The sequence below is a fragment of the Bos javanicus genome, chromosome 7, assembly GCF_032452875.1.
Source record: "Bos javanicus breed banteng chromosome 7, ARS-OSU_banteng_1.0, whole genome shotgun sequence".
Lineage (NCBI taxonomy): Eukaryota > Metazoa > Chordata > Mammalia > Artiodactyla > Bovidae > Bos > Bos javanicus.
The window spans coordinates 43,283,858-43,416,900 of NC_083874.1; the positions used below are offsets into that span (position 1 = coordinate 43,283,858).

The window sequence follows — 133,043 nt, forward strand, 5'->3', positions numbered from 1 at the left end:
GACCTTCATAAGGTTGTGCAGCTATCACCTCTACGTAATCCCAGAACCTTCCATCACCCCAAAGGAAGCCCTGTCCCCATCAGCAGTCAGCCCCCAACCCCTTCTCCCAGCCCCTGACAACTAGGAACCCTTTCTCTGTGTCTGTGGATCTGCCTGTTCCTGGCTCCCAGGAGCTTCCCAGGTGCACAAACTGCATCACAGAGACCTGCTTCCAAACCATGAGGAGGGGCACCCATCGTTCACCTGGAGCTGAAAATGTGAATGGTGTCAGAATTGCATCAGGGCTGTGGGGGAGACAGAGCCCCCACCTCCTGCCCTGTGCCTTCTGGGGTGGAAATGGGTGCATGTGGATGCCGACGGGGACCCCCGATTCCCAGCACAGGTCTGGGCCCCAACCTCCACCCTGAGTCAGGAGGGCTTTGGTCAGGGCAGGAGGACTGGTGGCTGTAGGGCAGGGGTCCCCAGTCTGTTTGGCACCAAGGATGGGTTTCACGGAAGACAATTTTTGCCACAGATCAGGGCAGGGGTGGGGGGGTTGTTTTGGAATAATTTAAGCACATGACATTTATTGTGGACTTTATTTCTATCATTATTACATGAGCTCCAGCTCAGATCATCAGGCATCAGATCCCGGAAGTTGTTGTGGTTCAGTCATTCAGCCGTGTCCGACTCTCTGCGACCCCATGGACTGCAGCACGACAGGCTTCCCTGTCCTTCACTATCGCCCAGAGTTTACTCGAACTCATGTTAATTGAGTCAGTGATGCCAGAAGTTGGGGACCCCTATTCTATGGGACAGACATAGCGTAGGCCTTAGCTGGGTGTCCAGTGCCCCCCAGAGAATGACTCCTTGGCCGCCCCTGGGACCAACCTGGGTGACTGCTTAACAGGACAGGGAACACTGTACTTGTAAAGCATTTCCCGAACATTTGATTACTCTTCTTACTATTATTAATACACTCCACTTTTTTGGAGAGTCTTAGAGTCACAGAAAGGTTGCAAAGATAGCACGTGGCTGCCATATGCCTGTCGCCAGTGCCCCCACTGATAGACAGCAGCTCACCTTGACCTGATGCGTTGGTCACAACCAACATACCAGCACTAACTGCTGAGTCAGGGCTCGCCAACGCCCACATGTAGTTCCCTGACATCCTCTCTGTCCCAGGGTCCCTCAGGCTCCCATCTCTGGGGTCCCTCTGGGCTGTGATGGTTTCTCGCACGCCTTGTTTGCTGCCCTGGGCAGTCGTGAGAAGGCTGGGTCAATTCTGTGGATGCCTCTCTACTGGGATTTGCCGATGTGTTTCACATGGTCAGACTGTGGTGATGGCTTTTGGGGAGGAAGACCAACACATCACACATACTGACAGTCGATAAAAGCACTTTAAAAATTTTTTTAAATAAAATAAATTGAAGTATACTTGATTTACAATGTGTTAATTTCTGCTGTACAGTAAAGTGGTTCATTTATACACATAAGAGGCTTTCCTGTGGCTCAGACAGTAAAGAATCTGCTTTCAATGGAGGAGACCCAGGTTTGATCCCCGCATCAGGAAGATCCCCTGGGGAGGGAAATGGCAACCCACTCCAGTATTCTGGAGAATCCCATGGACAGAGGAGCCTGGAAGGCCACAGTCCATGGGGTCGAAAAGAGTTGGACATGACTGAGCGACTAACGCTTTCACTTTCACTATACACATACACATATACATACACATTCTTTTTTATATTTTTAAAAAATTTTTTATTTGTTTACTTATTTTTGGCTGTGCCGGGTCTTTGTTGCTGCATGCGGGCTTTGTCTACTTTCAGTGAATAGGAGCTATTTTCTAATTTCAGTGCACCAGTTTCTCATTGCCACGGCTTCTCTTATTGCAGAGCATGGGCTCTAGGACATGGGCTTCCGCAGTTATGGCTCGACGGGTCCAGAGCACAGGGTCAATAGTTGTGGCGCACGGGCTTAGTTGCTCTGCAGCATGGGGGATCTTTCCGGGCCAGCAATCAAACTCATGTCTCCTGCATTGGCAGGCAGATTTCCATCCACTGTACCACCAGGGACATCCATCTTTTCAATATTCTTTTTCTTTATAGTTTATCAAAGGATATTAAATATAGTTCCCTGTGCTATACAGTAGGATTTTGTTTATCTATTCTATATATAATAGTTTGCATCTGCTAACCTCCATCTCCCAATCCTTCTCTCCCCACCCCTCCCGCCTTGGCAACCACAAGTTTGTTCCTCTATACCTATGAGTCTGTTTCTGTTTTGTAGATAAATTCATGGAAATGGTATCATCTGGTATTTGTCTCTCTCTGACTTACTTCACTCAGAATGATAATCTCTTTTCTCTCCTTTTTTTTTGGCTGCACTGTACAGCTTCTGGGATGTTGATTCTCTGACCAGGGATTGAGCCCATGTCCTCGGTAGTGAAACTGAGGAGTCCCAAGCACTGACCCGCCAGAGAATCTGCTAGCGTGACAATCTCTAGGTCCACCGATGTTGCTGCAAATGGCATTCTATCATTTTTTATGGCTGGGTACTATTCCGTCGCATGCATGTACCACATTTTCTTTGTCCATTCCTCTTTCGATGAATGGTGAGCGTTCAGGTTGTTTCCTTGTCCTGGCTATTGTAACTAGTGTGGCTATGAACATGGGGTGCGTGTGTCTTTTCAAATTATAGTTTTGTCTGGATATGTACCCAGGAGTGGGATTGCTGGATCGTATGGTAGTTCTATTTTTAGTTTACTGAGGAACCTCCATACTGTTCTCCATAGTGGCTGAACCAATTTGTATTCCCACCAACTGTGTAGGAGGGCTCCCTTTTCTCCACACCCTCTCCAGCATTTGTTATCTGTAGATTTCATAAAAGCAATTTTTAAATTATAAACTTTTTAAGTGGTAGACATTTTGGAGAGAACAAAACTCAGAAAAGAGAGCAAAAAAAAAAATCCATCAAACTAACTATACATATACAAACATGTGTAAAATATAAACATACATATGTATATATTTTAAAAAATTAAACCTATAATTTAAAGGTTGAGACCGTAGCATAATACTGAATTAAAAAAAAACAGGTTTATTAAAACATAATTTACATATCATACAATTCACATATTTAGAATGCACGATTCAATGGTTTCTGGAAATATTACATTATCAATTTTTTAAAAATTGCGTTAAATATATATATCATAAAATGTGCCATTTTAACCACTTTCATCGGTACAGATTCTTGGTATTTTTTAAAAAACATGACAATTTGGAGTTAGTCCCTATTTTCAATTTCCTGCTGAAGATAAAGACGTCTTTCTCCCGAGTCAATTGAAAGTGCAAAGTGAAGTGTTAGTCGCTCAGTCGTGTCTGACTCTCTGCGACCCCATGGACTGTAGCCTGCTAGGCTCCTCTATCCGTGGGATTTTCCAGGCGAGAATACTGGAGTGGGTTGCCATTTCCGTTCTCCAGGGGACCTTCCCAACCCAAGTTGATTAGCCATTTGTATATCTCTTCTTATTGGCCTCCTGCTTGTCTTTGCCTTGGGGACCTGCTGGCTCCCCACGGTAAGTGATGAAGCCTTTCCCAGCCAAGCCCTGAAAACCTGCTTCCGTCCTCCACTCTGCAGCCTGGCTCCCATCCTGGGAAGTAGGTCAGGGTTTCAGTTCGTGGTCTACTTCCAAGGACTCTGGCAGCTGTTGAGAGGAGGGTTGGAAAAATACCTTGGGAACGGCTGGACCATGAGGCTTGTTGGTTTCCCGTCAGGTTTAGAGTGACACTAGCCTGTGTGTGCGTGTGGCAGGTATGTGGGAGCCGCCAGCGGTAGTCCTCAAACCTCCTCTGCCCCCTCCACCCCAACCCCGCTGCCCTGGACCCTGCACTCTCAGCCTCTGGCTGGTCCCTCTGGAGTGCCTCCTGCTTTCCGGCTCGGGCAAGAACATGTATAAAGTGTTCTGAGAGGCAGATTGTGTTTTTATTGTTTAGGACGGGCTGTCATTGAAGCCTTAGGTCCTTGGAGCCAGAGGGATCTTGAAGCTGATTCCTGGGGCTTCTCTCCATAGCCGTTGGGTTTCCTACGGGGGCTGGAACCAACCACTGCAATCGTGGTGGCTCAAAACACAGCTTGATTCTCTGACAGTCCTGAGGTCAGGAGTCCAGCTTGGGCCTCATGGGGCTGAATCCAGGCGTGGGCAGGGCTGATCCCTCTGGAGGCTCCTGGGGCTCCACGGGGCTCCCCCCTTTTCCAGCTTTTAGAGGCGCTGCATCCCTGGCTCACAGCCCCTCCTTCCATCCTCACAGCCAGCGGAGCAGGCTGTCTCTCTCCGGTCTCTCTACCTCTGACCCTCCCGCTCCCTTTTATGAGGGCCTTCACCGAGTGAGATGATGCCTCCACAGGCCCTGGGCCAAGGAGTGGACACCCTGGGGGCTGAGTAGCTCCAGGGGTTGGGAACATTCTGTCTGGGCTCTTGGCACCCTGTCTCTGTGGCCTCGAGACAAACTGTGTACAAGGCTCTTATGAGCTGGGTGGGCCTGGGGTCTGGGGAATGCCGGGCATGGCCAGCAGGCAGACACCGGGCCCCTCCATCCCCTAGGGGACCAGACTGAGGCCCAAGCCTCAGAAGGTGGGTCCTGCCTGGTGTCAGGGGCACAGGCCAGCCCCGGGAGACTGCACGGGGCAGAGAGGCCCCTTCAGGCCGGGTCTGGGGATTCCGTCCAGAGAAGGGCTGGAGAAAGCTGGGAGGCACTGCAGAGGCGTCAGTCCATGAGTCCAGGGCCGGGGGTTTGTGAGCTGTCAGGCCTCATGCCATGCTCTCTCCTGGCCATGGTATATGGCTTCAGGTAGGTCTTTGAGCTGCCCCAGCCCCCCAGCCAGCTGGAAACTGGGTCATTGCAATAGGAGCCGATAACCAGGGAGCACGACTCGTGGCTGGGCTGTGGGGATCAAGGTGGACCCTGGGGCCTCAGCATTGCTGGAGTGTACACAGCCGGGGTTGGGGCCCACACAGGAGATCAAAGCTCCCCCAGAGGCCCCCTCAAATCTGTAGGCGTACGGGGAGAGAGGTGGCTCCAGGCAGGAGCCAGCCTGGGACCCCCTCACAGCTGCAGAGCTCATGGGCAGCTGTGGGGGAGCAGGTGAGCATCCTGGCCCAGGAGGTGAGACTGGGCACCAGGTGGGGTCCAGGCAGCGGGAAAGAGCAGGCAGGTACCCAGCCAGCCCTTGAGATCCCAAGTGAGATGCCCTCAGCCCTCATCACATCATGGGGCCACGTGGAACTGCGTGCTGGGGAAGAAGGGAAGAGAAGGCTCCGGGTGCCCACGTTAGCTCCCAGCATATGTGGACTAGTGTCCTTAGAGTTCAGGTTCTGTTATCAGTTGAATTGTGCACCCCCCACCCCCAAAAAAATTCCAAAGCTGAAGTCATGACCCTGAATCTCAGTGCAGAATCTGTGTGTAACCGGCAGGAGGAGTTAGTTAAGGGAAGGCTGCCCGGGAGCAGGTAGTCTTGATGAAGCAGGACTAGGGGCCTCATGCGAGGGATGCTTGGACACAGACACATGGGGAGGGGCTATGTGAAGGCAGAGGCAGAGTTGGGGTGAGGCCTTTACAAGCACAGGGTGACCGGCAACCCCCAGGAGCTGGGAGACAGTGGGGTAGGGGGAGAGAGGTGGTCCCTGGGCAGGAGCCAGCCTGGGACCCCTGATGTCTGGCGTTGTTCAAGTCTGTGCTACTTTAACTGAACACAGGCATTGATTTTTAATGTTATTGCAGAAGACATACCGATTGTCCATGTTCCTCCCTCAGGGGTCAGGGGAAAACCGAGTGTGGACACTGTCATCAGCTCGGTGTGTGGCTTCCCAGGGGGCCGAGGGGCTGGGCTGCAGGGGACCTGCGAACCAGCCCACCCAAATGCACACTTTGAAGCCCCGGTCCCCTCATGCCATCCGTTTGTCACAACCAGCAGACTAGAGATGTTTAGGACTCATACCCGTGCTCCGATTGCATTGGCTCGGGTTCTCTGATGTCCGAGAGTCCCCCGTGATGTCCGGGCCTCCTGTCTCCTGAGCCCGCCTAAGCTGTGATATTTCTTGCCCTGGGCAGTCAGGAGGGGTTCATTGGCTGTTTTTCTTGTGGTTATCAGCCTGGGAGGTGGTTTTGGAGAGAGGTCCTTAGTCCACACCCACCTTTGTGGTTCTCCTGTGAACTCGGGTCACATATCCTCGGGATCCAGGTCCTGGAGGGAGACCCCAGGACACACACCCAGCATCTCTAATGTATTTCACATTGTTGATAACTGGGCTCTTTCGTTTCCTAAACTTGTTTTGTTCTGGTGTTCTGTATGTTTTACTCATATTTTACGACCTTTAAAAATGAAAGGATGCCACCTGTATCTGTAATTCTAAATGAAGCGTCTCCTTCGTCCTGCTTTTGAACTTTAAAGAGAATCATACTATGAAAAAAAATTAAAGGAAAACCTCAGATCTCAGAATCTGAAAACAAAAAGTAACATTTTTGTGTCCTTAAAAAAAATTACTCAAGTGTTTGGTCATTCATATTGAAAAAAAAAAGTGCCCTTTCTCGAATTTCAGAAGTTAACACTGCTTTTAATCGCTGGTGGCCTCTCTCTAGGACATTTTAAAGGAAATTGCATGTTCTTTAAACTGAAAAAGGCAGCACTTTAGCTGAGATGAGTTTAATAGAGGTTTACGCATAGCCATGGGTCTCACTTGGGCAGTCCTGCCTCCAGGGGATGCTAGGTGACGTCTGGGGTGTCTGTGGTCTAGGGGGGCTCCTGGCATCGAGGGGGTGGGGCCAAGGAGGCTGCCCCACACCCCACAGCAGCCAGGATGTCCCCCCAGACATCCTGAGGGGGGTCCTCAGGAACCCAGAGGGATCCAGGAGATGACCAGTGGATGTCAGCAGCCTCAGGGGATGGAGCAATCCTGCCCTATGCTGACAGAGCCCACCCCTATGTGTGTCTGTGTCCAAACGTCCCCTTTTTGTAAGGACACCGTCCTGTTGGCTTAGGACCCTACTTACACCTGCAACAGCCTTATATCCGAACAAGGTCACATTGTGAGATTCCGGGGCTCAGGTCTTCACGTGTGGATTTGGGGGTCGGGCTCAAGCCCCACCACTACCATCTCTTCACACAGGGGACTCGCCACTGCCGAGGGGGTCTTTACCTTGTCAAGGTCACCTGGATTCTAGTCCTGTCCTTGCCGGCATCTTTGCGTCAGCACCAGCAGCCTCAAGAGGCAGAAGCAGCATTTAAAAGCTTCCTTTCAACTTGCCACCTCCATCCTGGGGCTGGCACGGTCTCTGGAGTGGCCTGGAGCAGCCCCAAGTGGCTGCCTCCTTGATTCCAGACACGGTGCCCCCGAGGACAGGCACATTCAGGGAGCCTTGGCCATGCCCAGGGCCCCCCGAAGCCAGCATGGGGGTGGTGCAGGCACTGCTGCAGTCAGGCACCTTGTTTTAAGCCCCCGAGGGGCCCAGCTGTGGCCTCCCTCTGGCCTGGGGTCCCGGAGTCCCGCAGTCCCATCGAGGCTACATTTTCAGAACAGCGTGTGTCCGTTACTTCCGGAACCTTTGGTTGCCAGTAGAATATTGAAAGTGAAAGTGACAGTTGGCTGAGTCGTGTCTGACTCTCTGCGACCCCACGGATTGTAGTCCATGAAATTCTCCAGGCCAGAATACTGGAGTGGATAGTCTGTCCCTTTTCCAAGGGATCTTCCCAACCCAGGGATTGAACCCAGGTCTCCTGCATTGCAGGCAGATTCTTTATCAGCTGAGCCACAAGGGAAGCCCAGTAGAATATTAATGCCCTCTTTCATCTCAAAAAGGACACGGGCACTGTCTCTGTGTAGGGCACTCCGGCCCTGACATGGGTTTGCGGAAATATGACATGCTTCGAGGTTCTAGATGCCTTACAGGGCTCAGTCCCCATGGAGCTGGGCCCCGTCAAGGATACCTGTAGTCTGGTGCCCCTGAGTTCCCTACTTGCAGATCTGGGTGGAGGAGGGCATACTGGGAATGCTGAGGAGGAAAGGGGCTGGTAGGGGTAGCCAGGGCTGCTCAGAGACCCCCAGTTGGACAGACAGAAACTGGTCCTGACTTGAGTGTGAGAGGAACACAGTGTCAGAAATGGTGCATTCCCCCAGGAGGAAGGACCTGCCCGCGTCCCCAGGCATCCCGCTCCCCGCCCCATCGTTCCCCTTGGTGTGGGGTCACACAGGTGTCCACTCACCTCTGTCCTACTACAACCCTGCTGGCTTGCAGAGAGAACTGATTTCTGGAGTGTTGCCCTCATTTTTTTAAAATGCATTTTTCAAACTTTTTACTTGAAATAATTACAGTCACAGAAAGGTACAGCGAAATACACAGGTAGTTGTGTACGTAACCTGGAGAAGGAAATGGCAACCCACTCCAGTATTCTTGCCTGAAGAATCCCATGGACGGAGGAGCTTGGTGGGCTACAGTCCACGGGTCGCAAAGAGTCGGACACGACTGAGCAACTTCACTTTCACTTTCACTTGTGTATGTAAGTGTTCTTGGCCCAGCCTCCACCAGTAGTGACACCTGGTAACCGTGGCACTGGGACCCTACAGCACCTGGTACCAGAGCCCCAGAAGGAAGCTGATACTAGAGTAAGCAGAGTAACTAGATTAACTAGGTACTAGTATGTACAGATAGTAGTTGGATACAAGAGTCGGCAAAGGGCTGACTCATTGGAAAAGACTCTGATGCTGGGAAAGATTGAAGGCAGGAGGAGAAGGGGGTGGCAGAGGATGAGATGGTTGAATGGCATCACTGACTCAATGGACATGAGTTTGAGCAAACTCCGGGAGAGGGTGAAGGACAGGGAAGCCTGGCATGCGGTAGTCCAGGGGTCACAAAGAGTCAGATACAGTGACTGAACAACAACCAGAGTAAGTGGATGGCAACTAGATTAACTAGGTACTAGTGCACACAGATAATAACTAGACACCAGAGTAAACAGATGGTAACTAGATCACCCTGGTACTAGAGTGCCCAGAGAGTAACGAGATCCCAGGAGAGCCAGACGACAGAATGGCTGCCCTGTAGAGCATCATCAAGTCCAGGATGCTGCTACTGGCCCAACCCCAAAGCCCACTCGGCTCTCCAGGTCCATGCACACTTCTGTTTGTGTTTCCCTGCCATCCGGTCACAAGCACAGATGTGAGTCACAGCTCCCCGGGTCAAATTACAGGAGGATGTGGGCTCCCTTCCTGCCCCCCCTGCAGGCCTGCCCTCACCTGGATGCCCTCCATCCTGGGTGCCACTTCCACCAATGCCGTGGGTGCCTGAGGACCAGGCAGATTCCAGAGCAGGTGGTGGGAAGATTGAGAACACAGCAAATGCACTGTGTGTCTGAAAGTTTGTTCTGATTATCTTTTCTGTTTCCCTCACTCCTTTATATTCTGATGTATGGTGCTGATTAAAGCAGGTCTCAGAGCCTAGGACTTTCATACAAAAAAGGTTGGGGGGTGTGTTTATGGAAACATTCACAGCTACATCGTACTACCGATGAGGTGTGTGTTGATGAGCGGTGACCGGTGACATGGGGCAGCTCTGTGGCTGGGCAGAGGGCACTGGCGATTGGTGCTAAACCCTCTAATGAGGACAGAGGCTCCCTAATGATGGGAGACGGTCAACACACAGATCCAGGCGGCCTAGGAGAGCTTTGCACACGGGAGATGCGAATGTGGTTGGTCCTCAGCTGGAAATGCGATTTATCCTCCAGTTGCCATCACTCTGACAGGCGATCCTGGGGTTTCACACTCTTCATGAAACACAGTTTCACATTCAGAGAATGAAATTCTGGATGGTAGGGAGATAGACACCTCCCAGCACCATCCCACTTCGTTTTGGCAAGATTGTTGAGCGAAGTCGTCTGGTCCTTATCGAAAGAATTAAGAGCCTAAATACACCATGGTTCAGGTCATAAGCTGAGCTGTGAACCGTGGCAAATACAAAATATGACTCGACTAAATTAACTAGACGCTTGCAGTTTTCATCTCTTAACCAGATTTACGATGGCCTCTTCTGTCCAATGACAGCTTTGGATGGACACAAAAAGTAGAACCCAAGCTTCTAAACAGGCCCTGAGTCGGGGGTTGGGGACAGGAGAATTTCATGGGGACAGGGTTACAGTTTGGGAAGATGGAAAGTTCTGGAGATGATGGTGGGGATGGTTGCCTGACAATGTGAATGTGCTGAGTGCCACTGAACTGTGTACTCAGAGAGTAAATTTAAATTATGAGTGTTTTACCATAATTTTTGAAAACTGCCCCGTGTAAGAATTAGACACAGAAATAAATAACCCTTCTCATCCACCTTGAATCTATACCATGGAACTGAGGTATACCTGCCAGATGAGAGGCAAGTGACAGTCCCTCTGCCTCTGGTGTGCAGCCTGGTTCCCACCGGGAACTCCCAGCCTGGAGTGAGGACCTGGCGCGGTGCTGCAGTCCTGGGTCCTTCGAGCAGCTGTCGACAGGGAGGGGCGGCCAAGGTTCTAGGGGACTTAGAGAGGCAGAATCTTTGTTTTTGCTCAGTGTGTCTTGTGAAAAGTGAAAGTGTACGTCTCCCAGTTGTGTCTGACTCTTTGTAACCCCATGGGCTGTAGCCCGCCAGGCTCCTCCGTAGAAATCTCCAGGCGAGAATACTGGAGTGGGTTGCTATTTCCTCATTCAGGGGATCTTCCTGATCCAAGGATTGAGCCCCAGCCTCCTGCATTGCAGGCAGATTCTTTACAGTCTGAGTCACCAGGGAAGCCACTGTGTCTTGGGTGGAATGGAAACAAGGTTGCGGAGACCCTGAGAATTTGAGTTTTTGGTGTCCCGTCAGAGGGCCGGCTTGGAGCCTGGGGGGACTGGAAGGGGACGGTCAGCGCTGTGTCCGTGTGGACAAGCTGCAGACAAAGAGGAAAGTTACTGCCTGGAACAATGTGAGATAATATGATAGAGGACCTTGAAGAAAACAAATAAAAGACGGTTGTAGATTACCGAGGTCTGGGAGAAGAACAAGGAAACAGAAAAAAAGCAAGAAAACAAACCCTCACAGCGGCGCTTGTTTGAAATGCAGATGACACTGTGCAGCCTGCCCTGAAATGCCTAATAGTTAAAATGAAAGGCTTTTTTTAAAAAATCAAAGGCAAACAGGATGGAAACTCAACGGGGCCTAATCCTTGACTCTTTGTTGAAGAGACACTGCAGTGCGCCGCCCTCTCCTGGTCTGGGGATGTGGGGATCTCCATGGAGTGGGGGACGCAACGACAAGAGAACAACTGAAGGGGGGCTGCGGCGGGGTCACGTTCCCGGCAGGGTGTCGGCTGCCCTCTGAGCCGAATAGTGAACACAATGGGAGGTGTCCCACTTGGTATGGGAAATGCTTGCTGGTAGGGATGAATTTAGAGAAAAAATATTTTTTATGTGGTAAAATATACATAACATAAAATGTACCATTTTTAAGTGCACAGCTCGGTGGCATTAAGCACGTTCACACGGTCGTGCAACCAGCTGCACTGTCATCTCCAGAACGTTCTCATCTTCCCAAACAGAAACTCTGTCACTATGAAACACTGACTCCCCAGTCTCTGGCACCACCATCTACCTCCTGTCTCTGTGGATCTGACTCCTCTAGGACCTCCTGTGAGTAGAATCAGTGTGTCCTTCTGTGTCTGGCTTCTCTCACCGAGCATCACGTCCTCAGCGTTCATCCCTGTTGTAGCAGGTGTCAGAACCTCCTTCCTTTTTATGGTGCAGTAACATTCCAGTGTGTACATGGACCACATTGTGTTTATCCGTCACCCATCCATGGACACTTACATTGCGTCTACCTTTTGGCTGTCCTGAATGGTGCTGCTAAGAACATGGGTGTGCAGATATCTCTAAAAATTCCCTAATCTCCCTTCTTTTGGGTCTGTACCCAGGAGTGGGACTGCTGGAGCATATGGCGATTCTATGTTTAAATTTTTGAGGAACCTCCAGACTGTTTCCACAGCAGCTGTACCATTTTACATTCCCAGCATTCATGGAAGAGGTTTCCAATTTTCCTGCATCCTCATCAAGTTGTTATTTCCTGTGTTGTTGTTTAGTATTTGTCATCCTAATGGCATGAGGTGGTATGAGTTTTTGAACTCCGTTCTTAGTAATATGACCAGGCTCAATATTTTTTACTTCTATAAAGGTGGGTTTGGAAATACGTAAAATGGGGATTAGAAAGCATGGGTAATTTTCTTATTCCATAGTCCACAAAGGCAATTTTTTTCAAAGGCTTAAAACTACACACATTGATTATCTCATAGTCCTTTACAGTCCTGCAGGTCAGGAGTCTAACATGGGTCTCTCGGGCTGAGATCCAGGTGTGGGCAGGGCTGTGCCTCTTTCTCAAGCTTCTAGAGGCATCTCTGTCCTTGTCTGGTCACACACTTGTCTTGCCAGGGGTACCCAGAGTGCTCTATAGACAGGGTCTGTGGCCAGGTATTGTAGCTGCTGCCCAGTTAGCATTTCATCTGCAGGGCTAGTCCCTGGTCAGGACAGCACTGTGAGTGGCATTGAGTCCCAAGCCCGGTGAATGACTGACTTTTCAGGAGCCAAATGCACACGGCTGGTTACTTACGTGCTCGACTGGACCCGTCTCGGATCTCAGGAAGGAAGGTTTTGGGTGAGGAGAAAAATCAAGCTGTTTGCCAAAATCAGTTTGGGAATGCCAGGAGATGGCAGGCAGGGTGGCTGGGCGGGGTGGGGGACGATGGGGTGGGCTGACATTGGGAGCTGGCGAAAGACGTCATGGGATATGCTTCCTCACCCCGGGCTCTCCCCTCCTCGTGCTGTGGCCCCTTGCCGGAAGGGCAATGCTGACCTACGAGGGGAAGTTCAGGAGATCTGTCTGCTACAGACGGCTGCCTTTCATTTGTTCAGACACCAGGTGGAGGGCGCACACTGGGTGCAGGCACTGGGCTTGTCCCGAGGACACCCCAGGGAGAGATCTGACCCAGGCTTGGCTACTTCCAGGACTCCGGCAGGGATGCAATTAGTCTATGGCTGTGGGTCTCCCCCGAGGGGCACTCTGCTCCCCTAGGACACAGGGCCATGTCTGGGGACATGTGTGGTTGTCATGACTGAGGGTGCCCCCGGCATCAAGTGGGTGGGGGCTAGGGATGCTGCTCCATCACCCACAGTGCCTGAGACACCCCACTCCCCTCAGAAAATGACAGACCTCAGCATCAGCAGGACTGGGGGAGATGCCACTCTGGCATTAAACTGGTCAGCACACAATAGGATCAGTGCTAAGCAGAGCACACAGCTCCTTCACAGAGGTCAGTGGAGCCACGGATGACACCCGAGGTCAAGTGAGGAATCTGAGCTCCCAGGACAGCTGGCAATGGGGCAGCTGTAGGGAAGAGGGTTAACACAGTTTGGGAAACAGCAGTTAGCTCAGTGGCACCTGATGACTCCTTGGGGCCTGGATGGAGGCAGACACGGATCATGGAAGAGCTAGCATTGTATAACTGGTCTTAAAACATTTTACTGTTTACATGAAAAGATGCTCAACATCACTCATTATCAGAGAAATGCAAATCAAAACCACTATGAGGTACCATTTCACGCCAGTCAGAATGGTGGCGATCCAAAAGTCTACAAGCAATAAATGCTGGAGAGGGTGTGGAGAAAAGGGAACCCTCTTACACTGTTGGTGGGAATGCAAACTAGTACACCCACTATGGAGAACAGTGTGGAGATTCCTTAAAAAACTGGAAATAGAACTGCCTTATGATCCAGCAATCCCACTGCTGGGCATACACACTGAGGAAACCAGAATTGAAAGAGACACGTGTACCCCAATGTTCATCGCAGCACGGTTTATAATAGCCAGGACATGGAAGCAACCTAGATGTCCATCAGCAGATGAATGGATAAAGAAAGCTGTGGTACATATACACAATGGAGTATTACTCAGCCATCAAAAAGAATACATTTGAATCAGTTCTAATGAGGTGGATGAAACTGGAGCCTATTATACAGAGTGAAGTAAGCCAGAAAGAAAAATACCAATACAGTATACTAACGCATATATATGGAATTTAGAAAGATGGTAACAATAACCCTATATACGAGATAGCAAAAGAGACACTGATGTATAGAACAGTCTTTTGGACTCTGTGGGGGAGGGCGAGGGTGGGATGATTTGGGAGAATGGTATTGAAACATGTATAATATCATATATGAAATGAGTCGCCAGTCCAGGTTCGATGCACAATACTGGATGCTTGGGGCTGGTGCATTGGGATGACCCAGAGGGATGGTATGGGGAGGGAGGAGGGAGGAGGGTTCAGGATGGGGAACACATGTATACCTGTGGCAGATTCATTTCGATATATGGCAAAAACAATACAATATTGTAAAGTTAAAAAATAAAATTAAATTAAAAAAAAAAAGAACAATACAGGGAATTTCCTGGCAGTCCAGTGGTTAGGACTCTGAGTTTTCACTGTCAAGGGCCTGGGGTTGGATCACTGGTCGGGGAACAAGGATCCCAGAAGATTCGCATCAGGGCGAGCAAATAAATAAACAACTTTTTAAATAAAAGAAGAACAATACAGAAGTAACACAGGCCAAAGGCAATGGGACAAAAGGAACAAGATGGAATCCCACTGGCTCTTCCTTCAGTTCACCCACATCTGGCTGACATCAGCATGAGACAAGCTGGAGTCTATGGGGATGTAGGCACGTTCGGGTTTTGTTGTTTTAATCAGGAGCATGGTTCTTCTTGGGCTTTCGTGAATCTCAGGCATCTTCTAATAACGACCTTAATACTCATCTTTGTCAGACATGGTCATACCACATACCTGCTGAGTGCTGGCCAGGGCACCTGGGTGCCAGGCTCCAGCCAGCTGGCTGACTGGGTCATGAAGGCTAGTTCTCTGCTTTAGCTGAGCCAGTCTGGCTCTGCCAGGATCTGGCTGATCCTGCCAGGTGCTGAAGGGCATGAAAAGGGGATGTTGGTGGTCCCTGACCACACCTGCTCTGCCATCTCCTGGCTATCTGTCTCTTGATATCCGTGGGTCCCCACCTCTCTCAGCTCCTCTTCCTCTCCTTTCAAATAACAGCTATTTTCTCACACAGAGATGTTGAGCGGTCTCTCTGAGTCCCCTTTCATCTCACATCCTCAGGGCCTCGGTCTCCGTCCCCGAGTACTAATTAAGGTATTTTCCTAAACAAGCCCAGTTGCATCTCTAAAATGAGTTCTGGTGCCAGCCGGTAAAATTAATTTCTTTCCTAACCATCCTCTGTGATACAATAACAAATGACACGCCGTCTCTCTTCGGCGGGAGGTCAGAGTCTGGGGAAGACAAGTGTATAAACAAATAATTACATTACAGCGTGGACCAGCGAGGCTTCGCACAGTGGTGCTGCAGTGACAAATACCCCAAAGCTCGGCATCTATAAACAACTAAGGCCCATTTCTCATGGACACTAGTGGGAATGGGTTGAACATCGTTCCCCCCTAATTCACTACTACCCAGAATCTCAGAAAGTGATTTTGTTTGGAAACAAGCCTTTGCTGACATTAATTTATTGAGAAGAACCTGTACTAGATCAGGGTGGGCCCTAAATCCAATAGCTGGTGTCCTTATAAGGGGAGACACAGGGACACCAAGCAGGGAAAAGGGCCATGTGAAGATGGAGGCAGAAAGGGAGTGGTGTGTCTACAAAGTTAAGGACAGTCAGAGCCCCAGTAGCTGGGAGGGAGCAGCTTCTCCAAGTCCCCAGAGAGAACCAGCCCAACCCACGCCTCAATCTCAACATCTCCACAAATGTGAGCTCATGGATACCATTGTCTGCATCCAGGGGCACTCATCCACCAGAGCTGACAGGGTCCCTCTGCGTGTCACCGTCTTCCTCCATCACAGGCCCAGCTAGTGAGGCAGCCAGCATCAGCAGTAGAGCCAGTCCCCAGGGTGGACAGAAAGGGGAAATGGGGACATGCATACTTGCCATGGCACTCTGCTCATATGTCATCAAAGCAAGTGCCCTGACCACGTCTGTATCAAGTGGGCAGGATGTGGGCATGGAGGAGAGAGGACCACACAGATGGGAACAGTGCCAGTGAGCACCAAGCTTTAGGTTCAGACTGGCTGTGGTCTCAGAGGGAGAACCCAGCTTCCCGGGATAGGCTCCCAGGAGGGTTTCCTGAAACTCAAGCTGGGATTGGAGGGGGATGTGGCCTGGGGAGCATGGAAACAGGAAGGCAGGTGAGGCAAAGACGGAGCTTTGCCTCAGTGGACCAAGAGACACCATGCAGCAGGCACCAAACATGGTGGCTTAAAACACCACCTTCTGAAAGTTTTGTGGGTCAGGGGCCTGGGCATGCATGACTGGGTGTTCTGCTAGGGTCCCCATGGTCATTCAGGTGTCACAGTGGCTGTGTTGCATCCAAGGCTGGAGCCTTTCCCAAGTTCACAGGTCATTGACTGAACTTCTTTCCTGGCACTCGGGGCATCTTTCCTCCCCGTGAACCACAGGAGAGCCTTTGCAGTCTCTAGGGTACCCTAGTCTTTTCCTCTGCTAAATGGCTCCTTCTATCTGGCCAAGCCCAGCCACGATAATCTCCCTTGTAATTAACTACGGGTCAACTGACTAGGGACCTTCATTCCATTGGGAAAATCCTTTTGCCTTTGCCAGAGTATCAAAGGATCATATGGCAGGTTTTACCCATACTCAAGGGTGTGAGCTGTTGTGGACTGGCTTAGGACTCTGCCTGCCACAGAAAGACACTGACAGTGAGAGTGGGGGGAAGTCCAATGGCACCACAGCTAGAGGTGTGGCTGCTGGCTGTTGGCACCTGTGGTCTTGGTAGGAGCGATTAAGGATGTGCAGGTGCCTTTCTCTTTGGTTTTTTCCCTCAGCTCCCAGAGTCACAGCCAGCCTCCCCTCTATTTTATGCACTACAAGTAAGGCTCCTGAGTAACAAAAATATTGCTCTGGGTTACAGAGGGGTGAGGTATGGATAGCTTCTGCTGTGACTTCTCAGCTGCCTCCCAATATCCCTTCTCCCCCAAATGGAAGACCCCTGTTTTTAATTGGGAAGGTGGTTCCCAGAATAAAGACAGCTCTCCCAACCGACCTGCTCCCTAGGCATTACTGGGAGGGTCTGTTTGGACCCTATGTGGGATATGGGACAGAGTTGGTACAATGAAGGTCTAGGTGACTCAGGCCGTCCACTGCCCCTCGACCCCTGCTGTGGGCAGATGGGCCCCAAAGATGTCCACCCCTTCCTCTCTGGAAATTCCGTATATATCATGTGAGATGGTAGAGGGGACTCTGCAGGTGGGATGAGGTTAGCCACCTTAAGATAGGGAGGTCACCCAGCATGTGTTCAGTATGGATTACTGCTCAGTAACAAAAAGGAAGGCAGTCCTGATTCTCGGGTGGGCTCAGAGGCATCTCCTGGGTACTGTGCTGAGGGGAGAACAGCTCCAAAGGTTCCGGGCTGTGCTGTCGCCTCTATAGAGCATTCTCAGGATGACAAAGACAGAGAAGAGTCCTAGAGCCCAGGGGTGAGGCATGGCAATGGGGTGGGGGGCAGTCTATGTGGGCGGGGTAGCTGGAGGAAGCTCTCTATGGGTACAGAAATGTCCTGTAACTGGGTTTGTGGTTACAGGAATCTACACAGACTGTTCCCATGTCACTGTCCTGGTTTTTACACTATAGTTACATAAGCTGTAACCTTAGGAGGAAGCTGGGTGACAGGTACACTGTTTTTACAAATTTCTATACTGTTTTTGCAAATTTCTATGAATTTATAATTATTTCAAAATAATAAGTTGGAAACCCCCCAAAACCCTCCGAGAGCACATCCAACCCCAAGGGACTCTTGCGTGTCACTCTACCCTCACACCTTGGTCCTGACCTCACCAGGCTTCACTCAGTTCTTCTGTGCAGTTAGGCCCGATGCTACGCCAGAGCCTTTGCAGTTTCCTAAGCTCTGAAACTGAAAATTGGTGATGGACAGGGAGGCCTGGCGTGTGCGATTCATGGGGTTGCTAAGAGTCGGACACGACTGAGCGAATGATCTGATCTGAAGCTCTGAAAACTTGCTCCCAACCCATTTAGTCATCAGGTTTCAGGGTTAAATGTTATTTCCTTTATCCTGACCCCCCACCCCCTCACTCCAGACAAAGTTGTCTTTGTTATTCTCAGGGTTCCCTGCACTTTTCCTGTACAAACTTCTTTACAACCTGTATTTATCTTATGGTGCAGTGGTTAACACTCTGGACTCTGCAGCAAGACTTCCTGTTTTTAACTGTAGCTCTGCCTTAGACAGGTGATTTAACCTTTTTCTATCTTGGTTTCCTTGTCTATACTACGGCTGGGTGCAGTGATGCCCAATGATTCACGTCTGCTGTTATAATCCTTTCCTCTTATAGCTGAGCTGGGCCCGAGGTTCACTTTCACCAAGAGAACGTGGTCGAAGTAAAGCCAGGCCAGTTCAGAATTTATGCCTTAAAAAGGACCTGCAGTGTCCACTGTTGTGGTCCTGGGAACCTTGAGCAGTCGTGTAAGCCAGAAGTCAGCTTCCCTGAAGGAGTGAGCACCTGGAGAGAGGCAAACCCCACCGTCCCAGGCTCTGCTGAACACAAGCACCGATGTAGCCATTGGTGAGACCGACAGAACAACCACATAGGTGAACTCAGACCAGACTGCACACCTGTGAACAAACAAATCGGTTCTTTTGGCTAAGTGTATACATCTTTGTGTATGCTTCATGATGTTTTGTTGTACAGTGATAATTGAAACAACGGGGCTTATTATTACACCATCCTTTTAGAGCTCTTGTGTTAAATAACATTAATTATAAAGCACTTATAGTAGTGGCAGCAAAAAGTGTTACAATGTTACTTGTGATTTTATTAAATGTCTTCCCCATAAGGCTGAGCTCCCCAAGTGCTGTTTTCCTCACCACTATATGCCCAGTTCCTGTCACCAAGTAGTCATTCAAATCTTCGTTTCAAGAATAAATACATGCCCCAAATCACTGAGACTCACAGTTGCAGCAAAGGGCCTCCTTCTAAAGCAGCACAAATGACTGGCAAAGTTGCTGAGAGAACATCCTTTAACAAGATCCATCCTTCTTGGAAGTCTGTTTGGCTTTAATTTAAAAATTTTCCCTTCTACTGGAAATGTATCATAAACATTTCTTGAGACTGAACACATTTTAAAAAATAGCTTCCATTGTGTTTTTGCTAACCAGACCTCTATTGCTGGACATTTCAGGGCCTCCTGATTTTTTTCCAAGTAACATTGCATACAACACTGCTGTACCTACATCTTTGTGCACATCTGATTATATTCTTATGATGTCCCTCGAAGTGGAAACTGCAGGGTTGGAGGGTCTGAAGCATTTCTGAGGAATCTGACAGATAACGTCAAGTCATTTTCCAGAAAGGTACCAATTCACACGTCCCAACAGCCCCGAATTAGCGCTGCCTATCTCACAGCCGGTGCTGGGGCACGGCCTGAGTTCTCTCCTCTTTGTTAATTTGATGATGGGAAGAAAAACATACTAAGTTTGTTCCTGAACCATGAACCGAATCAAAGATGAAAACGTATTTACACACACCCTAGCAAGGGAGCCTGTATCAGGACGGAATCTGTATTTTCTTTTCTAAAACATCTTTATTTGGCTGGGCCGGGTCTTAGTTGCCTTCACGTGGGATCTTCCTTGCAGCATGTGGGACATTTAGTTTTGTGAACTCTCAGCTGTGGCACGTGGAATCTAGTTCCCTGACCAAGGATGGAACCCTGGCCCCCGGCATTGGTAGCTCAGTCTTAGTCACTGGACAACCTGAGAAGTCCGCAATCTGGTATTTTCTAAAACGACGGAAACAGAACATCCAAATGGCTAAAGAACTGAGACACCTGCCCCCTCCCACGATATTTCCATTAATTCAGGTAAGGAGGCCATGAAGGAACCCCACTAGTCACCTCGACCTCGTTAACCCAGACTCTGATCCCCGCGGGACGAGCCAAGCGGTCACCTGTCCCTGCGTGGGCTGGGCCCTAGGGACCCGCCACGTTTGACACAAAACTTCCCAGAACGAGGCGGGCCGAGCAGCACAGGTTCCCGAACGGGCCACCCTGAATCCCAACTTCTGCCTTTGACGGGACAGACACACTCGGAGCTGAGGTGGGGGCGGGGGCCGTTTGTGGGGTCGCTACGTCGCACATCTCACAGCACAGTGTCTTCACACCGACTCCACAGCGGGAAGGCAGGCCCCAGCTTGGTAGCTGCTTCCCGGGTCACCGCCCACACGAGTGGGTCATTTGTGAAAACGCACGACCCCTCCTCTGATGGATGGTGGTCGGAACCGCCGTGGCGCCTCACGTCAGGCACCTCGGCCTTGGAAAGTTCTGTAAGGCTCTCAATGGTTCCTCCAGGGCCTCGGCGGGAGGGGCCTCGAGGACCACGCGGACCCGACCGGCGCAGGCGGAAGACGGCCGGGCCTGAGCCGGGAAGATGGAGGCCGCCGCCGTCGCCGCCCACCTAGCGCCAGCCATCGCGCCCCGCGCCCGTCAGTCAGCCTCGCGCGCGCGCCCGCCCGTCACTCTGCGCCTTGCGGGGCGGAAGGGGTGGGGCCACAACGCGAACGCGGGCGTCCCATTGGTCGACGACGGGGGTGGGGCTTGGCGCCGACGCCAGGCTGGCTCCGCCCCCTGCCCGCGGGAGCGGCGGCGGCGGCGGCGGCGGAGGCGGTGAGCGCGAGCGCGGGCGCGGGCGGCGGCGCCTGGGGCGGCACGGGTGCCACCGCCGTTAGGCCGCCGCGGCTTCCTTGCCCCCAGCACCGGGCTCGGGGACGCCGCACTGGGGAGGCCAGGGGCCTGGTGAGCCCGGCAGGCTGCGCCCCTCGGGCCGGCCGTGGCGGCGGGGCTGGGCCTGGGGGGAGGGGCGAACCCCGAAAGAGGCTCCCCGGGGCGGTGATCCGCCGTGCAGCGGATCTCCCATTTCTCTTCATTGAATCTCTCTGCTCTCTGAACCTTTGCTCACTGAACTCCTCCTCTGCCTGAACCCCTTCCTCTGCGCCTTGAAGCCTCTCCTTTGCTTCTTGAGCCCCCTCCTCCCTGCCCTGAACCCACCCTCTGCTGTCTGCGCTCGTACTTCTGCTCCGTGAACCTGGCTTCCTCTCTCTGAATCGCCTCCTTGCTGTCTGAATCCCCACCTCTATTGCCTGAATCCCCCTCCCCTGCTAATGGGCCCAGTCTCCTGCTGTGGTGAACCACCCCCCAACTTTGCACAAACGAACCCCCACCCCCACCCCCCAGCTCCTCTTTTCTGTCAGCAGCCAGATCAGCCTTCCTGGTTGATGTAATGAATGGCCTGAAGCTGTCCCCGTCCTTTAAGAGCAGTCGTTTTTCTCCGATTTTATTTTTTTGCGCCGGGGTCAATTGTTAGCTCCCCAAACACGGGAGGGTTGTAAGCTTTGACCATTTAAAACGCCTCTCGTGCCGAGGTCAGAGGCAGGCCCTCAGCACGGGGACGATTTATTCAGGAGCCTTTTAAAAATAATCTAGGCGGAACCTTTGGGAGGGAATTTGACTGAATTTTATTTGTTAAAATAATCCAGGCGCCTCCCCAGGCATCAAGGCCAGTCATTTCTTTTTGGCATGGAGCCCCTCGGTACAGGATGATGGAACTGAACCATCTACTTAAGGATCAGCCAGGCTCACCTTCGCCCTTAAGAATTGTGGTTGCGTCGAAGCGGGAAGCAAATGATGTTATAAACCACCGTGCAAATTTTGTTGCAGGGCACATCGCGTCAGACCTTCAAGTACTTTGTTTGTGCCAAATCATTACCACTTGCCACATGAGTCTAAATCATGACGGATGCCAAGTATGTCCTTTGCAGATGGAAAAAGCGATTATGGCCCGCAAAGGTGACAGCCATTATTCTGTAATTTCAGGAATTAGAAATGACTTTCGGGTGACAAGTAAAATCTTTATCAGGAGATACCTAGGAGTCGCTTCAGCAAAATAATTGAGTTTGAACAGTTGGTGCTCAGATCTGTTGGCACCGGTCCTTGCTCCTGGTCTAATGGGGTTTTGGTCGAGTGCTTACAAGGTTACACTTCTGGAAGTGTCTTTTTTTTTTTTTCCCTCACGCTTTAAAAAAAAAAAAGAATTTAGCAGTGTCAGCTATAAAAAGGCATGTAAGGCTGTAACTCAAGGAAATTTTTGGCAAGCAGCCCTGATAGTAAATAACAGGACTGTCTTGGGGACGCTTTCCAGCAGTGTGGTGGGAAGAGGGCCAAATCTTGAGGCAAGACCCTGCTTTTGGTCTCGGTCTGCTGCTGTCCCTTTGTGCCTCAGTTTCCCTGTGTCTGCAGTCCTATCTTATATTCTTTAAGAATCATGCACTGCATTTGTGTTTATATGTCGCTACTGCTTGTCAGGGTCAGCTGTGTTTTTTGGCTTGTAACAAGGTTGTGTTTTTTTTTTTAATGTAGGTCCTGGCTGGAACTGAAAAGTCAGCCAAAAATAAGAGGAAAAAAGGATATTTTCTAAACGTTCAGATACTCTCCTTAGACAAAAAGTTAAGTGTTGTGTTTTTGTAGTCCTCCTGCATGGGATTTGTGATACCCCACCCCCCCCCCCGCCAAAAAAAAGTGAAGTCTGCTCTTAAGTCTTCTCACTTCTTTGTTTATCAATGTGGTCACAGTAACCCGAAGAGGAAAACAACCAATTTTATTTTATGTATGTTTGGAAATTGAAGAATCTCTATGTGGTATTGATATCCAGAGAGATCAGTACAAAAATGGGATGGGTGTAAATTATATGCTGGTAGACTCTCATTGGGGTTCAGGTAGGCCTGTTTCTTTCCTACAGATAGGTTTGTGTGACTTTCAGAAACGTGTGTCAGCCCCCTGCGTTCTGGGATATTTGATGTTTGAGCCTGTGCTTGTAATAAGAAACTGTTGTTTAGCATTCAGAAGGCAGATGCATGGAGGGCGCAGGGTACCATGTTACATCCCATGGTGGAAGGACACAGATGACTGGGGACGATTAAAATGGCCCAGGTTGCGCATTTCTGATGGGCGAATTCCTGATTCTAAGTAGAAAATGAAACAGGGTCAGCCCCTGCTCCTGCATCTCCGGGTCCCCATCCTTCGACCCTTCTTTCTTTAGAGCCGATCCTAAGCCTGCTTAGTCCGCAGCTCACACTTTCCCTGAGGCTGGGAAAGTAATTGAATACTCGAGTTTAAAAGGGAAGCGCATCCTTTTAAACTAAAACACACCTGCTGGGCTGTAAACAGCTTTTAGTGACATTATCATCCACTCTGGAAATCTAACAAAGGAGTTATTTGTGCAGTTGAAAGTGGGATGTACCTCATAAAAGTCACAATTTGAATTCATTTTTACTCTTAAATCCAACCAGCCTTTTTCTGTCTTAAAAGGGGAAAGGAAAAAAAAAAAAAAGCCACATTCACAAGGGTCCTCGCTGCCTCTAACCTCAGGCGCTTGAATTCCTGGTTGGCAGTGACTCCTGGTTTGAGTGGAAGGGTGCGAAAGAAGAAAACGAATCTGATTCTTTTGTCATCTAAAGCAAAATATGTTTGCGAAGGTTTCGGTGGCATTGCTCGTGGCGCATAATGGGCGTCCCTGTCCCCGCAGGATTAAGGTGAAGAGCGCGGAAGCCAAGGTCCTGAGAAAGGTGCACATCGAAGACATCGCCTCCTCATTAGGTGAGAGCATGTTTTTCCGTCCCAGTGAGGTCTGGCAAGAGCACAGGGTGTTCTGGGAGAAAACAGACTTGGCCTTCTGGATGCAGAGTGACCCGGTTCCCTGTCTCTCCCCTTCCTTCAAGGAAACGTGATTTCCCTGAACTAGAGGAGCTGCTGTCTCTAACCTTCTAGAATCTGCTTCTTGAGCCCGTCCTGTCCTTGGCCCACGCCCCCGCCCCCACCCCCGGATGGCCAGTGACAGCAGCATCAGGGCCCGCTGGCTCCGTCCACAGCCTGCAGTGCACTCAGAAGGGGTGTGCCTCCCCCAAGAAAGGGCAAGAGGCTTCTCTTTCTATGTGGGTTTTTTTTTTTTTTTTCCACTTATCTGTAGTAAGACTGTAAAACGATTCTGTTGCTGGTCTGGCCTCCATCCAAGGTTTAAGAAGCAGTTGGGTGTATATTTACATTTTATCGCCCAAGCCTAGGGGAGAAAAAAACGGTGTCACTGCCATCAGCCTTTTGGCCATTGGTGTCTGCAGGGCTGTGGGGGCCAAGGGCAAGGGCAGGGCGAGGCAGGCTGGTAGTGGAGCCCTGACTCCCATCCCCTCAAGGGTCAGTGTCATAGGTGAGACAGACCTGGCTGGAGTCTGGCTGAGCTTAACCCCTGGTGCACTGCCCACTCCCAGACCCACTGGGTGCCTACCTAAGAGCTTATTCCACATGCAGAGAATTTTCTGTCTTGTGAAAAGATTGCCCAGGATCTCCCAGCGGCGACTGGGAAATAGGGTCTGTTTTCCTGCATTTTCAGGGAATGACTTTGGCTCAGAGCGGGGTGCCCAGCTCAGGCAGCATCCACCACCACCTCTCGGCTGCCCTGATTGTTCGTGCAGATCGTGTTGGGGGGCTGGTGTTTATGGGCGCCTTTAATATTAAACAGGGCAGAGTCCTGTGCCGAAGGAGGTGTTATTTATGCCTGCTGAGTTCTGATATTGCGTCCGTCATCTTGTTCAAATAAAGGGTGCCAGAGCCGAGCATGGGAATGAATGAATAAACTGTGGTGGTGGGGAGGTCAGGCCGGAATCTTTGCACCTGCGATGCCGTCCACTGGCTTTGAAACGCCCTTGCAGGGAAGTGTGGACAATTTGCTGGCCCACAAAGAGCCTTTTAGGCAGCTGTTCTTACCCACCCCCACCCCCGCCGCCCCTACCCGAAAATACCCTGCCAGCAGTGTCCTTTATTTATTGACCCTGATTGAATTGAAATTGTAAGGCTGAGAGACGATTTGAGAAATATCTGAATACATTTTGTGGGCAGTATTGTTTTGAAATCTAGAGGAGTATACCAGCCCAGGCAGGGCAGGCTCAGTCAGCGTGCTTTCTGGGGAAAGGAAGCCTTGCAGCCCTGAACGAACAGCTGTGGTTTGATGCCCAAGTCCATGGTTCTGGGGAATATGCCGGTGAGAAGCATCACCCCCTCTTCAGGTGTGAGGACCAGCTTTGGCGACACACCAGAGCTGGCACGGTGTTTCTGGGTGCTGGAGCCTGGGGCCCACTCAGCACCAGGTTTTGTTCCTCTTCTCTGTCCCACAGCCTCGCAGGACGGGACTCCTGCTGCGCCCCTGGAGGAGCTGACCTACCGGCGGTCACTCCGCGTGGCTCTGGATGTCTTGAACGAAAGACAAGGGAGCTCTTCCAGGGAAGGAACGACCCCTCGGCCTCCAAGAGTGAAGCCCGTGGAACCAGCCTCCTGGCCCCCCAAACCTAGCCTTTCCCCATCATTCCTTGAAGACACGGCGGGCAGTCCGGGGCCAACAAGGAGGGAACGCATGTCCCAGAGGCTGTCCGGCCTGCCAGCTGGTGAGGAGGATCTGGAGTACGGAGTGGACCACAAGGAGGGGCTCAAGAGAAGCGGAGGCCTGGATGCCCCGGCTATGTGTTCAGCCAGCGGTGGCGCTCAGGACAGGGAGGCATCCGGAAAACAGCAGGCAGACTGGATGACACCTCTCGGTAAACAAGGGAGGAACCCGGCACAGGGACCCCACTCGGGTCAGAGAGTGGCTCCATCCTCAGAGGGAGCCGGCCAGGAAGATGGTGAGACAGGGGCCGGCCCGGCAGCCCTGTGCTCGCCTCCCGGAGGCAGGGACCTGAGTCCCCTGGATGGCTGTCCCGCAGAGCACCTGGGCCTGGACAGTGGCCAGAGGCCGAGGGCTCACATGAGTCCCCACAGCCCTGCTCAGCTCGGCCCTGCAGAGGAGGCAGCAGACACCCGGCCACTGGAGGAAGGTAAAGGCCCCAAGAGGGTGAGTTGGGAGAGGTTGGCAGTGGGTTCTCCCGTGGCCGATCCAGAGCCAGGCCCCAGATCTTAATGAGATCATTACCAGAACAGATCCTGAGTAGAAGTTTCCTGGGGCCTCTCTCTCTATCTCTCCACCATGCTCTAAGCACTTCAACTGCCTCCCATACTTGTGTTTTTATTTTTATTTGGCGGCGGAGGGACTGGAGGGGCACACGGTGGCCGCGTTACCGCCGTGTCTGCTCCCGGAGGATTAACTCCTTTCTCCTCCCATTGCAGAAGCCCTAATGCACTCCTGTTAAACTGGCAGGAATCTCAGAAGTGATTAACTCACTTAAAAGGCCCCTGACTTTTTCAGGATTCCCGCGTGCATGAGTTTTTGTGTGGCTGCAGCCATGCGCTATGGTTTTCTCTGTTGGGATGCTGTAGCATCCCACTTAGTTTTGAAATGCTAATTTGGAGATCTTCATTTCTGCATGGCTAGGTACCGCGCTCTGCCTGCCCACACTCGCTCCGGGTGTCTGCCTTTCTTCTTCCCCTTTCAAGGGGCCCCCTCCCCAGCAGTGGCAGTGAAGCAGGGACTACTACTTTGAAGGGGGCCAGCCCCAGATCCGCATCCTCCCCATGTGGCCGAGTGTACCCTAGGAGGGACAGGCCCCTGGTTCATTCATCTGCCCTCCTCGCACTTGCGGCCACTCCTGCCCTGTCTCCTCTGTTGAACATGCTTTCACCGAGTGAGGCTGAGGGCAAGTCCACGTTGTGGTGGCTTTGCTCTCTGAGCTGATGTTCAGGGATCAGGGGGTGGTGTTCCCTGGGTAAGTCCCCAGGACTGTGACGAGTAAGGTCTGATCTATCCTTGTTGGCAGCCCGACCATTGTCTGAAGAGTTTATGGAGCCAAGCGCTGTGAACTCTCTCCTGGAGGAGGACGAGGATGACGAGGAGCCCCCGAGAATCCTGCTATATCACGGTGAGTGACTGGCACCTTCCTGGGGTAAGGTCCCTGACATCCCCTGTCCTGGGGAAGGTGTCTTCGCTGTTTGGCTTTTGTCCTGAACCCAGACCTCACAGAGAGGGAGCCCTGGCTCCCCTCTCTCAAGGACAAACACATGCCGGGGGGTGGGGGAGGCTCCCAGGACGCCATTTGGAGGGAATGGCGGAGGGCGGCCAAGTGAACAGATGGGCTCTGTCACCACCGTTGGGTGTGGCCTGGCGCTGCCTCTCAGCCCTCCCAAACAGTGTCCCCACAGCAGGGTGGGCGCCCCTCCCAGGTGTACGCAGGCCCCCCGCCCCGGCGCTGAGCAGTGCACAGGTCAACTGCCCTGTCCTCCCGGGCAGGGATCGGACACAGGCCCAAGCATCCAAGCCAGCCATGGGAAAGTTAGTTGCCTTGAACTAAACAGTTGAGGACTGGCTTCAGTTTTCCACTCACCCATTAACCATTCATCTTAACGTAGTCTAGTTTTGTTTTGTTTTTAATCTTTTTAGCCTGAGATATTTGTGCATTCAGAGACTGTGGCTAGAGCTGCACGGGGTGGTCTGGGGGCCCTTCCTGCCTGGCTGGAAGGCTGATCCGCTTTCTTGGGTATTTCCCATGGGCTCTTCCGATTGTTCTTATGGTAGCTGGTCATCCTTTACTGGGAGGGACGGTGGGGGTGTGGGTCACTCACCAAGCCCTACCCTGCTGTTGGGGGTCTGGATGCATCCAGCCTGGGGGCCTGCAGTGTGGGCTCCTGGGGCATCACTGGTATCAGTTCCCGCAGGCACAAAAAGGGGCCCCGTACCTTCCTGCAGAGGGCGTTTCTGTCCACCTGGAGGGGTCACTCAGCCCCCGGAGGCCCTAGAGTTAGCTCCTTTCTCCTGCTTTTGTCTTCCATGGGTTTTGGTTGCTGGTGTTTGGCTTGACTGCACCTGTGACTGTTGTCCTGGGTGGCCCTGTGCTCCTCCCGAGGGTGACCAGCTCTCCACTTGTGCCCCAGGTGTCTCCCCTTCCTCCATCACGGCCCCCTGTCCCTCAAAGCTCTTCCTATTGTCATATGCTACAGCTCGGCCATGAGCCTCACTCTGGGGTCTTCGAGCAGCCTCTGTTCCCTGCTTGCTTTTGTTACCTGGTTTTTTAACGTTGAGTTATTTACTTGTTCTGGGTTTTGTTTTTTTTTTTGGTTGAGAATATAGTTAAATTTTATTCAGAAATCATTTGTAGTTACCTTATGATTATTTAAATAGTTCTTCTCCCCCCCCCACTTTTTAAAGCCCCCAGTTTCTCAGATGAGCTTCTCAGAAATTTACTCCCCGTGTGGGGTCCTCACTGTGTGCCACGGTCTCCTTTCTGTTTATGTGCTACGTTTAAAAAGTGCTTTGCCCTGGAGTAATCTGAGACTCAGAAAAGTGGCAGAGGTGGCACTGCGCCCCTGCTGGTACACGCGTGGTCCCCACCAGGAAATCCATGCGCACCCCAGCTGCTGGTGGCCAGCACCTAGGTTCCAGGGTCAGGAGTGCACCCTGCCTTCCCAACTCTTGGGTCTGTCCCAGGCACCACGTTAACACTGGGCTTGAGCAGCATCTCTGTGGTTGTGTTTTCTCAAGCAGCTTTGTCTGGTGCTCAATATGGATCTAACATGTCTCTTTTTTGCTTTTTTCTTTCCTTTAAATTCTAGAACCACGTTCATTTGAAGTAGGGATGCTAGTCTGGCATAAATACCAAAAATACCCCTTCTGGCCGGCCGTGGTAAGAACACCTCTCTGCTTCCCGCTCGGTCAGTTGGTTCCCTAGTGTGCAGCCCAGGGTGCCCCATTCTAGACACTGGGCCCGGACAGGGTTTTCACTGTTGTTGCTGGTGAAACGGTGGGTCCGTGAGCAACAATGTAGAGACAAGTTCACCTAAGCAAGGGGTCTCAGCCTCCCGGCACTGCTGAGAATGAACCTCGTAGGTTAGGTTTTCACCAAGCAGCTTTAGAAAGGCCAACTCTGAAAAAATGCCCAGTATTTGCTCATTTTAAATTTTGTACATTTGAGTTTTTTGGTTTGTAGGTTAGGGTGTAGGTCTACCACGTATGTAATCGCAGGTGTTTGAGGTTTTGGCTGTACCCTCAGTGGGGTGGACACCCTTAAACATGGTCGTACCTCCTCCAAGTGCCTGAAGGGTGCACACAGTGGGTCAGGTGGAGAATTTTTGAACCAGGGCACCACCCACCTGCCTTTGCCCCTTCTATTTTCGTCTGAATTTATCCTGTGTCCTCTTCCAGCAGGGACAGGATTCTCAGGGTTCTAGCTATAGGTCTTTAATTTGGGGAAGAGGCAGTGAATTGGAAGGTCTCTGCCCTGTGGAGCAGCTTTCTTTGCTGTAGTGAGTCTCGGCTCACGCAGTCAGCATGGCCTCCAGGCACGTGACTGGCAGTCTTGGGAAGGACAGGATTAAACCTGCGTGGTGTCTGTGGAAAAAGCTTGGCCATGCAGGTGAACCTGGCTCCCCTGCAGCTCATCCGCAGTTGGGACCTGACCGTCGGGGCTCCTTCCCTTCCTCTAGCGCTTGCTTGCCGGAGGCACCATGTCCCCCTGTGGTTGGCAGCCTTCTCCGTGCCCCTCCCTGTTTACCAGTTCCCAGGGGAGCTTTTGGTTAACTGGGGCCAGCACTGTAAATTCCCAGTGAGTACAGGAAATGGGGTAGTCAGGCCAGCACCTCCCCAAGCTCGCTTTACTTGTCCCCCAGAATGAGGAGGAACGTGCCCTGAGCCTGAAAAGACTCAGCGGGAGGAAGGGCGCTCACAGCGGCTGGTTCCTCTTTTATAAAACTGACCAGAACCCACCCCACCCACTTCTGCTCAGCTGTAACAGTGCTGGGAGCCGGGTAGTGCTTGCTGAGCATTTCCTCGTGTCAGCTGTGCCCTGGTCACCCCGGGCCAGCCACCTTTCTTGTCACACACTTGACAAGGTGACACCACGAAAGTGTTGAAAACACAAACACAGCCTCCTGGGTCCTGGGTGCTGGACACCTTGTGTTCTTGGGTCTGCCTACAGGTCAAGAGCGTCAGGCGGAGAGATAAGAAGGCGAGCGTGCTCTTCATTGAAGGGAACATGAACCCCAGAGGGAGAGGGTAAAGCACCGTTATCTGCTCTGCCCAGTGCTCTAGGTGGGGGGGCCCTGAGGTTGACCCCTGATGGAGCACCCCCACAAAGGCTGTATTGAGACACCTGGCCAGACAGTTGGGTTTTCCAGACTGCTTGTCGGCTTCCAGAATCAGCCCTGCTGGATGGCCATGGGCCCCCACAAACCACAGCACAGTTCGCTCCCTGAAGGCCTGTGAGCAACCCCCTGCCAGGTGACCATTTGGTAATCCCCACAGACCTTTATCGTGGGACAGAAGCACCGTCTGCCCAGAGCCAGTCTTAGAAACACCCCACTGCCAAGGAGGGGGTGCCTAGGGACCCCTGGAGGTACACCTGGCTCCCTGGGGCCTCCTCCCCCATGAGTGGGGCTCTCCCAGAGGAGGGCTGCTTTTGGGTCATGAGATGGCACCAGTCCCATTAATCTCTGCTTTCTGCTCCTAGTATCTCAGTGTTGCTCCGACGACTGAAGCACTTTGACTGCAAAGAGAAGCAGGCGCTTTTGGTGAGTGGGTGATTCCTTATGCTGCTCTGAGCTGCTGGCTTGGTGGTTGGTAACCCTGTCCCCCGCCCCGATGTGTACTTTCAGACACTGGCCATCGCAGGAGTGGCACTCGGCCCCGCCTCCTCTGCTGGAGGTCATCACCCTAGAGTCTCAGCCTCCAGGGAGGCTGCCCACCATTCCCCCTGACCCTGTGCAGGGTGGCTGTTTGGTAGTGGACAGGGTGCCCCCTGGAGGGGAGGTGGTAGGGCTCAGGCTGAGGCCAAGGGCCCTGAGCTGCCCCCAGATGGGGTTGTGATTCTGTGGACTGCGCTCCTCAGGGAGGCCGCCTCATGGCCCTGTGACCCGCCTGTCTGCGCCCTGGGAGCTGGTGCAGGCAGAGCACTGTGTCTAATTTGAGATAGTGCTTTGTGTCAGCTCCACCTTGATGCCAGCGTCTGCTTGGCCCAGTCAGAGGGTTCAGGCTCTGTATGGGATGAGGCTTCCCTGCTTGGGAAGCAGCGTCTTGGACGTGGACAGTGAGCTAGGGCCTAGGGTATGTGGGGGCTGTTTGGAAGGCCGGCACCTATGTGGAGCGCATCCTTGGGCTTTCAGGAATGATGGTGGGGGGCAGGAGGAGAGCAGGAATTGAGGTTGAGATCATGTGCATTAAATACCAGGGGGATGCCTAGGTTTGCAGAGATGGCATGTCGTCCATAAATGACCTGATGTCTGGGCATCCCTCGCTATTCTCCTATTTCCTGGAAGTGGGCTGTGGGAGTGGCTGTCTGTCCTGGGGCCAGACCCCAGTTGTCCCAAGTGCCTGTCAGCGAGCCTGGCCACGGCCCGAGCACTCTCCTCACCCTAAGTTTCCTGCCTGCTCCCATCAGACACCTGTGGGTCTTGGGCTGGTCTCGCTGGTCCTCCCAGCTCAGGGGTATCCCACCCTGGGGGCAGCACCCTCCTCCCACCAACACTCTGGGAGGAGTGTTTGTTTGGAGTCGCAGGCGCAGAGGCTTCTCCTGTGGGCTTAGTCTCACACACCCTATGTCCTCTCGTTCTGCTGGCCCATCGGCTGCAGTGGGGTGGGGTCTCTCCGTTCCTGTTCTCAGGTCTGTGCTTCTCTCTTGGCCCTGAGGGCTCGGCCCATGAGTGACCATTTTCTGAGCAGCCTCGGCCTCAGACGTGCCTCGGGAGCCCTGCTCAGGTTCCTTCCTGGCCGAGGGACTGAGGACACAGGACGAGGGAGGCGCTGCCTGTGGCCTCCTGCTGACAACCGCCGTCCGGGTCTCATTGCAGGACGAGGCAAAGGAGGACTTCGCCCAGGCCATCGGCTGGTGTGTCTCCCTCATCACTGACTACAGGGTCCGGCTCGGTGCGTGGGGCTGGGGCAGTGATGTGGGCTTCCCTTCATGTCCCCAGGGTGAGCACAGCCTGGCCCTCAGGTGGGCTTCTCCTCTCCATCCTGGCTCCAAACAGGACAGTTTCCTTTGCATGCAGGTGGTTTCCATCCACAGGGGCTCACTGCCCGGGGCGGGGTAGGGTGCTCTGCCAGTTCCTGATCGCAGTCGAGGTGTACACCCGGCAGGCAGCTTGGTACCGTCAGTCCTGTGTAACCAGCACCCCTCCTGCCCTGCAGGCTGTGGCTCCTTCGCCGGCTCTTTCCTGGAATACTATGCGGCTGACATAAGTAAGTCACCAACTCCTTCAAAGCAGGATTTGCTTCCTAACCATCGAGAAGCGGCAGTTTCTCTGTCTGATATCTGGATGGGCTGTGCAGTGGGCAGCGCGTCTCGAGCCTGAGGCTGACCGTGCAGCCGCCCCCGGGTCTCCAGGCCCCACGGATTCCCCTGCTGAGGGGCCCCCACCTACCGTCTGTACTTGTAGCCACTCGCCAAGTGTGCAGAGCTGGGGCATCTGGGTGGCTCATCCCCTCTGCCTCGTCCTGGGCATTTTCAGTGGCACTGGTCCTTATGGAGCAGTGCAGATGAGCTGATGCTGGTTCTGTGGGGTGGGCAGTAGGGGGCAGAGCTGGGAAGGGCGGTGAGGGTCCTGTGGGGGTTCCTGCCCAGATGGGGTGTCCTGGCCCCTTCCCACATGGTTGCTGAGGGCGCCCAGTTAGGGGAAGTTTTCTGCTTCCTTCACAGGCTCCCCTGTCCGCAAGTCCATCCAGCAGGACGTCCAGGGGACGAGGTTCCCCCAGCTGAGTGGGGGAGATCCCGAGGAGCCTGTGGCTGGGAGCCCACAGGGCAGGAGGCCAGCCTACAGGAAGGTGCTGCCCGACCGCTCGCGGGCCGCCCGGGATCGGGCCAACCAGAAGCTGGTGGAGTACATTGTGAAGGCACGGGGCGCCGAGAGCCACCTGCGGGCCATCCTGAGGAACAGAAAGCCATCCCGGTGGCTGAAGACCTTCTTGAGCTCTGGCCAGTACATGACCTGTGTGGAGACCTACCTGGAGGACGAGGAGCAGCTGGACCTGGTGGTCAAGTACCTGCAGGGTGTGTACAAGCAGGCGGGCTGCCAGCTGCTGGCACGTGGGCACGGAGACGGCATCCGTTTCATCCTGGACGTGTTACTGCCTGAGGTGAGTGGTCAGTGGGTCCTCCACATGCAGGGTGTGTGTGTGGGGGGAAGGTCTCCCAGGGCGTGCAGCGAGGTGGAGGGGCCAGGTGTCGTTTTCCATCCTCTTCCCTGAACCTGGTGCCACCTGAGCCTCAGTTCAGAGAGGGCACTGCGGATGGGAACAGAACGTGTGGGACTGCCAGAAGGCTCAGGAACACTGAGCTTTGTAACCGCAGAGAATTTCAAGTACGTTAAAAAATAAAGCAACTCTGTGAACCCTCATGTGTCCATTCCCATCTGCAGCAGTGGCCTTGCTCCATATGCTCCTCCAGCCCCTTCTTCTGGACACACTGTAATGTGAGTGTAGGAAGGGTGACCCTGCCCCCTGGGGACACTGAGGGTTTCTGAGGTTGTCACAAGTCGGATGCTTCTGGCATAGAACAGGACGCTGCTCTACCCTCTACAGCCCAGGACGGCCCCATGTCAGCCGTGCCCAGGTGAGGGATCCCTGGTTGGAACGAGAAGGACTTTGTAAGAATTTTGAAGTGACTGCAATACACTTTCATCTGGAGTAACTAACAGTGATCCTGTGATACCAGACATCTAATGTGTATTCAGTTTACCACTTTGTGTTTTTTGTTTGTTTTGGTTCACTCAGATTTTTACAGCTGCTTTTTGTTTGGCGGCCTGCCTTTTTTGGAGGTGGGGGAGGGCGCTGCTTATCTTGCTTATGGAATCTTAGTTCCTGACCAGGGATTGAACCTGGCCTTGGCAGTGAGAGCACCAAGTCCTAGCCACTTGGCGCCAGGGACATCCTGGGTCCTGCCTTTCTCTGCTTTGAGTGCCATGAACTCTCATCTTGACGATTTCACTGGGAGCAGAGATTTCGCAGATGGTGTGCATGTGTGAGTCCGGTGCTGGGAGGGCCCTGGCGACTGGACTGTCCACCTTTGTGGTCTTCTCCAAGCCTGGTGTGAGTGGCCACACACGGCCCAAGCCTGACCCGTGCTGCCTCTTTGCAGGCCATCATCTGCGCGATCTCAGCAGTAGATGCAGTGGACTACAAGACGGCCGAGGAGAAGTACATCCGAGGACCGGCGCTGAGCTCCCGGTAGGTGGGCCACACACTGTGTCCCGAGGGCTCTGTCTCTGCATGCCGGTGGCTGGGCCTTTGGGCCGCTGGTCTGAGTGGGCAGAGCTGCACCCACCTCATCTGAACTGATCCTCAGGGCTGACGTCCACCTCCCCCTTGTCCTCCCCTGTCACCTCGCTGCCATGGCTGTTTGAGGAAACCTTGAGATTAAGCGGCAGCTGCCGCCTGCCGTCCCTGGCTGGCAGGAAGAATGCAGTGATCAAGATGTTCCTCTACATCCATGGTGAGCCGCCCCAGGCTGGCCTCCCAGCCCCTAATCCCGGCTCTGGGCCTGCTGCCAGGCTGACTGGGAGCAGGCCGGCCGCGTGGCCCTGACAGGCTGAAGACTCAACTAGGGTCTTGGGCCAGGGCCGAGCAGGCGCTCACAATGGAGTCTGTCCCTGGTCTCAGTGGTCAGCTGGCCATCCATGTAACCGCATAGAGAGCAGGTGCTCTCGGAGACCGAGGTCCAAGTGGCCCCTCACCATCCAGTGCCTCCCTCAAGCTCAGGCACCAGTCAGAGGGTGTCCTGTCTCAGGCGGCGGGGTGGGGGGTGCTGTGTGCTGCACAAGTCACTGTCTGCTGCCTTGGGGACACAGTCCAAGCGGCTGAGCCTGGGTGGCCAGGGTTCCATTGGGCTGGGTTTTAGTTGTCCAGCGGGTCCATCCCAGTGTACCCACCTCCCCCATCTTCTCACACCATAGTTGCATTTAGTTCTTATACACAGGTCATTGAACCTTCACACAGAGACAAGGTCAGGTCTCCTTGTGGGGTCCTTAGGCTGCCGTGTCCCATTTCCCTCAAGGGCATCCCCTTCAGGGTCACGTTTCTTGTTTAGCCTGAGAGGAGCGGCCACTCACCTACCTGATAATAGATAGTCACTTAAGGCCGACTTGATACTTCATCTTCTTTCTTTGTAGTTTATTTTTTTTCCATTGTGGTGAAATATACATAATATTCACCACGTTCCCTACTTTTAAACATACATCGTAGTGGTATTAAGCTCATTCATATTGTCGTGTAGCATCCGCGCCATCTCCAGGACACTATGAAACCGTGTCCCCACTGAACACTCACTTCTTGTTTAAAGGATGACGGAGGTTGTTCGTTTTTAACAGACATGTAGTTGATTTATAACGTTACATTATTTTCAGGGAAACAGTAATTCAGTATATATGTATGTTTGTTTGTGTATATATCTTTTTTTTTTCCAGGTTCTCTTCACTACAGTTTGTTAGAAGATATTGAGTGTAGTTCCCTGTGCTTTATAGTTAATCTTTGACATTTATTTTATACATAGCAGTCTGCATCTGTTAAACTCCTGATTGATCCTTCCCCTAACCCTTCCCCTGTGATGACAATAAGTTATGTCTGTGAAGTCTGTGTTTTGTAAAGAAGTTCTTTTGTGTCATATTTTAGATTCCACATATAAAGTGATATCACACAGTATTTGTCTTTCTCCATCTGATTTACTTCATTTAGCATGGAAATTTCCTGGGTGGTTGGGACACCACATTCTCTCTACTGGGATCAGGTTCCATCTGTAGCTGGCAACTAAGATCTGGCACAGCATGCTGTGTGGCAAAAAAAAAACTACAAATATTTCACTTAGTATAATAATCTCTAGTTGCATCCATGTTGCTACAAATGATATTATTTTATTCTTTTTCATGGCTGAGTAGTAGTCCATCGTGTATGTGTATACATCTTTATCCAGTCATCTGTTGATGGACATTTAAGTTGCTTTCATGCGTTAGCTGCTGTCAGTAGTGCTGCTATGAACATTGGGGTGCATTATCTTTTGAACTACAGTTTTATCTGGATATTTGTCCAAGAGTGGGACTGCTGGATCATACGGCAACTCTATTTTTAATAATTTTGAGGGGAGCCGCCATCCTGTTCTCCACAGTGGCTGTACCAATTTACATTCCCACAAACAGTGGAAGGTTCCCTTTTCTCCACACTGTCTCCAGCATCTGTTATTTGTAGACTTTTTAACAGTGGCCATTCTGACCAGTGTGAAGTGAGACCTTATTGTAGTTTTGATTTGCATTTCTCTATAATGAGTGATGTTGAGCATCTTTTCATCTGCCTTTTGGCCATCTGTCTTCTTTGGAGAAATGTCTATATAAGTCCTCTCCATTTTTCAATTGCATCATTTGTCTTCTGGTTTTGGAGTGGTATGGGTTGTTTGTATGTTTTTTGGTTATGAAGTGGTACGATCTGTTCGTATATTTTGAAGATTAAGCCCTTGGCAGTCACATCACGTGCAAATATTTTCTCCAAGTCTGTAAGCTGATGGTTTCCTTTGCCTTGCAAAAGCCTGTAAGTTTGATTAGGTCCCATTTGTTTATTTCTGCTTTTATTTCTGTTGCCTTGGAAGATTGTTGACGTTTATTAAAACAAAATTACTGAGTAAAATGAGGTGATCTCCTTTTGTTTTTGCAGGGAAAAAGAAATATTTGATAACCAGCTCCTAGAAGAACGGAATCGGCGATGCTGAAGCAGGCGGTGGCAGTGCTCCATGCCTGCGCTCTGGGGGCCGGGCAGGCCGTTTGCCTCCTTCTGTCTGTGGGTTCTGTTTTCCTGGCTCTTGTGGAAGGTATACTTCCCAACAGAACAGGCTTTTAAAGAAAAGAAACACTTTATTTTTTATTTTATTTTTTTTTAAATTTCACATCATTACCTGTGACTGTACTGTGTAGGTTCATAGAAGGTGCACATTTGTTTTTTATGTTAAAAAGCATTGTATCTGACATTCAACAGGAGTTTTAAAGACATACGAGTGTGCTGCTCCCGGCACAGTGTGTTTTTCCATTTGTTTCTCTCTTCTGTGCGGTTCCTCTCACACTGGCTCCTGAGTTTGCTGTGCTTCTGTTCTGTGTTTTTGAGAAAACCCGGTGTTTATGAGAGGCAGCCCAGAGACCAGCTGCCGTCCGCACTCTTGCCTCTGCTGGCACTCGGGCAGGGGAGAGGCAGATCTTGAACCTCTCCAGCCACTTCCTCCTCGGTCTCTCTGTGGGTTTCTCCACCCAGCCCACTCCTGGGCCGGTGTGACAATCCCTAGTGGTCATTGCTCCCATCCAGCCTGGCCAGGGTCACTGTGCATGTGGCCTGGGCTGTGGGGTTGTGGCCTGGCACCTGCGGAAACCAGCCCTTTGTTTTAAAGCCAGAGCATGGATAGGTCCCCTGCCGCCCGAGGGTCCCAAGCTAGGGGCCCCCACTTCGGAGACAGTTGCCTGAAGGCTGGGTCCTCTGTGCGGTCACAGAAATTCTATACACCACAGATTATGTATTCTAAGCTGACGTGGAGCTGCTTGTGGAAGGAGACAGCCAGGTCCCCACTGTGATGGCTGTACCACAAAGTCTGAGCCTGGCCAGTGGGGAGAGGTTCTTGTGGGGGTTAGGGAGTTGGAGGCGTGAAGGAGTGGGCCCTGACCAGAGTGGAGTGGTCCAGGAGGAAGGAGGTATAGCCATCACTGCAGGCACCAGGCACCGGCATGTGACCTCTCTGCTGGTTTTGCATGACCCTGAGCAGAGGTGCAGCCGCTGGCCCGAGGTCCGGCTGAGCCACCCTCCAAGGAGACCCCAGGGATGTCCTGGCTGGGCTGACTTGGAAGGACTCACCCGCTTCTGGAAGGTGCTTTGACAATGAGCCTTCTTGAAACAGGTCCGGGTGGAGAGCAGTACGCTCTTGGGGGCAGGGGACCACATGAAGTATTCCATTACCATTGGGTATTTTTATATATCTGTTCTGAGGTCTGCTTGTGGAACTGAACTGTTGAGACTGGAATTAAAGGCCGTTTTGCAGCCCTGCTTATTCTTTTCTGGGATCCGCCTGCAGCCCACCATGTACAGGCACTCAGGCAGCCACATTGTCCCCAACAACTGCTTCTGGAGGCCCTTAACCCTGCTGGGGAGGGGGTTCCCACACCAGGCCGAGTAGAGCAGGTGTCTATAGATGCACTGTGCCCTGCTGAGCAGATGTGTTGGGGGCTTCCACACCCCCCCCACCCGGTGTCTCAGCTCTCACTGTGTCTTGTGTTCTGTGGATTCTGAGCATGTCTGTCTTCAAGCTTTGTCCATCCACCAGGGCAGGCGGTGGTGGGTGGGACCTGCTGATGCCCCCAGGTGGTATCGGGCAGCGGTAAGGAAGCTGGAGCCAGCTGACCCAACTGGCTCACCAGGTGAGGGATGTTCAGAAGGGCCTGCCAGCTGGCCCCAGCTCCCTGGGGAAGTCAGCACACGGATTGCTTCTGAAGCATCAAGAAGACATACCCAGCACAGCACCCAGCACAGGAGTGCAGGCAGGGGCCCCCACCAGCTGGCCTGTGGCCTCCTGCATCCCTGTCCTCCAAAGCCCCAGATTCCCTGCACCCCGTCACCTGCGGTCCCCCCTCAGCTGTCCTGGGCTCCAGCCAGCTAGAAAAAGCTGCCTGCGCCTCTGCACGGCCACCTTGCTGCCCCCAGGTCTGGTCATCTCCCACGTGGTCACACTCCCAGTCTGCCCTCCCTGACCCTCCTTCCACCCAGACCCCAGAGCTCATCAGTACGCTCTAGCTGCATTTGCTTCACCTGTCTGGCTCCAGCCCAGATGGCGTGAGGGGGTGATCAGACCCCCAATGGAAGGAGCAGCACATTTCAACAAAACTGCTTCCTGGGGAGGAGTTCCCTGCGTTTACTTGGGCACTTCTTTAAGCCCATCATCATTCGGGAAATTGATTAAAACGAGGAATGCCTGGCACACGCGAGCATGCTGAGAATCTCAAATCAGCTATGCATGTCTGGGCAGTGTGGTCATGGCCTCTCAACTCTGAGGCGGGGCTTCTCCCTCCAGGCTTTCCTGTCAGGGCACCCCCTCCCCCAGCCCCTGCTCGCGTTCCTTCCCCGCCCTGCAGCTTCCCTCTGCCTCTGGCCCCTCTGCCTTCCTCCCTGCTCCTCCTCTAGCCCTGCTCCCCACCCCCACCCCCCCTCCCTGTCTTCTTCATCCCTCCTCCCTGCCTGCCCTCTTGTTTACTCCCTGCCCCATCAGACCTGCTTCTGGTGGGTTGCCTGTTTGAAGGTTCTCCCAGGACACCCCAAGCTCCTGATCAGGCTCTTCCCTCCCCATCCAGTGCCTGAGTTGTCCAGCCCTGCATCAGCAGTGAAACCGGCCCCTGCTGTCCAGAAACTACATTCTCCTGTGCGCCACTCTGTGGTCTCAGATCTCCGTCTGGGGCTGCACCATCTGAAGGCTTGGGTGGGGCTAGGGGCTCGGCTCACAGGACTAGGACGTGAGGAGAAAACGAGCTCTTTAAAGCTGTGACGTGATCATGGTGGCGATGTATCCACATTGGTTCCTGAATCGTGAACGTGAGTGTAAGATGTTAGCAATAGGGGACACTGGGTGTTGAGCATAGCAAGCTCTGTACTATGTTCACAACTTTTCTCTGAATCAACAGTTTATTTATGGCTGTGCTGGGTCTTCTTTGCTGTGTGTGCTTTTCTCTAGTTTGGGAAGCAGGGACTACTCTAATCGCAATGTGTGGTCTTATCACTGCAGTGACTTCTCTTGCTGCTGAGCACAGGCTTTAGGGCCCCCTATGTCAGTAGTTGTGGCTCTCGGGTGCTAGAACACAGGCTCAATAGCTGTAGCACAAGGGCTTAGTTGCTCCAGGGCATGTGGGATCTGCATGGACCAGGGATTGAACCCGTAACAACTGCATTGACAGATTCTTTACCAATGAGCCACCAGAGAAGCCTCCCGCCCCCCACCACCACCGTAAATTTTTTTTTTTTTTTACTTATTTGTTTTTGGCTGTGCTGGGTCTTCATTTTTTAAATTAATTAACTTATTTGGGTTTATTTAAAATTTTAAAACAAAAAGCCAGCTCCACAGCCTGGCCAGTCTTGGGAACTGAGGACTTGTAGGGTTCCCCTCGGCCCCACTTGCTCTTTACTCCTGCATGTGCTGGAGATGGATGGTGAGGGCGGCCAGATCCCACCTGCCCCTGCCCGGACCTCTATCGCCAGGCTCCCCGACACCCCTGGGCTGGTCCTCGCCCGCCAGGAGGAGCCCTGCTGCTCACCTGAGTTCCCCCGTTTAAGAATCAGTTTCCCTATACGTAAAATGGGTAGAACAGGTGCCCCACAGGATTGTCACAATTAAACCACATAGGAGGGACTTTCCTGGCAGTCCACAGATAGAGTCTGCCTGCTAATGCAGGAGTCACGGGTTGGATCCCTAGTCAGGAAGATCCCACATGCGTTGGAGCAACGAAGCCCCTGCGACACAACTACTGTCCCGCTCTGCGAAAACAGAGAAAAGCCTGTGCAGCAGCAGACTCAATGAAGCCAAATATAAATACTTAACTTTAAACACACACATACACACACACACACACACACACACACACACATCGGAGACAAAGATGTTTTTGCAAACTCCCTTTTGCCGCTTTTGGTGTTTAGCAGTGTTTCTTTTTACAATTAGCATTCGTTCTAATCCTACCTACTTAAAATACATTGGAAACCGAGGTAGGAGAGGGCGGTGCTTTGGGGCTGGATTCACAGTTTTGGGGATTGGCGGGGCGGGTTTGAGGCCTTTTTCCATTCAAGCCCTCCCGCGTTGGCATAAGCCAATGTCAATATCCACGTATCAGCTCTGAGTCAAAGAGAAGGATGATGCTAGCAGCGCCAAAACTTTTGCCGAAACCCGGGATCGAACCAGGGACCTTTAGATCTTCAGTCTAACGCTCTCCCAACTGAGCTATTTCGGCTGGATAGCAGGGGCCGTCCTCGCGTCCTGACTCCGCCCCGCTCTGTGCGGCTCGCACGCAGACGTAGCTCGGGCCGCCCATGCGAGCCGCGCATGCCTCGTAGGGTCGCGCCTGCAACTCAGCCGCAACGCCGTCTCTGTGGCGCAATCGGTTAGCGCGTTCGGCTGTTAACCGAAAGGTTGGTGGTTCGAGCCCACCCAGGGACGGGCCTTACACTTTTTGCTTACCCGGGTAAGAAGAGAGTGGGCTACCCTCTTCCTTTTGCCAAGGCTCTCCGCCCACGCCTCTGTGTTCTATTTCCGCGTGGGGTGTCGGAGTCGCGCGGCGGTGGGGCGTCCACAGAGGCGGAACGTCCCCACTCGAGTTCCGGTTTTTCCTCACCAGCCGAGCCGCTTTGGGCGACGGCCCGGGGCATCCGGAGCGCTACAGAGGACGGACCGTAGAGGTTGTCTGAAGGCCGAGGCCAACATGGCGGCGCTGGCGGGTGAGCGGGCCGGGGCGGCGGGGTCGGGGTTTAGGTCGCTCCGGGAGCCTTTACCCTCAGCCGCTCGGGCAAGCGGAGGCCGAGGGTGATGCAGGCTGCCATCTTTGGGAGGAATTCCAGGCGGGGGCAGAAGGGGCCCACATTTGGCCCGGCATCCTGCCCCTGAAATTCCCGGGAAGAGGCGGCGCTGGTGGGTACGGCCCTGACAGGGAGAAAAGTGAGGCCCAGAGAGAGGCTGGGACCCCCTGGAGGTCACGCGGCCTGGCAGGGCTGGAACGCGACCCAGGGCAGCCTGCCACCCTGGGAAGGGGTCGGTCACCCGCTGAGCAGGCGTCCTAACCCTGGCTGCTCCAGGGCCCTTTCCTCCTCCGATTAGCGATTAAGCGCCTAGGATGGATTCCCAGGATTGTAAAGAAAAGTGGGTATACTGACAGCTGTCAAGATAGTGTCTGGGAACCAGGGATCTGTTCGCAGTCCGGGTGCTTCATTAGTCATGCCTGGAATGTCAGGGTCTAGTGGCGGGTCTGCCAACTGCTGTGTCCTTGAAGGAATGGAGTGGGCATCTTCCTTTACACAGGGTTGGCAGCAGTCCCTGTGGCGTAGTTAAGAAACCACTGTCATTTCTGTTGGTGAAATGCCTGCATCCTGCTAGTACTGCTGCAGTTTGGGCTATACTAAGGAAAGGCCAAATTTTTAGTAAGACGTGGGTGACCATAAAACGGGTGTTTTTCCTTTCCGTGCAAGTTCGCCGGCCTTCTGAATCCTTACCAGCAGCCTCTTGCTAAGTCTGGACCAGAGGTTGGAATTCCCTCACCTTGGAGGTGAAGGGCATTTACTGTGCTGTGAGCTTACCCCAAACCCTAACTAAGGTCAGGTTGGGGGGCTGAGGCTGAGACAGAGGCAGCTTACACAGGAGTCTGGAGTTGCCCAGCCTCTGGGACTCCGGAACTCCCAGCCCAGGGCCTGGAGCCTCGCTGAAGTTTATGGATATGTTAATTTGACACACACCTGTCAGTCTGAGTCAAGGCCATGACAGACACTAAGGGAAGCCAGGGAGGCCATCGCATCTGAGGCAGGCAGGCACCATACAAGAACATGCGGATGTGGCAGGATCAGGAGGGCCTAGGAAGCTAGTGTAGACCCAGGCAGTTGAGCTGAAACCCACAAGAAGGGCCAAGTGCTCCAGGCAGAGAGCATGGCAAGCGCAAGGCCCTGAGGTAGGTGGGACACTGATGTGCCTGAGCAAAGGATCACTGGCCTCCAGTGTGGACTGTGTCATTGGAAACAGAGGAATGACACTGGACACTGTCTGGTGTCTGCTTCGTATTCTGAAAGATGGCTTTTTTGGCGGGGGGCTATACCTCACAGCTTGCAGACTCTTAGTTCCCTGACCAGGGATCATACCCGGGCCCCTTGCAGTGGAAGCACGGAGTCCTGACCCCTCGACCACCAGGGAAGTCCCCTGAAAGATCGCTCTGTACCAAACACTTGTTAAATGGAGTCTAGATAGACTGAGGGTGAGAGAGAGGGGGTGCTAGGTCCTGGCAGGCAAATGCCTGGCTGGACACTCCCAGCCAGTGTGGCCTCTGATGCTGCCTCAGCTCACTGCCTCCACCCTGTGGTTCTCTCTGCAGCTCTCCGCCTGCTCCACCCGATCCTTGCTGTGCGGTGAGTGCCTGCCTCAGGCTCTGATCCTGACCCTCTACCCACAGCAGTGAGGCCCTGGCCGGGAGGGGCTTAGACAGAGCCATTAGGGTGCCTCAGACTTGGGAGGGCCCTCCAGCAGCGCCAGGTTGGGGGTCGCCTGGCCTGCAGACCCATGTCTCCCTGCCCTCGTGCCCTCAACTCAGCCATTACCTGGCACTGGAAGGCTTCTGGTGCATTTGCTGAGGCAGCAGCCCTGTGCAAACCTCCTTGGGATGGGAATGCAGGTGGCTGCTAGGCCCTTGGTGCAGACAAAGCCCAGAAATCCAGCCCCAGCCCCAAGCTTTCAGGGACACAGCAGATCTCAGGGGAGGGTCTTTTTTTTTTTTTTTTAATACCCAAAACATTTTGTTTTGGGTTGCAGCTGATTAACAATGTTGTGATAGTTCCAGTGAAGAGACTCAGTCATATATATACATGTATCCATTCTCCCCCAAACCCCAGGGAGGGTCTTCTTAATGGAGGGGAGTTGGGGGCTCTGAGGACGGCGTGGATTTGGGCTGATTTTATTTTGATAGGCTTTTCCCCTAGGAATAAAATAAATAATGCAAAGCAAAGGGAAAATGGGAAAACAAGGAAAATTTCAGATGCAGAGCAGGCACTCTCTAGACCAGGGATCAGCAGATTTGTTTCCGGAAAGGGCCAGATAGTGGACATTTTCGGCTCTTTAAAAACCACCACAGCCACCAAGAAAGTGAATGGGCATGGCTGTGTGTCAGTAAAACTCAATTTACAAAAAACAGGTGGAGGGCTATATTTGGCTCCTGGTCAGTCCCCCCACGCTGGTCCCGGGGTGACCCTGTCAGCAGGCACCCTGGGCTCCCTGTCATGTGTGATCCATCTCCTGACAGCTCTGGCGTGGGTGCCGCTCTGCAGGTGCGAGGGGTCCATTCTAGCATGGCCGCTGACAGCCCGAGCAGGTAAGGCCAGCCTTTCTGGGAGCTATCCCCCCAGCCACTACCCCCCTCCCCCCCACTGGCACAGCAGTGGCCCATGGCAACCCTGGGGCCCTCCCACCACCCAGTGGGGCAATACCAGGGATCCTTGCCCTCAGAGTCCTGCCCAGCCCCCTCCTGCACATCCAGGCTGATGGCTGCACATGTCCAGACCAGGAGCTTCCTGACAAGAGTGTGTCAGCCAAACCCATTTTCCAGATAAGGAGACCAAGTCCCTGAGAGGACAAGGTCTCACTGGGACTGTAGCAAGGCATGTCCTGCCCCAGGCCTGGGCAGCAGGTGGGGGCAGAGGGGACGCCTGCCTGGCTGATGCCTCCCATGCCATGTGTCCATGCCCAGCACTCAGCCCGCCGTATCCCAGGCCAGAGCTGTGGTCCCCAAACCTGCCGCACTTCCCAGCAGCCGGGGCGAGTATGTGGTGGCCAAGCTGGACGACCTCATCAACTGGGCGCGCCGGGTGAGCCCCTCCCTGTCTCTGTCCCTCAGGGCCCTGCTGCCAAGTGGCCACAGAGTGGGCCAGGCTCCTCTGTGTGGAGACCTGAGGCTCTGATTCTCAGGATCTCTGCCCTTCCTCCTGCCACCTCCCAGAGAGAATGACCCACCTCCTTCCTGTCCTTCTGTCTTCTGTTCCTCTTTTCTCTTTTAATGTAAAGCCCATGTTTTTAACTGGAAATGGGCATGAAAACAGTAGCTCCTTCCCAGGAGGTATCCTAACTTCCACTCACCCCCCATGTTGGCCTTGGGACAGTCTGGGTATCCTCGTGCTCATCTGTGTCTCCTTAAGACACATGTCCTCTGTCCTAGGACAGGGGCTCCTTTCAGTGCCCCTAGGGCGCCCCCCTGGGGAACAGGCCCCCATTGATGGTGCTGTACAGTGTCCATGCAGTGAACACCCGTCCAGACCTGCAGCTCCAGGGTGGCCATGTCATTGTGGCCAGGCACTGTGGAGTCGGCCACTGTGGGCACTGCTCGGGTACCCTGCCATGTTGGGCTGCCCTTGCCCTCTGGATGGCCCAAGCCCTGTCACCTGAATTAGCACATCTGCAGGGCAGCAGGGACCTTGGCCAGATCCCCAGATGGACACAGACAAGCAGAGAGAACATCTGGGGTGGTGGGGGGCAGGGGGTGGTGAGAATCAGACACTACAAGTCGGAGGGAAGTCAGGGTGCGTCCAGGAGGGCTTCCTGGAGGAGTTGGCCCTTTGAGTTCAGGCACTGTTGGGAACAAGGCCCTGCAGGGGCTTAGTTGCAGGCTCTAAATCTGTGCAAGGAGTGATCACTGGGCACCCAGAGCAGCATGTGCCATGTTGGAGGCCAGATTTAGGGGAGACTCCAGTACTCTTGCCTGGAAAATCCCATGGACGGAGGAGCCTGGTAGGCTGCAGTCCATGGGGTCGCTAAGAGTCAGACACGACTGAGCGACTTCACTTTTCACTTTTCAGTTTCATGCATTGGAGAAGGAAATGGCAACCCACTCCAGTGTTCTTGCCTGGAGAATCCCAGGGACAGTGGAGCCTGGTGGGCTGCTGTCTATGGGGTCGCACAGAGTCAGACATGACTGAAGCGACTTAGCAGCAGCAGCAGGGGTTGTGTGCACTGTATCATTAAAACTATTTGCAGTTGGTTTTAGGGCTTTTCTGTTTTTGGTAACGTGGCTGCTGGGAAGCATGGACCCACTGGCCAAACTCACTTTGCCCTCCTGGCGGGCAGTCCTGGACTGGGGCAGCATGCTCAGGCTGGTGACCAGCATCCAGAATGTCTTGGGGGTCTGGAGGTCATGTAGTCACTGTGGGCTAAGGGGTCATCTTTGAAGAAAGGCTAGGCATCTGGATTTTCCTTTGTGAAATTGCCCAGTTTCTTTAAACACAGGGGGCCCCTCAGTCTGCTCACTGGCCACCTACCCTGCCCTGCAGAGCTCGCTGTGGCCCATGACCTTTGGCCTGGCCTGCTGTGCCGTGGAGATGATGCACATGGCGGCACCCCGCTATGACATGGACCGCTTTGGCGTGGTCTTCCGTGCCAGCCCGCGCCAGTCCGACGTGATGATTGTGGCTGGGACGCTCACCAACAAGATGGCCCCTGCGCTCCGCAAGGTGGGCCCAGCCCCAAGGCTCACCCTTACTCCCTGTCCCCCACCTCCCAGCCTTGAGCTGCACACAGACCCCTGTCTCTTCCAGGTCTACGACCAGATGCCGGAGCCCCGCTATGTCGTATCCATGGGGAGGTGAGTGCCCAGTGGGGCAGGGTCGGATGGCAGACGCGCCAGTGACACACTGGCCTCTCTCCTGTCTCCTTTCTGTGCTGCCTTCTCACTGGGGTCATCCAGAATGTCCCCTTCTGCCCGTGACAGTCGCGCCCCCACCCCAGCAGCCTGTCCAGTTCCTGTCTGTGTCTGCGGTAGGACCATGGGAGGGACGTCCTGCTCTGGGGGGGCTGCAGCCTTCTCCCCATCTGGCCAGCTCCTATTTCTCCACGCCGTTAAAGGCTGTGTAGTCATCTAATTTCTTGGTGGAGGTGGAATTCACATACTATAAAGTTCACCCTTTCAAAGTGGGGTTTGGCACATTTACAGTATTGTGTACCCATCATATCTATGGAAGAGGTGTGGGTTGGGGTTGGGAGAGGGGAGAGAGGTGGCCACGGTGGTGGGAAAGGCCCTCACAGCCCCGCTCCCCACCCCCAGCTGTGCCAACGGAGGTGGCTACTACCACTACTCCTACTCAGTGGTGCGGGGCTGCGACCGCATCGTTCCAGTGGACATCTACGTCCCAGGTGAGCCCCTCTGGGCGCACAGAACCCCCTCTTCCCCCACTGAGAGGGCTCACCCTGTGAAGCATGAGCAGACCCAGGGTCCCAGAAGAGTGACACCTCAGCCTTTGCCCTCGTTATCCCTGGAAGGTCTCCTCAGCTGTGTGTCTTTGACTTCACCGGGATTCAGCTTGCTCCAGTCTGCCCCCACCTCTTTGCAAGGGTCCTGGGGGGCGGGGCAGTGTGGCCTGGGTGTCAGCAGGCTGCCCATACTTGTCTCCTGGGTCCCGAGCCAGGTCACGTGGGGGTAAGGGACGTGGACAGGAGAGCTCACCTGGGCGGGGCCCTCCCGGCCTTCCCCCACCCACGTCTTGGCCTGGAGGTCCAGTCCTGGGTTCCTTCCGTCTGGCTGGCGGACCCCGAGGGTGGCCCCGCCCACCTGCCCACCCTCAAGCCCATCCCAACTGGCGTTGGGTGGAGGGGTCAGGAGCTTGAGGCACCGCTTGCACCGCTCCTCTCTAGGCTGCCCGCCTACGGCCGAGGCCCTGCTGTATGGCATTCTGCAGCTGCAGAAGAAGATCAAACGGGAAAAGAGGTTGCGGATCTGGTACCGCAGGTAGTGCTGGCGCCCGGCCGCCCTGAGCATCGTCCCTCCAAGAGGCGGTCAATAAACCCGATCAACCCTCCTTGCGTTCCCACCCAGCGTGCTCTGTGGGCCTGGGCTGGGGAGGGCGGGGCGGAGAGGGGAGCCTTGCTCTCGTGTGGGGCAAGTTGAGGCCCTGGGAGGGCGTCGAGTGAGAGAAAACAGGATGACGGTAGAGTTGGGGTGCAACCTGACTGGGTGGGAGCAGAGGGGCTGGATCTTGGGGCTGCCACCCTGTGTGGCCCTGACCTGGTTTTGCCTCTTCTGAGGACCCTAGGTGCCCACCAGCGGGCGGGCGGGAGGGGCCATCGGTGATTGATTGTCAATGTCTGCTGAGGGCGGGACGGGAGATCGGAAAATAGTGGGGAATGACCACCGGCTCCAAAAAGCCCTTGTAGCAGATTTTTTCCTTTTACCATTCTTTGGAGAGGCAGGAAAAGTAAAAGCAAACACACACTTGTGTCCCACTGCTGATGGGCCAGACCAGCATTAGCGTTTATTTCATCCCTAGGTCCTCTGGCAGAGAGGGGTAGGGAGGCTGGCGTGGGTCTGGACCAGGGCTGAGGGTTGGAGCCCTCAATTCCGGTCACAAAGGCACTGAGTAGGAGTAGGGGTTCCCGAAACCCAGGGCCCCCAGGTGGCGTGGGCAGCTGGCCCTTGGGCTCAGTGCTTGGTGACCAGGGGCGTGATCATCCGCGGGAAGGCGTAGTAGCGGCAGTTGGCTGGTGGGACCAGCTCCATGACCTGTGTGCGGATGTTATCCCGCCGGAAGCCCGCCTCCAGCAGGGCCGGCACCTGGGTCTCCTGGCCAGAGGGAGGCGCCACGTCATGGGGAGTGGCGAGCAGGGGTGACGCTCTGCAGCCCCCTCTCTGCCAGGTACCCTGGGGGCTAGGCGGGGTCTGAGGCCTGGGTGTGGGTGTCTCCAGGTGTTCAAACACCACTTCCAGGCTGTTAGGGGGTATCGCCTAGTACGTCCTTGCAGATAGAGGAAACCAAGTGGGCAAAGGCCTGAGACAAAGGTGGCCAGATCAATAAAGAGAAGCCTGGGTGCAAGAGGGCAGAGGGAGGGGTGCGGGAACTCTGGGCTGCATCCCTGTATCCCCAGGGCCTCGGGGAGCCACCAGATGTCAGCATGGAGAGACTGACCTCTCCTGATGTACAGGTGGGCACTGAGTCCACCGAGGAGATCAGCCTGTAGGGCTGGCGGAAGCCAGCGACCCTCCCCAGATCACAGCTGCCTCCCCACCCAGAGTCACTTCCCGGGAGGGGGGTGGGGCACCTCAAACATGGTGGTGATGTCTGAATACTTGGTCTTCATTAGCTCTCCCCAGGAGGTGAGGTTACAGTAGGTGAGGACACCCCCTGGCTTCAGCAGGCGGAAGGCATGGTCCTGGGGGTGGGGGTGGGGGTGAACAGTGGTCAGGAAGGGATGTGAGGGTGGGCAGAGGTGTTCCCAGCGGACCTCCCACCTCCTGGCAGGTCAGGGGAATAGTGGAAGGAGAGGTGACCCCTGCATGGACAGCAGGTGCCCCCCACAGGGCTTGCCCTCCATCCTGTGGCTGGTAGCCCACATTCCACCATCAGTGGCCCTACCCGAATGAAGTTGAACTGGTGAGTGTGCCAGGTCTCTTCCGACAGCGGGTATGTATCGTACAGGATCCCTGTGTGGGAGGATGGAAGTCACATGGTTGGGGAGGCAGCCTCACCAGGCAGGGCTGCCAGTGGGAGCCTTGGGGAGGCCCCAAGTGCCATGGCCACTTATACGCATCATGTCTCTTCCGTCCTTGAGGTATATGCGCACCTGCATGCAGGCTCCTGGACATGCATCCGTCCGTGCCTGCCTCTTGGCTCTATGCCCCAGTGAAACATCAAGGCTTCAAAAGCAGGCAGAGGGGCTGGCAGGCCCTGCAGAGCAACACCCCCCAGCTCCCAGAGCCCCTCACCATCAAAGTGACTGTCTGGCAGGGTGGGTGCCACCTCCTCCCACAGGCCTTTCAAGGGAACCACCTTGGGGCAGAGGAGAAAAAGAAGGCTAGGTCAGAGGGGGCCCAGAACTCCATCTGTTACGAGGGAGGGGGCAGGGCCTTCACCCTGAAGACAGGGGCCAAGGGCAGAGAAAGGCACCTTGTGTGGCTGCTGCAGGGCCCAATCCTGGAGCCGCTGGAAGACGCCCTCGTTGCACTCAATAATCCAGTGCTCCTCGATGGGAGCCTCCTGCACCTTTGTGGCTGCGATGGCCATGCCGAAGCCCACTTCTAGCACCCGGCCCCCTAGGCAGACAGAGAGCCCAGGTGTTACCCGCAGGGTGGGGCTGGTGAGGCTACCTGGAGGAGGGGGCACGGCTTTGGTGGGGATAAACATTTGCCACAAGGACCGGGCGGCACAGCATAGCAGAGGTGGGACAGAACACAGCAGCTCTGAGAGGGAACAGCGTGGGCCCGGGCCAGTAGCCAGGGAGGGTGGCCTGCCAGGGAGGCCATGGACAACGACTACTGGGCTGGCCAGGCCAGGGAGCAGGGCAGACCCTGGACCTTGAGCCCTGGCCCAGGCTGTTTACTCTGAGGGTGCTTATCTGAGGATTTGGGCAGTCCCCAGCCCCGCAACAGTGAAGTCAACAAAGGACAAGGAAGAACCAGGATTCGAGGCCCAGGCCTGGAAGAGACGGGGGCGGGGATTGATCCCCTTTGGGTCAAAGACGGAAGCAGAGAGAAATACCCTAACCAGGCAGGGACGCTGGCTGTGCACATTTGGTAGATGGGGACACAGAGGCCCAGAGGTGGCACGCACAGCCTCTGGGGTCGTAGGGATCTCTCAGCACCCCACGGGCTCTGACACCTGGTGCAGGGCCACCTCCAACAGCTGTCTCCTGGCCTTAGCTTTCCCGGAGCTATTCTTAGCTGAGGCGGGCCTCCCGCGACTCCTAGGCAAAAGTCCCCACGTGGGCTTGGGCAGCACCTCGCCAGGCTGCTATTCCCCGTCCTCGGCCTCGCGCGGGGTTGGGGGGGAGGGGCGCTGAGTTCCGCGTCTGAGGACCCATCCCCCGATTCACCCCTATCCCCGAGTCGGGGAGTCAGTGCTCCTGGAGAGGGCGTTCCTGGTACTCAAGGCGCCCGGAGCGCCCCCAGGACAACACCGCGGCCCTTGCGAGCGGCCCTACATTCCGGGCGAGGAAAGAAGGCGCACAGAGACTCCGCCGCGTCGCCGGAGAGCGGGTTGGCCTCGGTCGGCCCCGCTCGCCGGGCCGGGCTACCTCTGGAGGCGGCGGCGGCCGCCAGCGCGTGCATGTAGGGGGTCTCCCAGCGCTCCATCACCGGCTTGCCCAGGATCTGCAGGTGCGTGTCCGACGCGTCGTAGGCCGCGGGCGCAGCCCGCCATGCGGGGCTGCAGTTCTCGCCGGGCGCGAAGATTGGGGTCGCGGCGGGTGCGCTCATGCTGAGGGATAGACCGCGCACCCTGCAAGCTCCGGAGTGGCAGGGCCCCGTCCCTGCAGGGCCTCGTCCCTGCAGGGCCTTCTGGGCAGGGGGCGGGGTGGGGCGGGGCGGATGGTGGGCGGGACGGACGGCCCAGGGCACGGGGCGCGAGCTCTTTGCGCGGAGGCACGAGCGGCCTCTAGCTGCCGTAGTGGAAAAGGCGGCCCTCGGTGGGTCCCGGATCCCCGCGACGGTCCCTCCTCCCGAAGCCCAGGCATTGGAGCCCTCGGGGTCCTCACCTTGTCGCTTTCCTGCCTCAGTTTCCTCATCTGTCACCACCGACCGCATCAACATACCCCTCCTTGCTGGAGTGTGAAGGTCTAAGGATTTTCCAGACAGGGTTGGACATGCTTTAGTATTTACAATTACTCATCCTTCAGAAGTGTTGCAGCGGCTTATTTTATCCTCATCATTTTTATCTTATTTATTAAATTTTTAGTTTTGGGCGTGCCACATGTCTTATGGGATCTTATTTCCCTGACCAAGGATTAAAACTGGGATGCGCAGTGAAAGTGCCACCAAGTCCCAACCACAGGACCACCAGGGAGTTCCCTTATCCCTCCTCACTTTACAGGTGGGGAAACTAATGCTCCACAGGCAAAGCTGGCAACCTCATGGCTGTGAGTGCAGGGGTGCGGGGACCCAGAACAAACCCTGACCACCCTTCCTGAGCTCAGATGACTCCCCCACGCCACCTGAGACCCCAGAGGCCTGATGAGCAGCTCAGGGCACAGAGGCCTCCAGTGCTGGGCCTGAAACACCCACCCCAGCAGTCAGGAGTTGCCAGATCCTCCTCCCCAGGACAGTGGGCAGGACAGCCCACCCCTGCTGTCTCGCCCCAGGGCAGCCTGGGAGTCAGCTATGTCCTCTGTCTGCCATGCTGGGACCCGGCCCCAAGTGGAGCTGGGATGTCCTCCAGGCTGTTCCTTTTCCTGTCTGTCTGCACACAGGGGCCCCCGGGTGTGAGTCTGGAACACTCCATCCCTGCCAAACCTTTTGCACATCCCAGTGAACATGTGGGAAAACTGAGGCCCAGAGAGGCTGAGGTCTGAACAAAGATCCATACAGCCAAAGCTATGGTTTTCCCAGTAGTCAAGTACAGTTGTGAGTTGAACCATAAAGAAGGCTGAGTGCGGAAGAACTGATGCTTTTGAACTATAGTGCTAGAGAAGTCTCTTGAGAGTCCTTTGAATTGCAATAAGATCAAACCAGTTAATCCTAAAGGAAATCAATCCTGAATATTCATTGGAAGGGCTAATGCTGAAGCTCCCATACTTTGGCCACCAAAGAGCTGACTCATTGGAAAAAAATCCTGATGCTGGGAAAGATTGAAGGCAAGAGAAGAGAGCGACAGAGAATGAGACTGTTAGATAACATCATTGACTCAATGGACATGAATCTGAGCAAACTGTGGGAAATGAGGACAGGGAGCCTGGCATGATGCAATCCATGGGGTCACAGAGAGTCAGACATGACAGCAAATGAACAACAACAAGCCACGCCCTTCTGTGTCCACCTCTGGATGGCTGTTAACAGCCCTGACCTGGCTCCAGACTCCTCCCCACAGTCCCTGCCCACCCCCTGCAGAGCTCCTGTGTCCCTCCTGCCCCCAGTCCTTTGCACACACTCTTTCCTCTGCCTGGACAGCTTCTCCTCTCTCCTGGCCTGGTTGCCTTCTCTTTCTGCTTCATGGCTACAGCCACACCTCCCCTGGGAGGCAACCCCCTTCCAGGCTGAGTACAGCCCATTTGAAGCTGTTTTATCTCTGGTACCTCTCTTTGGTATTTTACTCACTGAAGGTATTTCTTTAAGGTGGTATTGTCTGTCTGACCCACCTGGTACACAGAAAGTGCTTGATTAAATCTTGGGTTACTTCGGTTCTCATGTGGTCTGGATGGAAGAGACTCTCAGGAAGAGGCACGGTAAATAGATGTCCCAGGCATCAGGCACCAGGCACTAGGGCTCAGCTCACACTGCTTTTTGTCTCATGTGAGTTCATATTGTCTGGTTATGGCTGTGCTGGGCACTGTGGTGGGGGCTTTGCAGGCATGCACCCCAGTATCCTTAAGCCACCCTTGTACACAGGAGGCATTAATGTCACCCAATTCAAGCGATGCCCCAGAATGCCCAGCCAGAAACAAGGGAAGGCAGGCTGTATTCATTAGCTATTGTTGTTGTTGTTCAGTCAAAGTCATGTCTGATTCTCTGACCCCATGGACTGTAGTCCGCCAGGCTCCTCTGTCCATGGAATTTTCCAGGCAAGAACACTGGAGTGGGTTTCCATTTCCATCTCCAAGGGATCATCCAGACCCAGGAATCGAACCCACATCTCCTGCATTGGCAGGTGTGTTCTTTACCACTGAGCTTCCAGAGAAGCCCTCTTTGCTATCGCTATATAACAGATTGCCCCAAATGTAGCTGCTTAAAGCAACCCAGTTTAGCATCTTTCTGTGGGTTAGATTCAGATGCAGCTCAGCAGGTCCTCTGCTTCACAGCCTGTGGCATGGCTGTAATTGAGAGGCTGCCCAGGGCTGGGAGACTCATCTGAAACCCAGCTGGGGATGTGTCCTCTTCCAGGGTTGCTCACTGGCAGTTGGCTGCATTCAGTTCCTGGCCGCGTGGGTCTTCCTGAATTTTCACCTTGGCTTCTAGCAAGACGGAAGTCAAAACTGTTTACAGTCTGGTCACAAAAGGACATCCCCACACCCTGGCCATGTCCTATTGGTTAGAAGCCAGGTGCACAAGGGTAGGGACCCCAGGAGCCCATGAAGTAGGGGTCATTCTCAGAAGCTGCTGCCCACTACAGACCCTAAGAGGAAGTCATGGTGGCAGAGGAAGGGAGTGAAATGGTACTGTCACCTGCAGCTTTGCTGCCAGGAGATATGGAACCTCCCATGTCTGTCTGGTCAAGCTGCCACCTACCAGTGGTTGCCGGCAAACAGCCGGGACTCCATCCCCAAGAGTGGCTGAGAGCATGGCACAACCTGGCTGGTAAGTCAGCACAGGGCTCTCTGTTCCAGCCTCGGCGGCTGGTGTCCTCTTCTCTCAGTGGAGTGACCACTCTTTCCCCGCTGATGTCTTCAAATAAATGACACATGGTGGTTCCTTGTGTCCACTTTTCTCAAGAGAGCCTAGCATGCATGCCCTGTTATCTGCATTTCGCAGACTTGGACTCAGAGAAAGAAGGTGACCTTCTCGGACACAGTGAATCAGTGGCAGAGAGGATGGGAACAGGGGTGTACCTGACTCCAGAATGCAGTCTTCAAAGATGTTTTAAAAGAAAGAAAATATTTATTTTCTGATTAGAAAGGTGACACCGTTGATCAAAACATTCCAACTTATAGAGTTGGCAAACTCTGGCCTGTGGGTCACATCCCCTTTCTGTGGTTTTGTTAGAGGCTCGATAGATAAAGAATCTGCCTGCCAGTGCAGGAGACACAGGAGATGCAGGTTCAATCCCTGATGGGTAAGATACTCTAGAGAAGGGAATGGCAACCCACTCCAGTATTCTTGCCTGGGAATTCCCATGGACAGAGGAGCCTGGTGGGGTACAGTCTATGGGATCGAAAAGAGTCGAACACAACTGAGTGACTAAGCACAAAAGGATGTATGTGAGCTAAAAATGTTTTTTTTACATCTTTAAATGGTTGAACGAAAATCAAAAGTATTTTGAGACACACGGAAATTATATGACAGTCACATTGGTGTGTCTGTAAATAAAGTTGATAGTCACAGCTATTTGTTTCCATATGAACTCTGATGCTTTCCGATTATAGCAGCACAGAGTCATTGCCACGGAGCTTCAGAGCCAAAAACATTTACTGTGTGGCCCTGAAGAGAAAGCTTCCCAAGCCCCCTTCCAGAGCAGCCCGAAGCTCCTTCCTGGAAAATGAAAGTCATCCAGTTATTCAGCACATATCAAGTTCCTCACCCCAGGGGTCCTGCCCTGGCCCCACCCAGAGCTCAAAGCATATTGAGGGATGGACAAGAAATAAATAATAAGTGCATGTCACCTGGCAGCTATGACAAAACAAAATCCCCATGACCCCTGCCCCCTGTCCAGGTCTCTCCTCTACCAGGCAATGTCCATGCCATATATTTTCTCTGTACACAATGTTACGTATAGTTTTTAAATTAAAAGGGTCCAATGGGCTTCCCACGTGGCACTAGTGGTAAAGAACCCACTTGCCAATGCAGGAGACATAAGAGACTTGGGTTTGATCCCTGAGTTGGGTAGATTCCCTAAAGGAGGACATGGCAACCCACTCCAGTATTCTTGCCTGGAGAATCTCATGGACAGAGGAGTCTGGTGGGCTACAGTCCATGGGGTCTTGCACAGAGTCGGACAACTGAGCAACTTAGGACACACAAAAGGCATTTGTACACCCATGTTCATAGCAGTATTATGCACAATAACCAAAGGGTAGAAATTACCCAAGTGTCTGTCAATGGGTGATGAATAAACAGTATGTGGTCCTTCCACACACGGGGGACTATCGCTCAGCCATGAAAAGGGGTGAAGCACTGACACTCACTACCACATGGATGGACCTTGAGGACATGATGCTCAGTGAGACAAGCCAGACACAGAAGGACACACACTGTTTGATTTCACTCACAGGAGGTCCCTAGAAGTGTCAGATCCAGAGACAGGAAGTAAATGATGGGGCCAGGGACTGGGGGAGGGGATGGGGAGTCAGTGTTTCATGGGGACAGAGTTTCAGTTCGGGAAGATGAGAAAGTCGGGAGATGATAGGGGGTGGGGGTGGGGGCTGCATGACAGTGTGAATGTGTTTAATGCCACTGAGCTCTGTACTGATACATGGTTACAATGGTAACTTGTATATTTTACTGCAATTGAGAAAAGGGCAAAACTGTATTCTGTGTTTTGGGTATGCCTGAACCAACCCATGTTAGGAGTTACATTCAGCAAAGTGTGGACATACCTGTTTTTGATTCACTGTTCACCCTGGGGTGGGGAGAAGGAAATGAATGGGGAGGAGGGAAAAGCAAGCTGTCAAGTTCATCTCTTTAAAAAGATCTGAAGCAAAAGTTACAAAAATGCTAAAATGTGTTGGTTTCAGTGACAGGTACATGGCTGCTTGTTTTATCTTGGGTAAGTGTCTGTGTTTTTATTTTTATTTATTTATTTATTTTGCTGCACTGGGGATCTTAGTTCCCCAACTAGGGATTGAACCCCTGCCCCCTGCAATGGAGGGGTGGCCTCTTAACAATTGGGCTGTCAGGGAAGTCCCTAAAAGTACATTATTTTAAATGATTTATGTCTGCCTTCCTTCATTTGACCACATCCTGTGCATTTCATTCACGCCCTTGTGGTTTATGTATCCAGTCAACAATGGACGGACATGTGAAGTGAAAGTTGCTTAGTCGTGTCCAACTCTTTGCAACCCCATGGACTATACAGTCCATGAAATTCTTCAGGCCAGAATACTGAAGTGGGTAGTCTTTCCCTTCGCCAGGGGATCTTCCAAACCCAGGGATTGAACCCAGGTCTCCCACATTGCAGGCGGATTCTTTACCAGCTGAGCCACCAGGGAAGCCTGGACGGACACATGGGTTGTTTCAAATTTTCTGATCTTCTAATAGTGGGGTGTGTGTATTAGGGCATGTCTATCTGTTTTCCCACTTGGGCCATGCTCCTCCCACTCCTGCTAAGCATTATAGGTTTCTTCTGAGCTGAAAAACTCTGCAAAGTCCCAGGGGAAAGACAGAACACCTCCCTGATGCTACCTGAGCTCACTGCTTTCCCCTCTGCTGAGCCTCTGTTTCTTACCTGCAAATGGGGACTGATAAGTTACCCTCCTCCAGTGGAATCGATGATGCCAACGAGCTTAGCAAATTGTAAAGTGACCTAAGTGAGGTGTATTATAAATGTTTTATGTTATACTGTTGGCCTGACGGAGAAGGCAATGGCACCCCACTCCAGTACTTTTGCCTGGAAAATCCTATGGACGGAGAAGCCTGGTAGGCTGCAGTCTATGGGGTCGCTAAGAGTCGGATACAACTGATCGACTTGACTTTAACTTTTCACTTTCATGCATTGGAGAAGGAAATGGCAACCCACTCCAGTGTTCTTGCCTGGAGAAACCCAGGGACGGGGGAGCCTTGTGGGCTGCCGTCTATGGGGTCGCACAGAGTTGGACACGACTGAAGTGACTTAGCAGTACCAGCAGTTGGCCTGACACCTGTTCCTTCATTCCTCACAGTTCATTTGATTTTATGGTGAATCAGTTATATTGTTAGGCTACCAAGAGGCTGAGAAAGTGAGTGAAAAGTCACTAGGCAGCAGGAACCACCATCTGACAACAGCGTACAGGTCAGTTTTTATTATATCATGGTCAGTGGATTGCTCCACCTCCCTTGTTGACGCGGTGGGCAGATTATTCTTTGTTGGGGAACTCTCCTGCCCATTGTAGGGTATTTAGCAGCATCCCAAGCCTCCACCCACTAGGTGCCAGTAGCCCCCACAGCCAGTGGTAACCAAAACTGTTATCTCCAGACATAGCTCAGTGTCCCCAGAGGAGGCTGAATCACCCTGGATGAAACCCACACCTGTCGACAAACGAGGGCAGGACCATCCTTGGCACATGGCAGGGGCTCAATGTGTTTTCATAATCTTTGGATCTACAGCCAACTATTGGGTTTGATTCCAGTTTTTCCCCTGAGTGAGTGACCTTGGGCCGGTGATTCAGCCTCTCTGACCGTCGGTATCTTCTTCTGGGGCAGCTGGAGCAGCTGAGGCGCGGGAGCTGAACGTAGGGCCCCTGCTTCCTGCGGTCCGGCGGCGTGAGAGCGTGGCCTCCACCGGAGCTAACTCCACCCGCGTCCGCCGGCCCCCACTCAAGACTGAACAAGGAAGCCGCAGCCGCGCCTGCGCCCCGCAGTGCCTAGTCTGGAGCGCCCCGTCGCGCGCGCGCCCCGCGCCGCTGCGCATGCACACACGCTCTCAGCACGCGCACGCACGCGGCTTGGCCCGCGCGCCCCCTCCGCGGGGCGGGATCGGAGCCGGGGCGCGGGACTCCACTTCCCAGTGTGCCCCGCGGCGACGCTCGCAGCCGCTGAGGAAGAAGGCCGAAGCGCGGCGGCCGAACGGCGGCGGCGCGGGTCCCGCCGCACGCACGCACGCACGCACACGGGTGCACCCCTGGCCCCGCCCCCGGAGGCCCCGTGCGGGAGCGCGCTCGGGCGTGCGCAGGGCGGCGGCGCGGGCGCGGGGGCGCGCGGTGACCGTTGGCGCTGAGGGGAGGAGGCAGCGCGGCCGCCGCCGTTGCGCAGATCCGGGCCGCGGCTGTGGGGAGGGCGCCGGGGCCAGTGACCTTCCGGAGGCGGGAGCGAGCCAGGGGGCCCGGACTCCGAGCGCCGCCGCCGCCGCCATGAACAACTCGGGCGCCGACGAGATCGGGTGAGGACGCGCCGGCCCGCGCCGCCGCCTCGGCCGGCCCCCGCCCAGACCGGCCCGGCCCGTCAAGGTCACGCCGCGGGGCCGCGCCGAGCCGGCGGCCGGGGGTCCGGGGGCGCGACGGGCCGGGGTCCCCTGGGGTGCCGGGCGCCCTGCTGCCTCATGGCCTGGGACCCCGAGCGGGAACCGGGGATCCAGGGAGTCCTGTGGGTCTGGTCTCCCCGTCGCCTCGTGGTCGGAGACCCCGAGGTTCAACCGGAGAGAATCTGAGGAGTCTTGAAGGTCCAGGCGCCCTGCCGCTTCCTGACCAGGAACCCAGAACCTGACCTGGGGGTTCTTGGGGGTCCCCTCTGTTTCATGCTTGAGGGAGACCCCGCCGCCTGGCCAGAATTTACCGTCGGGGCCCCTCGGTCGGAAACCTAGGGGGTCCGGGGCATCCTGTCTGCCCCCGCGCGTGTATTTCCCACTGGCGGGGTTCAGAAGCGTCCCCGCGCCCGTGTTTTTCCTCGGGGACCTCGAACAGGAACCTGGGGGGTCCAGGGCGCCCCCTGCCCGTGCGCGAACTTGGCGGCTCAGCGCACGTGGCGGCCCGGTCGCGGGGGGTTCCAGTGCTGCCGCCGCCCAGCTTTTCCCACCCAGGACTCACAGCGGCGGCCCCTCCACCATCCACTCCACTACCAAGAGAAGGTTTGCAAACCGAGGGCCCGAGGGCCAAGGTCATGGGGGCCGGTCCCCGGTCTGCTTGCCGCGCACCCTGAAGTGACCACCATCTCGGCGCCTCCGCGCCACCTGATGGGTGTCTGCAACTGTTGTTTTCATGTTGCTCGAGCCCCTTCCTGCTCAGCCCCCATCTAAGCCCCATGGGTGTGTTTGAAAGATAGAGACCTGGAAACTTGGGCGGTGGACTGACGGTGGTGCTTCTGAGGTCTTTTTTCTCCTTGGTGTAGCTATTAGCGAGAGGAGGTTTGTTATAGCTAAGTTTTCCCTTTTAATTATAGCCTTGCCTAATGCTAAACAAGCGGGAGAACAGGGAAGCGCTCCCAGAGGAACCAGAAAATCCATTTCTGCCCTAGTCTAGGGGTTTGGTCTAGTTTTCTTTGCAGAATGGCTCCTACAGCATCAGCATAATTTTATAGTTAAATTCTTTTTGCAAAGATGGCAAAACAGCCTGGGCTGGGTTTCCGTGGCCTTGTGTACATTTCTGAGTGCCCTTCGCTTTGAACAGATGCCGTGTTTACAAAACGTTTGATTTGGTGAGTAAGGCATTGTTTGCCGCTGGGTGGCTGGCCAGGCTCTGGCAGCAGGTTACACCAGAAGACAGAAAATGTGTTTGTGGGGTCCCAGATCCAGAGTCCCCACGGCTCTTAGAGCACCAGAAAGAAGGCACTTAGCTTCTAGCCTGGTCTGGGAGAGAAGTGCAGGCAGGCCCTGGCAGTCTGAACTGTGTGTAGGGTAAATGAAAAGTTGCAGCACTTCCGATGGGAAACTAGCCTGTGGGCAGAATGAAAGTTGTAGCCCCAAAGGGCCAGACTTGAGGGGGGCCAGCAGTCTCCCTCAGCCAAAGGGATCTTTTTCTGACTTCCTTAGGCCTGGAGGGGAGGGAGCCTCCAGATCTAGGAGGCCTGCCTCTTGTTCTTGAGGAGATAGTCAGGCTGGGCTCCCTGGCAGTTCCCCTCTCCAGCTTGTACCAGCCCCTGGGTGAGGGCGGAGCCAGGATCCCCACTGGTTCTGGAAGGTCCCACCCTCTGTACCGTAGACCCACCCCAGACCCACGGGCAACCTGGAGAGGCCTCAGAGTTGGTAGCAGGATGGGATCAGGGACCTGCCTGGCTGTGTTCCCTGCCCTGGCACCCCAGCAAATCCAGCCAGGCCACCTGACTTCTAAAGCTGTAGATCTTGGGTGTCCCAGGAACTGGTCATCACTTTGCCCCACAGCATTGCTCAGTTTCTGTTTCCTGCGGGAGCCTTGTTTCTGGCGGCTATGGGGAGTGCAGGTCCACCTTAACTTCCTTGTTCTGGTGGCTGTTCCGGTGCAGTACTTGTGACGCCGCCGGCTCCCTGACCACGGGCCCTCTTGTTTGTGGGGGGGACCGCAGTTGCCCACTCAGGGTGGTTGCCACATGGTGCTCAGAGGAAGCAATTGCCTGTGTTGCTGGGATATGACGACGGTCTGACTGGTCACTGGTGGCACCCACTGTCCTCTCTTGACTGCCTTCACTGTGGTGTCCAGTCAGCCTCTCTGAGTGGCTCTTGGAGGGAGGTTGACAGGCCATGGGGCGGCTCCCCTCCTGGATGGGGATCCACATCCTCAGGAAGTGTGTGATGCTTGGATGCCACCCCACTGGGGAACTGTGCTTCTGCACTGAAGTCCCTGAAGGCAGGCCTTCCCTGCATCTGGATGTGATGGGCTGGGCTTTCAGCATCCTGGTTGTCATAATGGCCCGGTGGCCAGAGTGGAACCAGGGCGGGTCTCAGGGCAGAGAGCCAGGGGGAGCAGCCACTGTTACATGTGGCCTCGCAGGGAGCCGTTGATGTAGTAGCCTGGTCTCTGCCATGGCCTTGGAGAGTCAAGTTGAAGGAGGGTCTTCTGACTGAGGTTCCTGGAGCTGACGGGTTGTGGAGACAAAGAGGAGTGAGTGGGGCTTTCATCTGGCAGACGCGGTTCTGCTGGCGGCCCACGGGCTGGTGAGGAAGGACCCTGATGTGTCCGAAGAGAGGGTTCTAGAGGGACCTGTGAGGGGAGCAGCACTGGGTGTGGGTCTCTGGGAGAGAGACCTGGGCAGGTTGGGGGTTGGGTAGTCAAAAGCTGGAGGTGGGTGGGGGTGGAGGCCATGTGGGGCTCAGGTGACTTAGCTCCGAGGGGTCCGAAGGTAAGCCGACAGTTCCGTGGGCCAGCTCTCTGTGGAGTGGTTGGTGTGGAGCTCTGGCTGGGTCACAGGGTGTGGACCTGGAGCATCCCAGGCCGGCTTGCCAAGGCCTAAGGGAGGGAGAACCCGTGGCGGGGGTCGTCTGGTGGTGGGAAGGAGGTGTCTCGTGTTCTGGACCTGTGAGGTGGAACAACATCCCTGGCTTGATGACCCTGGGGGCAGGACTGTCCTGTTGAGGTCTCCTGTTTGAAACAGAGTGCTTTTTGAGGCCTGGTTCCCAGTGTGTCCAGGCTGCCTGCTCCCGGGGACTAGGACACGGGTTCGGGGCTGCTTGGACACCTGCACGGTTGGCCATGAGGGTTGGGGGCTATTCCACTTGACCCCTATCTGGTTCCAGACATTGGGCAGAGCCTCCTTAGTGGAGCAGACTGAGGCTTAAGAGGGTCAGGGGACCTGGTCAAGGTCATTCCTGGCATGGCTGAGCTAGAGTGGGGAGCCGGCACTCCTGGTGAGCTGGCCTGCTGCCGCTTGCACCCCTGATGCTCCTGCAGTGCTTCCTCTTGGGGAGTGGCGCTGTGGCCAGGTTTTGGTGAGAGGTCACTGTTGGCGGGGGCCAGCACTCTGGCCGGCGAGAACACACTGGTCCTGTCTCGGGGCACTCAGTGAAGGCCAGGCTAGGGTCTCGTGTGTGCAGCCCCCATAGTCCATGAGAGGTGATCTCATCCGCAGGTGAAGGAAAGCCCAGACTGGGAAGAGACCCCCGCCTCACCTGTTGTTTTCGGGCATTCAATCTGTCACAGAGGGCTCAAAGTGGGATGGCTCCCTGGCTGCAGGAAGGCGTGAACACAGGCTGTAGAGGAAGAGAGGGCCTGCCAGTTCACCTGATGGACCCGGCCTCAGCCCCCTGCCCTCCGTCTGGTGGTGCCTGCTGTCCACTGGGTGGCGCCTGCTGTAGGCAACCCGGTTGAGGAAGCCCCCGAAGGCTGACTTTCTGGCATAAGTGGCACATGGTTGCCCTCAGGAGCCATCCAGGACTAGATTTCAGGTCAGCAGGCGGAAGACGGGGCATGCTGCCCAGAGCCTGCCACCCAGTCACCCCTCTACTGTTGGGGTACAGGCCCAGGAGCCTGCGCTTATCACAGACCACCTGACTCTGGTCCCAGGGGTAGAGGAGTGGGGTGCAGGGTCTATGGGGGCCCCCAACTTCAGCTGCAGCTGAGGGATGAATGACACTGTTCAGAGTAGGGCAGGGTTGGAGAGGGAGCCACTCAGGGTTAGCTGATCCTTTCACCTGCTGAGTTGCGTATAAATGCTCAACAAGGCCTCAGGTCACCTGGTGCTAAGCAAGTCTGGGCTGGAGGGTGGGCACAGGCCAGTTCCCATGCAGGTGTGTCCGGCTCATCCTGTCCAGGGCCCCTGAGACCACCACGGGTCACTGAGATCTCCCAGGACCTCCTGTCTGCAGATGGGGAGCAAGAGGAGACAATATAGATGAAGCCCCAACACAATGCTGGGCCTGGGGCTCTGCAGTTCATCCCCAACATTGTGCCCTGTGCCAACCAGGCCCTGGCGCTTCCTCAGTTTTTACCTCCTAGTATCTGTAACTTGGGGCCCGTAGAGCAGTGACAGGAGCAGGAGTGCAGTTCCCTGCCCTCCTCGCACGGGCCAGCGTGCCTTTGCGGACGCGCCACCGTGTCCTGTTTTCCAAACACAGCGAGGTGATAGCATCAGAAAGCCCCATGTCCATGTTGGCTCCCTGGCCAACTCGGAGTGCGAGTTCTGGTGGATGTTGTCAGCTGCACAGAGGACGGCCTTTCTCGTCTTTTTCCACTAATGTCTGATTTTGAAATTTAAACATGGGCTGGAGCGTGGACTGGTCAGACCAGTTCCACCCTCTGCAGCAGCGGGGGGTTGGGTGGCTCGAAGGGACACCACTTAGGCCTTCCCATCTTGGTCAGATGCAGGCTAAGCAGGCAGGTATTCCTCTCAGTTGGGGTTTGTCCTGGGTGTTCTGAGAATGCTCAAGATTTTTTTCCTCTCCAAGCTGCTTTTCCATAGCAAACCCATTTGTGCCTATGCCAAAGGCCTGAGCAAAGAGGCGGTCCACACTGGCCTGGGGCAGATCAAGTCCTTCTGTCATTTGCCCACCTTGGTGTCAGGCGCTGGGGGAGCGGGGCACAGATGGGATTATGCTCCCCAGGGTCTTAGGGAGCAGGAGGAGCCTGCCTGCCCTCCCAGGGGTGTGTAGGGGACGGACGGAATGGTCAGGAGGCTGGGTGTGAGCCTCCTGGCCTCCATCCAGGAACGTGCCCTGAATGTGTATGGGGGTGAGGGGCTACCACCCCGAGTGGGGTGGGAAAATTGTTCCCTTCCCGCAGTGGGAGGGACCCCTGAGTACAGCTGAGGCCACTGCCTTGATGGGTCTGTCCCCGTGCCCCGGCTGCCGGTTCTGGGGCCTCAGTGCAGCCAGCTTCAGGGGGCTGTTTTGTGTCCAGGCTGTGCAAGGGGGGATTGGCTGTGGACCGGATAGCGCCCAGGTGCCACTCTGAGAGTGCCAGTTTCACTCCTTTTTCTGGGGCAGCACGCGGGGTGGAGAGTGCCCTGCCTTGCCTTCTGGTCACACCTGCCCCAGTTGAAGTCCACAGCACGGGGCATCTCTCCTTTCAGCCAGCCCAAGCATGGCAGGCACGGAGGCTCTGAAAACGGTGGCCCCAGGGAGGCCACCAGTACTTTTCCTCTCACATAGTAGGGCTCTAGCTCAAAAGTATAACCTAAGCCATTCAACTGAGTCCAAGCTCCAGGGGCCTCCCCAGCGATTGGTGGTGCTTACTCATGCCCATGTGCTGGGTACCCCTGCTTTGTCCTAAAGCCCCACCACTGCTGCCCCTTGAGTTTGCCATGTCTGGTCTCAGATGTTGAAGTCTTTGGTGTTTGCAGAGCAGTTGGGAAGGGGCTCCGTGATCCCACTCCCGCACTGGCAGGTTTGGGGGTGGCAGTCTGTCTTACTGTGGTTGAGGTCAACATTGTGTGCGGCTCTGGACATCGTGACTCATACTCCTGCCATTTGGGCAGATCCCGGTGGCATTTTTCATGCCGTACCATGGCCGTGCCCCCAGGTGACCACCCCAGGGTGAGCCTGATGGGCAGCACCGCAGGCAGATCCCCTCTGTGGTCATTGGCCGTGCCATGCAGCTTGTGGGATCTTGGTGCCCTGATCAGGGGTTGAACCCAGGCCTTGGCAGTGAGAGTGTGGAGTCCTAACCACTGGGCTGCTAGGAACATCCTGGGCAGAACCCTCCTGACCCTGAATGTTTTCTTGTTGAATTGCAGGAAGCTCTTCGTGGGCGGTCTTGACTGGAGCACCACCCAAGGTAAGGGCAGATGGGCTGTGGGCATGTGATCTTGTCTTCAAGTTGTGAGAATTAGCTTTTCAATTCTTGACTTACTGTCTGGATTGCGGCGGGGGGCACGGGGCACTTGATTGGGAGAAGACTGGGGCAGCGCTTTGGAACTTGATCTTGTGCTGATGCTTCTGGTCAGGGAGGGTGGAGACGGAGCCAGCAGAGTTAGGCGTTTGTGGTGGTTGCTGTGTTCAGCCTCAGGCCTTGCAGGTGTCCCTCCTTTGGCAGCTCATTCTCCTTCCCAGGGAGACGTGGTGCATATTCCCTTCCCTGGCACCTGTCCTTCCCCCTCTCCCTATCCGCTGCCCCCATATCAGCAGGTCAGCTGGCGTAAAGGTTACTGGCTGCACACTCTCCAGGTCAGGCTGCCAGGCTAGTAGCCTGTGACCTGCCTGACGCCTGGCTGTGTGTGTCCTGATCTCTGAGCAGAGACGCTGCGCAGCTACTTTTCCCAGTATGGAGAGGTCGTGGACTGCGTGATCATGAAAGACAAGACGACCAACCAGTCTCGAGGCTTTGGCTTTGTCAAATTCAAAGATCCAAACTGCGTGGGCACGGTGCTGGCCAGCAGACCACATACCCTCGATGGCCGAAACGTGAGTGCCCAACTCTGAGGAGGCACCTGCCGCCTTCCTGCTTGGTGCCCCTGCGCCCCAGCGCTGTGTGGGTGCCGAGGATGGCTTTCCCCTGGGTTGGGTTACAAGAGTTAAAACTCCGGAAAAAAAAAGTTACAGCTCTGAGCTTAGACCGGACGCTGGGCCAGGATGTGGCCCCGGCGACCTGATGGGCCTGTACCCCTGACCCTACTGCCGACACCTTCTCTTGTTGGGAGACAAGCCTCCTGTTCACAGCTGGTCCTTTGAAACTTCCGACAGATTGACCCAAAGCCATGCACGCCTCGGGGGATGCAGCCGGAGAGGACACGGCCGAAGGAAGGCTGGGTAAGGGGCGGGGGTTTCCTCCTGCTTGCTTCCCTGGGGCCCTTGCTCAATCAGACTGAGTGACAGCAGGCCTTCCCGTGTGGCGCTGAGCAGCCAAGCTCCTGAGCACTTGGATTGATTCAGTGCTGGGAGCTTTTCATCTTGTAGCCAAGAAGTATCTTATTAGTCTACCTTAGAAACGATGGCTCTTGGCTGTTTGTTGTCAGGAACCTCGTGTTCATCCACACTGACCGCTCCCACTGCCCCACTCAGCACTCTGCTGGCTGTTCCCCTCCAGGGCTGAGGCCTGTCTATTTTCGCACCTCGGGGACCCTGTGAGCCTCCTGTGCCCCCAGGGCCTGGCCAGCTATCACCAGAGTGTTCCGTTCTCAAGGAGAGCCCTACCAGACATGGTGGACTGGTGCTGTTGAGGGCTGGGACCTGGGAACCTTCATTTCTGGCAGGATTCCCAGCTGTGATGGTAGACAGGGCCTCAGACCAGGTGTGTATGTTTCTGAGTCTGCTAGGAAACATCAAACACAGAAACAGTGGTGCAGCAAACACGTGGGTAGAAACACTGCCCAGGTCCTTCCGTAGTCTGCACAGCCGTGCCTCTGTGTGTTTTGTGGGCACTGCGTCCAGGACGCCCGAGGGGACCAAAATCCGTGGGCGCTCAAGTCCCTTCTATAAAATGGCTGTGACGGCGCACATCCTCTGTGCATCTTAAATCAATTCTAATTGACTGCGGTTGCCTGATACAGTGTAAATAGCTGGCTGGCATGTGGCAAATTCAAGGTTTGCTTTTGAAACTTTGGACTTCTTTTTCTCCAAGTGTTTTTGATCCATGGTTGGTCGAATCCCAGATGCAGAGCCTGTGGCTGTGGAGGTCGGTGTGTGCGCGCGCGTGTGTGTGTGTGCGCGTGCATGCATGTGTGTGTGCACGTGCCCACCTCTGCTCGTGTCTCTGCCACCAGCACCCCCAACGACGTAGTCTGAGTTCCTGGCTGCGGTGCCTAGGGGAGGCAGCTTCAGGGGTTGTCTGCAGAGGGCAGGATCTGGCCCTGAAGGTGAAGAAGGTGGCGACTGTCCTCAGTCTTAGGAACTTCCCACCACCCTTTGGTCACCAGTGGGGTTGGTGCAGGCCCTGCTGCTCCTTCTCTGAGCCGGAGACACGCTGTTTGGGGCACTTGGGCCCCTGGCCCCTGTTGGCCTGTGAGGCACTCCTGGACAGCCTGGTCCCCTACGGTGTCTGGTCTGCCTTCAGGGACTGTGCCCTGAATAGCAGGGTGTGTTTGGAGGGTTCCCTACATGGACTAACCATTTTCTCTTTGTTGAAATAGCAGAAAGGACCCAGGAGCGATAACAGTAAATCAAATAAGATATTTGTCGGAGGAATTCCTCACAATTGTGGTGAGACAGAGCTCAGGGAATACTTCAAGAAATTTGGAGTGGTGAGTCCTTGCCCTGCCCACAGCCGCGATTGGGGCGGGAGTGGCAGAGCCCTGTGTCCTGGGGAGGCAAGACAGCGCAAAGCACCCCACATGGCCAGTCACCCACAGGGGAGTGCTTGCTGCAGACGGGGCCGGCTTCCCTCCTGGGAGGCCCTCGGCTGGTTGTAACCCTGCAGTCAAGAGCACTTGATCACGTCTGGAGAAGTGCTGGACATGGCTGGGTCCCATTCCCTGCCCCCCCCACACACACACCCTAGGACAGGGTGTGAAGGGATTGTTTTCCAGAAGAGCCTAAAATCTTTCAGAACTTCATGGGGGCTTATACAGGAACTGAATTCTAATAAGGCAGACAGGAGGCAGGCAGGGCCTTGGTATTGGGGGTCGGGGAAGGAGGCTATCCCTTGTCCTAAGCAAAAGCACGAGGTCACCTCCAGCTTCCACCGAGCACGTGTTCTCTGGCTGCAGTGTGCTTGTCTAGGGGGTGCCTATGCGTACCCAGGGCCTGGCAAGGAACTTGTGCTGCAGTGCACAATGCGGGAGCATGGGGAGGATGCGGGCCCAGCCAGGCCAGGGGCACCGACCCTGAGTGGGAGGTCCTGGCACATGGAGCCCTGGGCCTCTGGTGACCCACCACTGGTCCTGCCCCGCTTATGAGCACCCCTCAGCCTGCTCACAGCCCTGAGGGTCTCACACCCCAGGAAGCGGGCCTTTTGCCTCGGGACCTCCTGGCTGTGGGCAGACGTGCTGCCTGCCGACCTGGGCCCTGAGACCCCTGTCTCTGTTACAGGTCACAGAAGTGGTCATGATCTACGATGCGGAAAAGCAGAGGCCTCGAGGTAAAAGAGATCGAGTTTGTCCTTGTCCTTCCCCCTCAGATGGCAAACTATTTCACACTTAGGTGGTGGTTGTAGCGAGCCTGGCCTCAGCACAGGGTGACTCGAGACTAGCGTAGTCCTTCCCACGCAGCCCCGGCCTGTCTGCTTCCAAAGGTCAGGCGGTACAGTCTTGGGGTTCTTTCATTTTTGTTTTGTTTTTTAAGCTCATTCTTTGGAAGTTTTTCCAACTTGACATGAATTTCAGCATGGTTTCTGTTTTTAAGCGTGTCCTGAAAGATGAGTGGTTTTGTTAAATGGTGAACTTCCTCAATTATGACCATCTTCTGTTTGAAGTTCACTCAGTGAAGGCGGGGGTTTCATTTCATGTTGTCAGGCTAGGTCTCCCCCAGCTCGGCTTGAACATGGAGTTTCTTTGGTGTGTCCCATGCTTTTTTCTTGTTTTCCTGTTCTTTTTCCTGAAGTCTGTGGGACTGAAGTCTGTGAGGCGCGAAGCTGCCCCAGCTGCCCACACCTGCACGGCCACATTGGTTTGCAAGGCTGGGACACTGGGCACCCAATTTGCGAGCCGTTTTTTTTTTTTTTTTCCTTTTTTTTTTTTTTTGGCTGCTGCTATTTGTCCCTGCCTCTGTGTTTTGGTTCCTGAACCGCTTTTGGACCGGCCTCGTGAGCCGAGTGCGTCCAGCCCGCGGCCCCTGCCCAGCCCCTGGAGGCACTGCACCAGCCGCGCGCCCGCAGCATGCGCCCGCCATGCTGGAGAATAGTTTGCCATTTGAACCTCACCCTCCTCTCCCTCCATGGTTAAGTAACGTACTTTCACCTCATGTTGATTAAGCTGTTAAGTCTTAGTCTTAACTTTACATAGACGTACTTGCTTAGTGATGCACTTAAGTGTTTTCATAGAAAAGTACAGTAATGTTAAGTAAGTTGTTTCTCCTTTTCTCTCTGTGAATTATTTGTGATTAACGATATCTCTTTAGATTTCTCTTCTCCAGGTGCTAAATTATATCACACAGGTACAGGCCAGTCCCGCAGTCAGAGGAGGGAGCGGGCTTTGCTCCAGTGGGGTGTAAACGAAGTTTCAGTGTGTTTCTGTTCCGCTTCCTCAGCGGTGATGTCGCCTCTTGACAGACAGACGCATCCCTAGAGGGCCCACCCCGGGGCTCCCTCCCCACGACTCACCGCCTCTTGCACTCTAAGGACCGCGAGCCCTGTGGCTTCAGACCCTCCTGCACTTGGAGAAAACGTTCACTTTCTCACATGCCGCTCATCACCCATGTTGTGCTCCACCACTTGCCTCCGATCTTGGGGCATCTTGGGACATGGGGTCCTGAGACTGCTCTTAGATCCCCTGCAGGGCTGCCTGCTGTCCCTGCAGGGCTGCCTGCCGTCCTTGGCCTGGGCCCTGGGGCGTGCCGGGCTGCCTGGGCCGGGTCTGGGCAGGAGGGGTTGGCAGGAGGGCACTCCAGGCTTGACCTGCGGATCCGCGTTCCGTGTGGGTCCTGCCATCCTCAGCCGTGGGCCTTGGCGAGTCCCCGTGGGTCCCCCAGTGCTAGGTGGGCGGAGGGTGGGCACCACAGCAGGAGCAGCAGTTGGTCAGCAGGTGCCCCAGATAGCTTGTCCCCAATTTCTCTTCCTGAGCCTTCCATGCAGCCCCTGTTTCTTCTCCCTGCCTGTCCCACAGTCCATCTGAGCATCCGTGCCCCTCCCAGGGCTTGGTCCCCATGCACCTGGCTCTGCCTCTGCTCCCTCACACTGCCCCTCCACCCCCCACATCCCCATTGCCTGGCCTGTCTTCTCTGGTCTGTTTCTTGTTTCTTCTCATGTGGTGTGTGGGCTCAGGCTATGTGCGTGTGTCATGCTTGGACACACGTATGTGCTAGAGAGCTGGCCCACCCCACGAGGCTGGCGCCCACACTTCTGAGCTAAGCTGCTTTCTTTTCCCGTCTTTGTCCTCTTCCCACCTCGGTTCTGCCAGGAGTCTTTCCCCACGGTCCCTGCGACCATGGCCCCACATCCCTCTTTGTTCAGCCTGAGAGGCCGGGATCCCAGGGCTGCCCCACCCTGTATCCACATCCCTGGAAGCTCTGTGCCCTGCCCCTCCCCTGCACCCTTGTCCCTCCTCTGCACCCCTCTTCTGACCCTCCTCGGCCCTTCCCTGGCCTGTCCTTTGTTCCGCGGGGTTTTCCGGCAGTTGCTGCCATGAGTGGTCTTAGTGCTCAGTGCAGATGGGCCCCCGGGGACGAACAGCAGCCCGAGGGCTGGACACGCAGGCTAGCCGGGTGGCCCGCCCACCAGACCAGCAAACTTCGTTTATACTGCACTCTCTTGTGTTTGGGAAACACTAAATTGTCTTTCCCGTTAAAATTGTCCTTTTGATGACATGGTGCCTCTTGCTCTTGCTGCTGACAGCAGTGTTTGAGCTGCTGGAACCCCTTGTGGCCTGTATCTCTGTGTATTTAGTCCATAGATACGTACAGATATAGACACTGTGTGCATACGTATGGTACTTGGGCAGGACTCCTCGGGCTTACCCAACAGTGTTGGGCAAGCTTGGCGAGGCTCTCACTGTGGTAGAGACGTGCCTCCGTTAACGCTAGAGCAGTGTATGGCTGCTGTCAGCACTAGCTGCCGAGCGATTGCCAGCCGAGGGGGAGGACCCTGGGTTTCAGAAAAGCACAAGTGCACCCATGACACATTTGGGGCTGCCTGCCCGCTGGGCCCTCACCACCCCACTGTCCAGACGGCGGCTAAGACGCGCCCAGGGGTCCCAAGGTCGTCTTTGATTTATAACTGGCCACAGCGTCTGGGCTGAGATCAGCTCCTGCCCCGCAGCCTCACACACCGGCTTCGCTGAAACCCTTGGTCGATCCCTCGGCCCGTCCCTAATACTGTTCATCATCCTGTTTTGTGTCACAACACCCTGCTACCTTGATTCACTCTTCGTCGTTGGCTAGGTTTTGGATTTATTACTTTCGAGGACGAACAATCAGTGGACCAGGCTGTCAACATGCATTTTCACGACATCATGGGCAAAAAAGTGTGTAGTTGTAGTTTTATTTTACCTTAAGACCAAACCAAGTCTTAGGCAACCTAGGGATTTCACTGGAGAGGAGATCCCTTGGCAGGAAAAGGGCCGGGCAAGTGGTCCTAGGACCCCTCCTGTGGGTCGGACCTGATTCAGGAGCCCCTGGCTCTAGAGCCCCTGGGGATGGCCGGGGGGTGGGCGGGCTGCGTCCAGTGAAGTCGTGGGTTGCCTCAGGCTTGGTTTCAGTGACCTCTCCTTCAGATGTGTGTCCCCTCCCTGACTGTCCCATGCCGGCCTGGAACGTGCCAGGCCGTGAACCTTTGAGAACTGGTTCCGTGTTAAACTGACGGCAACGTAAACATCCTGAAGGATTGGTTTCCAAATTGGGTCACTTACTGTGAACTCGGTCCGACCACATGCTCCTGGTAGTTCTTAACTCCATGCAGTCAAGTGACCTCTGGTTGTTTCATCTTCATACTGTGTTGCTGCCTCGGAGGGAAACTCAGAAAGTGGCCTGACCCCTCCTCGCCCCGTCTCCCAGGCCCCCGGCTCCTCGTCCCAGAGGCAAGCCCAGTCCCCCCTGCCAGAGCCCCGGCCACCCCATCAGCTGAGACACAGAGGGAACGTGGCCCAGGGTGGCCCCTCTGTCCCTCACATCACAGATGGGCAGCTGGGTCAGCTCCACCTGAGCCTGCTGTGCAGGAGACACAGGCTGTTCTAGGTGCTCATCAATGGCTAGTTTAGGGTTGGCATGCAGGTCTCCGGGGTGCGTGCCATCATGAACACAGGTTCCGAGGTGCCTGTGTACCCTGCTCAAGGTCCTGTGATGGCTACAGCTGGGGAGCAGTGAGGGCCTTCTCAGGGCGGGGTCTGCTCCCAGGGGCAGAGTCCAGCCTCAGTCCTGTCTCAAAGGGCAGGGGCCCACTTTGTAATTAAAACCTGAGTACAGGCCAGAAAGAGCAGATTTTTTTTTTTTTTTAATCACAAGGGCTGCTTTGCTTTGTAAGCAGGAACCATATTCCCTTAAGGAAAGTGTGTGAAGACTCATTAATTTGAGTTCTTTGAAACATCCTGCTGCCACACTGCCCGGAGCTAGCAGGGGTTTTGTTCCCCTCTGTGGAGCGTCCTTGGGGCATCGGAAGGTGGGGTCTTTGTGCCTTTGTGCCCTCCTTGTCCTCTCACAGAAAGGGGTTTAGGCCAAGTTGACGGGGTTCTGAGTACACAATGTTTGCCAGGCTCCGAGACCCCAAGGACGACTCCGGTGAATTCATTGTCTCTTTCTCATTAAAATTTATCCTACAAACAAGAGCAACTTGGGATTCTTGAGTGCTGATGCAGCCCTGGAGTTGGGGGTCTGCTTTCAGTCGGCCCAGACTGAAAAGGCTGTGTGAGGGGGGCATGCAGCCTGGTGGGGCGGGCACCTGGTCCTCCGCCCGCCCTCCGCATGCAGTGGCTCCTGGCACCTCCAAAAGGGAAGGCTCCTGGGCTGCTGACCTAACACAGTATGAAGATTGCTTACTGATTCAAATGTCCATTTTATTGCATGTTTGTTTACTTTTTTGTTAGATGTAATGTAAGATTCTCTTATCACATCCATCCCCTCTGACATTATTTTGAGTTAATTGAGATTCTTTAAGCGTTAGCCTGGGGAAGGTAAGTCTTTTATCTTCCATTAGACATTTTAAATACAAAACCTAAGTAAACCAACTGTGTTTCTCAGGTATGAGCTGGAAGCGCAGGCAGGTGGGGGCTCTGGAGAGGGCCTGACCGCCGGAGCGGCCAGGAGGAGGGCTGCGCTTGTGGGGAGGAGCCTGGCCTCTGTGTCCCTGGGTCTACACTGTCCCTTAACTTGACCCAAAGACCCCTTGTCATACACAGAACTCTGCAGACTCTTGGTCCTCAGCCCAGTCTGCAGTGGGTGGGACCTCACATGTTTTATAGTTGGATCTGTTGTACCTGAGAAACATTTTTTTAGACAAAAAAATTAAAATTTTTAAGAAAAAAGTTACTAGTCTAAATAAGGTTTATAGTTAAGTATTTAGTTTTAAGTCATAATAAGATGCTAAGTGTAGTCGTAAGTTACCTGAGGGTGTGTCTGAAGGGAAGGGGGCTTGAGACCCTTGGCGTCTCCCTAAATCAGAGTTTGGTTTGTCCAGGTGGAAGTTAAACGGGCCGAACCTCGGGACAGCAAGAGCCAAGCGCCGGGACAGCCAGGTGCCAGCCAGTGGGGCAGTCGGGTTGTGCCCAACGCCGCCAATGGCTGGGCAGGCCAGCCCCCGCCTACGTGGCAGCAGGGATATGGCCCACAAGGTAAGGGTGTTTGCCTGCCCACCAGCCCCAGGAGCTTCCTGCAGCTCTGGCACCAGGGTGGGCCAGGTGGGATACGGGAGCCAGAACTGTGGAGCGTCGTCACCCGGGGCCAAGTGGGTTTGTCCCCTCAGCTACCCCCAGGCACCAGGGGTGCTGGGGCGGTACCTTCAGGGGAGGTCAGGGGTCATGCCCAGCAGCCAGCTTTGCCCCCAGGGCGAGCACTGAGGCTGGAGTGGATGTGGGCAGGTCAGGCTGTCTTCAGAGCTTCACTTGGATGCTCCTCAGAGGAGCAAGGAGGAAATATGAGCCCTGCCTTGTAGGCCCTTTGGGTCTGTTCCAGCTCCCCTGGCTTTGCGCTTGCCATGTAGCATGGGTGGACCTTTTACAGACCACTTGGGATGGCCAGGAGCCTCCATGCCCTTTAGAGACCTAGAGAAGGGTGTCCAAGGAAGGATACCAGTACCCTGAGCTGTAGAGCTGTTTCTACCTGGCTCCAAGTTTCACCTGGTCTCTTCAGAGCTGGCTTTAAAAGTGTTTTTTATTGCAAAATGAGCCACAGCTATAGGAAACTGGCCAGTGAGACCGGATGCTCTCACGCCCATCGCAGGGAAAGAACCAGCACTTGGCCGGAGGACACCCTGGGTCCCCGCTCTCCTGGCTGACAGCCTCCCTGTTGGGTGTCCCTGGAGCTGCTCTGACGTCTTTGCCCTGCACCTGAGATGTGTCAGGAAATTGGGTCCCCTGGGGGGGCAGGGTCCCCCAATCCATACCTGGTGCTGATGTGGCACGCCCCACTCCTCCCTGTCTCCCTGCAGGAATGTGGGTGCCGGCAGGACAGGCGATCGGTAAGTCCCTGTTGGAAAAAACCAGAAAAGCAGGATCTGAGCGGGGTGGGGCAGGGCAGGCGGGAAAGGGGGCTTCTTCACCTCACCTGTATGCTATGTTCCAGGTGGCTATGGACCGCCCCCCGCAGGAAGAGGAGCCCCCCCGCCGCCCCCACCCTTCACCTCCTACATTGTGTCTACCCCTCCTGGAGGCTTCCCGCCTCCCCAGGGCTTCCCCCAGGGCTACGGTGCGCCCCCACAGTTCAGTAAGTGCCTTGGGCCCCTGGGGGTGGGCCTGGGGCATGTCAGCACAGAGAGCCGACTCCCCACACCTCAGGTGAGGGCTGGACTCACCTTGTCCACTCGGCTAGATTCTCTGTCCCCAGCAGCCTGTGTCCACCAAAAGAGGAGTGCCCCCATTGACCCCATTGGGCCGGCAGGTGGGGGTGCTAGGGCATGTCATTCAGCCGGCAGGAGTCCTCCTCCCCCTTCCATCCCTCTCCGACCCTGCGCTGCGTGCTGAGTGGCCATCTGTGACCAGGGTCCCAGGACACTGCAGTTTTGTAGCCCTGCCATGGCATGCAGGCCACCTGACAACCAAGTCAGGCTGCCACTCCCGGCCCAGGCCTAGATCACTTTCATTTCTAATAGGAAAGAGCAGGTCTTTCTTCATAGATGCCTGCACTTCCTATCCTCCTGGGACCCTGGGCTTGGAACGCAGCCCCACCTCACTCTGCCAGGCCACTGGCTGGTCGCTGTCTGCCCAGCAGGGTTGTTCCCTGGGCTGCAGGCTGGTCAGCTGGGGTGGATGCATGTGGTCCTGGTGGCAGAAGAGCATGAGCACCACGTCTGTCTCCTGTCTGTCCACAGGTTTTGGCTACGGACCTCCACCTCCCCCACCAGATCAGTTTGCCCCTCCAGGGGTTCCCCCACCACCGGCCACTCCCGGGGCCGCACCTCTGGCCTTCCCACCACCTCCATCTCAGGCTGCCCCAGACATGAGCAAACCACCGACCGCCCAGCCCGACTTCCCGTACAGCCAGTATGGTGAGTGCCTTGCTCCCCGTCCGCCTGGGGGTTGGGTGCCACAGGACTGTGGGATTGCTTGCAGGGCCCAGACTAGAGCAGGCCTGAGGTGGGATCTTGGCCAGGGTGCTGGTGTGGAGGAGCATTCACAGCTCGGCACCTGTGTCTGGAGCCTGTGGGTGTGGGGGCCCCAGCGGGCCTGCGCCGTGTGTGTCTGAATCTGCCATACATAGGGTGGGCTTGGGGGCCATGCGGCATCAGTCGGCATCCAGCTTCACCAAGGGGTGCTCACCAAGTAGGTGCTGGAGACCAGGGTCTGCGCCCGTGAGAGCAGCTCGAGTGGGGGCAAGGTGGCATGGGGCTCTCTTGTGCTGAACAGATGCCCCCCCAGCACCCCCATATCTCAGGTTCTTGTGCCCTTGGGGCCTTGCCTGGCTGTGGTCATGTGGGTTCTCGCCTCGCCCAGAGCAGGACACCACGGTGGTGGGTGCAGTGTTGCTGACCCCTAGAGGGGATGTACGAGCGACTGAGCAAGCATGTGCCCCCCCACCCCCCCTCCTCTGCCAAGGCCGCCCAGGGCAGTTACCCTGGTCTCATCTCTCGCCAGGCCTGGGCACCTCTTCTCCAGAGCCGCCAGGCTTCGGCCCACACTTTGTTTACACTCTTTTGGTCAGGCTGAGCAGTGATGTGGCCTAGGTAGGTGGTGCCTCCTCCTCCATGGTCCCCCCTGTCTGCGCCCGGGCCACGGACGGCACCTCCTCTGCTGTTCTGGGCGGGGGTGGACTCGGCGGTGCCCTCGGGGACGGGCCCTTGCCAGGGTGAGGATCTCAACTGGCCACCACCCCACTGGCCCTGGAGCTCTGCCCCCACGGTCGGCACCACTGACCCAGGGGGCCTCGTGGGGCGGGTTGGCCCTGCTCTAAGGAGGGGCAGCACTGTTGGGGTCCAAGCTTTGCAGCTCAGCCTGATCTGTAATGTTTCTTCAAATCCTGGAATCTGCCACGTCCACCCTGAGTTCCACTGGAGAACAAACCTTGTAGGAGCCTGTGGTCCCCCAGGTCTGGCCAGGTGTCTTGTGTTTCCAAGCTCGAAGGCCTCGCCAGCCGCGAGGGTGCGCCGCAGGCCCCCAGCCCCGAGGCAGGGCAGTAAGTGGGGGAAGGGGTCTCGGAGCTGCTCTCCTTTCTGTGAAGATGGCTGCCTGGGTCCCAGCAGGGCTCCGGGGGGGTCCCTCCATCCACTGGGTCCAGGCCCCACCCCAGCTCACTGGGCTCTTCCCTGCAGGTTACGGACAGGACTTGGCCAGCTTCGGACAGGGCTTCTCAGACCCCAGCCAGCAGCCTCCCTCCTACGGGGGCCCCTCAGTGCCTGGCTCGGGGGGTCCCCCCGCTGGCGGAAGTGGCTTTGGACGCGGTCAGAACCACAACGTACAAGGATTCCATCCCTATCGACGCTAGCTGCAGCCCCTCCTTGCGGATGGCAGGCGGCTGAGACCAGGATTCAAACTTGTGAACTCGTGACAATCACAAACTTGGTGGAAATACCGACTCGACCGTGGGGGGAGGGGGGGAGGCTTTTGGCGGTGGCTGTGGGTACCTGGACTGAGGTTTTTAAATATATTTCTTTCTCTAACCCATCAGCACAATAAAAAAAAAGTCACTGGTTCAACAACAGGGTTTAAAAAAAATTCTTCAGCTTTAATTCAAAACTTCAGGTTTCTTTTTCTTCCTTTTTTTTTTTTTTTTGAAATTATTTTCCTGAGCCTTTATTTTACCGTATATTGTAAACTTTTATGTTAAAGAAAAAAATATACATTTACAAATTGTGAGATTTTTAAGAGAAATTTTCTACGATGTATACTTGCTTATTTTTTAATTTAAAACAGGGTTTCCGTCGGCACTGGTGGAGGTGAGGGGCGTTTTTAGTCCCTTGCTCCTGGCTTTGAGGGTTGGGACTTGTTGGTCCAGAAACTCTGGGAGCATAAAGAAGAAATCTACTGAGTGTGTTTTGTTTTTTGTTTTCTTCTCTGCTTTTGTCGACTGGCGTGCCTGGCCATATCTGCAGGAGCGTTGTGGGGCCGCGCCTGCCTGTGTCCACCCGCCATCCAGAACCAGGGGGCCAGGCTGGCCCATCTCCCGTGCTCGGGGCTTCAGGGCATCCGCGCTGACCAGTTTGAATAAAGAAAGTGCGTTTGGACTAGAAACCCACGTTGTGTCCGTCTTTCCCTCTGCTGGGAGTAGCCCCTTCCCGTGCAGGAAGCTGGGCCCTCCTCAGCAGGTATGGGGGTCTTGGGGTCTGGAGCCTGGGGTTGGGGGCCTGCTCAGAACTGCAGACCCCCTGTGAGGGGCCTTGGGCACTGGGGTCCATTGGCCACTTGCTGGGTGCTGAGGAAGAGGAGTTTAGACAGATCTGGGTGGGGCTTGCCAGGCCCCTTCCACCCCTGCAGAGGTGACACCTGGACTGTGGCTTCGGGCAGGCTGCTCACCTTTCCAGGCATTGGCTGTGGGCAGGGCTGGTGGGACTCCCAGTTCAGGGCTGGTTGGGTACAGCCTTATGGAGCTGAAGGTCGTGGTGGTGGGCCAGGAACCTGGGGGCAGGGAGGTGGGGTGGGACGAGCTCCCACCTGCAGAGTTCCCCCTGCCATGTGAAAGGATGGGGCTATCACTTCACTGGAAAAATCACAAGCAAGATTTTAGGGGGAAAGTGATTTGAAAATGTCTGGATGGCTCCAGTGTGCTGGACTGGAGATAATGTAATGAACTCAAATAGCCAGAAAGCCCTGCCCCAACCAACAGACCAGCTCAGAGAGCCGGGGAGAAAGGCACCTTCTCCCCTAGACCCAAAATGCCCCTCGTCCTGTCCCTTCTACATGTCACATCTCTTTTAGTCCTCAGACTACTGCTTTCTTTTGCATTAAATGAATATTTTCTAGTGTAATATTTTAATTCTTTCAATGAGTTTTTTTTCATTGTAGTTTTTGAGGTTTTTAGAGTACCATATGCACCTGTTTGGTTGCTTTTTATTGTGACAAAATTTAAGATTGGTCGTTTTTAACCATTTCTAAGTACACACAGCTCGGTGGCATTAAGCACCCAGTCACGTTGTGCAGCCATCCCCACCATAATCTCTAGAACTTCCTCATCTTCCCAAACTGAAATCTCACTCACCCTCCTCCAGCCCCAGCCCCCCACGATCTACTTTCTGTCTATGGGTTTGAGTCCTCTAGGGACCTCTTCTGAGTGAAGTAGTGCAGTATTTGTCCAGTGTTTGGGTTCTCACACTGATGTCTTCCAGGTCCATCCACATTGTAGCAGGTGTCAAAATATCCTTCCTTTTCAAGGCTGGATAATATTTCACTGTGAACGAACCACATTGTTTATCCATCATTCATGGATGGGCACCAGTTGTTTCCACCTCTTGTCAATCATGCTGCTGTGAACAGGCATGTGCAAATCTGCTTGAGTCCCTGCTTTCAGTTCCTTGGGGTGTGCACCCAGGAGTGGAATTGCTGACATCATGGAACCACATACATCTTAGTGTACCAGAATCACCTTCGGATGGACACTGTTCCACTGAATATTGACAAAGTACGCCTGGCGTGTTGTGGTTCATGGGGTCACAGAGTCGGACACAACTGAGCGACTGAACTGAACCCCTATATAGTTCTTGTCTCTTGTCCTGTTCTTGGTATTGTTATATTACCCCTCTATGTGTTGCAAACCTAACACTGCAGTGTTACAGTTGTTACTTCATATAATTCTGTCTGTTAAAGGCTTGCAGGCCCTTATCAGGGATGCCATTTCTAACCGTCTGTGCAAAGCCAGTGTCCCACCCTCTTGGGTCAGATATCTGTATGACCTTGTCCCTTACAGGTATGCCTCGACCGTGCTCCCTATGGAGCCAGCCAGAACCCCAGACAGCGCCTCCTGCCAACAGGCACTCCGTAAACACTTTTTAACATGGGTTTTATTATAGAGGTTATGCAGCAACAATATGAGTTTTCAAAATGGGCAGTGATGAGTCACGTGCCCAAGTTGAAGAAGGGGCTCCCATATACTAGGCAGCCAGCTCCAGCCTGGGGGTTCCAGCAGTGGAGGGCAGCTGTTGTTCAGTCACTCAATCGTGTCCGACTCTGCAAACCCATAGACTGCAGCACGCCTGGCTTCCCTGTCCTTCACTGTCTTCTGAGTTTGTTCAAATTCGTGTCCATCGAGTTGATGGTACTATCCAATCATCTCCTCCTCTGTTGCCCGCTTCTCCTGCCCGCAATCTTTCCCAGGATTCTGATGCTTTCCCAAGAAGTGGGCTCTTCGCATCAGATAGCCAAAGTACTGGAGTTTCAGCTTCAGCATCAGTCCTTCCAATTCAGGGTTGATTTCTTTAGGATTGACTGGTTTGATCTCCTTGCTGTTCAAGGGACTCTCAAGAGTGTTCTTTAGCACCACAATTCGAAAGCATCAATTCTCTGGCGGTAAGCCTTCTTTATGGTCCAACTCGCACATCCGTACATGACTCTGGAAAAACCATAGCTGTGATTATACACATCTTTGTCTCTGCTTTTTAATTCGAGGTCCAGGTTTGTCATGGCTGCGGGGCTCTTTTATTCTTCGGAGACGGAGTTCTGACCTCCGGACAGCAGACGGCGCGCGTCCTGTTGGGAAAGCGGAAGCGGAAGCGCCTGCGCGCGCAGGCCGGGGGCGGGGCATTGAGACCCCGCGATAACTGCGCTGGCGCAGAACGAAAAAGCCTTTCTGAATATTCGGCAAGATGGTGAGTGTTACGTTCTCCTTGTATGTTCCGGGTTCATCCGGTACCATCCGAGCTCTGGCCCACAGCGGAGGCCGAGGTCAAGCCGCGAGGCTGCGGCCCTCTCCTGCAGGCCTCTGGAACTGCCGGATATGGGGGTGTGGGGCGGGCTTGCTGGTTGTCAGGATGACTCGGGGCAGGGAAGGCCTGTGTCTGCCCGCTTGTCCCAGCCGAGCCCCCGTAGCCGCGCGGGCCGCCCTGGACCGGGTGTGAGGTGGTGCGTGCCCACGGGCTCCCATACCGGCAGCGCCGCGCGGTTTTCGGCGGGAGCCGCGGGCCCATTGACCTCGCCGTGGGGATTGGGGGTGGATCTCGGGGACCCGCTCACCCCCGGCCCGGCCCGCGCAGGCGGAAGTGGAACAGAAGAAGAAGCGGACCTTCCGCAAGTTCACCTACCGCGGCGTAGACCTCGACCAGCTACTGGACATGTCCTAGTAAGTGGCGGCAGGGCAGGGGTTTGGCGGCTGGAGGGGTCCCCAGGGTGGACTGAGCTGCAGCCTGACCTGCGGCCGTAGACCGTGTGTAGGCTAGAGGGCGGGGCTGCGGTCGGATAAAAATGAGTCCTTGAGGATTGAACTGGCTTTCCACGAGTCTCTCTTGGACGTTTTGGCGTCCACTCGGACACGTAAAGGTCGCTCTAGACCGCGAGCCTTACAAGATAGGGCAGCCGCGACTGGGATTTGGCACGTGGGCAGGAATTTGGCGACCCTTGCTCTAAGGTTTGGCCGGAGCTGGAAACATCTGGGTAGGGTGGGTGCGAAGCCCGGGCCCCGGATGGGAAGGGAGGCTCGTGACGCCAGGGACGCCCTTTCTCTTAGAGGTATGCGCGGTCTGGGGCGGGGGGGCCGGCTTCCTAGGGGGCACAACATAGGGTCCTCATCGGCCGGGGGCTTCTCAGGGTGGCCCCACTGCTCGTTTCTTGAGGCGAGCAGAGCAGAGCAGGGTGTCCGCGAGTTTGCAACTCCCCGAGTCACCTGTTTTCCCGGCTCGGCTTCCTCGTTTGTAGATAGCGGAGCGGGGATTCTCGAACTGGAGAGCTCCCGCTCGAACGTTCGGAGCGGGTACTGTGGGCCCTGGCCGGGCGGGGAACGCTGCTCTCATGAGGAGCTCGGAGCTCCTCGTGAAGCAGGAGTGTTCCTGGTGGGCTGTGGGGCTGGGCTGGGGCTCAGACCGCCCACTCTGTGCCCTCGCCCGCAGTGAGCAACTGATGCAGCTATACAGCGCGCGCCAGCGACGGCGGCTGAACCGCGGCCTGCGGAGGAAGCAGCACTCGCTGCTGAAGCGGCTGCGCAAGGCCAAGAAAGATGCGCCGCCCATGGAGAAGCCCGAGGTGGTGAAGACGCACCTGCGCGACATGATCATTCTACCCGAGATGGTGGGCAGCATGGTTGGCGTCTACAACGGCAAGACCTTCAACCAGGTGGAAATCAAGGTGCGTGTGGGATGAGCTGGACCCGGGGGTGGGGCCCTGCCACTGTGCCTCCGCTGACTATCCCCCACCCTTCCTCTGCAGCCTGAGATGATCGGCCACTACCTAGGCGAGTTCTCCATCACTTACAAGCCCGTGAAGCATGGCCGGCCCGGTATCGGGGCCACCCATTCCTCCCGCTTCATCCCCCTCAAGTAACCTGCTGGCCAATAAAAGCAGAGATTTCTCTAGTCGTGAGTGCGACCTGTTTTTACTTCCCATGGGTGCTGTGACCCATCAAGGCTCCCAGGAATGGGGCTGGGCATGATCATAAAATCTGGAGGCTAAGGTGAAAAACGGGCCAGAGCCAGGCAGAATGTGACCTGGGCTTTCCTACTGTAGACACATCCGGTCTCAGGTAGGTTGAGGCTAGAGATCAAGCATACTGGGTTCTGTGACAAGTCCTGGGATGTCCAGGGACCTGTTCTGCCTTCCCTATGCCTCAGCCACTCCTGGACTGAAAGCAGCATTTCCCCTTTTGGAGCCCCTCTTCCCGAGTTGCCGCAGTGGGCCCACCTGCGAACAGTAACCTGACCTCCCTCCCCCCTGCTCCAGCTTCTCACACCTTGCCCACGGTTCTTCAGTGCCCTGGGCAATCAACCATGCTGCCCATGTCTGTCCCTCTTCTTGGCTTCCCTTGTGCTCCTGATCAGCTTCTAAAGATCTTCCAAAGTAACTCCAGGGCCCAACCCTTGCATTGAGCTTCCTGGGGTGTTGTGTGGGTGGGATCACCCCCATGTACCATGTTCCCTAAAGTGTTCCTGTCAGGTGTTACTTCCTTCACGATGGCAAAGATGGCAGGTACATCGGTGAATAGACAGGGTGGGTAACTGTCCAGGGAGCAGTAAGGCCCTAAGGGGTCTGCAACTGGCAGGATGGGGGAGAACGTGGACAGGATTCCCAGGCTGGAGCCAGAGCTGGTGGAAGGTGAACACAGGGGTGTGTCTTGCAGATACTGAGGTGGCCTTGAGACATCCAGGTGTGCTTGGGTTTGGTATGTGAGCGATGGCCGGAGTCTGGGTGTGGAGATAGAGCACACAGGTGCCTTCCTCTCCCCACAGTGGCCACTGCTCTGAGCTCATTGATCTCTGTTTTAACATAATTTGTTCTTACCGTTAATGTCTGGGGGTGGGGTTGGCACAGCATTGTGCGAGCCTAGTTCCCCAACCAGGGATCTAACCTGCTCTCCTTGCAGTGGGAATGTGGACTCAACCACATGACTGCCACAGAAGTCCCCATACTGTTGATATCTTGATCTGGAGTTTAGTTGAACAGAAAGCACGGGTCACTGTTTATAACCTATCACGGAGAAGGCCGGAGACAGTGTGACAGCACTGAGACTAGGCTGTCTGCAGTTTGTCTAGTAGTGTCCCTGATTCACAGGGTGCTCCTATAACCTGCTAGGGAAAGGGGCAACCTGGAAGGAACAAGGCTGATAGAAGTAAGCAATGTCAAAATGCTGCTGGACGTCCAGTCCATGCCCCCATCCCACCCAAGCTCCTGCTGGCTGAGTGGGGACCAGTGGGCCTGACCTAAAGTTGGCTGGAGGGAAGGGTGAGGGGAACAGACACCTGGGTGGTTGTAGTGAGGAGCAGTGAGGCTGCCCACTGGTTCATGGGGTAGAACACTCTGGATGGCCCCCTGCACCCAGTCAGGCTTCAAAGGGACCAACTAGAAACTTGTGCCCATCATGTGAGGCTTGGGTGTCAGGTGAGATTGTTAACTGTCTGCTTATTGGGCTATATGGGCCAAGTTCACTTCAGACCAGGAACTGCCTGCCTGGCCCCACAACTCAAGAGGGAGGGCAGGAGTGGGTGAGCGTTTGCTATACCCTCGATTGTCTATTTTGGGGGTTTCCGTAATTCAGAAAAACACATGTGCTGAAGTAAGCATGTTTTTCACATTGAATTCAAAGTGTATATAGAGGGGTAACTAAGTCACTTAGTTGTGCCCAACTTTTTGGGACCCCATGGACTGCAGCCCACCAGGCTCCTCTGTCCATGAGATTTTCCAGGCAAGGATACTAGAGTGGATTGCCATTTCCTTCTCCAGGGGCTCCTCCCAACCCTGGGATTGAACCTGGGTCTCCTGCACTACAGGCAGATTTTTTACCAACTGAGCTACAGGGAAGCCCCATATAGAGGGGTACCTTAGAGCAAATTTGCCCCTTTTTGGAAAGGAGTTTTTTGACCCTGAACTTGTACAAGTACAGTTTTGGAGCCTCCAGGCCCCTGCAGGTGCAAAATGCGGGTACCAAGACTGTGAGGCCCTCCACCCTGCTGGGTGAAGAGGCCCTGGTAGAAGTGGTGATGGGTGTGGTGTCGGGGTGGGCAAGCATTGCCATCTGGCTTTGTAAATAACTACACGTGTGATTAGGGGACAATGCAGATTAATACCGCAAGGGGAACACCTTTTCCTACGCAGCTAATGGTGCGCGCAGCAGCAGCCAGGTGGCGCCCTACTCCGGGAGAACTTTTGGAGGTCCGAGGGGCGGGGCAGGAGTCCTTGTAGACTCGGATGGCCTCTCTCCGGTCCGCTGGCTCAGGCCACGCCACGCTCGTGGTTTGTCCCGTCTCCTGAACATATCCTATTGGTTCTGTACCCCCAACCCTGCGGGCCATCTGCACCATCTCAAAGGCGGTTCCGTTGCTCGACCCTCGGCTCCCTGTCGGTCAGAGTCAGCTGCCTTCAGAACTGCTTCCCCAGCGCCCCACTGCTACTACCCTGGCCGTCAACCTAAATGCGTATCATCCTCCTGGAACCTCCCCAGGTTCCAGAAGAATGCCTAGGGTCCTCCGTGGTCCATGAAGTCCCTCCTCCCCGCTGCTCCTCATCCTCTCCTGACTAGCTCCCCTCTCCCAGCCTTCCCCCGGGCTCCGCTCTCCGCCCGACGCCCTTCCTGCAGATTCCCAGCACCTGCTTAATGAGGCCAGCCCTCAGCATCCTGGCCACAGCAGCGCCCCTTACTCTACTTCCAGGAGTACACTAGGACCGATTGTTCTCTACTTCCCAAAACTTAACAGAGCTCGCGATAACGTCCCCTCCACCACCCTCACCATCCTCCCTTCTCCACCATCCTTCCCCAGCTTCCACTTATCTGGTACCCCCCGCAGTCCTCCGTCTCCCAGCGCCGCTCACGGCCGTTTTCCCTGAAGACACCAGAGGGCGCCTATGAGCCGCGGGCAGGGGCGCGTTCCTGCTCTGACCATTGCCCTGGGGGCTTGCGCGGCCTCACTCGCCCCTCCCCCTCAACCCCCTCAGCTCCAGCTCCCTCTTTGTTTTGGCTGTTCCACCTGCTCGGATGCTTACCCTTCGGGTCTCCACTCAAGTGCACTTTCTAGCAGCCCCTCAGCTCCCGGGCTGTTTCCTCCTCGGCACCCTCCTCTACGAACATGTTCTCTTGTTGACTGTCGGCCCCTCTCCACCCAATGTCAGCTTCCCACAGACGGGTTTTCACTGTTTTGTTTCATGCACAGGGCCTAGCACACAGTAGGTGCTTAATAAGTATTTGGTAAATTACTGAAACCTTGTTTACTAGTGGTGTCGTCACACCAGTTCCCCACCCCGCCCCGGCCCGTGCCCAGCGTCCAACTCAGAGCTCGCAGCCAATGTTTGTTGAATGACTAATGAACGGAACGCGCGGCCCGGTACGAGATCTCCATCCGTGAGACCACTCCTACCCCCGGCCCACTTCCCAACGCCGGACTTACTCCGCAGCTCCCGCGAGAGCTCCTCCTCCCACTCGCCCCCCCGGAGCCCCTCCCGACCTCTAGGGTTCCCCAAGCCCGTTGGACCCCCGCCCCTCCCCCCTCCTCCGCTCACGCTGGTCCCCGCCCCCACCTCCCTCCCTCCGGATCTCACACCACCCCTCCCAAGTCCTCAGCCCTCGAGACCCCCGCCGCCTGCGCGAGTCCTCCAGGCCTCCCCTCTTTAGCCCCCTCGGCTTTAGAGACCCCCGCCTGCCTGGATGTGTGACCCCGCTCCGCCCCTTGCTCCGCGCAGGCGCAGACGCCCTGGTCCGCTCCTCCCACCCCACCCCCAGCAGTCGAGGGGTGGGGCGCGGGCTGGTGGAGGTGGCCACAGCTCCATGGGGCTCCTGGGGCTGCTGAGCCTGCTGCACTCGGTCTTCTTTGGGGACCAGGTAGGCCGTGGGGATCCAGGTCTAACGGGTGGGGTCTGGCCGTTGGCGCGGCTGGGGCGCGTAGAGCCGCAGCCGGGAATGCAGTGAGGACCGCGAGGACTGTGGTCGTGGCATCAGGAGGCACCGGGGCACGCGCAGTGAATCTCCGCGGGTCTGGGGTCTTGCGCGATCGCTGTGGAGACCGTTGCCAGGGAAACCGCCTCAGGTCGTTCGCAGGGCTAGAAGCCCCTCCCCCGCGCCGCAGTCAACCTCCCCCGACTCCCGGGTTTGCGCAAGCGCGGTCACTCGTGCCCAGCCTAAAGCCTCTAAGAAAGACTCCCTCCAGACCCCTCCTCATCGAGCGGACCAGGAGACTGGAGGGAGAGGGAGGCTGCGGCGGGGGCGAGCTGTGCCGAAGCTCGTCAAGCACAGGCGGGTAGAGGGACATGCCACGCCCCGTGCCTTTCCAGGCCTCAGTTTCCCCCTCTGGACGCCAAGCGTATGACTAACATCACCCACGCTGATGTTAATACTAATGTCCATCCCACCGGGCCCGAGCGCTTTGCTACCTCTGACATCCGAATCCTGGAGCCATCATTCCCTCCTCAGGAGGAAACTGAGGCTGGGGGATGCAGCGGGGAGCCCCCAAGGTCATGCCTAGAGCTGGGCTGGAGCCTGAGCCCAGAGCGGATACGCCCGCATGTGACACAGCCAGGAGGCCGGCGGGAGCTATCCATGGTGCTGACGGGCCGCGCGCCCGGCCCCTCCACTCCCGGGAAACTGAGGCCCAGAACCGCGGTCAGGCGACTGGGATTCGGGGACGCGGCCTGGCCCGGCCGGCTCCACCCCTCTCCCACCTCCAGTGGCATTTTCTCCTCACCTGTCAGGGCCCTGTTCAGTCACCCAGCCTGAGCCCATCTCTGTGGTCTCATGACCATCTGGTGTCTTCCTGTTCCCATGCCCCCATGATCCAGCTCCGAGTCAGGGGCCACTTCTGGTTCCGTCTCCAGCCCCTGACACAGCTGAGGCTCAGTAGGGGAGGGCAGAGAATCAAGGGGGCAGAGATGCTCGAGGTCAGGCTCAGAAGGCCCAAGAGTGAACGGACCAAGTGCTGGGGTGGGGGTGGGGAGAAGACAGCCCTGTGCACTAGGAGGTGCAGATGATAGCAGGGATGGAGACTGGGAGGGGACCCCCCTCAGACCTGGGCACTGCTTCTCAGCACCTCCCAAGACTGAGCCTGGGGTTCTGGGAGCCTCTGAGGGTTACGAAGGCTCTTGTGGTTATAGAATTTCCAGTGATGCCACATTCTGGCTGTGCCTCAGAGATTTACAGGGTCAAGTCTTGGGCGATGTCAGAGACATGATGTTCCAGAGGCTTGGGGACAAGGGCATTTTGCCTTGGGGTCTCAGCCCTCAATACATCGGCCACCTGATGCAAAGAGCTGACTCACTGGCAAAGACCCTGATGCTTTGGAAGTTTGATGGCAAAATGAAAAGGGGGAGGCAGAGGATGAGATGGCTGGAGGGCATCACTGAGTCAATGGACATGAGTTTGAACAAACTCCAGGAGACAATGAAGGACAGGGAAGTCTGGTGTGCTGCAGTCCATGGGGTCGCAAAGAGGCAGACATGACTTAGTAACTGAACAACAACAATCTAGCCCTCATGTGCTCTAGCCTTCCAGGTCAAAGACACACCCAGAGTGGTGAGAAATGCCCAGGGAGGATCTACTGGGACTCCTGCATGAATTTAGGCAACCTGCTCCCTGCCCTGAGCCTCAGTTTGCCCCGTGTATGAAGATAGGACTAGTCACTGGACCCTCCAAGTCCCTGCCAGCTCTAATGTTCTGGTTAAGGACAGTGCTATTTGAAACTGGGTGGGGGAGCTAAGACTTCATCCCATGGGAGTGGGGGCAGTGATTCTCCAACCCACCTCCCAGTGAACAAAGTGAGAAACTGAGGCCAGAGAGAGACGTGCCCAAGGTTGTACAGGGGAGTCAAGGTGGAGCTGAAACCGAGGCCCTGGGCTCTGTTCTCTCCCCACCCCCACTCAGCCCCAGGACTCCTCTATGGGGACTGCCCTTGCTCTAAAGGCCTCATCATTTTCCTGGTCCAGCCCCACCACCCTCTGTCCTCTGTGGCCCCACCAGAAGCCTGTATGCCTCGAGTGGGCTCTGATCTTCCCTGGTTCCAGGCATCAGACCTGCTGTTTCCTCAGCCTGGAAGGCTTTTCCCTTCCTTGATCCCATGCCCAATTCTGATTCATTCTGAAGGGACCCAGCACCCATGTCCTCTTCTCAGTGCAGCCTTCCCAGCCTCTGGAAGGACTTCTTCTGCCCGCTGCACCCCCTTCTGAGCCCTATAGGCTGGGGACAGCAATGTCCAGCTCTAGAGGCTCTGGGACAGTCAAGGTCTGTGTCCTCTCAGGGCCCTCAGCACTGTCGTCCCAGGATGGGGCACACGGGGCCTCCTGCAACTCACCCAACAGGAAACAACGTGGTCCTTTTGTCCTTGGCTGCCCCTCCTGTCCTGGCCTTCCTCGCACCAGCCCTTGCAAGGGCTGCAGCCACCTTCCCATTTTACAGAGAGAAATGGGAGGGTCTCCAGGTGAATGATTGTTTGCTCTGGTCCCCCAGCCAGGAGAAGACGGAGGCAGGTCCGGAAGCTGTGTCTTGTGGCCCTAGTGCTTCCTTCATAGCTTTGGGCACCAGGCAGCCTGAGCCGCAGCTACAGATTCGGCTTCTGGGTGTCAAACCCTCAAGTGGCCCCCAGGGACTCATTGAGGATCTGATACAGCTGGGGATGGGTACTTTGGGGACCCCAGACCTACCCCTCCTCCGGCTTCCCTTATGCAAGGCTGAATTGTGGATTCCACCTGGGACAGAGTCAGAGAGATTCAGAGAAAGCCAGGGATAGAGGAATGTGGGGAGGGATATGGAGTCACGGAGGCGCTGACACACTCTGCCAAGGAAGCGGGGAGAAATGCAGGGTCCCAGGTGCATGCCTGCCCATTCCCCAGCTCACCTCCCTATGCTAGTCAGGACCCTCGAGGCCCTCCAGCTGTGTCCCAGCTCTGGCCTGCCCTGACCCATCGGAACAAGGCCAGGCTTGATCCGTGGGGAAGGGCTTCCTGCCCCACCGTCCCTGGGCTGCCCTCCCTCCACCCTGAGATTCTGATGTAACACCCAGGACTGGATGCTTTACTCTCAGATTCTTCAGATTCAGCCACTTCTAAGAGCAGGTTCTAAGAGGCCATTTCGCCCCGAAATGGAGTGGAGGACAAGAGGTCATGGTCATTGGGGCGTTCCCTTTCCTTAGAGGGGTTCACCCACACACATACACACACCCCCCGAACCCTAGCGAAGGCCCGACGCCCCGCAGCCAGAGGCGGTCCCCGCCCCGGGCCGCCATTGGCTGTTGCCATGGCACCAGCCATCTTCCCGAGCCGTCATTGGCCGCCGCGCCTGCATCCATCCCGCATCCTCCCCCGCTCGCGGTGGTCTCGCCCAGCGCCCTGAGCCGCGGCGCCGCCTGTCGAGGCCCAGACCGGGCTTTGTCCGCCCTGGAGCCCCCTGCCAGACCCGCCGAAATCCCGGAGCCCTGGAGCCTGGGCCCCGCGGCCGCCCCAGCCCTGGAAGACTGGGAGCTTGGGAGGGGCTGGCGTAGCTGCGCGGAGGGAGGAAGACCCAAGCTCACAGCACTGCACCGCAGCCAGCCCAACCCCAATGAAATAGAGTAAGCGGACGCCTTCCTTGGGTGGAGGGCAGGGAGGGCAGCCTTCGCCTCGCCAGGAGTCTCCATCCTTTTCTCTCTGCCTTGCCTGTAAATACACAATGTGGAGACTCCATTTCTTCAGGGTGGAGCCGGAGGAGAAACTGTGTCCCAGGGAGCTGGGCGTCTGCGTCGCTGCAGCTGGTCCCATGCAAACACCCACCCACAGGTTTCAACACCCAGGCCTCCCAGAGCCTGCGGGCTGGCCAGTGTGCCTAGGGGGATGCTGCTGCGTCCCTCTGGGTGTCAGCTGAATCAGAGGAAATGCGGCCCCTTGCTGCTCATTCAGACAACCCCCCAGCTGTAGGTCCTTTCTTATTGGTGATGGAGATGTCTGATGCAGTTCCTCGAGGCAGTCTGGGATGAAGGGCAGGCAGGAGGGCTTCCAGGAGGAGGCTGCACTGTGAGGGATGGCAGGAGTCAGGAGAGGTAGTCTGGGCAGGAGAACTGCATGTGTCAAGGCCTGGGGTGGGGGGAGAAAGAGCTGCCAGTGGCAGTGACGTGGGGCCTCTGTGAAGGAGTCACAGCTTATGCTGAAGGCCCCGGGGAGCCCTGGAGGCACTGGCGCAGGGGAGAAATGGAATCCAGCTTGTGATTTTCCAAGTTCCCTCTGACTGTGTGAAAAGTGGATCGTGGGAGGCTAGGAAGGGGCTGGTGAGGCTGCCCTGAGAGGGTCCCTCCAGGGCAGAGCTTGAGGTGGGTGATGGGAGTGTGGGGTTAGAGACCCAGGTTGGGATGAGAGGGGGGAGCCCGGGGGGTGGCCCAGCTGCCAAGTTCAGTCTGATGGGGACACAGCAGTAACTACTGAGTGTGAGGGGGGTGAAAGGTCTGAAGTTCCACTGGGCCATTCCAGAAGAGCTCATGAGGGCAGCCTGGGGAGGGGGCTGCAGGCAGGGCCTGGGTTTGGGGAATGGGAGGATTATGCCTGGGACTACTGCTCCCCCCTGGGTGGGCACGTGTGGTGGTCTCTGCCAGGACACAGGGCCCCCGCTGGACCCCAGGGGTCTCACTGCAACTCCAGTCCATCCTGATGCCCAGCTGGGACCCCTGGCTGAGTCATAGGCAGGATCAGTACTTCGGTGGAAGGGGAGGCTGTGGTCTTCGGGCACCAGTCTCCCCCACCTGGCATGCTGTCTCCTGTAGGACTGTCCTGTCTGCCTGTCACTTGTGGTTTGCTCCATGACAGCCATCCCACCTGGCCCTCTAATCTCCCACAAGACAGGCCTGGCAGATCGAGTTCTCCCCATTTGTCAGATGTGCAAACTGAGGCCTGCAAAGAGGGCGGGGCTGGTATACCTCCAGCACTGCCTGGACTTGTGAGCACTTGCAGGGCAGTGTCTGAGTTCCATGCATGCCTGGTACATCCCCCTTGGCTCAGCTTCTCTCTCTGGGAACAGTCTAAGGGTGGTCACTGAGACTCTAGGCTCAGGACTGTGACAAGGTGTCAGATGACAGGGCCAGGCATGCAGTAGATCCTCTGAATGATTAGAAAGGACTGACTCCATGTCATGCCTGGGGCCAAGCCCCTGCACCGCTACTCCAGGCTCAGCTGTGCCCTTGGGATCCCTAGGGTGAGGGGGTCTCCTTGGTGAGGGAGAGAGAGGAGAATGAGTGAAAAAGCGAATGAATGGGTGCGGCCAGGTGGGGGAGGGGGAGGGGAGGGGGCAGGTGCGCGGCCCCCCCTGCCGTGGGCAGGGGTGGCTGACTGATTGACTTGGGGAAGGGGCTCCTAGGGAGGAGGTGGCAGAGGAGATGGGCTGCCATTGGTGTGCCTCAGACAAAGGCGGAGGGAGGGGGCATGGGCTGATGGGAAGGGAACAAAGAGGGAAGGGGGCTGGTGGTGGGATTGCACCGTCAGGAGGGCCAAGCCGAGGGAGGAGGCACTGGCCAGCTGGACAGACGGAGGAGGTTGGGCCGAGTGAGGAAGGACAGCCAGACACACAAAGAAGCAAGCACTGGTGGCCATGTGCTGGGGATGGGGCAGGAGGCCCCGGGGGCCAGAGGGGCTAGCAGAGGGCTGACCGGAGGGGCACCGGGCCCAGCAGGGAGGTACTCTGGATCCAACTGCTGCTTGAATGGGTGTGGGGGCTGCAGGTGTCCAAGTTCCAGACCCCTAGGTGACCCCCATGGTTCTGGGTCTCTCTAACTGTACAGTTGCCAGGGCTCCACCATCAGCTTGTCCACCACTTTCTTAGAACCTTCATGGCATTCTTATTGTCCATCATCTGGACCAGCTGGCAGTCTGTCCACCCAGCCTCTGGGCAGTTGTGCTCATTCAGGAGAAGGTCTTGGTTTATCATCTGTCTGTCTGTCTGTCTCTGTCTGTGTGTCTGTGAGCCTGGTGGCACTGGGCTGGAAAGCCCACCTGCAAGTTTAAATTGTCAGATTGGGGACTACCTCGGTGGTCCAGGGGTTGAGACATATGGCCTTGAATGCAGGGGGTGTGGGTTCAATCCCCAGTTGAGAAACTAAGGTCCCACGTGTCATGGATGTGGCCAAAAATTAATAATAATAATAAAATTAAATTGTCAGGCTATCTGTCTGTCTAGCTGGCTGTCCGTTTGTGTGTCCAGAAGCCCCCACAGTGAGGGCCAGCATCTGTCTGTGTGTCTTGTCTATTGGTCACTTTGGCTGTCTGTCTGAAAACCTGTTCAATGGCTCTGTCCCTCTGTCTCCTGTTGTCCTGGCCTGCTTGTGTCTGTCACTCCATCTGCCAGGTCGTCTGTCCCCCAGACTCCCTGGGCCAGCACCATCCTGCCTGCAACATCCAGCCACCCTGCCTGAGACCCACCCAGGGCTGGGTGGGAGGGCCAGAACCTAGGTCAGAGGCTGCACCCTCCCCAGACCCTTAGATGATCCCTCTCTCCCGTGGCCCCAGGCACTACAGGCGCTGAAGATGACGAGCTCAGTGGCAGCCTATGAGCAGCTGGTGCGGCAGGTAGAGGCCTTGAAGGCCGAGAACAGTCACCTGCGGCAGGAGCTTCGGGATAATTCAAGCCACCTGTCCAAGCTGGAGACAGAGACGTCGGGAATGAAGGTGTGAGGCGAGGCGAGGCGAGGCGAGGCCTCAGCCTTCGGCGCAGGGACAAACAAGGCATGGGTGGGCAGGACGAGGGCATCTAACAGATGGCCAGACCCGGAGCTCCCAGGCCTCACCGACCACTGTCTTTCCTGCCTCCATTTTTAGGCGGTCCTGCAGCACTTACAGGGCAAGCTAGAGCAGGAGGCCCGTGTGTTGGTGTCCTCCGGGCAGACTGAGGTGCTGGAACAGCTGAAAGGTGAGGCACTGACCTGGGACTTCCTCTGAATACTGCAGGGAGGGGAGGAAGGGAGAGGTACTTATTTTCACCTCTCTCTCCATGCCCACCAAGCCCTGCAGATGGACATCACCAGCCTGTATAACCTCAAGTTCCAGCCCCCAGCTCTGGCCCCTGAACCCACTACCCGGACCCCTGAGGGAAGCCCGGTGCACAGCTCTGGGCCCTCCAAGGAGAATTTTGGGGAGCTGAGCCGGGCCACCATTCGGCTCCTAGAGGAACTGGACCGGGAACGGTGAGATGGGGGGGATCTCCACCCACCTTGTGAGCCCTCCTGCCCTGCCCCCACCCCACCCCACCCCACCCCACCCCACCCCACCCACTGTCCCCAGGGGGGCTGGTACCTCAGCCCCCTTCCCTGGCCCAACTGACCTCAACCGGAGGACAAAGAGGAGGGGGGTGTTCCTGCTGAGGGGAAGACTCCTGGGAGACGTCCCCAGGGGTCCCGGACACACAGGCATTGCCAGGGACAGGGCTGTGTCCGGTGCCAGGGCTCAGAGTCAGGCCTGGAGCCAGGGGGACTCAAGGCAATCTTTATGGAGAAAGGGCTGCTGCCCAAGAAACCTGGGCCTGAGGCCAGGAGGAGGCAGGGTCTGGGTGCCTAGCTCAGCTGGGTCGTGTAGGGTCAGGTAGAACAGCTCTGGAGCAAGCTGGAGTTAACTCTATGCTTTGCTGTCTGACCTCAGGCAGGAACCCTAGCCCCTGCTAGCCTCAGACTTCTGCCCTGTAGAATGGGAATAACAGTGTCTCCGCACAAGTCATGAAGAAGTCTGAGCCTCAAGTTTACCCTGTGTAGGCTAGAAGGTGATTATCCAGTATTGGAGAGGTGTTAACCTCCTCAGAGCCTTTCTCCGAGGATTACAGTCTACAAATGAGTTGCCTTTTTAACTTTCAATTAATTTCTGCACCCCATCCCCACCCCAGTCCCGGGAGTGCTATGGACGCTGAGATTTTGCCACACTGACTTTTTTAACATGACACCCAAGAAGTGATCATTAATATCAGGGTAGACAGCACATAAGCCTCGGCTCCCGCCCTGAGAGCCCGCGCCCACCAACCTGCCCTTCCCCAGGTGTTTCCTGTTGAATGAGATTGAGAAGGAGGAAAAGGAGAAGCTCTGGTATTACTCGCAGTTGCAGGGGCTATCTAAGCGCTTGGATGAACTCCCGCACGTGGAGACGGTGAGCTCCCTGGGTTGCCCCGGGGTCGACAGGGCCCCGCCTATGGCGGGAGGCATAGAGCGGAGGTGGAGGCCTCTCCCTCTCCCGGGAGCCCCCTCACCGGGGCCCGTCCGCTCCTCCCAGCAGTTCTCAATGCAGATGGATCTGATCCGGCAGCAGCTGGAATTCGAGGCCCAACACATCCGCTCGCTGATGGAGGAGCGCTTCGGCACCTCGGACGAGATGGTGCAGCGGGCGCAGGTACGGCGCGGGCGGGGCAGTGGGCGAATTAGAGCGCAGATCTTGTGGGAGGAGTCTGGGTTAGAGGGCGGGGTTATATGCCTGAGGGCGAATCAGAGAGCAGAGGCTCCTGTGGGTGGGGCCTGTCGCAGGTGGCAGAGCCACAGCTAGAGCGGGTTGTGAACAAAGCCAGAGGGGGCTTAGGCCGGACCCAGCACAGAGGGCAGAGTCCCCGGGCGATGGGGACGGGGCCGACAGTGCGAGGAACTGAGTCTGAACAAGACTTGGGCGTTGCCAGTCAAATGGCGGGACCAAGTCAGAAAGTTGAGTGTGTCTGGTGGGCAGCCAGGGGTCTAAGTTTTGAGCGGGTCCAGAGTCCGGGGTTAAGGGTGGGGCCAGGAAGTGAGTGGAGACAAGTAACTGGGTGGGGTTTAGAGTGGGAGGGCCACATTAAGGAAGAAGCCCAGGGTCAGAGCCCAGGGTGGGGCTATGACAGTGGGTGGGGCCGATTTGAGCTGAGGGTGGGGCCATATTGGGACGTGGGCGGAGTCGGGACGGGTCAGGATTTCCACAGCATGCATTTTCTCCCACTCAGATCCGTGCTTCCCGTCTGGAGCAGATCGACAAGGAACTGCTGTCCGCGCAGGACCGAGTGCAGCAGACCGAGCCCCAGGTACCAGGGGGGCGGAGCTAGGGCCCTAGTGGATGATGACAGCCAAGGCATTAAGGGGACCCCCAAGACCCTGCCCCCACTACGTTGTCATGGCAGCCTGAGAGCTTTGTATGGTGCCCCTGGGCGGAAACTACAGGCTTGGCGCTCTCCCACAGGCCTTGCTGGCAGTGAAGTCGATGCCCATGGACGAGGACGCTGAGAATGAGGTCCCCACGCACCCTGAGGATGGTGCCCCTCAGCCAGGCAACAGTAAGGTGAGGGGAGTCCAGGTCGGGGGATGCTCACAGGCGAGGTGGAGGGATGGCGGTGGCTTGGTTGGGATACATAGTGAAGTGGGTCCTGCACCCCTACTGCATTTGAAGGCCCTTCCTCTCCAGGCGGCTATAAAGCTTATCCAGGTGTGGGAGGATCGCCCTGAGTTGGAGTGCTTGGTGAGGCTGGGTTGTAGTCTGGAGCCTGGCGTAGGTGTGGCTACCTGTCCTGTAAATTTGGAGGGCATGCTAGACTTAAGAGTACCCGTGATACCGGTGGGGTGGGCCTTTGGCCCTCATGGACTGGGGGCGTCTCTGCAGTAGCATGTATGTGTGTGCTGTTCTCTGGGAGGATGCAGGGTGAGGGTATTAGGGTGAGCGAGGGCTAACATGATGGGACTCCCTTGTTTAAGGGGAGTCCCCAGAAGCTGGGGGACTGTCCCTGGCTGGGGAGTGCAGCCTCCCCACCCTGACATCTCCTGCCTCTCGCAGGTGGAGGTGGTCTTCTGGCTCCTGTCCATGCTGGCAACGCGGGACCAGGAGGACACGGCGCGGACGCTGCTCGCCATGTCCAGCTCACCCGAAAGCTGCGTGGCCATGCGCCGCTCAGGCTGTCTGCCGCTGCTGCTGCAGATCCTGCACGGCACTGAGGCCGGGGCCGGGGGTCGCAACGGGACCCCCGGGGCTCCGGGAGCCAAGGACGCGCGCATGCGTGCCAACGCAGCGCTGCACAATATCGTCTTCTCTCAGCCCGACCAGGGGCTAGCACGCAAGGAGATGCGCGTGTTACACGTGCTGGAGCAGATCCGCGCCTACTGCGAGACCTGTTGGGACTGGCTGCAGGCCCGGGATGGCGGGCCTGAGGGCAGCGGCACTGGTGCTGGTGAGTGTGCATCCTGGGCTCCCCGAGGGGCAGGGCAGCACCCTGGGGTGTCAGGGGCCTCTGGCTTCTCCTGGGCACCTGCTTTGTGCCTGGTGCTGGCTGAGGTCTCATGGGAACCTGGGAAGATAGACTGGCGAAGGGACAACCAGGAACAACCCAGGCCGCGGGATAGATGTTCAAGAAACCATGGATTGTAGGCAACCCTCCAAACGTGAGTGCGGAGTTTGAGATTCCTAGCTTTGGTGGCGGAGAAGGCAATGGCACCCCACTCCAGTAGTCTTGCCTGGAAAATCCCATGGATGGAGGAGCCTGGCGGGCTGCTGTCCATGGGGTCAGCGCTAAGAGTCGGACACAACTGAGCGACTTCACTTTCACTTTTCACTTTCATGCATTGGAGAAGGAAATGGCAACCCACTCCAGTGTCTTGCCTGGAGAATCCCAGGGACAGGGGAGCCTGGTGGGCTACCGTCTATGGGGTCGCATAGAGTCGGACACGACTGAAGCAACTTAGCAGCAGCAGCAGCAGCAGCTTTTGTGGCTGATTGCAAAGTTAATATCCAATGCTGAGCACCAGGCTGAGTGAGGCAGGTCGCTCCTTGTTCACTTTAGAGGTTCTGTAAAGGAGGCCCCTCTGCTCCAGGAGTGACTCCCACAAGCCCAGCGCACAGCACTTTCAAAAACTCTGTGGTTTTGGCAGGCCTGCAGAGTGCAGACCACAGGGAGGGGCGGGGACCCACCAGGTCACATCTCCGGGAGTGGGAGGGCTCTGACCATGGTCCTCGTGCCCACAGCGCCGGTGCCCATCGAGCCACAGATCTGTCAGGCCACCTGCGCCGTGATGAAGCTGTCCTTTGACGAGGAATACCGCCGAGCTATGAATGAGCTGGGTGAGTGTCCCTCATCAACCCCCGCCTCTGATCTGGTCCAAGGTCTCCAGGCCTCCTCCAGTGCAGGGCAGGCTCTGGGCCCTAGTGGTTCTGGGACTCAGACAATGGGGGCAGGGCAGGGAAAGTCAGGAGCTGAGGTGAATTGAACCTACCAGTAGTCAGGGCAGGGCGACCCTGTGAAATTTTAGGTTTGGGAATATTACATCTTTTTCCTAACGAAGGTCAGTTGAAATGTTGGAAACAGAAATACCAAGGGTGCAAATGACATTCATCTGCTCTGTTTTACTCTAATTAATACAAAATAAGGCACATACTTCTCACCTGGCAGGTGGTCGGAGCACTCAGAAGTTCCCTAAGGTCTCACATGGTCCGACATCGTGGGGTGAGGGGCGGAGGAGCAGCTGGGCGCAGCCTTTCTAGGGCAGGGCGGGGGGCATCTGGAGCAGTGGCCACTTTACAAGAGCGCATAGCTCTTGAGGCTTTCCTCTCTTGGCTGTTCCACAGACCCCTGGGGGAGGGGGTCTGTGGAGGCCCTCCAGGAGGCCTGAAAGGTCACCTGTGTTGATGAAGTTAAGATATTATTTGCCTTTTCCCCTCTTGTGGGCATGGTGTGTTCAGTGCAATTTAACAGGCACGTAACAACTCTGAGGACCCCTGGGCTGTGCTTTCTGGGGTTATAAGATTTCTCCGTTTTAATTTATAGTATGGTAAATATTTGTTATAGGAGTATAGTTGATTTATAATGTGTTGGTTTCAGGTGTAAATTGATTCAGCTATATATATATATATTTTTATTCTTTTCCATTATGGCTTATCACAGGGTATTGAATATAGTTCTCTGTGCCATAGAGTAGGACCTCGTTGTGCATCCATCCTGCACATAATAGCGTACATCTGCTAACCCCAGCCCCCAACTCCGTCCTTCCCCGTCAGCAACCACAAGTCTATTCTCTGTGTCTGTGAGTCTGTTTGGGAGATAGGTTCATTTGTGTCATATTTTAGATTCCACATAAGTAACATCATATGGCTTTTGTTGTTGTCTTTCACAGAAAATCTCCAGTTGCATTCATGTTGCTGCAAATGGCAATATTTTGTTCTTTTTTGTGGCTGAGTAATATTCCACTATATGTATATATGAGTTCCTGGGAGTGGATTTTTAAGAAGCAAAAAGGCTTTGGATACCCTCCTTAACTTTGAATTATGTATCTCAACATTTTTTTCAAATTGTAGTAAATTATATATAACATAAAATTTACTGTTTTAACCATTTTTTAAACACTTATTTTTATGGAAGGATAATTGTTTTACAGTATTGTTGGTTTCTGCCATATACTGCCATGTATGAATCAGTCATAGGTGTGTGTGTGTATATATATGTATGTCCCCTCCCTCTTGAACCTCCCTCCCACCTCCCACCATTCTAACCATTTTAAATCATATTTTCTCAAACTGAAACTCTGTCCCCATTAACCTCTCACTCCCTCTCCCCCAGCGCTAGCCCCTGGCAACCAAGAGCCCACCCTGTGTGTGTGTGGATTGGCCTGTTCTAGATATTTCCCATAAGTGGAATCACATCCTGTGTGTCCTTCTGTGTCCACTTCTCTCACTCAGCATCATGTTCTCAGGGTCCATCCACATGGTAGTGAGTGTCAGGGCTTCTCTCCTTTTCAGGGCTGAGTGATGCTCCCGGGTGTGGAGGGACCATATTGTGTTTATCCATCATCTGGTGATGGGCACTTGGGTTTTGTCCATCTTCTGGGTATCGTGACTCATTCTGCTGTGTACACACATACAAAGGGTCACTTTGGAAGCTTGTGGGTTTGTGTTGCCAAGCCCCTCCCCAGGGTGGCCCCCACTGGTGTGCTCATGAGCAAAAACGCTTCACAGACCTGAGAAGGATCCCGTTGCTGAGCGAGGGGAAGGGCCGTGTGTGTCTGGGTTCCTGCACCTTTTGACCATCACCCTCTACATTCATGAGAACCCTGTGTCCTAGTGAACAGAAGATTGTGTGTGTGGGCCATCAGCAATGGCTCCTGAGCATATGCCATCTGGTCCGTCCTGGGGACGTGGCGGGGCACAGCCTTCCGCCCTGCCCTCAGTGGTTCTCCGTCTAATGGTTTTGAGGCTTCTTGTTTGGGAATTTGGGGGCCTTCCCTGAGGAAGTGACTCTTGAACAGAAGGGGACCCAGGAAACTGGGTGGACAGTGGGGAAGAGCACCTGGGCAGAGGGAATAGTGCATGCAAAGGCTCTGCAGTTGGACCAAGTGTGACTGGAAACTGAGGGTGGAAAGGAAGCAGGCGTGGAGGCACAGGGCACTGGGGGAAGGCCCAGCCTGCCAGCCAGCCATCTGGAGGAGGTGTCCTCAGAGTCGGGCTTCAAAAGTAGGTTTAAGGAGAGCAGATTGGGGGTGGAACAGAAGGGAGGGTGTATAGTCGAATGACCTGTGAGGCGGGATGGCTGGGGGCATCCGACCACCCTTGCGCTCCCGGGTCCCCCTACAGGTGGGCTGCAGGCAGTGGCGGAGTTACTGCAGGTTGACCATGAGATGCACAAGATGACCCGGGACCCTCTCAACCTGGCCCTGCGCCGATACGCTGGCATGACCCTCACCAACCTCACCTTCGGGGACGTTGCCAACAAGGTGCCTGGGTGGGTGGGTCGGCCTCACCCGGCCCGGAGCAGCGCTGAGCTGTGGGACAGGCGGGTAGACTGTGGCCCAGCTTCTCCCTCGACCAGCGTCCTCTTGGCCATTCTGCCCTGTGGACTGGGGGGCCTCTGGGCTGTGGATGGAGGGCTGGGGGGAGGCCAGTGTTTGCATCTGCCTGAGCCTCAGGCTCATCTGAGCAATGAAATGACTGCTCCCCTCCCTCCATGGTGGTGAAGATGGGGGTGGGGTTCAAGCTCCAGCACATTGCAAGTGCTTGCTTAACACTCGCCCCACCTGTCCTCCCTATATGGCATGACTTCCCTGTGCCCCCCCACAGGCTGCACTGTGCGCCCGCCGGGGCTGCATGGAGGCCATTGTGGCCCAGCTGGCATCTGAGAGTGAGGAGCTGCACCAGGTATCAGGAGGCTGTGGGAACACTGGGGGGCGGGGGGAGGTGGAGGGCATCCCCTGGGCTTTGCCGTGTGCCAGCTGCTTCAGGCCTTAAGGGTGGGAGCCTGGCCCAGGCCCACCCTGCCTGCCCTGCCCCACCCCCAGGTCGTGTCTAGCATCCTGCGCAACCTGTCCTGGAGGGCCGACATCAACAGCAAGAAGGTGCTGAGGGAAGTGGGCAGCATGACTGCCCTGATGCAGTGCGTCCTGCGAGCCACCAAGGTGGGCATCGGGTGGGTGGCTGAGGGGCGGGGCAGCCAGGGCAGTCAGGAGGCCCCTCCACCTAGGGGGAAACCAAGTCAGACAACCCACTGCTTGGTAATGGGCCCACACCTGGGGCTTCCAACATTGCCGCTCAGAGAACCTGTCATGGCTGATTCCATTACTTGTTAGTTAAATTTGAAAATGCATCTGGGTACCTTATGTGGGTGCCTCCGGGGAGAGGGCCTGGTGAGTAGGATGTGTCATCCCCCCCACATTGTTGACCCCCTGCCACTCCTGCCCCGCACCCAGGAGTCCACCCTGAAGAGCGTGCTTAGCGCCCTGTGGAACCTCTCGGCGCACAGCACGGAGAACAAGGCGGCCATCTGCCAGGTGGATGGTGCCCTGGGCTTCCTGGTAAGCACACTGACTTACAAGTGCCAGAGCAACTCGCTAGCCATCATTGAGAGCGGTGGTGGCATCCTGCGCAATGTGTCCAGCCTCATCGCCACCCGCGAGGACTACAGGTCAGCTGGGGGCAGGGGAAGGGGATGGGGGGGAAGGGAGTAGGGAATGCTGGGGTCAGAGGAATGAGGTGTGGGGGGCACTGGGGCGGGGCTTGGGGAAAGAAGTGGCGGGGGGAAGGAGAGGGGGTGCTGTGGGGTGGAGGAAGGAGGTGTAAGGGGCACTGGAGCAGGGCTGGGGGTAAAGAGGTGGGGGAGGGAGTGGGGGTACGGGGGTGGGGCTGGCAGCTCCCCCTCTGCAGTAAACTCCCGGGAGAGCCTTGCCTTCTCCTGCCAATGAGTCATCTAGATGACCCCCAGGTGCTATTTTTAGTATAAATACATCCCCAATACTGCATGGGATATACTTGTACTACATTTTAAACTAGTTTTGTAGAAATAAACATAATATTCAAGTAATAATAATAATACTTGTTATTTATTAAAATGTTATTCACTATGTAATAAGTAACTTACTAGGTAACATTAACAATAAGCAATACTTCAATATGTGAACAGAGATAACTTTTAAAAGTATATCCCAAACTCTGCATGTGATATACTTGTACTAAATTTTAAATTAACTCAGTAAAAATATACATAATTTTCTAAATAACATTAATAATAAATACTTGCTCTTTATTAAAATATTCATTAATATTAAGTAAAACAATACCTATTCTTCATTAACATATTTATTTCCTACTATGTAACATATTGGATACTTATACTGAATTTTAAATGAATTTATTAAAATAAAAATGCATCATTTTCTAAACAGCAATAAAAACTTATTATTTATTAATATCACTTATTAATATTACTAATAAGTAATGCTTCTGATGTATGAAAGTACATAACTTTTAAAAAGTATATGTCTCAGTATATCCCAAATATTGCATGGGATATACCTGTGCTGAAGATTTTATTAGTTAAAACATTAAGAAACAACACTTAGATTTGTTTCCTTTTAATACTATCTGTGTGTGTGTGTGTGTGTGCTTAGTCACTTAGTTGTGTCTCACCCTCTAGGACCCCATGGACAGAGGAGCCTGGTGGGTTACAGTCCATGGGATTTCCCAGGCAAGAATACTGGAGTGCATTGCCATTTCTTTGTCCAGGCTCCCAATCCAGAGGTTGAATCCACCTCTCCCATATTGGCAGGTGGATTCCTTACCACTAGCGCCACCTGGGAAGCCCCCAATACTATTTTCAGTATATCCCAAATATTACATGGGATAAGTAAGTGTGTCTGACTCTTTGCAACCCCATGGAGTATAGACCTCCAGGCTCCTCTGTCCATGGAGTTTTCCAGGCAAGAATACTGGAGTGGGTTGCCATTCACATCTCCAATTACATGGGATATACTTGTGCTAACGATCTTACCCCAGTAGAGAATTCCCTGGCGTGCTTTCATTACCAAGGGCCCAGGTTCAGTCATCCCTGGTGGGGGAAATAAGATCTTACAAGTCATGGAGTGGACAGAAAAAAAAGTCTTATCAAGCAAAATAAAACATTTCATCTACTACTAATGCTATAATAAATAGAAACAAAAACCTCTAGCATAGGTATATAATGAAATATACTACACACTACTATATGTAAAATAACAAGGACCTACTGTATAGCACAGTGAATTCTACTCAATCTAGTAGATGCGAAAAGAATCCAAGAAAGAATGTACAAAGGTATAACAGAACCACTTTGCTGTACGTCTAAAACTAACAACATTGTAAGTCAATTATACTCCATTATAGAATAAAAATTTTAATAAAATGAGTTAACTAAATTTCATTTTAAATGAGTATTATTAATGAATTAATAGTAGTTTAATCAGATCAGATCAGTCGCTGAGTCTTGTCGGACTCTTTGTGACCCCGTGAATCGCAGCACGCCAGGCCTCCCTGTCCATCACCAACTCCCAGAGTTCACTCAGACTCAGGTCCATCGAGTCAGTAATGCCATCCAGCCATCTCATCCTCTGTCATCCCCTTCTCCTCCTGCTCCCAATCCCTCCCAGCATCACAGTCTTTTCCAATGAGTCAACTCTTCGCATGAGGTGGCCAAAGTACTGGAGTTTCAGCTTTAGCATCATTCCTTCCAAAGAAATCCCAGGGCTGATCTCCTTCAGAATGAACTGTTGGATCTCCTTGCAGTCCAAGGGACTCTCAAGAGTCTTCTCTAACACCACAGTTTAAAAGCATCAATTCTTTGGCGCTCAGCCTTCTTCACAGTCCAACTCTCACATCCATACATGACCACTGGAAAAACCATAGCCTTGACTAGACGGACCTTTGTTGGCAAAGTAATGTCTCTGCTTTTGAATATGCTGTCAAGGTTGGTCATAACTTTTCTTCCAAGGAGTAAGCGTCTTTTAATTTCATGGCTGCAGTCACCATCTGTAGTGATTTTGGAGCCCAAAAAATAAAGTCTGACACTGTTTCCCCATCTATTTCCCATGCAATGATGGGACCGGATGCCATGATCTTTGTTTTCTGAATGTTGAGCTTTAAGCCAACTTTTTCACTCTCCTCTTTCACTTTCATCAAGAGGCTTTTTAGTTCCTCTTCACTTTCTGCCACAAGGATGGTGTCATCTGCATATCTGAGGTTATTGGTATTTCTCCTGGCAATCTTGACTCCAGCTTGTGTTTCTTCCAGTCCAGCGTTTCTCATGATGTACTCTGCATATAAGTTAAATAAACAGGGTGACAATATACAGCCTCGACGTACTCCTTTTCGTATTTGGAACCAGACTGTTGTTCCATGTCCAGTTCTAACTGTTGCTTCTTGACATGCATACAAATTTCTCAAGAGGCAGATCAGGTGGTCTGGTATTCCCATCTCTTTCAGAATTTTCCACAGTTTATTGTGATCCACACAGTCAAAGGCTTTGGCATAGTCAATAAAGCAGAAATAGATGTTTTTCTGGAACTCTCTTGCTTTTTCCATGATCCAGCGGATGTTGGCAATTTGATCTCTGGTTCCTCTGCCTTTTCTAAAACCAGCTTGAACATCAGGAAGTTCACGGTTCACATATTGCTGAAGCCTGGCTTGGAGAATTTTGAGCATTACTTTACTAGTGTGTGAGATGAGTGCAATTGTGCAGTAGTTTGAGCATTCTTTGGCATTGCCTTTCTTTGGGATTGGAATGAAAACTGACCTTTTCCAGTCCTGTGGCCACTGCTGAGTTTTCCAAATTTGCTGGCATATTGAGTGCAGCACTTGCACAGCATCATCTTTCAGGATTTGGAATAGCTCAACTGGAATTCCATCACCTCCACTAGCTTTGTTCGTAGTGATGCTTTCTAAGGCCCACTTGACTTCACATTCCAGGATGTCTGGCTCTAGGTCAGTGATCACACCATCGTGATTATCTGGGTCGTGAAGATCTTTTTTGTACAGTTCTTCTGTGTATTCTTGCCGTCTCTTCTTAATATCTTCTGCTTCTGTTAGGTCCATACCATTTCTGTTCTTTATCGAGCTCATCTTTGCATGAAATGTTCCTTTGGTATCTCTGATTTTCTTGAAGAGATCCCTAGTCTTTCCCATTCTGTTGTTTTCCTCTATTTCTTTGCATTGATCGCTGAAGAAGGCTTTCTTATCTCTTCTTGCTATTCTTTGGAACTCTGAATTCAGATGTTTATATCTTTCCTTTTCTCCTTTGCTTTTCGCTTCTCTTCTTTTCACAGCTATTTGTAAGGCCTCCCCTGACAGCCATTTTGCTTTTTTTGCATTTCTTTTCTATGTACTGTTTAATAGTTTGATACTAGTAAAAGCTTTGGCACAAGTACATCCCATCCAATGTTTGGGATACACTTACACTACGAATTTAGCCCTGTTTTTGAAATTCAAAGTTACCTGGGCATCTTCTGTTTGGATTTTCCCCATCCGGCCGCGGAGGGTGGTGGGCGGTGTCCAGGTTGGGCGGGGCCTGATGCGCTCCGCCCCGCCTCCCGCAGGCAGGTGCTGCGAGACCACAATTGCCTGCAGACGCTGCTGCAGCACCTGACGTCGCACAGCCTGACCATAGTGAGCAACGCGTGCGGCACGCTCTGGAACCTGTCGGCCCGCAGCCCCCGCGACCAGGAGCTGCTGTGGGACCTGGGCGCCGTGGGCATGCTGCGGAACCTGGTGCACTCCAAGCACAAAATGATCGCCATGGGCAGCGCCGCCGCGCTGCGCAACCTGCTGGCTCACCGGCCTGCCAAGTACCAGCCAGCGGCCACCGCGGTCTCCCCGGGCTCCTGCGCGCCCAGCCTGTACGTGCGCAAGCAGCGGGCGCTGGAGGCCGAGCTGGACACACGGCACCTGGCTCAGGCACTTGATCACCTGGAGAAGCAGGGCCTGCCGGAGGCCGAGACCGCCTGCAAGAAGCCCCTCCCGCCCCTGCGCCACCTGGACGGCCTGGCCCAGGACTACGCCTCTGACTCGGGCTGTTTTGACGACGACGATGCGCCCTCCCTGGCTGCTGCCGCCACTGCCGCAGAGCCCGCCAGCCCCGCAGTGCTCTCCCTCTTCCTGGGCAGCCCCTTCCTGCAAGGCCAGGCGCTGGCCCGAGCCCCGCCCACCCGCCGAGGAGGCCTGGAGGTGGAGAAGGAGGCCGGTGGAGAGGCAGCCGTGGCAGCTAGGGCCAAGGCCAAGCTGGCGCTGGCGGTGGCACGCATCGACAGGCTGGTAGAGGACATCTCGGCCCTGCACACCTCATCTGACGACAGCTTCAGCCTCAGCTCCGGGGACCCTGGCCAGGAGGCCCCACGAGAAGGCCGTGCCCAATCCTGCTCACCTTGCAGGGGGCCTGAGGGGGGGCGGCGGGAAGCAGGCAGCAGCCGGGCTCACCCACTGCTGCGGCTCAAGGCAGCCCACGCCAGCCTTTCCAATGACAGTCTCAACAGCGGTAGCACCAGTGATGGGCACTGTCCTCGCGAACACTCTCGGCCCTGCTCGCTGGCTGCTCTGGCCGAGCACGGAGAGGGGCCCCCACGTGGTCAGGCGCGGCCCAGCCGGCTTGACCTCAACCTGCCTGGAGGCCAGGCTGAGCCTGAGGCCCGGGATGCCAAGGCCACAGATGCCCACGTGCGTACCATCAAGTTGTCGCCCACCTACCAGCACGTGCCGCTGCTGGAGGGCACCACTAGGGCGGGTGCGGGGTCCCTGGCCCCTGGGGCCCGGAAACAGGCCTGGCTGTCCACAGAAGGCCTGAGCAGTGTGCCTGAAAAGCTAGTGGTTGAGAAGGCACCCCTCTGCCTGTCCCGCTGCAGCTCGCTGTCCTCACTGTCCTCAGCTGGCCGCCCGGGGCCCAGTGAGGCTGGGGACCTAGATGAGAGCGACTCATCCCTGGAGGGGCTGGAGGAGTCTGGCCCTGGTGAAACAGAGCTGGATGGGGCCTGGCGGGGCCCAGGGGCCGCCTCCCTGCCCATGGCCATCCCAGCGCCCCAGAGGGGTCGGGGCCTGGGGGTGGAGGATGCCACGCCGTCCAGCTCCTCTGAGAACTGCATGCAGGAGACACCGCTGGTGCTGAGCCGCTGCAGCTCAGTCAGTTCACTGGGCAGCTTCGAGAGCCCATCCATTGCCAGCTCCATCCCCAGTGACCCATGCAGCGGGCTGGGCAGTGGCACGGTCAGCCCCAGTGAGCTGCCTGATAGCCCCGGGCAAACCATGCCTCCGAGCCGCAGCAAGACACCACCGCTGGCCCCAGCACCACCGGGCGAGCGGGAAGCCACCCAGTTCAGCCTGCAGTGGGAGAGTTACGTGAAGCGCTTCCTGGACATCGCCGACTGCCGGGAGCGCTGCCGGCTGCCCTCCGAGCTGGACGCAGGCAGCGTGCGTTTCACTGTGGAGAAGCCCGACGAGAACTTCTCGTGTGCCTCCAGCCTCAGCGCACTGGCCCTGCATGAGCTCTACGTGCAGAAAGACGTGGAGCTGCGGCTGCTGCCCCCTGCCTGCCCAGAGCGCGGCAGTGGGGGAGGCGGAGGCCCAGGGCACCGCCGACGGGATGAGGCCAGTGGCTGTCTGGAAGGGCCGGCGTCCACCGACCAGGAGCTGGAGCTGCTGCGTGAGTGCCTGGGTGGGGCCGTGCCTGCCCGGCTCCGAAAGGTGGCCTCAGCACTGGTGCCTGGCTGCCGCACGCTGCCCGTGCCAGTCTACATGCTGGTGCCTGCCCCGGCCCGTGAGGACGACTCCTGCACTGACTCAGCTGAGGGCACTCCAGTCAACTTCTCCAGCACCACTTCCCTCAGCGACGAGACCCTGCAGGGACCCCCCAAGGATGGTGGGCGTTTGGATGGGAAGAAGCCCGTGGGTCGTGCTGCCTCCACTAGGCAGTCTGCTGGGCAGCGGCACAGGGTGGGGGGCATGGGCCGGAGCACAGAGCAGCCCCGGGGGGCTGGCAGTGGCAGGGCAGGGCTGGAGCTGCCCCTCCGGCGGCCCCCGAGCACCTGCAGGGACACTGACAGCTCTCGCCCAGGCCAGGAGCATGGGGATGGGGCTCTGCAGTCTCTCTGCCTCACAACGCCCACCGAGGAGGCTGTGTATTGTTTCTATGGCAATGACTCGGATGAGGAGCCGGCCACAGCAGTGGCAGCAGCACCCCCACGGCGGGCATCTGCGATCCCCCGGGCGGTCAAGAGGGAGCGCCCGACTGGTGCCAGGAAGGAGGTGCAGGCTGTGCCCAAGGCTGCACCCAAGGCGGCACCGCCTGCCCGGGCCCAGCCCAGCCTCATTGCAGATGAGACACCACCGTGCTACTCCCTGAGCTCCTCCGCCAGCTCCCTCAGCGAACCTGAGCCCTCCGAGTGCATGGCCAGTCGGCCCCGGGTCCACAAGCCAGGGCTCACCAAGGACCTGGTCCCTGGGGGCAGGAAGGATGGCTGCCCCAGCCCTCGGGCTGAGGCAGAGCTGCTCCGGCGTTGCATAGGCTCAGCCTTGCCCAGGCGCCAGCCCCAGGTGTCCGGCCCAAGGCGCCGCCCACCCCGAGAGGCCCAGCCAAAGGAGCGTGCAGCAGAAGGGCCCCGGGAGCGCGGTGAGGAGGCGGCCAGCTCAGACCATGCCTCAGACCTGGACAGCATCGAGTGGCGTGCCATCCAGGAGGGTGCCAACTCTGTTGCCACATGGCTGCACCAGGCCGCAGCGGCGGCTGCACGTGAGGCCTCCTCAGAGTCTGATTCTGTTCTGTCCTTTGCAACAGGGCAGTCTGTGGGTTCCACCCTGCAGCCCACTGTGCATAGGAAGGGGTGTCGGCCAAGGGCAGAGCGCCAAGCGGGTGGTGCCCTGCGGCCAGAGAAACCAGAAGGGGCCCTCACCCAGCGCAGCAGCGGGCCGGAGAAGCCGCGTGGCACTCAGAAGGCCCCAAATGGGGTGCCAGCGGTGCTCCGGGGACATACAGTGATCTACATGCCCACCCCGGCCACCCGGGCACAGCCCAGAGGTGCCCCTGGTTCCCGCATTGTGGCAAGAAAGATGGGAGCGCCCAGCCCCGTGCAGCCGGCAGCCTCCACCAAAGCCCCCAACCCAGGGCAGCAGCGGTCTAGGAGCCTGCACCGGCCTGGCAAGATCTCAGAGCTGGCAACACTCAGCCCCCCGCAGAGAAGTGCCACACCACCAGCCCGCCTTGCCAAGACCCCATCGTCAAGTTCCTCTCAGACCTCACCGGCCTCCCAGCCTCTGCCCAGGAGGTCACCCCCTGCTGCCCAACCTGCAGGGCCCCTGCCCGGCCCCAGGGCCTCCCCAGTGCCCAAGACTCCAGCAAGGGCCCTGCTGGCCAAGCAGCACAAGACGCAGAAGTCACCCGTGAGGATCCCCTTCATGCAGAGGCCTGCCAGGCGGGGGCCGCCGCCCTTGGCTAGGGCAGCCCCAGAGCCAGGCCCCAGGGGCCGGGTGGGTGCAGAAGGCGGCTCTGCAGCCCGAGGGGGCCGCCTGGGCCTGGTGCGCGTGGCCTCCGCCCGCTCCAGCGGCAGCGAATCCTCCGACCGCTCGGGTTTCCGGCGGCAGCTGACCTTTATCAAGGAGTCGCCGGGCCTGATGCGGCGCCGACGCTCGGAACTGTCCGCACCCGAAGCCACCAACCCGACCACCCAGGCTGCCTCGCCCTGCCGCGGCCGGCCAGCACTACCCGCTGTCTTCCTCTGCTCCTCGCGCTGTGATGAGCTGCGGGCAGGCTCCCGGCAGGCCCCGGCCCCGCAGCGGGCCCACACGGCCCGGCCCCGCCCCAGCGAGCGGCAACCTCGGCGCACCAGCTCCGAGAGCCCGTCCCGCCTGCCCGTCCGCACGCCGGCCGCCGGGCCCGAGACGGTCAAGCGCTACGCCTCCCTGCCTCACATCAGCGTGGCCCGCAGACCGGATGCCACCATCCCCGAACCTGCGGCGGATGCCACCCGCCGCAGCAGCGCAGGGGAGGCCGGGCCGCTGCCCAGGGTGGCCGCGCCGGGCACCACGTGGCGCCGCATCCGGGACGAGGACGTCCCGCACATCCTGCGGAGCACGCTGCCCGCCCGCGCCCTGCCGCTGCTGGGCTCCCCGCCGGAGGACGGCCCAGCCGGCCCACCACAGCGCAAGACCAGCGACGCCGTGGTCCAGACTGAAGACTTCGCGGCTGCGAAGACCAACTCCAGCACGTCCCCGAGCATGGAGAGCAGGGCGCCCCCCGAGGCCACGGCCGGCGGCCCCACCTCCCTTCTTGGCAGCGACGTGGACGGGCCGCCCTCCAAGGCGCCCGCACCCATCCCCTTCGTCCCCGCCAGCCGGCACGGCTCCCCCAGCCGCTCCGCCCGTGTCCCCCCTTTCAACTACGTGCCCAGCCCCATGGTGGCGGCCACCGCTGACTCCACCGTGGAGAAGGCCCCCACCCCGGTCCCCACCAGCCTCCTGGAATAGTGGCCGGGACTGGACTTCCAGAACATCTTCTCCTGGCCCAGGACCGTCTGGCTGCCCCTAGGGTGGTCCCAGGACCCGCCTGCCACCCCCAAACCCAGGGCCCCGCCCTCCGAGCCTCACCCCTGCCCACACGGGCCTCGCACTCCCGCGTAGACGCTTGCTTTTGAGCCGAGGCGGCTTCGGGAGGAAAGTGAGCTACGAGCTGGAGCGCGCGTCACCGCAAGGGGGCGCCCACGAAGCCCTGGCGCCCGCGCGGAGACCATCCTCCTGGCTAGGGCCGTCCTCAGCGGTGCCCTTCTGGGTTCCTCGCCCTGCCGGGCCCTGCATTAGCACCACACTTGCTCCCCTCTCCTCTGGGGAACGCATGGGGAGGAGGGGGCGGGAATGACAGTGCCCGCCGAGGTGGGGAAGGGGCTGGGAGGGTGGCGGCAGCAGGAGCCTGCCAGCCGAGGGCGGCGGCTGCGCATGCGCAAGAGAAAGCCTGTAATTACGGGCAGGGCCGGGTAATTGGTTAACTACGGCTTAGCTGGTTTGTTTGCCGTCTCGGCCTCAGCTGGGGGCGTGCGAGAGGGGCGTGCTGCGCCCGACAGAAAGGCCGCCCCAACCCCAGACAGACACGCGCAGGGAGCCTGGAGCACCCCAAAACTGGTCGGGGGAGCTGGGTACACAGGGCGTCCCCGCAGCCTTCGTAAGGAACCAGGAGAGGCAGGCGTGCCGGGAGCGCCGTGGCTGAGGAGAGCGAGAAACGGAGGGGAGGCCGGGGCCTAGCCACCGCCCGGTAGCCAGGCCTGGACTACGGGACCTGGATTGCGCTCTGCGGTAAGTGGTCCCCGCGGGCGCCTGCCTGGTCCCAGGTCTTTGCCTTTTCACCGAGTCTCCTGTTCTTTGGATCTGCGGGCTCCGTGGGGCGTGGCCTCCTCCCGGGGGCCAGCACACCTGCCCGAACAGCCGATCCCACTTCCCTGAGGAGCCCGGCTCTGCTCTCAGCCGCCCTAAGGATCTGCAGTCACACCGCCCTGCCGAGCTGCTCTGGGGGCCGGGAACAGTGTGCCGGTTCCTGTCTCTTCTCTGGGAGGAGGGGAGCAGAGCCAGGTGGAGAGGACGTGCTGAAGGAGCCCTGCCTCTGCCCCCCTCGGACGCTGTGCTGCCGCTCCTTAAGATACACACGCTGCGACATCGCGTCCCGCAGGCCAGGGTTCGGAAGAAGGACGCAGGAAAGGCTGCACCACGTACTCCTCCTGGGGAGAGCGAGCCTGGGAAAGCGGTGGGGACTGAGCAAGCGCTAGAACAGCCACTGCTGACCCTAAGGCCCCTCTCCAGGGCGGATAAGACACCTCTGCAAACGGCTGCTCCCATCCTATCAGCAGCCAGAAGGGGGGAGTGGCCTTCTGAGCTCCTTCTCAAATGTGGGGGCTGCAGAATGTTGCACCCCATCATCACAGGCGAGCCACCCCTGGAAATGGAGAAATGCTGCCAGCTTGCCAAGCTGTGGGGGCCTGGAGTGGAAGCCCCCGTACTGAGTCCCAGGCTGTGCTCTGGCAGCTGTGTGCCTGCTTCCCCACGTGGGCCGTGGGGAGCTACCTCTGGGTTCAGCAGGTCGGCTGCCATGACGGGGCAGAGGACCCTCCCGGTTGGCTGCCCCTTGCCATTCTCTCCACAGGCAGGGGCAGGGCCCGAGCCATCCCATCCTATCCAGCGCCCACCGTGCCACCTCCATCTATCACAGCAGCGGTCCACGCAGCCGCTGGGCTGGTGGGAGCCCGAGGTCCTGATTAGAGTGGCTTCCTGGAGGAGGCAGTGCTGGCCACCGCTGGACAATCAGCCTGAGGCCGGAGCTTGGAGTAACAAAGTCCAAGGACCGCAAACACTCCTGTGAAGCCCTGACCCGAGAGACACAGGGCACCCAGGCCAGACCTCGGCCCGGAGCAGATGGACACTGCGAGCTGGGTGCTGACTTTGGGGCACTACCTCACCACGCTGCCGCAGCCTGAGCCTGGTTGTCTTGGCTTGTTCCCTCCCCGCCGTCTCCATCCCAGGTGCCACAGGACACCTGTAAATACGTACAGCCCCCACCTGTAAAGCCATCACCTGGCGGAAGGAGGCCGCAGAGCCAGGCGTCTCACTGCACCTTTAATAAACAGCTGTTGAATCGCGCTCCAACTGGCTGCACCTTAGTCTCCAGAGGGGTGAGGCAGGGTGGGGGTCAGGAGGGGGCTTTGCAGACCTTCCATCCGAGTCCATGTGCTGCCTGCATAGCCTCGCTCCCCAAAACCAAGTGTACTCGAGGTTGACACAGGGTTTGTTGTGTGCAAGAGTGCCCTCCCTTGGATGAGGAGGCTGCTCAGTGTCCACTGCTTCTTCTGGCGCCGCATCCACACTTTCTCAACACCCGGGCCCCCAAGTTTCCAGTTTTAGGGTCTCTAGGCGTTAAGCAGACACCTTTTTCTCCTGGGATATGTGAGGTCTCCTTTGTCTGCTGTGCGGGGTCCCAGCGCTGCCCTGAACTTTTGGGACCCTGAAAAGGAGGGGCCCATGGGGGGACTGTCGTCGAAGGTACTCAGTGGCCTCATCACCTCTGCTGCTCTGGTCTTCACGGGACTGGTTTTTTAGGGTGAGAGCCCTTTTCACAGTCCTAACCTGGCCCACTACCCACCTGTCTGCAGGTGAAGGTGGAAGGAGGGAGGACACTGGGTGAGAGCTGGGGCAGGGACTGCCTGCCACGTCCTCTCACGGTACCCCCATGTGACTGCATCCCACAGGTGACAGACAGACGAGAGCCTGCCCTGGGGGAGCGCCCAGGCCCAAGATGGGGTGCCAGGGGCCCAGAAAGGTGGCACTCACCCTGAGGGCCACTGCTCCTCACACAACCAGAGCCACCATGGGCTGGGGAGGACACTGAACACACAGTCTTCTGGAACCTCTGGGCCCCCACCAATTCACATGGAAATGGCAGAACCAGAAGGGTGGGTCCCACCAGCTCAGTCTGATTGGTCAGTGAAACAGGGTTGCCAGAGGAAGGGAGGGGAGGACGGATTGACGGCCCTGGGCCCCCGAGCCTCGAAGGAAGTCCAGTCTGTGCTCCTCAGGGCAAGGGGCCTGTGCACAACCCAGATCCCATCCTCAGGGAGGGGTCTATGCACAGTGAGGCCCCACATCGACTGGACAAGCTGTGCGCCCTGGAGTCTCTGGGTGCCAGGGCTTGCCTAGGCCGCAGAACAGAGAGCCAGAAATCTGCTTCTGGGACCCAGGGGCCAGATGTCAGGTGAGGTGTGCCAGGCCAGATGCTGAGTGGAGGACCTGAGGTTCCAGTGGGCCAGGTTATCCCAAGGAGGTGGCTGCCGTGCTGGGCAGAGCCACGTGGCCCACCTGGCTGATGTCCCGCTCCAGTTCCTCGCCCGCCTGCTGCAGGTCTGCACGCTTCTGCTCCAACTGGGCACCCGCCTGCTGCAGCCGCTGGTTCATAGCCACATAGATCCGGCTCTGGAAGTAGAGCTGCTCTCGCTGGGCTTCGGCGTCCTCGGTTCTCCCAGAGGGGCCCAGGGGGTCTATGGATAGGACACGGCAGCATCACTGCCCGTTAACCAGAGGACTCAGTTTACCCTCCAGAGAAAACAATGGACTGGAGGGGACAGGTCACAGGAAAGGCTGGACTCCACTGAACCACAGTCCCTCCAAAGGGTGGGCCCTGGCTCCTGGAAAGAACTCTGACCCTGATCACGGAGCAGAATGGCTCTCACCAGCACTCTGAGCACTCAGGGGGGTGGGAAGAGGACAGGATGCACACTTCCCAGTGACCACACTTCCTAAAGGGTACAGGAGAAGAGGGGAGTCAGGGCGGAAAAGGCACAGGCTCCAGGGTCACATGGACACACATCAAGGTCCTCCTTGCTCTGCCTGGTCCCCTTGTCCACAAACTGGCCAGAAGCTCTGCATTTGATTACAGATCACTTTATCACCTGCCTGACACCAAGGTGGGAAAGGCCAGACAGTGCAGGCGCACACAGAGGCAGACACAGGCCGGCAGGGGCAGCCCCCTGCTCCCTGAATGGCCCCAGGACTGGCCATGCCTCATGGCCCCAACCTCCAAGTGCTGGGGACCTAGGCCTGTGACCCTTAAGCTGGGGCTCAAGCAGCCGCCAAAGACCCAGCTGCAGGCTATGGATAAATAGGTGCTGTGGTTCCTCAGGCGGCCCCATCCAACACAACGTTCTAGGCAACAGAAACGTCCCCAGCTGAGCCCCTCAGCGCAGCAGCAACAAGGGTCTCCTGAGCCTGTAAAATGTGGCCATGTGCAGCAAAGAACAGAATTTTTACTGTTACTTAATTTAAAAACAAATTGTCCCACAGCCACATGTAAGTCAATGAAATTAGAACACTCTCTCATACCCTACACAAAAATAAACCCAGAATGGCTTAAAGGCTTAAATATAAGACATGACACCATAAAACTAGAGGACCATAGGTGTAACATCCTGTGACATGGATCTTACCTATGCTTTCTTTGGTCAGTCTCCCAAGGCAACAGAAATAGAAGCAAAAATAAACAAATAGGACCTAATCAAACTCACAAGCTTTTGCCCAGCAAAGGAAACCAACAGCCTATAGACTGGGAGAAAATAACTGCAAATGATGTGACTGACCAGGGCTTGATTTCCAAAATATGCAAACAGCTCATACAACACAATATCAACAAACAAAACCCGGTTGAAAAATGGGCCAAAGATCTACATAGACATTTCTCCAGAGAAGACATACAGATGGTCAAGAATCACATGAAAAAATGCTCAGCATTGCTAATTATCAGAGAAAAGCAAATCAAAACTACAATGAGGTACCACCTCCTACAGGTCAGTATGGCCATCATTAAAAACTGTACAAATAAGGACTTCCCTGGTAGTCCACTGGATAAAACGCCATGCTCCTAATGCAGGAGGCCAAGGTTCAAACCCTGGTCAGGGAACTAGATCCCACATGCTGCAATTAAGAGCTTGCATGACACAACAAAGACCTGGCACAGCCAAATAAATAAATATTAAAACAAAAAAAAACTCTACAAATAACAAATGCTGGAGAGAGTGTAGAGAACAGTGAACACTCCTACACTGTTGGTGGGAATATAAGCTACTGCAGCCACTGTGAAAATAGCACAGAAGTTCTTCAAAAAACTAAAAACAGAGGTACCATATGATTCAGCAATCTCACTCCTGTGCAAATATATCCAGATGAAACCATAATTCAAAAAAACACATGCACCCCAATGTTCAAGGCAGCACTAGTTACAACAGCCAAGATATGGAAGCAAGCTAAATGTCCATCGACAGATAAATGGATAAAGAGGAATAAAAAAGGTACGGTAAGAAAAGAAAAGGATATGGTGTATATATACACAATGGATTACTACTCAGCAGTGAAAAAGCACAAAAATATTGTCACTTGCAGCAACATGGATGCAACTAGAGATTACCATACTAAATGAAGTCAGAAAAAGACAAATACTGTATGATATCACTTATCTGTGGAATCTAAAATATAATGCAAATGAACTTATCTATGAAACAGAAACAGGGTCGGACATAGAGAAAAGACTTGTGGTTGCCAAGGGGGAGGGACAGCAAGGAAATCAACCCTGAATATACACTGGAAGGACTGATGCTGAACCTCCAACACTTTGGTCACCTGAGGCAAAGAGCTGACTCACTGGAAAAGACTCTGATGCTGGGCAAGATTTTGGGCAAGAGGAGAAAGGGGCAACAGAGGATCAGATGGTTGGATGGCATTAGAAACTCAATGGACATGAGTTTAAGCAAACTCCGGGAGATGGTGAAGGACAGGAGATGGTGAAGGGCAGGGAAGCTTGGCGTTCTGCAGTCCATGAGGTCACAAAGACACGACTGAGCGGCTGAACAACAAACACAAAGGGGAAGCGGGATGGTGGAAAGAATGACTGGGAGTTTTGGATAACCATATGCAAACTATTATATACAGGATGGATAAACAACAAGGTCCTGCTGTATAGCACAGGATTTTCAATATCCTGTGATAAACTATAATGGAAAAGAATGAGTATGTGTAACTGAGTAACTCTGCTATAAAACAGAAATTAACACTGTAAACCAACTATAATTTAAAAAAAACAAAAAGACACAAAGACGAACCCCCCAAAAAAGTCCCAACGTGTTTCTCACCTTCTGACATCCCACAAGCCTTATACTGATCCTCTCTACCCATTAGAATGGCCTGAGGACAGGCACTTTCATCTTTTTTTTTTTTTCCCCCTTTTCTTGGCTGTGCCACGTGGTATGTAGATCTTAGTTCCCCGACCGGGGATTGAACCCATGCCCCCTGAAGTGGAATCGCAGAGTCCTAAGCATTGGACGGACAGGGAAGTCTCAGGGACTTTCAACGTTCAGATCTACCTCACCACCTCAGTGATTAGAATAGAACCTGGCCCATAAGAGGTTCTCAATAAAGTTGAACGAATAAACGAAACTCATAGAGAACACAATATTCAGACTACAACTGTATGTCGGACCCTGCAGTCAATGTTCTCCGTTTATCTTCTGAGCAAAGGGTGGACACTCTTTCTCTGCAAAAGGCCAGACCTAAGTATTTTGGGTACTGTAGGGCCAGACAGTCTCTGTCCTGACCATTTAACTCTGCCAGTTCGTCTCAAAAGCAGCCAGGTGCCTCCCTTCTCGCTGGGGTCTCCGGAGCGCCCCTCCCCTGCACGACCTGGGCTTCCCCTACCTTCCCGGGCCAGTGCAGTGAAGACGGGGTCCTCGGCGGGCGCCCCCCGCACGTCCTCCAGGATCTGCTCTACCGTGGGGGGCGCCGGGCGGGTGGGCAGCACCACGCGCTTCTTGGCCTTGGAGCCCATTCCTGCAGGCTGCAGAAAAGAGCGTTGACCGCGCAGTTCCTGCCGCCCGGCAAACTCCCACACACGCTCCGGAGCCCCGCTCCCGGGGAAGCCGGCCCTGCCTCGATCCTCCCAAGGCGGAACAGCACGCGGTCTGGGGCTTCAGTGTCCGGCTCCACTCAAGACAAGTTTCCAGCAGAAGATCCACCTGGCCGCGGGTACTCAGCCGCCACAGCTGCCGAGAGGCCACTTCCGCTTCCGGTCGGCCTGCGGGCCCGCCCTATAGGCACGTGATGCGCACTTCCGGCCTTCTCGGGTTCCCGCCTGCCGCGAAGCCAACCCCCCTTTAAAGGGGCCACGCCCGAGAGAGTTTCGGTACCACTGGACCAGAATGTGTGGGGCTTCTCTGATAGCTCAGTTGGTAAAGAATCCAGCTGTAATGCTGAAGACCCCAGTTCTATTCCTGGGTCGGGAAGATCCCCTGGAGAAGGGATAGGCTACCCACTCCAGTATTCTTGGGCTTCCCTTGTGGCTCAGCTGGTAAAGAATCCACCTGCAATGCAGGAAACCTGGGTTTGATCCCTGGGTTGGGAAGATCCCCTGGCGAAGGGATCTTAATACTCCAGTATTAAGAATTCCATGGACTGTATAGTCCATTAGGTCGTAAAGAGTTGGACAAGACTGAGCTAGTTGAAGTGGGGTTCAGTTCAGTTCAGTCGCTCAGTCGTGTCCGACTCTTTGCGACCCCATGAATTGCAGCACGCCAGGCCTCCCTGTCCACCAACTCCCGGAGTTCACCCAAACTCATGTCCATCGAGTCGGTGATGCCATTCAGCCATCTCATCCTCTGTCGTCCCCTTCTCCTCCTGCCCCCAATCCCTCCCAGCATCAGAGTCTTTTCCAGTGAGTCAACTCTTCGCATGAGGTGGCCAAAATATTGGAGTTTCAGCTTCAGCATCTGCCCTTCCAATGAATATTAAGGACTGATTTCCTTTAGAATGGACTGGTCGGATCTCCTTGCACTCCAAGTGACTCTCAAGAGTCTTCTCCAACACCACAATTCAAAAGCATCAATTCTTCAGTGCTCAGCTTTCTTCACAGTCCAACTCACATCCATACATGACCACTGGAAAAACCATAGCCTTGACTAGATGGACCTTTGTTGGCAAAGTAATTTCTCTGCTTTTGAATATGCTATCTAGGTTGGTCATAACTTTCCTTCCAAAGAGTAAGCATCTTTTAATTTCATGGCTGCAGTCACCATCTGCAGTGATTTTGGAGCCCCCCAAAATAAAATCTGACAGTTTCCACTGTTTCCCCATGTATTTCTCATGAAGTGACGGGACCAGATGCCATGATCTTAGTTTTCTGAATGTTGAGCTTTAAGCCAACTTTTTCACTCTCCTCTTTCACTTTCATCAAGAGGCTTTTGAGTTCCTCTTCACTTTCTGCCATAAGGGTGGTGTCATCTGCATGTTTGAGGTTATTGATATTTCTCCTGGCAGTCTTGATTCCAGCTTGTGCTTCTTCCAGCCCAGCATTTCTCATGATGTACTCTGCATATAAGTTAAATAATGAGGAAGGAAGCGACATCAGCCTCCTCGCGCAGGGCCTAGAAGCACAAAGGGTGGGCATCTGGTCCAATGCTGGCTTCTCTCACTGCCTAACAAAGCATCCTCCAAGCCAGTCTTCAACAGTACAGGTTAACAGTACATAAACTGTGAACTTCCAGATGTTCAAGCTGGATATAGAAAAGGCAGAGGAACTAGAGATCAAATTGCCAACATCCGTTGGATCATCAAAAAAGCAAGTGACTTCCAGAAAAACATCTACTTCTGCTTTATTGACTACGCCAAAGCCTTTGTGTGGATTACAACAAACTGTGGAACATTCTTACAGAGATGGAAATACCAGACCACCTTACCTACCTCATGAGAAATCTGTATGCAGGTCAAGAAGTAACAGTTAGAATCAGTCATGGAACAACAGGCTGGTTCCAAATTGGGAAAGGAGTATGTCAAGGCTGTATATTGTCACACTGCTTATTTAACCTATATGCAGCAGAGTACATCATACTAAATGCCAAGCTGGATGAAGCACAAGCTGGGATCAAGATTGCCAGGAGAAATATCAATAACCTCAGATACACAGATGAAACCACCTTTATGGCAGAAAGCGAAGAACAAAAGAGCCTCTTGATGAAAGTGAAAGAGAAGAGTGAAAAAGTTGGCTTAAAACTCAACATTCAGAAAATGAAGATCATGACATCTGGTCCCATCAATTCATGGCAAATAGATGGAGGAAACAATGTAAACAGTGAGAGACTTTATTTTGGGGGCTCCAAAATCACTGCAGATGGTGACTGCAGCCATGAAATTAAAAGACACTTGCTCCTTCGAAGTAAAACTATGACCAACGTAGACAGCATATTAAAAAGCAGAGACATTACTTTGCTGACAAAGGTCCATCTAGTCAAAGCTATGGTTTTTCCAGTAGTCATGTGTGGATGTGAGAGTTGGACTATAAAGAAAGCTGAGCACCAAAGAATTGATGTTTTTGAACTGTGGTGTTGGAGAAGACTCCTGAGAGTCCCTTGGACTTCAAGGAGGTCAAACCAGTCAATCCTAAAGGAAATCAGTCCTTAATATTCATTGGAAGGGCAGATGCTGAAGCTGAAACTCCAATACTTTGGCCACCTGATGCAACAAACTGACTCACTGGAAAAGCCCCTGATGCTGAAAAAGATTGAAAGTAGGAGAAGGGGATGACAGAGGATGAGATGATAGGATGGCATCACTGACTTGATGGACATGAATTTGAGCAAGTGCCAGAAATCGGTGATGGACAGGGAAGCCTGGTGTGCTGTAGTCCATGGGGTCACAAAGACTTGGACAGGACTGAGCGACTGAACTGGACTGAACAAGGCATTTGAGGCCAAGTTTTCTGCAAAATGGGGACATGACCTCCAACCCACGTGGCTGTCATGGGAACACACCAGGTGACGGGCACACAGGGAGCACTCAGTAAATGCCAGTTGTGCCAGTCCCACTGAGGTAACCAGGGGTGTAGCATTCGCATCTGGGCTCTCCCAAATCCACCTCATGGTTGCCTCTCCAGTCTCTAAAACCCCCTCCCCTTAGGAGGGGACTGATCTTTGGCTTCGCCCCTCTTAAGTAGGGTGGGAAGACCTGCTCAGACCAGGGAGGTTTTTCTCTGTTTAAGCAACTTTATAGAAAGTAAGTTAGGGCTTCCCTGGTGGCTCAGTGGTAAAGAATCTGCCAGCAATGCAGGAGACCACCAGAAGTGCAAGAGACTCAGGTTCGATCCTTGGGTCAGGAAGATCCCCTGGAGAAGGAAATAGCAAGGAACTCCAGTATTCTTGCCTGGGAAATCCCATGGACAGAGGAGTTTGGTGGGCTACTGTCCTTGGGGTCTCAAAGAGTTGGAGAAGACTTAATGGCTAAACCACCACCACCACCTACCAGTGGTTAGGGTTCCTTGTTCTCACTACCGAGGGTTTGGATTCAGTCCAAGGTGGGGAACTAAGATCCTACATCCCACAAGCTGCCCTGGCACAGTCAAAAAAAAAAAAAAAAAGCAATTTACATACCACAAGTAGTAGTATTAGTCACTCAGTCTATCAGACTCTGCGGTCCCATGGACTGTAGCCTACCAGGCTCCTCTGTCCACGGAATTCTCCAGGCAAGGATACTGGAGTGGGTTGCCATTTCCTATTCAAGGGGATCTTCTGGACCCAGGGATTGAACCCGGGTCTCCCTCATTGTGACCAGATTCTTTACCATCTGAGCCACCAGGGAAGCCTACAATACCATAAAGTCTGTTTAAAGTGTACAAGTCATTGTTTTGGAAATATATAGACAGTGGACGGTTCACATCAGTGGGATCACACACCCTGTGTTCTTTTATGTCCTACTTCTCTCACTGAGCATTGTGTTCTTGAAGTTCATCTGCAGTTGTTGGGAGTGTCAGTGCTCCTCTCCTTTTCATGGCTGTGTGACGCTCCCGGGTGTGGAGAGGCCACCCTGCATTTTTTCATTCACCCACGTTAGTGGACATTCAGGCTGCTTCCGCATTTTGACTGCTGTGAATCATACTGCTGTGAACTTCCTAGCATAGTTGTTTGTGTGAATGTGTCTTTAGTTTTCTTGGGCATGTGCCTAGGAGTGGAATCGCTGAATTCTTCAGTAACTCCATGTTTGTCTGTGGAACTATTTCCCAAAGTGGCTGCCCCAAACTGGCATGATTTGGGCACTTACCATGTGTCAGGCCAGAAAACTACTTCTTTGGATCCTGGAGAGTATTTGGTGAGGTAGGTGCCAGGTTTAATGCTGTTGCACAAGTGTGGTCACTGAGGCTCTGAGAGGGAGGCCAGATGGCTCTGGATTCACAGCCTGGAGCTAACTCTGGAAGCAGGGGCTGAACTGGGTGGGACTCTAGGGCCGTGGCTGGGACTGCACTCGGAGGGCAGCTGGCTGCTGCTCTTGCTTCCAGTGGGTCCAGCTTCAGCCCTTGACCTCATTCCCATTACTTTCCAGCTTGAGGCTGCCCAACCTGAGCCTAGTGGCTCAGCAGGTGCCCAGGGTCCCTGGGGAGGAGTATCTCTGGGGCTCCTGCAACAAACCAGGACTGACTCCATGGAGTTCAAGTGAAGCCTGTGGTCAAGGCACAACCAACCAGGACAGCCTCCATTTCCTTGTAGAAACTGCCTCCCAGCTCTGAAAATCAGAAGCAATGAGGAATGTGTCCCCACCCCATAGATGTGTGTGAGGACAGAGGAAGGACTCTCAATAGCTCCATCCATGCCCTCCCTACCCCAGCCCCACCCTCCCTGCACTTTGGGATCCTCCTTCAGTTCCAGAGAAGTGGAGAACCCACTTTCCAGATGGGGAAGTGGAAGCCTGGGGGAGTGAGAGCATTGTATCTCCAGTTCATGATTCCCTCAGCCTCCCAAGGACCTCAGAAAAACAGAGAAAAGTGCAATTAATTATTGGAAGCCAGTAGACAGGCCATGTGGGTAGATCTGCAATTGTCATTTGTGGATAACACTTCTGTTAGTTCTCGGCCTTAAAGAGAAACTCATGCATAAGGGTGGCAAAGGTGGGACTTCCCTGGTGGTCCAGTGGTTAAGAGTCCGCTTTGCAGTGCAGGGGACACAGGTTCAATCCCTGGTCCGGGAAGATCACACATGCCATGGAGCAACTAACCCCATGTGCCACAACTACTGAAGCCCGAGCACCTAAAGCCTATGCTCCACAGCAAGAGAAGCCACCACAACGAGAAGCCCACGCACTGCAACTAGAGAAAGCCTGTGTGGAGCAATGAAGACCCAGTGCAGCCAAAATTAAATTAAAAAAGGATGGGAGAGCAGTAAGAGCAGGCCAGGACACTTCAGGGCACTCAGAGGCTTTGCCACAGCTGTCATTCAGGAGCCCACCAGCCCCCACCCCCCAGGACATGGGCTCTGGACTCCACTGACCCCGACCCTTTCTCCAGGGATAGACATGGTATGCATGGGACACCCCCACCCCCAACAGCAATCGCACCGTGGGGAAGAGAGTGGTGCTCTAAGGACCCCACAGACTTCCACCTTCTATTCAACCTTTATTTGCAAATTCTGCACAGTCAGAGGATGAGGTGCCCGAGAGGAGACTCTGGACCGTGTCGTCTGCTCCACCTCTCCCTCCCTCCACTCTGGGACAGGGAAGGGATATTGGGGTATCGGCCCCCCGCCTGGTTCCCGCCCCCCCAACCCACACCACCCAAACTATGCAATGAGACTTCTCTCTCTCTCTTTGACCTTGACTTGCCAAGTCCGGGGTGCAGGATCCCACGTGGCCACCCCTGGCCTGTGCCTCCGAGGCTGCCAGGACCTTCCCGGGGCAGGTTCCTATGGGGCGCCAGTCTGGACAGGAGGATGGGGGTGCCCACCAGGGCTTGAGCAAGGTGCATGTTGGCTGTCCTTGTCAGCTGGCTCTGGGTTCCAGCCTGCTGCGGGCTCTGGAGTGGCAACTGGAGTGGCCCCCTGTCCTAGGGGGTCCCATCCATGGCAGCAGGCAGCCCGTGAGGAGAACATGGCAGAGGAGGGGGTGTCCCAAATGCCATGGCCAGCAGGGACAGTACCACGGCCTGGGCTGGGCCATGGGGGTAGGGACAGGCAGTCGCCGTGGAGTGGGAATGGCCCTCAGCGGGGTGGAGGCCCGAGCAGGAGCCCTGCTGCTCGTCCAGCATGGACTGTGGAGGGCAGGCAGTGCAGTCCAGCGGGGAGCTGCCTCGGCAGGTGTAACAGGATGAGTGGCAGCTGGAGCAGACCCGCATGGCAGGCACAGCTGAGTGCCCGGGTCCAGCGGTCACCGCCTGCTGGGTGTGGTTGAAGTACCTTGGCGGGCAGTAGGCGAGGCAAAGGTGGCCCAGGATGTAGGCGGGGCTGTGGCACTCTGCATGAGGGACAAACACGTCCATGGGGCTGTGAGGCTGAGACCTGCCACCCCGGCCTGCCCGCCCCTCCACCCCAGGCCGCACACGCACACTGCCCCTGCTGCCACCTCCCTGCAAATGGGCCATGCCACGCCGGGCACTCACCCTGGCACAGCCCCTCTGTGTCCCTCTGCACACACGCGTTGCTGGTCACCTGGGGGCCCGAGGGCCGCGCTGTCATGTCCTCAGCCGTCCCGTAGAGCAGCAGCGTGTAGCGGTACAGCGTCCCTGGGCAGGGGTCGTGGTGGGTACGGGGCGGAGCGGGAGAGGCTGTCAGCAGCCTGGTCATGCCATTCCGGGCCCCCCGCCCTGCCACCCACATCCCATCCTGGACACAGACAGTGCAGAGTTTCCCAATACCCTCTGTGGGCTGGGAACCAGACACCTGGCGTATGCTGGTAAGTGAGCACCTACTGAGTGCCAGTTCCGCCTGCTCAGTCTCTCCCAGGAGACCAGTGGGAGCCCTGTAAGGTGGGGGAGGGGGGGCAGCTAAAGAGGCCCTGGGCTCCAGTCTGCAAGGTGGGTAGGGGTGGAGCCCCAGCCAGCACCCGGCCGGACCTCACCTGTGTTGAAATAGTAGCCCTTGTTCTCCAGGCCCAAGATCCACAAGCCCCGCGGGTCTTCGTCCCAGAAGTGGGTGGACATGAAGATCCAGTTGTTGTAGCCTTGGCTGCTGACGTCAAAGGGTCTGAGACAGACAGATGAGAGGGGTTCATAACCAGAGTCCTGACCAGCATGGCCAATGTGGACAGGGCTGGGGTCCAGCCTGCCTGACCTGGGGGTGCTCAGGCTCCTCCCCATAGGGGCACCCAGGAAGGAGGGAGAGTTTGCACCTAGGGCTGGCCTCTGCCCCTGCACCTGATGGCCACGAGGGTGGAGCGGGTGCCCATGGGGCTGGTGAGGGAGATCTCCAGGTCCCCACGGCGGCTGTAGGACAGGGACAGCTGCACCTGCACGTGCTCCAGCGAACGGATGGAGTTGGCGTGGCCGGCGCAGGCCGACACATTCTTCCTCACGTGCATGACCGGCAGGATGGGGATGGGGGCCAGGGCCTCTCCTGCTGGCCTGCTGGTGGGGGGCCAGGCAGAGTTTGGGCTCAGATCCTGAAGCCTACCTTTTCCTTGTTCAGATGGGTAAACTGAGACCTCAGGGCAAGCCTCCCTATGTCCACTCCCCAGGTAGCAATGGGAGGTGGAGGGAGAAGGCAGGTACAGAAGCAGGTGGAGGAGGGCTGGGGGAGGTGGCAGGTAGGGGGAGGGAGGGATAGGCAAGATGGCAGGAGGGAGAAGAGCTGTGGGGAGGTGGGCACAAGGGCTGAGTTGGATGCAGGCGTCCTGCGGGCAGAGGGGCGCGCTCACGTGCGGGTGTGCACGATATGAATGACACATTTCTTCTGGGGCTGCGTGGGCAGCCAGGAGCGAGCCAGGCCCACCAGCAGCGCAGCGTCCAGCAGCCCGTAGCCATAGTGGTGGCTCACTGCAGGGGGAGGGGCCGGCGGTCACGGCCCTGTGCTTGCGGCGGCCCCGCCCCCCGCCCGGCCCTGCCGCACCTCGGCGCCCAGCGCCGTTTGTCCTCCAGTCCTCCGCCTGCAGCTGCGCGGGCCTGGACGCCCGGACCACCAAATGCTGCATGTCCCTCCATGTCAAGAGCGGGCTGTGAGTGGGCGAGGGTGGGTGAGCCAGGGCCACGCTGTGGGGCGCAGGTGGCTGGTGGGACCCCACCGTCACCTACTTGGCCTCCAGAGCCAGAGCGATCATGCCCGCAGCCAGCGGGGCAGAGGCCGAGGTCCCCGTGTGCTTGTCCGTGCACTGGTGGTGCAGGTCTGTGGTGACCTGGGGGTCACAGACAAGGGTTTGGGACCAGTGCCCGTAGAAACCCCACCCTGCTTCAAAAGCCCCAAGGGCTTCAAGAAAGAGGCACCACAGAGCACAACAGCAGGGCTGGGGCACTGAGTAGACAGGAGGGTGCGTGAAGGGGTGCCAACCCATGGTCTGGGACCCCACTCTGTGTCAAGTGCCAACGGGGCAGCCCTGGGAGGAGGCCAGTTGGGGGACAGGAGGGAAGGTGAGAGACAGGCGGCTGGGTGGGGCAGGCAGAGGCAGGAGGCCTTGGGAGTCTGGCCGTGGGAGGGTGCAGGGGGCGGGGGAGCACTCACGATCTGGGGGTCCGTGGCTACACCGCTGCTGTAGGTGGTGGTGAGTGTGGAGGCGCAGGCCTCACTGTACCAGGGCACATGGCCCTGCTGGGTGGTGCTGCCCACTGAGAGCGTGTGGATGCTGTTGGTGTAGCCGTCGCAGTTACAGTTGTCATAGTGCAGGCCGCCATTGCCTGATGCCCAGATGAAAAGGGTGCCCAGCCCGCCTCGGCCCTGCAGGAAGGGACCAGCACAGAAGTGGGAGTTGGGGTGGGGCGGGAGCCTCACATGTAGGCCCCAGACCCGCCATGACTTGTACCCACTCACCTTGGTCACTCCACGCCTGAAGGCTTCTCGGGTAAGGATGCCTGGGCCGTCCACCGTGCGGCCGTCATCCTCGGGGCCCCAGCTGGCGCTGTAGATGTGGATGTGCTGTGGCTGCAGGCTCAGCGACTGGGCCTCAATCACGTCGGTGATGGTGCCATCCAGCATGCGCACACCTGCATGGGCAGCAGCTGCAGCCTCGCTGGACACCCTGCCTGTGCCCCGTGCTCTCCCCGCCTGGGGGTGAAGGCGTCGACGATGGGGGGTGCTCAGTTCTCCTCCACCCTGGGCCTGGCACCCTGGCACCACCGTTCAGCAGCAAGGGCGTGAGGCTGGGAGGCTCCCCACCCCTAGTCTGAGTACCTCCAATGCGGGTGTTGTAGGCGACGCCCGCACCACAGAACCTGTTGTTTGCCATTGCCGCCACTTCCCCGGCACAGCGGGTCCCGTGCCTGGCACCAGGGCAGAGACAGGAGCCCATCACATCCTCCTGGCTCCTCGTAGGGAACCAGGGGCTGCCCCCACACCCCTGGGGATGCCAGGCTTACCGGTTCTCATCACTGGGTGTGTATCGAGGCTGGGGGTCTGGGTCGTAGTCATTGAAGTCATAGCTGGCCAGGGGATCCTGGGGGAGGTAGGTGGAGACATGAGGGGGCTGCCACCAGCTGGAAGACCTGAGGCAGCCCCCACCCCATCCCTGCAGGCTCACGTAGTTGGCCCAGAGGTCTGGGTGGTCTTTCTCGATGCCGTCATCCAGGACAGAGACCACGACACCCTGGCCCGACAGCCCCTGGCTCCAGACCTGCAGGATGTTCAGGTCTGACTGCATCTCATTGTTCTGTGCAAGGCGGGGGCCAGGGTCAGGAGGGCTCTGAGATGGCCAGGCCCCGCTGCCCGGCCCAGCCAGCTCACCATGTACCACTGCTTGGAGAACCAGGGGTCTGTGGGCACCACCAGGGAGCGCTTCACCCGCCTCTGCACTGTCTGCTGTTGGAACCACTGCACCTGGTGGTGGGTGGGGGGCAGAGGAGACCACACTGTGAGAGGGGCTGGACCTGCGAGCAGCCTGCCCAACTCCCACCTTCCTGTCCTCACACCAGGATGCTTTAGAGGGCCCTGCCTCTTAGCGCTTCTGCAGATTCTTGGCCAAGAGGCCAAAATCTGATTCCAGGGTCTGGGCGGGCCTCTTACTGGGTCTGCCGGGGTGGGGGGACAGACGTGTGTGGGGGCTGAGGGTTAGGAGGCTGTGTATCTGGGCTGTCACCTACTTGTCCAGGGACCCATGTGATATAGGATGGAGCCAGGGACCCTGTATTTGCTGGGGCTGCTCTAGGAGGTTCCCATGTGCCTGAGGCTCTGCCTTGGGAGGACGCTGAAATCCTCAGAGCACCCATCCCCAAGGGACCCCCACACATGTGGTAGCTGCTGCCCAGGGCCACTGTGGCTCACTCTGCCTCTGTCCACATTCTAGAATCCCTCTCCCCAAGACACGTCCATCTCCCCTTGCAGCGTCCACTTCTCTCGACCACACTCTTCCAGGTGCAGGACACACCTGTATGGCCATACCCACCTCCTGCCTGGTCATCTAGCTGCCCCATCCCCGCCACCTCTCTGCAACTCATTCTAGGCATTCTGCAGCATCACTGTCTATGAGCCCTCCTGCCCCACCCTCTCTGAAGCCCAAGAGGCCCCCTGCCTGTCTGGCCCCCACCAGCCTTCCTCTGCTGCAACCACAGTGGCTGCTGCACCCAGGGCCTTTGCACATGCCCTTCTGCCTGCCTCGGGCCACTCTTCTTCAGACCTTTACCCTTTCCCCCTTTTCCTTGTTCTACTCCCAACCTCTGCCCAAACTGGCTCATGTTCCCCCTCCCACCTCTATCTCAGCAATCAGGTCCATCTTCTGCCCATTTGCTTAGCTCCAGACATGGAAGCTGCCCCTGAATTTTTCTCTGCCCCCCACACCCAACCCATCAGCCAGACCTGGCCTCTATCAAGACCACATCTCCAACCAGCCTCTTCTCTTGGTACCAGTGCTCCTGGCGGATTTCAGGCTGACTCTTGTGAATCAGTCCCCTAGGCCGGCCTCTTTATACCTGGGGACCTTGATCTTTCTGGGTGAGATGCAGGAGAGAAGGGGGGTGACAAGAAATGCTGACAGGGCACCAGGCCCTGGGATGAGTGCTGCACTCACACGTTATCTGTTGCTCTCCACAGATCTTCCCCATCTGGCTCCCCACTGTAGACTAGGGAGCCAAATCGATACCAAGACTCAGAGAGAGCTGGTGACTTGCCCAAGGTCACACAGCCACTCATTACAATTACAAGGATAATAGGAGGTGGCAGAAAACTTTGAGGGAAGGCCAGGCTCACCTTAGGGTCTTTCTTTAGGCGCAGGCGGTGGCCCCAGTGCGGGGTCAGGGACTGCTGGACCACGCCCCGGTGCCGCAGATGGAAATACTGCCCGTCAGGGAAAATCTGGGAATGAAGGGGAGCATGGCTGAGACCTGGTTCCCCTGATGGAGCTCTTCTCAGGCCGGGGCCAGTCCCCTTTTTACATCTTCCCCCAACCAGGTGGCCTCTGGGGGCCCCAGAATCTGAAGTTAGACAAGGCAGGGGTGAGCTGGGGGTCCTTGATATATGGGGAACAAGGGGCCCCCCTCCCATCTGCAGAGATCTGGGTCCCCTTCTTACATCTTCCCGCCTCCTCCCGTCAATCTGGGTCCCGCCCACCTGCCCAAAGTTGACGAAGCCGAATTTGCGCGCCAGGCGATCGACCTCCTGGTAACCCTGGGACACCCGCACTGCCCAGCTGCTGACATAGATGGGGGCCCGGGCCGAGGCCCACCCCACAGCCATGGGGCCAACGAGCGCCAGGCCCAGGGCCAAGGTCAGGCGCAGACAGAGCGCAGTACGGGCGGGCCGCATGGCGGCGGGGGCGGGGCCGGGGCGGGGCCTCAGAAAGCCCCTCCTCCTGGCCAAACCGCCAAGATGGCCCAAGCGCCTGCCCAGCCCCCGGCGCCATAGCAACCCCTGAAAAGCTTCAACTCCCAGGGAGCCTTGCGGCTCCCCCACTGGAAGGGCGCAAAGCTCTAATAGAAGTGTGGGGGAAACACATGCTCAGACCGGTCTTCTGTAGACTCAAACCCTCTGGAGCTTCAGTCTCCCCATTTGTACAAAGACCCGCAATTCTTCTGACCTAGAGGAGCGAGTTCACTGTTGCTATAATTGACCCCGCCCCATATTGGCCCCGCCCACTTCATATACACCCCTACCCCTAGAATAAGCCTTGTCTCCTTCCTAATCCAACCAGAATTGCGCTTTTGAATAAACCCCGCCTCCTATATTTAGCCCCGTGTTCTTGGGCTCCAAAATCAGTGCAGATGGTGACTGCAACCATGAAATTAAAAGACGCTTCCTCCTTGGAAGAAAAGCTATGACCAACCTAGACAGCATATTAAAAAAGAGACATTACTTTGCTGACAAAGGTCCATCTAGTCAAAGCTATGGTTTTTCCAGTAGTCATGTGTGGATGTGAGAGTTGGACTATAAAGAAAGCTGAGCGCCAAAGAATTGATGCTTTTGAACTGTGGTGTTGGAGAAGACTCCCTTAGACTTCAAGGAGATCAAACCAGTCAATCCTAAAGGAAATCAGACCTGAGTATTCATTGAAAGGACTGATGTTGAAGCTGAAACTCCAATACTTTGGCCACCTGATGCAAAGAACTGGCTTATTGGAAAAGACCCTGATGCTGGAAAAGATTGAAGGCAGGAGAAGGGCATGACAGAGGATGAGATGGTTGGATGGCATCACCGACTCGATGGACGTGAGTTTGAGTAAGCTCCGGGAGTTGGTGATGGACAAGGAGGCCTGGCGTGCTGCAGTCCATGGGGTCGCAGAGTCGGACACGACTGAGCGACTGAACTGAACTGAAGCACCGCTTTTCCGATTCTGTCCCTCCTCCTTTATGTTCGGCCCCACTTCCCCTCTGTTTTCCCTAATAAATATCTTCTTGTTTCTCCAGTCAGCTCTGAACTTTCTCCAGCCCCGCCCACCAGCTCCGCCTCCCCAGCACTCTTCTCTCCGCCCCAGCTCCACCCACAACCGCTCAGCCAATAATCCCCCGGCCATGACCCCGCCCCTCCAATCAGCTACGTCCCCCTCCCGCTCAGCCAATCGGTGTCCTCAGTCACCGTGCCCCGCCCCCTTCCTCCAAAGTCGCGGCTGCGGCTGCCGCGGCCCTCCAGAGGGCAATGCGGCGGAGGAGACGGGGCAGGCCCCACCTCCTTTGTCCGCCCTGCCCTCCCATTGGCCAGAGCGGAGGGCAGGAGGCGGAAACCAGCCCGGGGGCGGAGACCCGTCCGGGAGTTGAGCGGTGCGGTTCGCGCCGAAGGAAGGCGGCGCGCAAGCAGTCTAGCCGGTGCGCGGGGAGACGGTCGAGTTCAAGCTGCCAGTCCCGGGCGCCCAAGTGCCATGGACGGCCTGCGCCAGCGCTTCGAGCGCTTTCTGGAACAGAGGAATTTGGCCACCGAAGCGCTAGGGGCACTCGAAGCCAAGACAGGTGTCGACAAGCGGTACTTGGCCACGGGTGAGCCGTCGAGGGCAGCGCTTGGGAGTGCCGCCCATTTTGCCGACAGGCACAGTGAAGCCCTGGGCTATCGGGGCCTCGGACCTCTCCCTTCCTGCCGCCCCTGCTGCGGGTTCCAACTCAGGCGGCGGGGCGCTCCCACAGACCAGCGAGGAGACCGAGATCCTGGGGAGGGGTCGTGGACCAGGACCTTGGTTCTGGCCGCAGTCTCTTCTCGACCCCGCCGTGCGACCTCAGTCGAGGACCAACCCCCTCTTGGCCCTGCAGCCGTCCTTTGCCCCCTCCTCCCTCCTGGCCCTGGGTGCCCTCCAGGCAGAAGTCCGGTTCTTCCGGTTGTTCTTCTGGTCCCGGGGGAGGAGAGGGCAGGTAGGTAGCAATGCCCTGCCAGTCTCGCCACCCTCTTCCCAGATGGACTGTAGCCTGGAAGCAAGTGTAGAGATCTTCCCGTTTTCCCAGGGGATGCTCCAGACCAGGAGGGGAAGCGTCACTCCCACCTCCCCTCCCGAGGTTTTCCTGCTAGAATCACCCCACCCCAAGCTCTACCCCTTGGCCTGCCCTCTCACTCTGCCCTACCCTGAGCTGGATTGTTTGACTGCTGCGGTGGGCTTGCAGAAACGTTGGCTGGGGCCCATGGAGAGGGAGTCCAGTCACCCCTGATTGTCACTTCCATTCCAGTCCCTCCCCTGCCTTTCCTCCTCAGTGACCTTGGGTGGCCTCTGCCATTCTCTGAAACTGTCCAGTCCCTTTAAGTACCGCCCCTATTTTTTGGTGCTTCTGACCCAACCCCCTTCTGCCACCTCTTCCAAGAAGCCCGCCTAGAATGAGTCTCGGGACAGTTAGTTCGGACACTGGGGTGCGGCTCTGGGTGAGGACGTGCCAATGTGTTTTAAGCACCTGTGTACAGATCCTGAGAGTCTGCTTTCCTCCTGTTTCCCCATCAGCTGGGGGATTGTAATGCCAGGCAGCCCAAGGAAGAATCCAAACCTGTCCCTCCAGGTTGCTGGTGCCCAACCCGTGTCCGGTCAGCCAGGGACCTCCCCTGGGAGCAAGCCCTTTATCCCCTGCCTGGCTTTCCACATCCCTGTCACCAGTGGGTGGGGAATTTAGGTCATAGAGCACTGGGGAGGGGCCTGTTGGGAGAGGCCTGTTGAGGAGTCTGGGGGTCACAGGGCAGAAAAACGGCCCAGAGCAGTAGGGGCTGCATGGGAGGCTGCCCCTGCAATCTGCCCTGTCTGGAGCACCCCCCCACTCCATCTGCTGCTGATCTCGGGGATCACCCCCGCCCATGCCCCAGGTCATCTTCCTGTTGCTGAGGCTGCAGAAATCCGGATTGAGGGAAGGGGGGCCCTGGGAGAGCTACTGCTCCCCAACTAGCAATCTCCAGGGAAGGAGTGCCACTCCCCAACCCCCTTTCCCAGATGTAGAAACCCTCAGGCCCCACTTGCCTGAGATTGTCTAAACCCTCCTCCCCTCCCAGCTACCAGAGGAGGAAACCCAGAGGAAGCAGTGAGCAGGCTGCCTCGGGCCAGCCAGGGATTCCTCCATTCCTCTCCTGACGCCAGACCCCAGGGATAAAGGCTAACACAGGTGGGGGGGGGAGGGGGAAGGGAACTCTGCCCTCTGGTCCACTGGTGGCCTCTGTTTCTCTCTGCAGATAACAGCCTGGAGGTGGGGGAGGGGTTGTAAGTGCTCCCAGAAATCAGAGGCTCCCCAAGTGACCTAGTGTGAGCCTCACCCCCACCGCCCCACCCTCCGCCCGCCAGCTTCTGTTTCATCCTGGCTGTTGAATGAGATAGAACAGGGGGAGGATAGAGCCCTGCATACAAGAGCTTAATAAATGCAACAGCAACCATTCTGATTTCAGAGTGGCTAACACTTGTGGTTCCCACCCCCCGCCCCACAATGTCCTCTGAACCCTCATTGCTCGGAGTGTGTTTGGACCACCATAGGGGCTCATTGTGTAGGGAGGGGTCCCCTCTTCTATCTTATTTAGTTACCCCCACACCAACCCTCAGAGACTGGGCCACTACTGCCCCATTGACAGATGGGGAAACTGAGGCTCCAAGCAAGAGACACTCACTAGGGGTCTCATAGTGGGTGAGAGTTCTCCATCTGAGGGACTCTGAATGATGCTTTGCATCCTGCCACGAAGACAAAGGCTCTCATGGGGGGGGGCGTCCTGTTGCCCCCCAGGGACACTGGACAGTATCTGGGGACATCGGGTGGTCACGACTCGGGGTGCTCCTACCATCAAGCAGCGGGGGCAAGGATGCTTCTCCCTGCCCCACAGTGCCCAAGATCCCCCAGGAGTCAGCAGTAGCAAGGGGAAGAGACCCTTGACTAAGATCAAAGTTACAAACTCTGTTGCCTTTCTCCGCTCTCCAGGAATCAAGTATTAACAACAGAATGGCCTCATTTTCAGGTTCTTCTCCCATTGTTATTTTTGTTTAATTGCTTAGTCGTGTCTCAGTCTTTGTGACCCCATGGACTGTAGCCCACCATGCTGCTCTGTCCATGGGATTTCCCAAGCAAGAATACTGGAGTGGGTTCCTATTGACCCAAGGATCAAACCCATGTCTCTTACATATGCATTGTCAGATGGGTTCTTTATCACCTGCGCCACCTGGGAAGCCTCTTCTCCCACTGAGAGTAGAAAGTGTTAGTCGCTTAGTCCTGTCTAACTCTGCAACCCCATGGACTGTAACCCACCAGGCTCCTCTATCCATAGAATTCCTTGGTGACTCAGAGGATAAAGAATCTGTCTTCTCCCATGACTTCTATTCAAAATCTAGCCCCTTCGGCTCAGCCACTCCTATAGGGCCTGGAGTGAGATAGTTACAATTGCAGAGATCCCATATTCATTCAATAAACACTGGGCAGGTACTTGGTACAGACCAATCCTGAGGTGCCCACCTGCCCTTGGTGAGCTGGCAGTCCTGTGGGGGAGATGGACATATTAGGGTATTACAGACACAAGAGTCAGGGTTCAGAGCCATGATGGGGGTACCCAGGTGCTACAGGGGCTGTGAGGCTTCTAGGAGGAGAGATGGTGCAGGGTGCATGGGCCAGGCCCAGGGGACGCTGGGGTCAAGGCTCAGCAGGCGAAGCCCACGCCTACCGCCTTCTGTCTGCAGGAGCCGCCACTCTGCTAAGCCTGTATCTTCTGTTCGGGTACGGGGCTCCTCTGCTGTGCAGTCTCATCGGCTTTGCATACCCCGCATATGCTTCGTGAGTGCCTGCTGGGGCAGGGCT

General features: G+C 55.7%; 9 protein-coding genes and 2 non-coding genes across 36 annotated transcripts in view; 7 read left to right on the forward strand and 4 right to left on the reverse strand.

Moving 5' to 3' along the window:
- The first annotated feature begins 20,706 nt into the window (after positions 1 to 20,706).
- On the forward strand, positions 20,707 to 38,120 carry PWWP3A (PWWP domain containing 3A, DNA repair factor). 4 transcript variants are annotated; one of them, XM_061423334.1, is made up of 15 exons: positions 20,753 to 20,905; positions 21,827 to 21,955; positions 22,526 to 22,611; positions 23,691 to 23,761; positions 25,330 to 25,746; positions 25,912 to 26,022; positions 26,899 to 27,000; positions 28,688 to 28,758; positions 30,049 to 30,125; positions 30,580 to 30,640; positions 31,916 to 31,991; positions 32,256 to 32,306; positions 32,764 to 33,200; positions 34,201 to 34,289; positions 36,759 to 38,120. In XM_061423334.1, the coding sequence occupies exons 2-15, from the start codon at positions 21,899 to 21,901 to the stop codon at positions 36,811 to 36,813; spliced, it is 1,761 nt and encodes a 586-aa protein (XP_061279318.1). In that variant the 5' UTR covers positions 20,753 to 20,905; positions 21,827 to 21,898; the 3' UTR covers positions 36,814 to 38,120. The 4 variants fall into 4 exon arrangements, with proteins under 4 accessions (XP_061279316.1, XP_061279318.1, XP_061279315.1 ...); XM_061423332.1 differs by having other exon boundaries at positions 20,707 to 20,776; positions 25,330 to 26,022; XM_061423331.1 differs by having other exon boundaries at positions 25,330 to 26,022.
- Positions 38,121 to 40,995: 2,875 nt separating this feature from the next.
- On the reverse strand, positions 40,996 to 41,068 carry TRNAF-GAA (transfer RNA phenylalanine (anticodon GAA)). The gene has a single exon. It is a non-coding gene; the product is annotated as a tRNA-Phe (tRNA).
- A 96-nt stretch (positions 41,069 to 41,164) lies between these two features.
- Positions 41,165 to 47,645, forward strand: NDUFS7 (NADH:ubiquinone oxidoreductase core subunit S7). The gene is made up of 9 exons (XM_061423337.1): positions 41,165 to 41,299; positions 41,453 to 41,552; positions 43,187 to 43,220; positions 44,108 to 44,176; positions 44,552 to 44,669; positions 46,125 to 46,304; positions 46,389 to 46,435; positions 46,895 to 46,983; positions 47,482 to 47,645. Exons 2-9 carry the CDS (start codon positions 41,537 to 41,539, stop codon positions 47,577 to 47,579), a joined length of 651 nt encoding a protein of 216 aa, XP_061279321.1. The 5' UTR covers positions 41,165 to 41,299; positions 41,453 to 41,536; the 3' UTR covers positions 47,580 to 47,645.
- On the forward strand, positions 41,201 to 41,274 carry TRNAN-GUU (transfer RNA asparagine (anticodon GUU)). The gene has a single exon. It is a non-coding gene; the product is annotated as a tRNA-Asn (tRNA).
- A 414-nt stretch (positions 47,646 to 48,059) lies between the features above and the next one.
- Positions 48,060 to 51,092, reverse strand: GAMT (guanidinoacetate N-methyltransferase). Of its 2 annotated transcripts, none has more exons than XM_061423335.1 (6): positions 50,854 to 51,092; positions 49,728 to 49,873; positions 49,547 to 49,610; positions 49,197 to 49,264; positions 48,883 to 48,993; positions 48,060 to 48,406 (listed from the first exon to the last, which is right to left on the reverse strand). In XM_061423335.1, the coding sequence occupies exons 1-6, from the start codon at positions 51,032 to 51,034 to the stop codon at positions 48,266 to 48,268; spliced, it is 711 nt and encodes a 236-aa protein (XP_061279319.1). In that variant the 5' UTR covers positions 51,035 to 51,092; the 3' UTR covers positions 48,060 to 48,265. The 2 variants fall into 2 exon arrangements, with proteins under 2 accessions (XP_061279319.1, XP_061279320.1); XM_061423336.1 differs by lacking the exon at positions 48,060 to 48,406 and adding an exon at positions 48,416 to 48,611.
- Positions 51,093 to 58,269: 7,177 nt separating this feature from the next.
- On the forward strand, positions 58,270 to 77,353 carry DAZAP1 (DAZ associated protein 1). 7 transcript variants are annotated; one of them, XM_061423344.1, is made up of 13 exons: positions 58,298 to 58,496; positions 64,691 to 64,731; positions 65,191 to 65,357; positions 65,637 to 65,702; positions 67,022 to 67,132; positions 67,920 to 67,968; positions 70,923 to 71,005; positions 73,150 to 73,303; positions 74,119 to 74,148; positions 74,253 to 74,393; positions 74,998 to 75,174; positions 75,761 to 75,849; positions 76,435 to 76,522. In XM_061423344.1, exons 1-12 carry the CDS (start codon positions 58,468 to 58,470, stop codon positions 75,847 to 75,849), a joined length of 1,137 nt encoding a protein of 378 aa, XP_061279328.1. In that variant the 5' UTR covers positions 58,298 to 58,467; the 3' UTR covers positions 76,435 to 76,522. The 7 variants fall into 7 exon arrangements, with proteins under 7 accessions (XP_061279327.1, XP_061279326.1, XP_061279328.1 ...); XM_061423343.1 differs by lacking the exon at positions 75,761 to 75,849 and having other exon boundaries at positions 58,270 to 58,496; positions 67,025 to 67,132; positions 76,435 to 77,353; XM_061423342.1 differs by lacking the exon at positions 75,761 to 75,849 and having other exon boundaries at positions 58,287 to 58,496; positions 76,435 to 77,353.
- Positions 77,354 to 79,814: 2,461 nt separating this feature from the next.
- RPS15 (ribosomal protein S15) lies at positions 79,815 to 81,615 on the forward strand. The gene is made up of 4 exons (XM_061423349.1): positions 79,815 to 79,920; positions 80,305 to 80,390; positions 81,154 to 81,388; positions 81,470 to 81,615. Exons 1-4 carry the CDS (start codon positions 79,918 to 79,920, stop codon positions 81,581 to 81,583), a joined length of 438 nt encoding a protein of 145 aa, XP_061279333.1. The 5' UTR covers positions 79,815 to 79,917; the 3' UTR covers positions 81,584 to 81,615.
- A 3,667-nt stretch (positions 81,616 to 85,282) lies between these two features.
- On the forward strand, positions 85,283 to 111,550 carry APC2 (APC regulator of WNT signaling pathway 2). 3 transcript variants are annotated; one of them, XM_061423338.1, is made up of 15 exons: positions 85,283 to 85,565; positions 92,192 to 92,350; positions 92,501 to 92,591; positions 92,685 to 92,865; positions 93,703 to 93,811; positions 93,935 to 94,051; positions 94,626 to 94,703; positions 94,859 to 94,957; positions 95,447 to 95,837; positions 96,629 to 96,724; positions 99,227 to 99,366; positions 99,710 to 99,787; positions 99,928 to 100,044; positions 100,336 to 100,550; positions 104,488 to 111,550. In XM_061423338.1, exons 1-15 carry the CDS (start codon positions 85,392 to 85,394, stop codon positions 109,394 to 109,396), a joined length of 6,954 nt encoding a protein of 2,317 aa, XP_061279322.1. In that variant the 5' UTR covers positions 85,283 to 85,391; the 3' UTR covers positions 109,397 to 111,550. The 3 variants fall into 3 exon arrangements, with proteins under 3 accessions (XP_061279322.1, XP_061279323.1, XP_061279324.1); XM_061423339.1 differs by having other exon boundaries at positions 93,938 to 94,051; XM_061423340.1 differs by lacking the exon at positions 85,283 to 85,565 and adding an exon at positions 89,039 to 89,277.
- On the reverse strand, positions 111,514 to 116,536 carry C7H19orf25 (chromosome 7 C19orf25 homolog). Its single transcript, XM_061423350.1, has 3 exons — positions 116,375 to 116,536; positions 116,144 to 116,282; positions 111,514 to 112,941 (listed from the first exon to the last, which is right to left on the reverse strand). Exons 2-3 carry the CDS (start codon positions 116,271 to 116,273, stop codon positions 112,715 to 112,717), a joined length of 357 nt encoding a protein of 118 aa, XP_061279334.1. The 5' UTR covers positions 116,274 to 116,282; positions 116,375 to 116,536; the 3' UTR covers positions 111,514 to 112,714.
- Positions 116,537 to 121,861: 5,325 nt separating this feature from the next.
- Positions 121,862 to 129,188, reverse strand: PCSK4 (proprotein convertase subtilisin/kexin type 4). Of its 12 annotated transcripts, none has more exons than XR_009737537.1 (16): positions 127,897 to 128,238; positions 127,576 to 127,680; positions 126,118 to 126,210; positions 125,915 to 126,043; positions 125,754 to 125,830; positions 125,569 to 125,657; positions 125,209 to 125,381; positions 124,903 to 125,115; positions 124,479 to 124,579; positions 124,297 to 124,400; positions 124,106 to 124,223; positions 123,606 to 123,815; positions 123,311 to 123,435; positions 123,133 to 123,236; positions 122,853 to 122,975; positions 122,619 to 122,707 (listed from the first exon to the last, which is right to left on the reverse strand). XR_009737537.1 is itself a non-coding variant. In XM_061423360.1 (16 exons), exons 1-15 carry the CDS (start codon positions 128,128 to 128,130, stop codon positions 122,925 to 122,927), a joined length of 1,926 nt encoding a protein of 641 aa, XP_061279344.1. In that variant the 5' UTR covers positions 128,131 to 128,238; the 3' UTR covers positions 122,620 to 122,707; positions 122,902 to 122,924. The 12 variants fall into 12 exon arrangements, 11 of the variants coding, with proteins under 11 accessions (XP_061279341.1, XP_061279343.1, XP_061279337.1 ...); XM_061423360.1 differs by having other exon boundaries at positions 122,620 to 122,707; positions 122,902 to 122,975; XM_061423361.1 differs by having other exon boundaries at positions 122,620 to 122,707; positions 122,902 to 122,975; positions 123,133 to 123,211; positions 127,897 to 128,237.
- A 207-nt stretch (positions 129,189 to 129,395) lies between these two features.
- REEP6 (receptor accessory protein 6) overlaps positions 129,396 to 133,043 on the forward strand; it is a 6,854-nt gene continuing 3,206 nt past the window's right edge. The window contains exons 1-3 of one of the 3 annotated variants that reach the window (XM_061423379.1): positions 131,047 to 131,085; positions 132,177 to 132,213; positions 132,926 to 133,019. In XM_061423379.1, the coding sequence (XP_061279363.1) occupies positions 131,077 to 131,085; positions 132,177 to 132,213; positions 132,926 to 133,019 (140 nt within the window). In that variant the 5' untranslated portion in view covers positions 131,047 to 131,076. Of the gene's footprint in view, positions 129,792 to 130,943; positions 131,086 to 132,176; positions 132,214 to 132,925; positions 133,020 to 133,043 lie in introns of those variants that run through there. The other 2 variants (XM_061423378.1, XM_061423377.1) reach the window with 2 other exon arrangements.

What these genes read in the sequence shown, in the direction of transcription:
- PWWP3A (XM_061423332.1), top strand. Translation starts at nt 21,899, where the DNA reads ATGACGGATGCCAAGTATGTCCTTTGCAGATGGAAAAAGCGATTATGG. An exon ending in ATGAACCCCAGAGGGAGAGG is followed by an intron (nt 30,126 to 30,579) that starts GTAAAGCACCGT and finishes TTCTGCTCCTAG; the next exon opens with TATCTCAGTGTTGCTCCGAC. An exon ending in GGACCGGCGCTGAGCTCCCG is followed by an intron (nt 34,290 to 36,758) that starts GTAGGTGGGCCA and finishes TTGTTTTTGCAG; the next exon opens with GGAAAAAGAAATATTTGATA.
- NDUFS7 (XM_061423337.1), top strand. An exon ending in TATGTCGTATCCATGGGGAG is followed by an intron (nt 46,436 to 46,894) that starts GTGAGTGCCCAG and finishes CCCCACCCCCAG; the next exon opens with CTGTGCCAACGGAGGTGGCT. An exon ending in AGTGGACATCTACGTCCCAG is followed by an intron (nt 46,984 to 47,481) that starts GTGAGCCCCTCT and finishes GCTCCTCTCTAG; the next exon opens with GCTGCCCGCCTACGGCCGAG.
- GAMT (XM_061423335.1), bottom strand. Translation starts at nt 51,034, where the DNA reads ATGAGCGCACCCGCCGCGACCCCAATCTTCGCGCCCGGCGAGAACTGC. An exon ending in GGCCGCCGCCGCCTCCAGAG is followed by an intron (nt 49,874 to 50,853) that starts GTAGCCCGGCCC and finishes CTGTCTGCCTAG; the next exon opens with GGGGCCGGGTGCTAGAAGTG. An exon ending in GCCAGACAGTCACTTTGATG is followed by an intron (nt 49,265 to 49,546) that starts GTGAGGGGCTCT and finishes CCTCCCACACAG; the next exon opens with GGATCCTGTACGATACATAC.
- DAZAP1 (XM_061423342.1), top strand. Translation starts at nt 58,468, where the DNA reads ATGAACAACTCGGGCGCCGACGAGATCGG. An exon ending in CACGGCCGAAGGAAGGCTGG is followed by an intron (nt 65,703 to 67,021) that starts GTAAGGGGCGGG and finishes TTGTTGAAATAG; the next exon opens with CAGAAAGGACCCAGGAGCGA. An exon ending in ACTTCAAGAAATTTGGAGTG is followed by an intron (nt 67,133 to 67,919) that starts GTGAGTCCTTGC and finishes TCTCTGTTACAG; the next exon opens with GTCACAGAAGTGGTCATGAT.
- RPS15 (XM_061423349.1), top strand. An exon ending in CAGCTACTGGACATGTCCTA is followed by an intron (nt 80,391 to 81,153) that starts GTAAGTGGCGGC and finishes CCTCGCCCGCAG; the next exon opens with TGAGCAACTGATGCAGCTAT. An exon ending in TCAACCAGGTGGAAATCAAG is followed by an intron (nt 81,389 to 81,469) that starts GTGCGTGTGGGA and finishes CTTCCTCTGCAG; the next exon opens with CCTGAGATGATCGGCCACTA.
- APC2 (XM_061423338.1), top strand. Translation starts at nt 85,392, where the DNA reads ATGTGTGACCCCGCTCCGCCCCTTGCTCCGCGCAGGCGCAGACGCCCT. An exon ending in GGGCAGCGGCACTGGTGCTG is followed by an intron (nt 95,838 to 96,628) that starts GTGAGTGTGCAT and finishes TCGTGCCCACAG; the next exon opens with CGCCGGTGCCCATCGAGCCA. An exon ending in GCGTCCTGCGAGCCACCAAG is followed by an intron (nt 100,045 to 100,335) that starts GTGGGCATCGGG and finishes CCCCGCACCCAG; the next exon opens with GAGTCCACCCTGAAGAGCGT.
- C7H19orf25 (XM_061423350.1), bottom strand. Translation starts at nt 116,273, where the DNA reads ATGGGCTCCAAGGCCAAGAAGCGCGTGGTGCTGCCCACCCGCCCGGCG. An exon ending in CACTGCACTGGCCCGGGAAG is followed by an intron (nt 112,942 to 116,143) that starts GTAGGGGAAGCC and finishes TCCTATCCATAG; the next exon opens with ACCCCCTGGGCCCCTCTGGG.
- PCSK4 (XM_061423351.1), bottom strand. Translation starts at nt 128,130, where the DNA reads ATGCGGCCCGCCCGTACTGCGCTCTGTCTGCGCCTGACCTTGGCCCTG. An exon ending in AAACGGCGCTGGGCGCCGAG is followed by an intron (nt 124,224 to 124,296) that starts GTGCGGCAGGGC and finishes CTCCCCCTGCAG; the next exon opens with TGAGCCACCACTATGGCTAC. An exon ending in GGGCTACTATTTCAACACAG is followed by an intron (nt 122,976 to 123,310) that starts GTGAGGTCCGGC and finishes ACCCCTGCCCAG; the next exon opens with GGACGCTGTACCGCTACACG.